At 39.9% G+C, this 143,417-nt stretch overlaps 14 protein-coding genes and 1 pseudogene across 18 annotated transcripts in view; all 15 read left to right on the top strand.

Moving 5' to 3' along the window:
• Positions 1 to 4,008, top strand: part of LOC106800072 (uncharacterized) — a 13,419-nt gene extending 9,411 nt beyond the window's left edge. The window contains exon 3 of the mRNA XM_014790607.2: positions 3,599 to 4,008. Coding sequence (XP_014646093.2) covers positions 3,599 to 4,008 — 410 coding nt within the window. The remainder of the gene's footprint in view (positions 1 to 3,598) is intronic.
• A 16,491-nt stretch (positions 4,009 to 20,499) lies between these two features.
• LOC101387567 (keratin-associated protein 2-1-like) lies at positions 20,500 to 20,922 on the top strand. The gene has a single exon (XM_004434873.3). It carries the CDS (start codon positions 20,536 to 20,538, stop codon positions 20,920 to 20,922), a length of 387 nt encoding a protein of 128 aa, XP_004434930.1. The 5' UTR covers positions 20,500 to 20,535.
• A 5,533-nt stretch (positions 20,923 to 26,455) lies between these two features.
• Positions 26,456 to 26,842, top strand: LOC101387822 (keratin-associated protein 2-1-like). 2 transcript variants are annotated; one of them, XM_087441140.1, is made up of 2 exons: positions 26,456 to 26,468; positions 26,508 to 26,842. In XM_087441140.1, exons 1-2 carry the CDS (start codon positions 26,456 to 26,458, stop codon positions 26,840 to 26,842), a joined length of 348 nt encoding a protein of 115 aa, XP_087297266.1. The 2 variants fall into 2 exon arrangements, with proteins under 2 accessions (XP_087297266.1, XP_004434931.1); XM_004434874.3 differs by having other exon boundaries at positions 26,456 to 26,842.
• Positions 26,843 to 30,752: 3,910 nt separating this feature from the next.
• Positions 30,753 to 31,139, top strand: LOC147915020 (keratin-associated protein 2-1-like). The gene has a single exon (XM_087440219.1). The coding sequence runs from the start codon at positions 30,753 to 30,755 to the stop codon at positions 31,137 to 31,139; it is 387 nt and encodes a 128-aa protein (XP_087296345.1).
• A 5,505-nt stretch (positions 31,140 to 36,644) lies between these two features.
• Positions 36,645 to 37,031, top strand: LOC101388346 (keratin-associated protein 2-1-like). Its single transcript, XM_004434876.3, has one exon. The coding sequence runs from the start codon at positions 36,645 to 36,647 to the stop codon at positions 37,029 to 37,031; it is 387 nt and encodes a 128-aa protein (XP_004434933.1).
• Positions 37,032 to 42,900: 5,869 nt separating this feature from the next.
• Positions 42,901 to 43,299, top strand: LOC147915019 (keratin, high-sulfur matrix protein, B2C pseudogene; annotated as a pseudogene).
• Positions 43,300 to 48,655: 5,356 nt separating this feature from the next.
• Positions 48,656 to 49,141, top strand: LOC101388860 (keratin, high-sulfur matrix protein, B2C-like). Of its 2 annotated transcripts, XM_087441138.1 has the most exons (2): positions 48,656 to 48,785; positions 48,870 to 49,141. In XM_087441138.1, the coding sequence occupies exons 1-2, from the start codon at positions 48,656 to 48,658 to the stop codon at positions 49,139 to 49,141; spliced, it is 402 nt and encodes a 133-aa protein (XP_087297264.1). The 2 variants fall into 2 exon arrangements, with proteins under 2 accessions (XP_087297264.1, XP_014646183.1); XM_014790697.2 differs by having other exon boundaries at positions 48,656 to 49,141.
• A 6,234-nt stretch (positions 49,142 to 55,375) lies between these two features.
• LOC101389133 (keratin-associated protein 1-5-like) lies at positions 55,376 to 58,346 on the top strand. Its single transcript, XM_087441136.1, has 3 exons — positions 55,376 to 55,507; positions 55,664 to 55,748; positions 58,039 to 58,346. Exons 1-3 carry the CDS (start codon positions 55,376 to 55,378, stop codon positions 58,344 to 58,346), a joined length of 525 nt encoding a protein of 174 aa, XP_087297262.1.
• A 9,333-nt stretch (positions 58,347 to 67,679) lies between these two features.
• On the top strand, positions 67,680 to 80,719 carry LOC101389387 (keratin-associated protein 3-1). Of its 2 annotated transcripts, none has more exons than XM_087440217.1 (2): positions 67,680 to 67,759; positions 80,201 to 80,719. In XM_087440217.1, the coding sequence occupies exons 1-2, from the start codon at positions 67,689 to 67,691 to the stop codon at positions 80,466 to 80,468; spliced, it is 339 nt and encodes a 112-aa protein (XP_087296343.1). In that variant the 5' UTR covers positions 67,680 to 67,688; the 3' UTR covers positions 80,469 to 80,719. The 2 variants fall into 2 exon arrangements, with proteins under 2 accessions (XP_087296343.1, XP_087296344.1); XM_087440218.1 differs by lacking the exon at positions 67,680 to 67,759 and adding an exon at positions 79,833 to 79,965.
• A 5,378-nt stretch (positions 80,720 to 86,097) lies between these two features.
• Positions 86,098 to 86,397, top strand: LOC101389629 (keratin-associated protein 3-1-like). The gene has a single exon (XM_087440216.1). It carries the CDS (start codon positions 86,098 to 86,100, stop codon positions 86,395 to 86,397), a length of 300 nt encoding a protein of 99 aa, XP_087296342.1.
• Positions 86,398 to 89,026: 2,629 nt separating this feature from the next.
• On the top strand, positions 89,027 to 89,323 carry LOC101389905 (keratin-associated protein 3-3). Its single transcript, XM_014790701.2, has one exon. The coding sequence runs from the start codon at positions 89,027 to 89,029 to the stop codon at positions 89,321 to 89,323; it is 297 nt and encodes a 98-aa protein (XP_014646187.1).
• A 5,194-nt stretch (positions 89,324 to 94,517) lies between these two features.
• On the top strand, positions 94,518 to 94,814 carry LOC101390163 (keratin-associated protein 3-3-like). Its single transcript, XM_004434511.3, has one exon. The coding sequence runs from the start codon at positions 94,518 to 94,520 to the stop codon at positions 94,812 to 94,814; it is 297 nt and encodes a 98-aa protein (XP_004434568.1).
• A 6,507-nt stretch (positions 94,815 to 101,321) lies between these two features.
• On the top strand, positions 101,322 to 106,623 carry KRT40 (keratin 40). The gene is made up of 7 exons (XM_004434878.3): positions 101,322 to 101,768; positions 102,465 to 102,547; positions 102,818 to 102,974; positions 104,161 to 104,322; positions 104,402 to 104,527; positions 105,717 to 105,937; positions 106,458 to 106,623. Exons 1-7 carry the CDS (start codon positions 101,322 to 101,324, stop codon positions 106,621 to 106,623), a joined length of 1,362 nt encoding a protein of 453 aa, XP_004434935.2.
• A 9,303-nt stretch (positions 106,624 to 115,926) lies between these two features.
• On the top strand, positions 115,927 to 122,674 carry KRT39 (keratin 39). The gene is made up of 7 exons (XM_004434512.3): positions 115,927 to 116,394; positions 117,241 to 117,323; positions 117,985 to 118,141; positions 118,820 to 118,981; positions 119,094 to 119,219; positions 120,809 to 121,029; positions 122,416 to 122,674. The coding sequence occupies exons 1-7, from the start codon at positions 115,927 to 115,929 to the stop codon at positions 122,672 to 122,674; spliced, it is 1,476 nt and encodes a 491-aa protein (XP_004434569.1).
• Positions 122,675 to 143,153: 20,479 nt separating this feature from the next.
• KRT23 (keratin 23) overlaps positions 143,154 to 143,417 on the top strand; it is a 12,615-nt gene continuing 12,351 nt past the window's right edge. For both annotated transcript variants that reach the window (XM_087440215.1, XM_014790703.2), the window contains exon 1: positions 143,154 to 143,417. This exon is cut by the window's right edge and continues 132 nt beyond it. In XM_087440215.1, the coding sequence (XP_087296341.1) occupies positions 143,154 to 143,417 (264 nt within the window).

The raw sequence follows: 143,417 nt of genomic DNA, 5'->3' as shown, positions 1-143,417 counted from the left end.
GAACACCATGAATATAGCAACAGGGAAAAGTTTTGGAAAGATTGATCACAATTCATGATTTTTAAAATATATCAGCTTTCAGTTTTTTTAACCCATAAAAGCAGCCAATAGATAGCTTAGCAAAGTCTATGTACTTTCTACTTAGAGTCACATGCAATGAATCCTTCCTCCACATACACCATGGTTCTGCTTTATTCTGACAGTCAGAGCTTCAGGGGAGGATTTATTCCGCCTTATAGAGGGGCTGGCTTCAGCGCCAGGCAGGTGATGTAAATGAATGGAGCAGGCCTGGTGGAAGTTCAGATGTATTGCTGAGTTTTTGGCCAAGAGACCCCTTTCCGGGGTCACTCTCAGGAGAGTCAGCTGAGACCTCTACCGAGACTGTATCGCAGTTTGATTTCTCCGTGTCCAATCCTGCTTCATTCCCTTCCCTTCCACAGGTGTTAATCCCAAGAGCGCCCCTCAACAAAGCTCCTGCCTGCCAACCTCCATCTCAGTGTCTGCTTCCAGAGAACCCAAACTGTCCCCCAAACCAATATGGAATTCATGATAGCTAATTGGAGAGCTGGAATGATTAACTGAAATGTACTTTTAATCTTTTAGTGCATGATAAGTAGGACTATAAACCTAATAGCAGAATACATATTTAACTGAATCAACAGAGAAAGTTGTGAATTTTATATAAATCAAAATGATTCTTTCCAACGGACTTTTATATCACTTATACACAAACACAGGCTTTTTAAAAATTTAAATAACACAAAAGCATGTGATCAGAAGTGAGTTCCCTTCATTAGTCTTTGCCAGTCCCATGAAGACGCACTGTTACAATGGAGGTACATCCTTATTAAATGCATTTATATCACACCTATGTATTTATTCACAAACCTGGCTTTGCCTGGACATTTCTTGTTCAGACGTTTATTCAAAGAATATTTTATGTCCTTCAGGAGATGTTCAGGCTTTCCTCCATACAGGCCAAGTGTAGTGCTTAGCAGATTTACTGACATATTTTTTTATGTTTATTGTTGAGAACTGTGAGTACGTTTTTTCCTTTACATTTTACAGAGGAATATTGCTGGTGCATAAGAAATCTATTGATTTTATGAGTCTGCCTTGTGTCCGACCTTGCTGTTAGCATTAGGCCTCAGTTGATTCTCTGGGATTTTCCAGGCATATGCTCACGGCCGCTAACTACCTCCGGCCTCAGGCATGTCCCCAGCTTTCTTCCCCAGTTGCCCACAGTGGTAACGCCATCATGCATGCAAACTTTCTGGGTTTTTCTTCCTCTCCTGTCTACTTTCCTCCACTTCCTTCCTTCCGCTTCCCAGGAACACCTCCCAAGTAAACTACTTGTGCTCATGTCTTTGTCTCACAGTCGGCTTTGGTTGGAATTCAAGCTAAGACAATAGATGTTCAGCAGATACTTTTGGCTGATTGACATCAAACCAGTCATAGTGGTTATTTCCAGCAAAAAGAGCAAAACTGGGAAGTCAGGAGGTTAAGGAGAACCAGTGTTACCATTTGGTGTTTATCTCCTTCCTATCTGTTCTGTGTGTGAACGTAGGCAAGTGTACTAAGCACAGTATCTATGGTTATCTGTAAACAACAAGAGTCATTCCATAGATCGAATCTTAACTTCCACAACTTTCCACATACATTATTAATCAGATGACACGTTACTTACCACATAAATAAATGTGACTTTCCTCAACTGTAACTAGGAGCCCTTTGTTTGGAATGTTTCTCCCTCTTTTCTCCATCAGTCAAAAGATACATATTTTTAAAGGACCATGATATGCCCCCATGGCATCAAAAAACCTTCATTCACTCAACAAACATTTATCACTAGTGTGCTCTGTCCCAGCAGAGCACCATGGTAACAAAATGTCATAGCTCATACCTTCAGGGTATCTGCATTGGAATGGGGGAAGGACAGAAACAAATAACTGTGAGTGTGCTAAATTAGAGCACAAGGCATGGAAGAATTATATATGAATGGGGTAGTTTGTCAGGAATGATATAATTATATCATTGAGGGGGAAGCATTTCAGCTGGGTTTTGAGAGATGAATAGGAGTTTGCAGAGATGAAAAAGAAACATTCCAGCAAAATGAAAGAGCTTCAGCAAACTCTTGCAAGTTTTTTTCACCCCTTCCTTGACTAGTCTAAGACTAAGACAAGCTTATTTTCTGTTTAATCTTGCACGAGTTTTTTTATTCTTTTAACTTCTCTATGCTCCTTTTGTCTTTTCCACTAAAATAGCATTAAGAATATACACTACTTTATAGGGTTGCATTAAAGATTAAAAAATAAATATATTCAGCATAATGCCTGGTACATAGTGAACACTTCATAAATGATAGATGTTAGAATTTCCTCACCTTTCACTGAGGGTATATGGAACTTATCCACATAGTATATATTTCGATTTTAGTTCTTTAACGAAAGTAACTGTCATTCTTTCAATTGTTGCCAAACTCCACTTCCTACGCATGTGTCTTATTCAAGTACCTACAGGAAAGACATGAGGGTTTATCTGTTACGCCCCCATTGTAGCCAACAGAATGGCTTGGATATGTGTTATCGAAGCTTAATAATCCTAAATACTGTTTACATATAATGAATGCTTCTGTAATGAAATATCCACTGTGCAAGTTTGACAATCAGAAGATAAACCAAAACTTCCCTCTCTTAATGCCTATCCTGGAAGAAGTACAGCAATAATGTGTTTTTACTACTTAAAAGCAGTGAGTCATTGCTAAGTGCTGCAGCTTGAGACAGTGGAATAAGATCTGGCACAGAGCTTGAAACTTCCTGGGGGTCCAACCATCTCCCTGACCATCCAAGATGCCCACAGAGGCTCACAGTCATCCTCATTATAGATGAGACACTTTCCCCCCAGATGGGTCTTTCTTTCTAATTTCTTTCCAGAATTTCACCAGACCAGCACATGTGCCCCTCATCTTTGACAACAAAAGATATTTTAGCATTATAAGAACCATTCTCCATGATTTTCAGGGAGTAGTGTCAGATAGGAGGAAATGTCATATTAAAAAAAAAAAAAGTCAGGGACCAGCTCGGTGGCATAGTGTTTAAGTTCGCATGCTCTGCTTCAGGCATGGGGCATGGCCTGGGGTTCTCGGGTTCGGATCCCAGGCGCACACCTACACACTGCTTATCAAGTCATGCTGTGGCAAGCGTCTCCCATATAAAGTTGAAGAAGATGGGCATGGATCTTAGCTCAGGGCTAATCTTCCTTACCAAAAAAAAAAAAAAGCGTCAGAGTCATGTGACGAGTGCATTGTAAAAGACACTACAACCACCAGAAACAAAGTGGTCACCCACTAAGGAAGAGATGTGACAAATCTTTCAATTGGCAACATGGGAGTACACCAGGAAAAGGAAATGCTAAGTTATTTTCTCCATTTTGGACTATTTAACTAGAAACACACAATTATGTAATTAAATGATGAAGTTTTCCAGTAAAGTAAACAATAACAAGGAAATAATGACATGGTGATAGCAGCCCTTTAGCAGGGTATAAAGAGGGATGTGAGCCAAGGAGATTCCCAGACTTAAGAACCTCACTCTACTAGAAACCCACCCAGAACCTCCAACCTCCGACACCATGGTCAGCTCCTGTTGTGGCTCCGTCTGTTCTGACCAGGGCTGTGGCCAAGGCCTCTGCCAGGAGACCTGCTGCCCCCCCAGTTGCTACCAGACCACCTGCTGTAGGACCACCTGCTGCTGCCCCAGCTGCAGTGTGTCCAGCTGCCGCAGGCCCCAGTGCTGCCCGTCTGTGTGCTGCCAGCCCACCTGCTGCCGTCCCAGCTGCTGCCAGACCACCTGCTGCCACCCCAGCTGCAGTGTGTCTAGCTGCTGCCGCCCCTCCTGCTGCCTCCACCCAGTCTGTGGCCGGGTCTCCTGCCACATCACTTGCTATCGCCCTACTTGTGTCATCTCCACCTGCCCCCGCCCTGTGTGCTGCCCCTCCTCTTGCTGCTGAGCCCCCTGCCCCGTGACCACCATCTCCGTTTACTCATGTCTTCACAGATGTAGATCCTCCTTTTGTGTTGACCATTAGGACACACAGAGTCTGGTTGATGTCATTCAACGGGTTGGGCCTCGTGATTCCAAGGAGCCCACCACCGTCCCACTGACTGTGAGCACATTCTGGTTCATTTTAAACTTTCTCCTTTGCTATATTTTCCTTTCAATATTGGCACCAAATATGAATTAATTTGCAATCCACCAGCTAAGAAACTGTACCAATCCTCTAAAGTTCTCATTCTTCCTTATCACGTTGGGGCTGTAGATTACCCTTCCATCAAGATGGACACGATCTGCAGCCCCTGCGGGGCGCTGATTTGACACCCTCAGACCTGGGGGTACAGGTACACCTTGTATTTTCTCCTGGAGTGAATACCTTATGTTTTGTTGCTTCTGTGCTTTCTAATAAACTTTCCTGCACAGAAGAATTCATTGGCATCATTCCCTATTGTGTTCATGATCAATAACTTAGTAACTAGGCAATTATATTTTACATGAAGACACAAGAATAACTACGTTGAAATCACTTGGAAAATAAATGTTATATCAAGTATAGGTAATTTAAGATATCAGAAAAAAGTGCATGTGTGTATGTGTATGTGCACATGTATGTATGTATGTGTCTTACTATCCTAAATTAGGACAGATTTAACTCATGTTTTTAGCTCTTCGTTAAAACACATTACGTTATTCACAATAGCCAAGACTTGGAAGCAACCTAAGTGCCCATCAAGGGACGAATGGATAAAGAAGCTGTGGTATATATACACAATGGAATACTACTCAGCCATAAGAAACGATGAAATCCAGCCATTTGTGACAACACGGATGGACATTGAGGGTATAATGCAAAGTGAAATAAGTCAGAGGGAGAAGGTCAAATACCGTATGATTTCCTTCATTAAGTAGTAGATAATAACAACAATAAACAAACACATAGGGACAGAGATTGGATTGGTGGTTACCAGAGGGGAAGGGGGGAGGGAGGAGGGTGAAAGGGATAATTCGGTACATGTGTGTGGTGATGGGTTGTAATTAGTATTTGGGTGGTGAACATGATGTAATCTATGCAGAAATAGAAGTACAATGATGTACACCTGAAATTTTTACAATGTCATAAACCAATGTTACTGCAATAAACAAAAAATTAAAGATAAAAAAAAAAAAAACACATTACATCCTTAACACGTTACACTCCTTAAAACCGTTGGCCCTATTTTGGAGAAAAAGTTAAACCAAAATTCTAAGTGCATGCCAGTGAAAGAAGGAAAATCTCTTGTAAAGAATTTAATATACTCAATTCATTTCACACAAGAAACGTTTCAGAATTTATAATCACAAAGTGAGTTATATTTCCCATTTAGTTCTGCTGAGAAGAAATGCATATTTCATTGTACTTTTTCTAACCACTTTATTAAGGAATGAATGATGTGTAAATAGCTATACATATTTAATGACTAGAACTTGATGAGCTATATTTCCTTGCATTTTTAAGGAATTATGCCTCCTCTGGATGGTGTGGTATGTTTCTGAGAGTAGTCTCTCAGGGTTTTCCTCATAATTCAGACCTCTCCTCACTTAACATTCTAACATATATTGACCCTGGGAGGCTGGAAATTCAGAACTCATTTTCTCTTTTCAAGGATTTTTAATTGGCATTAATTTGTGGTGTTCAGTAGTTCTCAGCTGGGATGCACATCAGAGTTATACTCTCCAGGAGTGGTGCCAGCATTTGAATTTGAAAATATACTACAAGAGATTATGACATGGCCCTTGCTAGGAACCTCTGCTCTTGATCTTTCTTACTTACGATGAGATTAGCCAATTACCAGGCTCTGAAAAATGTCCTAAACTACTGAACTGATCAGGTTTAAGATTATTTGTTCAGACACTACTAGTCTGCTTCTTGTTTCCTCAGACGTCTTTAGAGAAATGTTGCCAAGATGTTAACCATAGAGACATGGCACCTTCCTGTAACGATATAATTCCCTTATTACACAACTCATTTGGAATCTGCCTTACCTAATTTGAATCAAGACCAAATACAGTAAGAGGAAATATCCTCTAAATTTGACAAGGGAGAGTTAGGAGTATTGTCATGATCTCACAAGTTCTGAAATCATGGGGGAAGTTGTAGACTATAATACTGGGGGTTGTACATATCCAAAATTTTTCTGTTCAGATTGGAAGAAGAAAGCTTACGTTTTATTTTATCTTATTTTATCTGTGACATTGGAGCAGTTTAGTATTATGAGTTCATACTTAAAGTCATGCTTTGGAATCAAGTTTTGAGATTCCCTGTTCTATTTTTTTTTTATTTTAAATTTTTGTTTATTGCAGTAACATTGGTTTATAACATTGTAAAAATTTCAGGTGTACATCATTGTACTTCTATTTCTGCATAGATTACATCATGTTCACCACCAAAATACTAATTACAACCCATCACCACACACATGTACCCAATTATCCCTTTCACCCTCCTCCCTCCCCCCTTCCCCTCTGGTAACCACCAATCCAATCTCTGTCCCTATGTGTTTGTTTATTGTTGTTATTATCTATTACTTAATGAAGGAAATCATACGGTATTTGACCTTCTCCCTCTGACTTATTTCACTTTGCATCATGCCCTCAATGTCCATCCATGTTGTCACAAATGGCTGGATTTCATCGTTTCTTATGGCTGAGTAGTATTCCATTGTGTATATATACCACAGCTTTTTAATCCATTCATCCCTTGATGGGCACTTAGGTTGCTTCCAAGTCTTGGCTATCGTGAATAACGCTGCAATGAACACAGGGGTGCATGTACCTTTGCAAATTGGTGTTTTCAAGTTCTTTGGATAAATACCCAACAGTGGAATAGCTGGATCATATGGTAGTTCTATCGTTGATTTTTTGAGGAATCTCCATACTGTTTTCCATAGTGGCTGCACCAGTTTGCACTCCCACCAGCAGTGTATGAGAGTTCCCTTCTCTCCACAACCTCTCCAACACATGTTGTTTCCTGTCTTGTTAATTATAGCCATTCTGACGGGCGTGAGGTGATATCTCATTGTAGTTTTGATTTGCATTTCCCTGATAGTTAGTGATTTTGAACATCTTTTCATGTGTCTGTTGGCCATCTGTATATCTTCTTTGGAGAAATGTCTGTTCAGGTCTTTTGCCCATTTTTTAATTGGGTTGGTAGTTTTTTTGTTGTTGAGATGCATGAGTTCTTTATATATTTTGGAGATTAAGCCCTTATCAGATGTATGGTTTGCAAATATCTTCTCCCAATTGTTAGGTTGTCTTTTCGTTTTGTTGATGGTTTCCTTTGCTGTGCAGAAGCTTTTAGTTTGATGTAGTCCCATTTGTTTATTTTTTCTATTGTTTCTCTTGCCCGGTCAGATGTGGTGTTTGAAAAGATGTTGCTAAGACTGATGTCGAAGAGCGTACTGCCTATGTTTTCTTCTAGAACTTTCACAGTTTCAGGTCTTACATTCAAGTCTTTAATCCATTTCGAGTTAATTTTTGTGTATGGTGTAAGGTAAGAGTCTACTTTCATTTTTGCATATGGCTATCCAGTTTTCCCAACACCATTTGTTGAAGAGACTTTCTTTTCCCCATTGTATGTTCTTGGCTCCTTTGTCAAAGATTAGCTGTCCATAGATGTGTGGGTTTATTTCTGGGTTTTCGATTCTATTCCATTGATCTGTGTGTCTGTTTTTGTGCCAGTACCATGCTGTTTTGGTTACTATAGCTTTGTAGTATATTTTGAAATCAGGGAGTGTGATACCTCCAGCTTTGTTCTTTTTTCTCAGGATTCCTTTAGCTATTCGGGGTCTTTTGTTGTTCCATATAAATTTTAGGATTCTTTGTTCTATTTCTGTGAAAAATGTTGTTGGAACTTTGATAGGGATTGCATTGAATCTATAGATGGCTTTAGGAAGTATGGACATCTTAACTATGTTAATTCTTCCAATCCAAGAGCACGGAATATCTTTCCATTTCTTTGTGTCTTCTTCAATTTCTTTCAGAAATGTTTTATAGTTTTCGGTGTACAGATCTTTCACCTCTTTGGTTAAGTTTATTCCTAGGTATTTTATTCTTTTGTTGCAATTGTAAATGGGATGGTATTCTTAATTTCTCTTTCTGCTACTTCGTTGTTAGTGTACAGAAATGCAACTGATTTTTGTATGTTGATTTTGTATCCTGCAACTTTACCATATTCGTTTATTACTTCTAAAAGTTTTCTGGTGGATTCTTTAGGGTTTTCTATATATAAAATCATGTCATCTGCAAATAGTGACAGTTTCACTTCTTCCTTTCCAATTTGGATCCCTTTTATTTCTTTCTCTTGCCTGATTGCTCTGGCTAGGACTTCCAATACTATGTTAAATAGGAGTGGTGACAGTGGGCATCCTTGTCTGGTTCCTGTTCTTAGAGGGATAGCTTTCAGTTTTTCACCATTGAGGATGATATTAGCTGTGGGTTTCTCATATATGGTCTTTATTATGTTGAGGTACTTTCCTTCTATACCCATTTTATTCAGAGTTTTTATCATAAATGGATGCTGGATCTTGTCAAATGCTTTCTCTGCATCTATTGAGATGATCATGTGATTTTTGTTCTTCATTTTATTAATGTGGTGTATTACGTTGATTGATTTGCGAATGTTAAACCATCCCTGCATACCTGGAATAAATCCCACTTGATCATGGTGTATAATCTTTTAACGTATTGTTGTATGCGATTTGCTAGTATTTTGTTGAGGATTTTCGCATCGATGTTCATCAGTGATATTGGCCTGTAATTTTCTTTTTGTGTTGTCCTTGTCTGGTTTTGGTATCAGGGTAATGTCAGCTTCGTAGAATGAGTTAGGAGCTTCCCCCTCCTCATTTTTTGGAAGAGTTTGAGAAGGATAGGTATTAAGTCTTCTTTGAATGTTTGGTAGAATTCACCAGGGAAGCCGTCTGGTCCTGGACTTTTATTTTTGGGGAGGTTTTTGATTACTGTTTCGATCTCCTTACTGGTGATTGGTCTATTCAAATTCTCTACTTCTTCTTGATCCAGTTTTGGAAGGTTGTATGATTCTAAGAATTTATCCATTTCTTCCAGATTGTCGAATTGGTTGGCATATAGTTTTTCATAGTATTCTCTTATAATTTTTTGTATTTCTGAGGTGTCTGTTGTAACCTCTCCTCTTTCATTTCTGATTTTACTTATTTGTGCCTTCTCTCTTTTTTTCTTGGTGAGTCTAGCTAAAGGTTTGTCTATTTTGTTGATCTTTTCAAAGAACCAGCTCTTGGTTTTATTAATTTTTCTATTGTTTTTTTGGTCTCTATTTCATTTATTTCTGCTCTGATTTTTATTATTTCCCTTCTTCTACTGATTTTGGGCTTTGTTTGTTCTTCTTTTTCCAGTTCCTTTAGGTGCATTGTTAGATTGTTTATTTGAGATTTTTCTTGTTTGTTGAGATAGGCCTGTATTGCTATAAACTTCCCTCTTAGAACAGCTTTTGCTGTATCCCATAAATTCTGGCATGTCGTATTTTCATTTTCGTTTGTCTCCAGGTATTTTTTGATTTCTTCTTTGATTTCTTCATTAACCCAGTCGTTGTTCAGTAGCATTTTGTTTAATCTCCATGTATTTGTGGCTTTTCTGATTTTCTTCCTATAGTTGATTTCTAGTTTCATACCTTTGTGGGCAGAAAAGATGCTTGGTATTATTTCAATCTTCTTAAATTTATGGAGACTTGTTTTGTGGCCTAATATGTGATCAATCCTGGAGAACGTTCCATGTGCATTTGAAAAGAACGTGTATTCTTTGGTTTTTGGATGGAATGCTCTGTATATATCTACTAGGTCCATCTGTTCTAGTGTGTCGTTTAAGGCCAATGTTTCCTTATTGATCTTCTGTTTGGATGATCTATCCGTTGGTGTAAGTGGAGTGTTAAAGTCCCCTACTATTATTGTGTTACTGTCTATTTCTGTTTTTATGTCTGTTAATAATTGCTTTATATATTTAGGTGCACCTACATTGGGTGCGTAGATATTTACAAGTGTTATATCCTCTTGTTGGATTGTTCCATGATCATTATGTAATGCCCTTCTTTGTCTCGTTTTACAGTTTTTGTTTTAAAGTCTATTTTGTCTGATATGAGTACTGCTACCCCAGCTTTCTTTTCATTGCCATTTGTGTGGAGTATCTTTTTCCATCCCTTCACTTTCAGTTTGTGAGTGTCTTTAGGTCTGAAGTGTGTCTCTTGTATGCAGCATATATATGGGTCTTGTTTTTTTATCCAGTCAGCCACCCTATGCCTTTTAATTGGAGCATTTAGTCCATCGACATTTAAAGTAGCTATTGATAAGTATGTACTTACTGCCATTTTTTAACTTTTTTTTTTTCTCAGTGTTTTAGTAGTCCTTCTCTGTTCCTTACTTCTTCTATACAGAATTGATGGTCACTTTAGTTTGACCTCTGTCTGAAAGCTGTACTCTTTAACTACCCTCCTCCCTCCTTTTATGTTTTTGATATCATATCCAACCTCTTTTTTGTGCATTTGTATCCATTACGTTCTAATCGTGGAAATAGATAATTTTTCCTATTTGTGGTCTTCTCTTTTCCCCTTAAATCAGTCCCTTTAACATTTCTTGTAACACTGGTTTCTTGGTGACAAACTCCTTTAATTTTTGCTTGTCTGGGAAATTTTTGATCTCTCCTTCCATTTTGAACGATAACCTTGCTGGGTAGAATATTCTTGGCTGTAAGTTTTTTCCTTTTAGCACTTTAAATATATCATGCCATTCTCTTCTAGCCTGTAAGGTTTCTGCTGAGAAGTCAGCTGATAGCCTTATGGGGTTTCCTTTGTATGTAACTTGACATTCTCTTGCGGCTTTTAGGATTCTCTCTTTATCTTTAATTCTGGACATTTTGATTATGATGTGTCTTGGTGTGGGCCTCTTTGGGTTTATCTTGTTTGGGGCTCTCTGTGCCTCCTGTACCTGGATGTCTGTTTCCTTCCTTAGGTTAGGGAAGTTTTCATCTATTATTTCTTGAAATAGATTCTCTGCCCCCTTGTCTCGCTCTTCTCCTTCCGGGACACCTATAACACGGATGTTAGTGCGCTTGATGTTGTCCCAGAGGTCCCTTAGACTGTCCTCACTCTTTTTAATTCTTTTCTCTTTTACCTGTTCACCTTGGGTAATTTCTTCTAGTCTTTCTTCCAGCTCACAGATCCGTTCTTCTGTATCCTCTACTCTGCTTTTGAGTCCCTCTAATGAGTTTTTCATTTCCAGTATTGTATTCTTCATTTCTGATTGGTTCTTTTTATATCTTCCCTTTCTTTGTTGACATTCTCTCTGAGTCCATCTATTCTTCTCCCCAGATCAGTGAGCATCCTTAACACTCTTAGTTTGAACTCTCTGTCGGGTAGGTTGCTCATTTCTGTTTCACTAAGTTCCTTTTCTGGGGTTTTGTCCTGTTCCCTTACTTGGAATGTATTCTTTTGCCTCTTCATTTTGCCTCTTTCCCTGTGCTTGTGTCTACGTATTAGGTAGGTCAGCTACGTCTCCTGCTCTTGGATAGGTGACCTTATGTAAGTGATGGCTTAGGAGGCTTCCAGTGTGCTTCCCTCAGTTCTCAATGTTCCAGGGGTGACCCCTATGTGGGCTACGTGTATCCTTCTGCTGTGGCCTGTTTGCTCTCCCTGTAGGCGCCCAGGGAGGCTGAGTTATGCTCCTGGCCAGCTGTTGTAATGCTCAGCTGCTTGTAGTTGTTGTGGGCCCTTCAGTCTCTTTATCAGCTGTGGGGAGCCCCAGCACAGTTGGCTGCAAGTTCTAATACCACATTTGTGTTGCAGTATTTCTTTTAAGTGAGTAGGCCCCCAGTGTGGCAGGTTGTTAGGCTCAGGGCCTTACAATTGCTGCAAGTCTCCAGCCTATTATGTCTCTTGTCAGCTCTCTGAGGATTGCAGCTGGGTGGGGCTGGCCTCAGGCACAGGAGCACCCAATTGTTTCAGGTTTTGGAAGGTGGAGCAAACCTCCTATGTGGGTCTTTGAGAAGTACAAGTCTTCTGTGGCTGAGAAGCCCTGCCGCCCACAGGTCCACACACACAGTCAACACAGTCCTGCCCCGTGTGAGCGCCCCGACCTCCCCAAGTGGACCCAGTCTCTCCACGGCGGGAGCCCCACACACTCTGCCACCGCCCCACACTCTCCACCCGCTCCTTGTGCACACCCTGCCCCGCTCAAGTCGGCTCAGTTGCCAGGCTGCAGAGAATCCAGTCACCAATCTATGCAGGCCCACACGTTGCCTGAGGGCTTGTTGTTGGGTGGGGCTAGTCTCTAGGGTGGGCTGCCTGCCCTGGCTGAGCTGGATTAAATCGGTGCTCTAGCGGGTGGAGCAGACCCTGGGCTAGCAGGTCTCAGGGAGAACTCCAATGGCGTCTGTGTCAGCATGCTCACACCAGGCCACAACAATGGCCGCCGCCAATGTCCCAGTCCCTGGAGAGGTCTCACCCCTCACCGAGATGCACTCAGGGCCTATTAGGTGAGTCTCTTGTCACCGAAGCACTGTGCGCCTTTCTTTCTGGTGATTTTAGGATGCTTTCTGGAACGGGTGAGTTTGTGCACGGGCCCTTTAAGAGCCAGTTTTAGTTTCTTTGTGAACTGGGTTTTCTGGGGGTGCTCCCCAATGCTTTAGTAGCAGGCAAAGTCAGATATTATGCTGCTGGTCTCAATTGTGCTGGGTCCACAAAATGCCCACAGCGGGGGAGCTCCCCGGCTCAGGGCCCCGCGCCTCCAGGGAGGGTGCGTACCTGTGAGCTGCTCCCGGCGGCCGTGAAGCTGGCGGCTTGTGAAGGTGGCGTTTTTCCTCTCCGGAAGGGAGTCTCTGCCTCTTCTACCCCAGTTAGGATTGTCCGTTGTTGCAGGAGTTCCTCTTATCCAGTTTTCAGTTCTGTCTCAGGGGTAATTTTTCCACGAGTAGTTGTAAATTGGCTGTGTCCACGGGAGGAGGTGAGTTCAGAGTCTGCCTACGCCGCCATCTTGACTCCCAATCGAGATTCCCTGTTCTAACGCATTCCCATTCCATCAGTCAATAAACCCAATGTAGAAGAAAGGTTATAATGAGAAACTTAAAATTAATAATAAAGTATTTTTTAATTTTAATAAAATTAATTATATAAATACAATAAAAATAAATAAATGAAAAGTTTGATAAAATCAATTATATAAACACAATAAAGAACTAATAAAATAGAAGTCTGGCAAAGCTGATCAAAGAGAGAGAGAAGAGTGAGAAATAATGTCATGTTTGAGAAGGAGAATAATCAGCTACCAAGAGAGTAGAGATTTTCAAAAACAAATTAGAACATTATGTGTAAGTTTATAACCATATGTTTGAAAATTATGATTAAATTGACTTTTAGAAAAATATAAATTAGCAAAATTAATTCCATAAGGTAAACAAAACATAAATGTATCAATAACTATTAAAGAAACTAAACCTATAATCCACAATCTACCTTCCATGTATATTGATATTAAAAATACCACCTATATTGATTTAGGGGTACGTTTACTAAACATTAAATGAAGTTCTCTCCCATTCACACCAAGAAAAAGAATAGAAAAAAAAGGAAAAGCTTCCCAAGTCGTTTTAACGGGCTTGTATAACCATAATATCAAAACCAGACAAGAACAGTGTGATAAAGGAAAATTATCAGCCTATAGTATTGGAGATCATAGATGCAAAAATCCAATAAACATTTGGGGCTGGCCCAGTGGCATAGTGGTTAAGTTTGCATGCTCCAGTTCTGCAGCCCAGGCTTCGCAGTTTCGGATCCCAGACGCGGACCATCGCACCGCTTGTCAAGCCACGCTGTGGTGGCATCCCTTATAAAGTAGAGAAAGATGGGCATGGATGTTAGGCCAGGGCCAATCTTCTTCAGCAAGAAGAGGAGGATTAGCAACAGATGTTAGCTCAGGGCTAATCTTCCTCACACACACACACACAAAAATCCAATAAACATCAGTAAGTGAAATTTAGCAATATGTAAAAGGAATAACACATTATAACCAACTAAAGTTTGTCCTAGAAACTCAGAAATGCTTCAAAATTAGAAAATATTTAAATGAACTTTATGATACATTAAAAGAGAAAAACTACATGATCAGAAAAATAATTCAGTAATATATAATAGCTGTATTAGTCAGGGTTCTCCAGAGAAACAGAACCAATGTGAGATACAGATATAGATGCACACACACACACACACAGATTTATTATAAGGAATTGGCTCACACGATGATGGAAGCCAAGGAGTCCCAAGATTTGCAATCAGCAAGCTGGAGACCCAGGAGAGCCAATGGTGTAGTTCCAGTCCAAAAACCAGCAGGCTCAAGACCCAAGAAGAGCTTGTTTCAGTTCGAGTCTGAAGGCAAGAAAAGACTGATGTCAAAGCAGTCAGGCAGGAGGAGTTCCATCTTACTCAGCCTTTTTGATCTATTCAGAATCTTCAATTGACTAGATGAGCTCTACCCACATTAAAGAGGGCCATCTGCTTTACTCAGTCTAGAGATTCAAACTTTCATTTCATCCAGAAACACTCTCACAGACACATTCAGAATAAAGTTCAACCAAATGTCTGGAGACGCTATGGCTCAGTCAAGTTGACATATAAAATTAACCCTCACAATAGCCATTCACTATTTTAAAAACTCTAAGTAAACTAGGACTAAAAGAGAATCATTTTATTTATAAATGCTGTTTATCAAAACTTCACAGCAAGCGTAATAGTTAATAAACTTTAGATGTATTCCCATTAAAGTCAAGATAAGACAAGGATGACTAATATCACTTGTATGATTCATTGTTGCATTTAAAGTCCTAGCCAATGCAATCTGATAAGAAAAAAGTTATAGAAACAGTTATAGGAAAAAAAAAAACAAAAAGTGTTGATGTTTGTAGACAATACTATTGTTAACATAGGAAATCCAAGAAAATCTACAGACAAACCTGCGCTAAAAAGAGAGTTTAGAAGAGCCACTATATGGAGTATTAACAAACAAAAAACCAATAACATTCTTATAACCTGCAATAGTCAATTAAAAATTCTAATGTAATAGAAAGGAAAATCTCACTCATAATAGGTACAAATATTATAAACTTCTTCAAAGTAAGTCTAACCAAATTGTGCCATATTTATAAAGAAAAGTTCAAAGCGTTCTTAGGAGATCTTACATAAATGAAGAGTTAATGTCATGTTTATTATTGGGAAGATTTAATATTGTTAATATGTGAATTCTTCCTAGTTGAATCAATAAATTCAGTGCCATTCTGATCCAAATTCCAATGAGATTTTTTTAACAGAATGTGATGAACTGTTTCTAAAATGCACGGAAAAGAGAATGTCCAAGATTAGCCAAAGGAATGTTGAGAAAGGTAAGTAGAAGAGATTTTTCCTATCAGACATTGAAATTTATTATGAAAATACAACATTTGAGGCAGAGTGATATTGGTGGGGTAATGCACAAATAGATCAGTGAAATATGATAGGGAGCCCTGAAAGAGACTCCACTTATATGGAACCTTAGAATTTATGAAAGGAGACATTACAAACAGTGAAAAGATTATAGAAAATTGAATAAATGACATTGGGCATGGCATTCAATATTGAAAAAAATCAGTTCCCTCTTACCATGTTCAAAAAAATCCAAATGGCTCAAATAGCTACACATTAAATAAGAACGTTAAAACTATTAAAAGAATATATAAAACCTTTTGACTTCAGTGTAGTAAGGGTATCTTAAGACACAAAAAAGGAAAATCGTAAAGAAAAAGATTGATAAATTTGATTTCAATAAAATTTAAAATGTTTGTAATACCCTGTGATAAATTGGAATGAGATTTTCGTGGCATATAAAACAGATAAATTAATATTATCCATAATATATAAAGAATTCGTAAATTCAGGCCAAAAAATGTCAATGGGCAAAGTATACAAAAGACAATTTACAGAGGAGGAAACCGAAAGGGCCAATACGTTTATGAAAATGTGTTTAACCTCACTAGTAAACAGGATTCTCATTAAAACAATAATGAAACGAATCCACATCTAGTCAGTTGGCAAAAATTTAAGACTGATGAAACCAAATATTGGTGAAGATATGAAGAAAAAAGATATCTCATTTATGGCTGATATCAGTGTAAGTTGGTATATCTGTTGTTATGGGTTGAATTGTGTCTCCTCAAAATTCATATGTTGAAGTCCCGAGTACCTCAGAATGTGACCTTATTTGGAGATATGGTCCTCACAGAGGTGATCAAGTTAAACTGGGGTCATTAAGGTGAGCCCTAATCCAATATGACTGTTGTCCTTATAAAAAGGGGAAATTTGGGGCTAACCCAGTGGCGTAGTGGTTAAGTTCATGTGCTCCACTTCAGTGGCCCAGGGTTCGCAGGCTCAGATCCTGGGAGCAGACTTATGCACTGCTCATCAAGCCATGCTGTGGCAGGTATCTCACATATAAAGTAGAGGAAGATGGGCACAGATGTTAGCTAAGGGCCAATCTTCCTTAGCGAAAAGAGGAGGCTTGGCAACAGATGTTAGCTCAGGGCTAATCTTGCTCACAAAAAAAAAGGGGGTGTGGGTGGAATTTTAGACAGACATGCACACAGGAAGCTGCAGCACCAGTTCACAGACTGAACATTCTGGTCCGGGGTTCCTTCTTCATTCTGGCACTTGAGGATTTTTATTTTCTTTATTTTAAGCTAAAAATTTATTATTTTAAAAATTGTATCCAGAATTCCTAAATATATGACGTCAAAGGGGGATTTCATGTTAACTTAGTATCTGTATTGCTGAAGTCTCTCAATCAATTTTTCCCAAGAGAAAATTTCATCTGTTAGTCATTGGAATAATCTGTACTTATAGTAGGCAATGAAATACAATTTCTAATGAAATATTTGATTAAATCAATGGCCACTTTCCTAAAATCAGTGCTATCCCCAGGAGATTTTTTTTTCTTTTGAATACCAAATCTAACATAAACTAATAGGAGGTTGACAATGTGAATTTCTTGTAGAGGAATCAAGCAGTCCGTGTTTAATCAATAACATTTCTTGGTCGACCAGGAAGAGAAGGAGAAAGAGGGGTAAAAGTCATGCAGGTGAATGGAGACCCAGTGGACATAATCGAATTTGACTTTCTAAAAGTCTTTGTCCAAGCTTCAGAACAACGTGGCTTATCAGTTAAGTGCACGCACTCTGCTGCTGGCGGCCCGGGTTCGGATCCCGGGTGGGCACCGACGCACTGCTTCTCCGGCCACGATGAGGCTGTGTCCCGCATACAGCAACTAGAAGGCTGTGCAACTATGACATACAACTATCTACTGGGGCTTTGGGGGAAAAAAAATAAAATAAATAAAAAATAAATAAAATAATTGATTCACCACTCTGATAGACTAGATCATTCTTCATTAATATTTATTCTCTCCCCCTCCCACCCTTCTGGGAGAAGTATCCTCTCTCTCTCTCCCCACTCCATGACTGGGACTTCACCTTGTGACTTGTTTTGGACAATGGGATATGAGAGGATGCGACCAAGCAAAGACTTGAAATGTGTTCGCATGATTGGGGTTACACCCTTGTGCTTGTGTCATGAGAAATAGGGTTGCCAGCTAAAATATACTCATTAAATTTGAATTTCTGATCAACAACAAATAAATTTTTAATGTTAAGTATTCCCTGTGCATACTCAGACATACTTATACTAAAGATTTATGTATTGTTGCTCTGACATTCAAATTTAACTGAGAATCTGTATTTTTATTTGATAAATCTGGCAACTCTAATTTGGAAGAAGTCCCAAACGAACCCATAGCCAGAACCCAGGACCAGCCTTAATCAGTCAAAATCCAAGTGACCTGCAGAAATGTGACCAAGAAATACATACTTGTTATTGTATGCTGTAAGAGTTTGTGGTTGCTTGTTATGCAGCAATAGCTGACTAATTCAACTGTGGTGACAATGAGAAACTAGCTTAATACGACAGTCAGTGTGAAAAGATAAGCAGATAGTTTTCTATAAAGAAAATAAAAACAGGAGAATGCCCAAGTGTTTGTGCTGGGTTGGTTTTATTTTAATAAACTTTCTGGAGAATATAGGTTAATAAATCCGTGGGTTTACAGAAAAAACTAAGCTCTTATGTGTAGTAAAAAGTGACACTATTCATGTAAAATTGGAGGAAAATCCCATTCGTTTTTTTAAGCACATTTGTTAAAGCACAAGCTTAAGGGTAGGACATGCTGGGGTTGAATCCAAACTCTGTTATTTAAGAGCCATGTGACCTCGGGCAAATTAGTTACCCTCAGATTCAGATTCCTCACCCGTAAAGTGGAGATAATAATCCCTAACCCAGTTGATCATGATGAAGATTAATCAGATAAGATAGGTAAAGTAGCTATTATAGTTCCTGGAACATACCAAATCCTCAATAAATGGTAACTTAAAGTTTTTACATAGTAGGAAGAAGAAATGGCAGCTAATATCTAGCATCAACAAAAAGACACAATACATCCAGAGGGAACTATTATAAACTGCTTTGAGAGGACAATGAGTGTAAGCTTCCAGTAAGAGCCTAGTCAGAAAAGAAAATAAGACTCCTTGTAAAACTATGATACCAGACGTTAATTCAAAGGACTGTTGAGGCCAAAAATGTCCACAGAACATTGGTCATAACCAAACAGGCTATTTGTAAACAAATCAGAAAACATTATCTTTATACCAAATTATAATATACTTTTCCTAGAATAATGCGTGAAAAAATCAACTAACATTATAAAAGGAGCCAAGAGGGAATCTTGGCCTGAGAAATATAGCGAATGAATTTGGTATAAGTCACATCCATGATATCTTCCATGGTATCGTCAAAGCAAAAGTGGAACTAATTCCCCCATGACGACAAGAAAAAGCGCCCCCTTAAAGCTTGAGAGGGTAATTTCAGGACAAATGGCATACAAAAAGCATTTGTGTGGTGGCTTACAAGCTCTCGTCCCTCCTTTTTTCATTTAGGGCAGTAGGGTTGACTGGATAGGATTCTTTTTCTCTTTTTTTTTTTCAAATCTAAAGGAAAGTGTAGATTTACTTCATAAGTAAGAAATGAATTCATGGAACTCATCATAAAAGGTAATGTATAGGGTGAAGTTACAATAAACAACAAGAAAAGGATTTAGACAAGCGTGTATCTCACAGCACCACGATGAGTTACCAAGGGAAACCAGACTACACCTTGAGACTGACATCAGGGAAACGAGCCGGCCCCCCATAAGTCCACCTCGGTTGATCCTCAGTGGGAAGCCTCTGTGCTGGTGCACACCTGATCCAGCATGGAAGTCCTGAGGCCCCCTCGGATTATTTGTCATTGGGGTACAACATTTCCCTAATTCTCTGCTGGTATCACTTGTAATGATACTACATTAAGACTTGAGATCCTCTCTGTCCTGTCTGAAGACTCTGGTCTACTGAGGCTGATACACATAAAACTCACAGAGGCTGCTCACTGAGGATTGAAGACACCTGGACGCCAGACCTCATTCTGTGACCTCATGTGTGACTGTGGTGAACACACACAACCCCTCCTGTAAAATGAGGGGACAGGTCTATATATCCCCTGCAGTCCCTTCCCAGATTCCCCACATGCAGTGACTAATCCCAAATAAATTATGAAGATAAAAATTGCAGTGGATCCTTGATGAGGGCTTTACAGTCAAGGCAGAAGTTGAGTTTGGGTTGGAAGGATGAGGAGGTCATTCCAGGTGAATGAGGAGACATCAACAACCAGGAAACGACAGCATAGGCCCTCTTGGGGGACAGTGACTAAACCAGGGTGGCAGGGATCCAAGTACCTTGTGGTTCCTTCTCATACGAAAAACCACAAACTTGTCTTTCAGTGAGTCTTGGAAGGAGACATCTGGGCAGCGTGGCTGTTGGTCTGCACTGGAGTGCTGCTATTAACCTGTTGCTGTCATGAGCATGGGTGTAAACAAGGCAAGTCACTGTTTGGTGGTAATTACGAGAATCTTTGAAGTCAAGGAACAAAATGCTAACTTCAGGTCCAAAGGGCACAGTGATTAGATACTATTCTAATTTAGAAAACACATTCTTTTCCTTTTATGAGTTACGAATATTTCAAAGGGAAATTCATCAGAATCCAATCCAATGTCTAAATTTGGTTAGAATAAACACTAGGAGAAAACGAATATTTTTGGTGTGAGTGCGTGGATATGTATGAGGCGAAGGATTACCAAAAACACCATTAGTCAAGGCTAAAATCCTCACTTAATTGGTCAGAAGATTAACAAGGAAATGACCGTGTGTCCTGGGGGTCATCAGCACCGGGCCAGGGTATATAAAGGGCGCAGAGCAGGAGGAAGGCATTCACACCTGAGAACACTCAACTCCTCTCATCAGCCCAACCCAACCCAGCCCAGACACCACCATGACCGGCTCCTGCTGTGGCTCCTCCTTCTCCTCCCGGAGCCTTGGGGGAGGCTGCTGCCAGCCCTGCTTCAGCCGCGACCCCTGCTGCGGCCGCCCCGTGTTCTACCGGACCACCGTGTGCCGCCCCGTGACCTGCGTGCCCCGCTACACGCGCACCATCTGCGAGCCCAGCCGCCGCCCCCTCTGCTGTGACCCGTGCTCCCTGCAGGAGGGCTGCTGCCGCCCCATCACCTGCTGCCCCACGTCCTGCACGGCCGTGGTCTGCCGGCCCCGCTGCTGGGCCTCCACCTGCTGCCGGCCCATCTCTGTGCAGTCCCCCTGCTACCGCCCCTCCTGCTGCCAGCCTGCCCCCTGCCACACCATCTGCAGGACCTCTCACTGCTGAAACCCCTCTGTACCCACAGAACAACACTCTGGAGCCTAAGCGCCTATTCTGCATTTTAATCAAGTTGAAAGAAAAATAGATTTTTTCATAAGGTGACAACAGTGATTTTTATGTCTTACCATTTGGATACACTGAGATACACAAGCAGATGTCTATCACCACCTCACCAAATTCCTAGATGTCCCCATGGATGCCAAGTCCACCTTTAAAAGTCCCCAAAGTGGACTTCACACACCCATCCTGAACTCCGGAGGCTGCTCAAACCCTCCCCATGATCTTGTGTAATGTGCTGCTCCCCTGTTTTCAATAAATTAATTTTCCTGCAAACCTCCTGCTCTCTGATTCATTCATTAGCACATGTTTATTAGTGTACACAGATGAGCAGACAATGAATAGGAAGGAGGGTGAAGAGGAAGAAGGTAGAAGAGACGGAGAAGATGAGGAAGGCAGAAGAGAGAAAGAGAGACGGGTAGGAGTCCTGGTACGAGTCTTGGCAGGTGGTACAGGACTGCCAGGCTGGTCCTTAGACTGCTCACATGGTAGGAAATCCGTGCACACCAGGTCCTCTGTGGCACGTTCTTTGCCCACATCTCCAGGTTCATGTCTCAACACACCTCACTAAGTTTTACTTCAAGCAACACTGAACTTCTCACAGTAACTGTAACTCACGTGCCTTGAGCTTCCATATGTCTTTACTTTTGTCCTGTTCTTTCATTTTTCTGGAATGTTCTTTTACCTCCCCCCTCCCTCCACCTTCTTCACATACCTAACTCTGAGTCATTTCCACGATTCAGCTCAGTCTTCTCCAATAGTCTTGTCCGAACCCCTCCACCACACACACACACACACACGCACACGTAGGTTAGGTGCCCTTAATGTATGCCAATAGCATCCTGAGTTTACGTCCCTCCCCATAAGTCATTGTATTGAGATTATTTCTCTGCCTCCAAAGAAGTGACCACGGTTTATTTATCCTAGCTCCCAGTACTGAACTCAATGTTTAGTATATATCTGTTACTTGATTTCTATTTGTTGAGTCAAACTAAATTGGAAAGGAATTGTCCTTACAACAAGAATTGTAAAAGGTAGATGTTAAAGCAAAACTTACGCATCAGTATAACTTTACTTCTGTGACCCTCAGTTTTCCTCATCTGCAAAATGGGAAAATTGATACTTATCAATATAGCTCGCTGGGAAAGTTAAATAACTTTGTGTATATAAAGTGCCCGGCACAGAGTAAGCAACCAGTACCATTTATTTATGTTCCTTCTTGCATATTTGAGCATCACTGTATCAAATAGACTCAAAAGATGTGCTATTTAGCACATATCATGTCATTGAGAGTAGGAAAGGATTCAGGAGAAGCTTTTGTTTTTTTCCAGGTAGTCCACATCCTCTGCAGAAACAGATTTCCTAACAGATATAATAAAGAAGGCAAAAATATTCATCATCAGATTGAGGCTGTCTCAGAATGAAGGGGCTCTTTAAAAGCTGATCTTAACCGCTTGCGCCACCGGGCCGGCCCCAATAACTCATGCATCTCAACAACAAAAAAACTACCAACCCAATTAAAAAATGGGCAAAAGACCTGAACAGACATTTCTCCAAAGAAGATATACAGATGGCCAACAGACACATGAAAAGTTGTTCAAAATCACTAACTATCAGGGAAATGCAAATCAAAACTACAATGAGATATCACCTCACGCCCGTCAGAATGGCTATAATTAACAAGACAGGAAACAACATGTGTTGGAGAGGATGTGGAGAGAAGGGAACTCTCATACACTGCTGGTGGGAGTGCAAACTGGTGCAGCCACTATGGAAAACAGTATGGAGAGTCCTCAAAAAATCAACGATAGAACTACCATATGATCCAGCTATTCCACTGTTGGGTATTTATCCAAAGAACTTGAAAACACCAATTTGCAAAGGTACATGCACCCCTGTGTTCACTGCAGCGTTATTCACAATAGCCAAGACTTGGAAGCAACCTAAGTGCCCATCAAGGGACGAATGGATAAACAAGCTGTGGTATATATACACAATGGAATACTACTCAGCCATAAGAAACGACGAAATCCAGCCATTTGTGACAACATGGATGGACATTGAGGGTATAATGCAAAGTGAAATAAGTCAGAGGGAGAAGGTCAAATACCGTATGATTTCCTTCATTAAGTAGTAGATAATAACAACAATAAACAAACACATAGGGACAGAGATTGGATTGGTGGTTACCAGAGGGGAAGGGGGGAGGGAGGAGGGTGAAAGGGATAATTCGGTACATGTGTGTGGTGATGGGTTGTAATTAGTATTTTGGTGGTGAACATGATGTAGTCCACGCAGAAATAGAAGTACAATGATGTACACCTGAAATTTTTACAATGTTATAAACCAATGTTACTGCAATAAACAAAAAATTAAAAAAAAAAAAAAAAAAAAGCTGATCTTCACGTCCAGGGGAAAGCATCCTAGATTACAGGATTTCTGAATAGGGGTTTAGCACCAGGAGCAAAGAAGAGCGGGGGATAATATATGCATCTGATAGATTTTTCCTTTCACCTGAACCACCCAAAGGAATGAAACAACTCAAAGCTGTAAGAGACTCCAAAAGATTACCTGGTCTAGTCTTCCCTGGCTTTAGGCAGATGAATATTTAAACTACTTAGAAGAGATAATTACTTTTTAAATTCCAGAAATAAATCCCACCAGCTCTCTGGTCATCTAGAGTTTTTCTGTCTTTTTCAATTGAAATATTTTCTCTTTTCAATTGATGGTATCCATCTCCCCTGTCTTTCATGTTTATGTGGATTTTATGATAAACCTGGACTACAAAGTACACCAGGGACAGAAGACTTCCCATTTTACAGATGAGGAAGTGGGGCTGGCAGAGCATCAGTATTTGCTCTATGTTACCCGACTGCTCAGTGAGAGAGGAGGGATTTGAATCCTTCCTTGTCTTCCCCATCCTCCTCCTGCCCTTTCTCCCTCAATCTTCCCCACACCCATCTCTGACTCGTATGATTGGAGGATATTTTAAGGATCATTTTGGAGAACAGGGAACTCGTATTCTGTTTTCAGAATTTTAAATTTTTCTTAACATCCAGTGGCCCCCAAACTAGTTCCTAACAAAATACAACTCATGAAACTATTAGGATGAGGGCATGGCTCAGCATCACAAAAGTCATCAACACTACATTCTTTTTCAATCCAACCACAAAAATCCTATAATTTATCACCACTGTGGTTAACGATTACTTGCTGCGACGCCAGTGATTATGCGCCTGCAGCACGTCCGGAATTCCAATAATATGACTTAAAAAGCCCACATGGTAAAGATTTTAATTTTTAATTTTTTTTGAGGAATCTCCATACTGTTTTCTGTAGTAGTTGTACCAGTTTAAATTCCCACCAGCAGTGCACCAGGGTTCACTTTTCTCTACATCCTATCCACACATCTCTCGTCCAACAAGCTTAGGTTCATTGATGTGCTCCAGCCAGGGAGACCACACAGCACAGGACCACAGGGCATCCCACCGAACGAAGGAAGAGAAAAGGTTTTTATAGGATTTTGAGGAATGGTGGGGTTTAGGTAAAATTACACGAAATGGTTTCTGATAGGCTCAAAGCAAAACAAGGCTTTGTACAAAAGAGTTAACATCAGGACTGGGCTGTGAAAAGGACTTATGGTCTTCTTTCTTTAGAAACTACATAGTTAAGATAAATGGGGAATGTCATATCTGAAAATCTCTTATCTGAGGCTCTACCTCTGGGTTGGATTTTGGGGCTGCTTCTCTGTGTTAAGGTGATTAAGATCCCATCCATGAGATAGTGGAATGTTCCTTTCTTACTAATGTGACTTTAAACAGCAGTTTCTGATGGTCTATGATTTTAGCACACAAGATTTCTTAGTACTATGTCCTTTCCTTAGTTAACAAAAGCAGTAACTTAGACATACTCTTATTCCTAGTATTTGGATCTCTGTATACATTCTAACTGAAATAACAATATGCTAAACCATAAATCAAGCAAGTTCTTTTTATTTCACTAGATGGGATAGAATTTTTGATAACTACTACTCCATGTTCACGATTTTGAAGTGACTCAGAGTTGGAAAAAGACCAGAGGTCAGTCATCAGTGTTTATACGCAACAGAAAACCTGAGTTATTGTTAAAGCTTTGCCACTCTTTTATCTGGATGACCTGGAGAAATCATTTCACAAATGTGGCCTGCCAAAAACTGGGTGATGGGTCACAAATTCAAAAACCTTCAAGGACCAGAGCTATGGTGGACCAAAGAGTGTATAAAAAGCGATCACACCAAATAAAACACACTTCGGAGACAAATTTTGTCTGAGGGCCATCAGCAACCCTTGCACAATGTTATCTTTAATCTACATTCCAACTATAAATGTATTTTCTATACTCCCACTTTTCTGAGCTGTGGCTGAAAACGACAAAGCTATTTTATCAGTCATCAGTTAATTAATTCTGCTTATCCTTTTCAGAAGCTCACCTTCACCCTTCATATGCAATCAAAACCCTCAGCCAATAAATGAAAGCATCTACTACTGAAAGATAATTGATTCTTTTATAAATATTTTCAGTATGTTTTGAAGAACTCAACACAAGTGCTTTTGTCACACCTAGAAAACAAGAAATACTCCAATTTCAATTTTATTTCTAAGACCATGCTCAGGGAAGGGCGTTCAAAAAGGTATGATATGAATTAAATCTTCATTTAGTTTTACCTTACTGTCCCATGAAAAGTTCTCCTTTAATTGTTTTCCCTGCCTTTGTCTTGCCTCCCTAAAATTTGCAATTACTGTGTGATGAGAAACTATAGTATAGCACTGTTTACATAGTGAGTGTCTCATAAGTCACTATGAGTTATAGGCCAACTCAGTTTCTAAACAATATCACTCTGTTGGCTTTGGTGCTTATTTCCTTATAAACAGTATGTTTATGTGAAGCAATATGTTGTTTTACAGAAGCACTGGGCCATTCTTTCCAAAGCAGAAGTGGTATACATCTCCTTTTATGAGCCATTTCGGTTTTTCAGAAATTCTTGCTTCATCTCAAGGTCAATCAGAAACCAGGCCCATGACCTCATGAACATTATAGTCTCACAGTCATGGATGGTGAACAAGAGGAAAGTGTGATGGTGGCAACAGTGGAGTCTTCAAACTTTCAACTTGTTACATGACATGGCTGGGAAGGATTGGCTATTCAATGAGTAATATTTTTGATGATATAAATTATCAAGTATTCATTTCAAGCAAAAAAGCAAACAGGAAGAAAGGAAAGCATCCTTCAGTGATGTTGGAATTGCTACCTCAGCAACTGAATCCACCAATCTAGAGTTCTCATTTCAATGGGCAACCACGACTCCAGGAAATGACCGTGTGTCCTGGGGGTCATCAGCACCCGGGCAGGGTATATAAAGGGCGCAGAGCAGGAGGAAGACATTCACACCTGAGAACACTCAACTCCTCTCACCAGCCCAACCCAGCCCAGCCCAGACACCACCATGACCGGCTCCTGCTGTGGCTCCTCCTTCTCCTCCCGGAGCCTTGGGGGAGGCTGCTGCCAGCCCTGCTTCAGCCGCGACCCCTGCTGCGGCCGCCCGGTGTCCTGCCGGACCACCGTGTGCCGCCCCGTGACCTGCGTGCCCCGCTACACGCGCACCATCTGCGAGCCCAGCCGCCGCCCCCTCTGCTGTGACCCGTGCTCCCTGCAGGAGGGCTGCTGCCGCCCCATCACCTGCTGCCCCACGTCCTGCACGGCCGTGGTCTGCCGGCCCCGCTGCTGGGCCTCCACCTGCTGCCGGCCCATCTCTGTGCAGTCCCCCTGCTACCGCCCCTCCTGCTGCCAGCCGGCCCCCTGCCGCACCATCTGCAGGACCTCCTGCTGCTGAGCAGCAGGAAACATTCGCAGGGGTTCGGAAACATGTGCAAACTCTTCCCACCCTTGATGGATCAGATGAGAGATATTACCTTTAAGCCTACCTGCTCTTCAATAACTAACTCAACAGTAATTGTCTATCCGATACCTACATAGTTACGCAGCTAATCCTGGCCCTCTGACAATCTTTAGAAAAATTCCAGCTTTCATCATTTGAATTCCTGGCTTGAGAAAACAAGTAAACAAAGATCAAAATTCTTCTTGAATGGAGCTCTAGCCCCCTGACTCCTCATCACTTCTCTACTATTTCAAGATGGGATATTTTTCCAGGATAATATTACATTTATGCTGGGTTTTTGCATGGTAAAATAATAAAATTGTATTTCCGGGAAGCAAATGTGTTTCTCTTTATTGTTTATTAATCTTTGAAAGCTTATTTTAGCTTCAGTTATGGTGTACAGAACCAGAAGAACCAAAGGAAGAAGGATTTTTGAAGGGCCATTTTTTTAGCTTTAGGGAAAATTCAGGTGCAAGGTCTGTAATTAGCAATTCAAATAATTTTTATGTGAAGCACCTTCATGTTTCAAGCCACTGGTTTTGTGTTGATGCTATGGAAATGGAGAGACTATAGCAGGTCTTTCTGATCATGAACTTGACTCATGAATCATCCACACACATGTGATAAGGTGGAGGAAGCCTAAGTCAGAGCCCTCTTCGTTCCCTGATTTAGAAAACTATGCAGTGATTAATATCAATTGGTACCTGGGCATCCCTAACCACTGAACACATATGCTGGAAGAACCCCTATCCCATCTTTTCCATGGCTCACTCCAGCAGCACTAAGGCCAATTCTGATTCCGGTGGAGTCACTGCTGCTGAGAAGAGAGGGAGAAATGTAGCTTGGTTGGAATCATTCTAATTTAGAACTCCAAGCAATTTTACCATTAAAACAATGCCAACGGGACCGGCCCCGGGGCTTAGCGGTTAAGTGCGCGCGCTCAGCTACTGGCGGTCAGGGTTCCGATCCTGGGCGCGCACCGATGCACCGCTTCTCCGGCCATGCTGAGGCCGCGTCCCACATACAGCAACTAGAAGGATGTGCAGCTATGACATACAACTATCTACTGGGGCTTTGGGGGAAAAAAAGGAGGAGGATTGGCAATAGATGTTAGCTCAGAGCCGGTCTTCCTCAGCAAAAAGAGGGGGATTGGTATGGATGTTAGCTCAGGGCTGATCTTCCTCACAAAAAACAAACAAACAAACAAACAAACAAACAATGCCAACGTATTTGAAATAGTGATAACATTAATCCACACTGGATGTTTTTGTTGTTGTTAAAAACACTTTTAGGCTGGTCAGGAAACTAACCACTATTGTTTTCTGGAGAAATGTGTATTGAGTTCCCAACACCTGATCTAAAAGCGTTTTTTGGAAGGGCTGCTTATATGCTTGGGCATATCTCCCTGCCCAGCGAGAGGAGTCGGGCAAGATAAGCATTGTCCAGGCCTGGATCTAGATTGACTTTGTTCACTGTTGGATTCCCACTGATCCACACAGTGTTTGGCACATAGTATATACTCAGAAATTATTTGTTGAATGATTGAGTAAGCTCTAAGGGGTTGGAAGAGAGAAACACTTCATCCCACCCCAGCTCTCTCCTCACACTGGACATGTGCATTCTTACAATAAAACAATAAGCCACCTCATGAAGAAAGTATTTTTCTTGAAATATGGTCCAAGTTTCTCAACAAGTAGCCCGTTATATTAAGAACTTTAACATTGTCAGTATGTGCGCAATGGAGTTTTCTCTTTATTAAGGGTTTGATAGTTTACTAATGGATGGGCTCACAAGTCCAATTTCTTTCTACATATTCTTGATCACCATTTTTTAAATTCTCTAACTACATCTGTTTTCCTTCATCCCAGAATTTTTACTGCTAGCCTTCTAGAGGCCTCTTCATCTTACAATATTTCCTCAGATGTAGAGTGCTTTGTTTTCTCTCAAGCTCATCATTATTATTGGATCATGTTTGTTTCCACAGTAACTCAATGCCCTGGTCAGCTACAGTTGCTGGTGCAGGTCTGAGTAAGCTGCAAGGGACTGTGCAAGCAGAATGATCAAGAAGAAGGCTGAAACTGGAGGCTTCAACCACAGACCTGGAACAGACTTTGTTGTAAAGCAAAAGGTCAGAACCAAGAAAATCCAGAGGAAGAAGCTACGAAATGGCTGAGTGTCATGATTTTCCTACAGGCCCTGACAGTTTGAAACAAGTGAAAATCACAACTGGTTCTGTAAGCAGGAATGAGCTCAAGCATAGTCAACGGGGATACATTGGAGCAAGAGACTCTAGGGTATGGGCAAGGTGGGCCTGGAGACTACCGCTGGCGGGGATCGCTGCCTGGAGGTTTTGTCATGCTGGCAGACTGAGCCTTCATCTAGATGGTGGCTTTGTTCACGGTGCCCCATGACCACACAATTGCGTCCAACTTTGATACTGTCTCCTTCAGGTGTGTTTTGGAATTTTGATAAGATTGTGTGGGAGATAACTCCCTCCAATTCCTGACGATTTGGGTAAGACATGGACTTCTTTCAGATGACTGTAAAAAGTAACCATTTCACTATTAAAATAAATAAAATCACTGTTATAAAACTAAATTCACTGATAAAGTTCCTAAAGAGAACAGAGGTTCCTTAATGACAAGGGTTGTGTAACCCATAATTCCATTCTTCAGCTTCTTGGGCTTACAGATATTGTTCCACAGAAGTTTTTAGAGTAAATATTGGCTCCAACATTACTAGATATCTGACCTTAGGCAAGTCACTTATCTGGTTCCTTATGTGTAAAATGAGGAATATAACAATACGTACCTCATAGGATTGTTATGAAGAATAAATTAATACATTTATTTCTTCTAGCACAATGCTTGGAACGTAGAACTCAATGATACTGACTGTCATGAAGATTATAAATAATGAAACTCGCCTTGGTTTGGAAAGATATGACTACAGAAATCAATGAGCATGCATCTAAGACCGAAAAAAAAGCCGAATTCATAGAATAGTGGTTCCCATAGGCTGGGGTATGGGGGAAAAGAGGAGACAATTTTTTAAAAAGTACAGTGGTGGTTGCCAGGGGCTGGAGAGAGCAGGACATGAACAGTTATTGTCTGACAGCTACAGAGTTTCAGTTTTGCAAGACAAAAGAGTTCTGGAGATGGATGGTGCTGATGGTTGCACAACACTGTGAATGCATTTAATGCCACTAAACTGTACACACAAAAATGGTTGAGAGTAAACTTAGCAAAATAAAAAAAAAAGTGGAAAAAACAAAACACTGATGATGGAGGCCTACTAAGATGCATTCCTATAGCTCCAGAAAGTGGACTGGAAAACTATTCTTTTACTGACAAACCACGACTTTTAAAATATTCCTATAGTATTGTTCTGAACTTGTTTTGCCCGGGAGGCTTAGCATTGGAAAAGGACACTCACACCTTGGGGAATTCACTTCCACTCTTAGTAAGTAACCCGAAGAGCATGACAGCCACTCTGTGCTATCAAGACATCAGCTGGCAAAAGCATCACTGAATTATAAAGATAATTGGAGACTCTGAAATTAGGGTCATTAAGTTCTTATTTGAACCATAAATAGCAAAATATAATGAGTTTCTATTAAATAAGGAAAACAAAGAGTTTTTTACAAGTATCTGAGCACCTAAAAAAAAAAACGTCTAGAGAGCTTACTAATCTGCCAGTGTTATTTCAAAAAGAATAAAAAAAAACAAGGACATGACCGTGTGTCCTGGGAGTCATCAGCACCGGGCCAGGGTATATAAAGGGCGCAGAGCAGGAGGAAGACATTCACACCTGAGAACACTCAGCTCCTCTCACCAGCCCAACCCAGCCCAGCCCAGACACCACCATGACCGGCTCCTGCTGTGGCTCCTCCTTCTCCTCCCCGAGCCTTGGGGGAGGCTGCTGCCAGCCCTGCTTCAGCCGCGACCCCTGCTGCGGCCGCCCCGTGTCCTACCGGACCACCGTGTGCCGCCCCGTGACCTGCGTGCCCCGCTACACGCGCACCATCTGCGAGCCCAGCCGCCGCCCCCTCTGCTGTGACCCGTGCTCCCTGCAGGAGGGCTGCTGCCGCCCCATCACCTGCTGCCCCACGTCCTGCACGGCCGTGGTCTGCCGGCCCCGCTGCTGGGCCTCCACCTGCTGCCGGCCCATCTCTGTGCAGTCCCCCTGCTACCGCCCCTCCTGCTGCCAGCCTGCTCCCTGCCGCACCATCTGCAGGACCTCCCGCTGCTGAGCAGTGTGGATCGTCACTAAGGGTCCCCCAGTAGATGGCTGCGTCCACTCTGATGTCACTCAGCACTTCGCAGCAGAACAATATGCATTTTCTTGAGAAGCCCATTCCTCATCTCTTCAAACTAGCTCATGGTAGGCACTGAAGAAGACTTTTCAGACTAACCACTGACGAAGAATACCCTGTCCTCTCAAGACCCCAGTCTAACTCCTATATCATGTTGTCTGTTTTCTAATAAACTTAGTCCTCCCAGCATAGAAATCATGGTCTTTGTGCTATTTCCTTTTAGTAGATTCTGTCTCTCTGTTTTGTCCAGAGACATTCAAAGCAAGATGTGGAGTAACCCACTGAAATTGTTCTCTGAAATAACATAAGTCTGGGTAGTTCCCTTATTATCCTTGTAAATGGCATTTATAGGGCACAGTAGCCGAGTGAGGAGGGTGGGAATGGCTATATCTTCACCGTGTATACAGGGTCACTTGTGCCTACAATCCAGACACACGCCAAACACCTGAGAAACGTCCTCCAATGATGACCACTTAGGAGGCTGCATCTGGGCTGACGCATATTCCTAGTCGGAGGGTTCATTCACTGAATTGACACCTGTTCACACATCACAGAAAGCCCGGCATATTGGAGGTGGAAAGAACCTTCGGTAACATCTGGCCAATCAGCTGTTTTTGAAGTTGAAGAGCAATGAGTAATGAAAGATTAAATAAGTTACTTACTAATTTAATTACAATGTAATTCCAACCACTGATGTTCAGAAAAGACCCAGAAGAATGCAAGCCTCCTGACAGGAAACCTTTAGGTGGAACACTTCCTCTTATGTGGTGGGAGACACGTTCCTCTGCCTGGAGTGATTGTATTCTTTTGGCTTTTGTGCCCAAGTATAACTGCTACTTCAGATAATGCACGCCCTTCTATGTGTTATAGATCAGATTGTTATTTAGAACATTATTCACAATGTTGACACTTGTGGATATTACATCCACACTGGATCCCGAGGGCTGCTTATCTTAGTGCTCAGGAAGTAGGCATTGATGGCATGTTCCAGCAAAGTAATCAATCACTGTCAATCTACACGTGATTATTGAACTTCTACTATGAATAAGGCATTGACTTGACCACCCAGAGGGAATATAAAGGAATAAAAGAGGGCTCCTGCTTCAAAGATGTTATAATCTACTTAGGACATGAGGTATAAACAAGAAAAAAGTCAAATAGTATATAAGCAATATAAATATACAAGAAATGCCAAAAATAGTTAAAAATAGTTGAAGATTATAAACCTATTAGGAAACATTATGCAATTGTTCTGCCATATATTTAACAAAAAAATAAGTAAGCCATAAAATATTAAACTATTTTGTGAGGAAAAATATGTTCTGTGTTTATGCCTAAAAAAATCTGAAATATTATGCAACAAAATCTAAGAGTAACTGGGGGTAATATTCATTTTATTCATTGTATTTTTCTTAATTACATAATTTTTTAAATGAACATATATTTTACTTTTAATGAAATGTACTGTCTAAAATCTACATCTATTTTGGGGAAAATATTCAAACCTTTCTCACGATTATGCTCTGCTTTTAAAAACCTACCTATCAAAGTCTAAATGGATTTAAAGGAGATAAATTAGACAGCAGATGTTTATACTCCTAAAGAAGTCTTTTATTATATATACTGAAGAGTAAACGATTATGTTATATATAGTAGACTTCTCTGATATCTTTAAAGTATGATCAAATTATTAAACATTGAATTCATATCTTAACTTTTTAGGATCATCTCAATAGCATAAAATAAGGTGCACTGTGGAAATGGTCCAAATTAAGAACTTTAAAAAATTGCTAGCTATTTCAGATTATATGTACAATTGTTTTTCTCCATTTGGAGAGGCAATTGAGAATTCAGAATACAAGACAATGCTTTTCAAGTTAAAATTTGTTCATAATGTTATTGTCAAGTAATATTGCTAAATAAAGTCCTAGCATGTGTTATGCAAAATATCTTGCCCATCACCACTAGAAATCTGTCTAAATCAGCTTTAAGGCTTTTTTTAAAGCATGTTTTTCAGAGACCTCACTCTGCGTTGCATGGGCTGTGGGTTCTCAGCAGGGTTTGTGCCACTGACCACGACTCTGACACATATTCTTTTTGTCGGTTCTACAACAATAGCCTGACTTTCCTTTACAGAGATCAGTGTTCTAGAAGAGGGGGCTCTGTACCTTCCTTCCAGGTATTTTTATCTAATTTCGTGCTATTAATGAAACTCCCCATTGAATAGTCTTGTTTAGTATGTATTCTGTGGTGACTGAGGAGAGAACTGATCAATTGCTATAGGAAATACATTCATCTCTGCTCTAAATTCAAAATTTAGAGTTTATAGGGCACCAATGTCACGTGACCTTTTAAAATATTTTGTTTATTTAACAAATACAAGGCACTAAGTGCCAGGCACTGTTTTAGTGCTTGACAAATATTAGCTCATTTAATCTTCATAACAGCCTTGATATGTACTATTATTATCCCCCTTGGCCCCAAGACACACAGCCAGTAAGTGGCAAAATTTTCAATGAATGTTTTAGGACAGTGGCATCAGAAAATAGCATATGACTTGCCACAGTGTCAAACCAAAGAGTTCTATGGCATGAATTACTGAAGCATGACACATATTTTCTCTGCCTGGAAATGAAGTTTGCCTACAGGGTGGGGATGAGTGTCTTAAACTGAATACACACTAGAAGAGCTTCCTGAGGGACTCGTGGACTCTCTATCTTTAGGAATCTTTGAAAAGGGAAGAGAAAAATCTCTTTGGAATGACTCTGGATCAGAAGTGCTTGGAGTAGAGAAATGAGTCTTGTTAACTTGAGATTTTATGTATCTTCCGAAGAAGCTTCTTTTGCACAAAATGTGGTCACCATGAAGACCTCCCGGAGACATAAAAAAACTGATTGTGAGACAATGTGCCTTGAAGAGAGCGAGGCACAAGCAACAAAAGCAGAAATCAACAAGTGGGATGACATCAAAGTAGACAGCTTCTGCACAGCACAGGAAACAATCAATAGAACGAAAAGGCAAGCTACGGAACCAGAGAAAATATTTGCAAACTATATATTGATAAGGGGTTAATATCTAAAATATATAAGGAACTCACACAACTCAATAGCAAAACAAACAAACAATCCAGTTAAAAAATGGGCGGAGGACTTGAAGAGACATTTTTCCAAAGAAGACATACAGATGGCCAACAGGTACATGAAAAGGTGCTCAACCTCAGTAATAATAAGGGAAATGTAAATCAAAACCACAACGTGATATCACCTCACACTGTTAGGATGGCTATCATCAAAAAGGCAAGAGATAAATGCTGGATAGGATGTAGAGAAAAGTGAACCCTGGTGCACTGCTGGTGGGAATTTAAACCAGTACAACTACTACAGAAAACAGTGTGGAGAGTCCTCAAAAAAAATTAAAAATAGAACTACCATATGATCCAGCAATCTCACTTCTGGGTATATAGCCAAAAGAGATGAAATCACTATTTCAAAGAGATATCTGCACTCCCATGTTCAGTGTAGCATTATTCTTAATAGTCAAGGCATGGAAAAAACCTAAATGTCTAATGACATAAGACTGAATAAATAAAATGTGATATATATATGAATATTATGCAGCCATAATAAAGAAGGAAATTCTGCCACTTGTGGCAACACGGATGGATCTTGAGGGTATTGTACTAAGTGAAATAGACAGAAGAAGACATATATTGTATGATCTCACTTATATGTGAAATTAAAAACATCAAACTCATGGCAATAGATAGTTGAACGGTGGTTGGCAGCAGCTGAGGGGTAGGGGAAATGAGATTTTGGTCAAAGGGTACACACTTTCAGTTATAAGATGAACAAATTCCGGGAACCTAATGCACATCACGGTGCATTATGAAATGTTGGTGCATGGTGCATAGGAAACTTTCATATGCATATGAAAGTTGCTATGACAGTAAAGCATTAATGTTCTCATCATAATGTCAATGACAACAAAATGATAACTGTGTTAAGGTGAAGGATCTGTTCACTTACCTTATTGTGGTAAACATTTTATATTATACACTTGTATCAAATCATCACAATGTGCAGCTTAAACTTACACAATGTTATATATCAATTATATCTCAGTAAAGCTGGGGAAAAAGAGAGAAGAATATGCAAATTTTTATCCAGGCTCTGGTTACTGGTTTGAAACAGTCACATGTGTCTGTGGACAAGAGAAAGAATGTGAAATGCAAGAGAGTCAAAGATCTTCAACCATGAGACTCTGCTTGATTGCTCCTCCTCTGTTTCCCCAGTTGTGACTGTACGTGCAGTCAATTTACATTCCTTTTAAAGTTTTGAAATTATGCTTGAAATTCCATTTGGGGAGCTTCAGCTCCCAGGGCCTGAGGCACATTCTTTTGAATGATGGGAATGATCCTAAAGTGATCCAAAACTCTGTCTGGTGAATAATAGGAGGGGTACAGCTGAAAAGTAACGAGTTTCCCCCATGCAACTCCTCACCCGCCTCTGGCGATACTGCCCAAAGAAGGTCACCCATCACATTGCTGGCAGTGCCATCACAGAACAGCCATGTGGCCATCCCAAGGCAACTTCCTTGAATGGTGTCTTTGATATGTTTGCAATGTTGGTTGAAAAAACCTCCATCTTGTCACTTCAAGGTCATAGCACTCATGCCAAGGTATATTAAGAAAACACTTCTTATTACATGATTCTTCACAAGAAAGGCAAGTATAAAATGTCGTGTTCCAGAGATAAAATCAGCGTTCTGTGACCAGAAGGACCAAAGGTGCACACAACCTGAACTGCAAAAAAGAAAAAAATGCATGGCGGTCTTGGATGTTTTATTCCAGTGCTTACTGGTTTACAGAAATAGATTTTTGCCTCTCCCATGCAAGTATGCGAGCTGCAGTTCCATTCAAGGCATATACATTCCACTATATCAAGCGATATGTAAATGTATTTCCATGGAATCCACATGGAAGGATATGGCTAACATTTGTCTGTTTCACATGTAGGCTTTTCAAGGGATCTCTTGGGGGTCAAATCAGTGTTCTACAAACCCCTATATGTTTAATTTCTTTTAAAAATTCCAGTTCCTTTAGGACCATCTTGTCCAGGATTCACCAGGTGCTACATACTCAAAATAAGCATGAAGAGTTGCTATCACCTCAAATGGCCATGAATGCTTAGACACTGATGATGAACAGCATGAACACATCCATACTTAGGGATGCAACAAGAGTTCTTCAATGAGATCACAAGCATGTCATGAGCAATGCAACCATTAATCAAAACAAAATTCTACTTAATTGGCCAAAAGATAAACAAGGTCATCAGCACCAGGCCAGGGTATATAAAGGGCGCAGAGCAGGAGGAAGACATTCACACCTGAGAACACTCAGCTCCTCTCACCAGCCCAACCCAGCCCAGCCCAGACACCACCATGACCGGCTCCTGCTGTGGCTCCTCCTTCTCCTCCCGGAGCCTTGGGGGAGGCTGCTGCCAGCCCTGCTTCAGCCGCGACCCCTGCTGCGGCCGCCCCGTGTCCTACCGGACCACCGTGTGCCGCCCCGTGACCTGCGTGCCCCGCTACACGCGCACCATCTGCGAGCCCAGCCGCCGCCCCCTCTGCTGTGACCCGTGCTCCCTGCAGGAGGGCTGCTGCCGCCCCATCACCTGCTGCCCCACGTCCTGCACGGCCGTGGTCTGCCGGCCCCGCTGCTGGGCCTCCACCTGCTGCCGGCCCATCTCTGTGCAGTCCCCCTGCTACCGCCCCTCCTGCTGCCAGCCTGCCCCCTGCCACACCATCTGCAGGACCTCCCGCTGCTGAGCAACGCTCTGACTGCCGGGGGCAAGCAATCAACCTTCTGAAAAAGTCAAACTCCCTTTTCTCTACCTAACAAACCTCCTGCCCTGAGCCATCAAGACCCCAAGTCAACCAGGGGTTGGATGGAGATCCAGACTCATCCATTAAGGCTTGGACTGTTCTTAAGTCTTTGTAACAGTAGCAACTCTCTTCTTCTCATCTTAGATCTTAAGTCTTGTGGCATGTTTGTTTTCTAATAAACTTCCCTTCTTTGGCCTAGCAAACACAGATTTGGTTTTACTTATTCATTCTAATTTTTTTCATTAAATTTAAACGTAACAGAAATGTACTGACTCCTTACCATCTGCAAGTCACAGACTGTACGGTATACAATAAAAATTACAATTGAGTTAAAAATGTTCCCCTCTGCGAGAAACTTCTAGGGAATGAATGAAATTCACAATAACTCAACTAAAAATCAAAATATGAAGAAAAGTACAACACACTATGGTGTCGACAGAGAAGTCACTGTTGATTGGGGAGAAAAAGAAAGATTAAAAAAGAAGCTAGCATTATATATGGGTTAAGATTTTGGTGTCTGCAGGGAAGATGCCATTCTCAACAATGGAAATAGTATACACAAAGGTATATAGAGAGGGGTTGTTCAGAGGATAGTTTGGCTGGGAGCACTGGATATATGTAGAGTAATAGTGGAAGAAAAATCTGGAAAATTTATGTGCTTTGAATATTAGCCAAAGGAGTATGCCCTTAATGTAATAAGCACTAAGGAGCTGTTGAAAGCCTTGGGGCAGGGGAATGACATGACAGGAGTTGGGCGTTGGGATGATTTCTATGGCAGCTGCTTATAAAAACAGAAGTCCAAAGGCTAGACATATAAGGACTATACAGAAACAAATCAAGAGGCCATTGCCCTGGTCCAAGTGATGCATAATAAGAGCTAAACTAAGATGATGATCATGGAATGAAGAAGATACAAGGAATATGGCAAACATAGAAACCCAGGAGGAATATTAACTAACCTGACTATGGGAAACAAGAAACAATTAGGAATCAAATGTAACTTATTGCAGTTCTAGGGGAAAATTTTCTGGACAGAAGACACAAGAATTTTAACATATTTATGCTTAGGTACTGTGTGTTTAAAATCACTACTCCATAGTGTACTCTGCCTACCACTAATATTTCTATTCTTGAGGTAGTATAAAATATTTTTTTAAAAAACCAGGAGACAAAGAGCTTTACTAACTCTAATTGATCCTGGAAAGCAGCACAGTATAAAATAAAATGAACTGATCTAGGAATGAGGGATAGGAGTTTTATACCCAGTTCTTCAGTCTACATACGGGCTGCATGAGTGGAGCAAGTCACTAACCTCTCCAAAATGCAGCCACTCCTAGACTCAATCGTATTCTAACATCAACTGATGCTAAGATGAAATTAAAAGTTGCCCATAGCACAACATCAATGTTCCAATTTAGAACTTTGAGGTGAGTGGTTCTATATTCGACTCTTTTCCTTGGTTAATTCTTTCTATCAATACTATGCTGATTTGTGCACTAGAGCAAGATATGAGGCAGGCAGATTGGATGTTGCATTCTGTATAACCCTTTAGCACTGCATGCATAATAGGATTTAATAAACATGCTATTTATAATAAGAATGATGTCAGTTTCTACACCTATAAAATTAAATGGTTGGACAAGATGATTTATTAAGGTTTTGATCTCCAGTATTTGATGATTCCATCTAACCATCTTTCAACTTCATACCTACAGTCATGGTTACCATGTGACGTGAACATCTTTATTGACACTGGCATGAATCACATTCTAATGTAATTCTATCACTGTACAAATCGATAGCTCCGCCTCATGAAAGCTAAACAAGTGCTTCTATTCATGATTGGAATGGAGGAATAAACTTACCACAAGTAGCAATAATGTGTTCTTCAGGCCACCACTTTTTTTTCATTTCCCCCCATGTAACCCTAAACTTCCAATGGAAAATCACATTCTTTCTTTTAGGAACTACCAGGAATTGTTTCAATTTTTATTTTGTTGAAATTTATCTTAGTCTCTCTGCACTTACACCTATTGAACAATATTTGATCATCTATTTTGTAACCTGCCTTATAAGCACCGTGATCCAGAAAAAGTAATTCCTAACTCCTACTTTTTCTTTTATTGGTTCCTTTTATAAATTCGATTGTCATGCTCTTTGGTCTAATATCTTTTCGTAACACATAAGGTGTAGTTACATAAAATTACATAAATTGAAAATGAATCTCACCTTTGAGAAATACTGTCCAGATAATCTGTATAGTAGTGATTTTTATCTTTCATAGAGAAGTGTAAATTACACTTAGAATTTTTTGTGATTTTTTTTCTTAATTGCTAGATATACATTTTAACCCTTCTTTTATTTTTATTTATTTATTTATTTTTTGAAGTTTGTCTTATTTTATTTTATTTTTTTTTAATTTTTTGTTTATTGCAGTAACATTGGTTTATAACATTGTATAAATTTCAGGTGTACATCATTATACTTCTATTTCTGCATAGATTACATCATGTTCACCACCCAAATACTAATTACAACCCATCACCACATACATGTACCGAATTATCCATTTCACCCTCCTCCCTCCCCCTTCCCCTCTGGTAACCACCACTCCAATCTCTGTCCCTATGTGTTTGTTTATTGTTGTTATTATCTACTACTTAATGAAGGAAATCATACGGTATTTGACCTTCTCCCTCTGACTTATTTCACTTTGCATTATACCCTCAATGTCCATCCATGTTGTCACAAATGGCTGGATTTCATCGTTTCTTATGGCTGAGTAGTATTCCATTGTGTATATATACCACAGCTTGTTTATCCATTCGTCCCTTGATGGGCACTTAGGTTGCTTCCAAGTCTTGGCTATTGTGAATAACGCTGCAATGAACACAGGGGTGCATGTACCTTTACAAACTGGCGTTTTCAAGTTATTTGGATAAATACCCAGCAGTGGAATAGCTGGATCATATGGTAGTTCTATCCTTGATTTTTTGAGGAATCTCCATACTGTTTTCCATAGTGGCTGCACCAATTTGCACTCCCACCAGCAGTGTATGAGAGTTCCCTTCTCTCCACATCCTCTCCAACACATGTTGTTTCCTGTCTTGTTAATTATAGCCATTCTGACGGGCGTGAGGTGATATCTCATTGTAGTTTTGATTTGCATTTCCCTGATAGTTAGTGATTTTGAACATCTTTTCATGTGTTTGTTGGCCATCTGTATATCTTCTTTGGAGAAATGTCTGTTCAGGTCTTTTGCCCATTTGTTAATTGGGTTGGTAGTTTTTTTTGTTGTTGAGATGCATGAGCTCTTTATATATTTTGGAGATTAAGCCCTTATCAGATGTATGGTTTGCAAATATCTTCTCCCAATTGTTAGGTTGTCTTTTCGTTTTGTTGATGGTTTCCTTTGCTGTGCAGAAGCTTTTTAGTTTGATGTAGTCCCATTTGTTTATTTTTTCTATTGTTTCTCTTGCCCGGTCGGACATGGTGTTTGAAAAGATGTTGCTAAGACTGATGTCGAAGAGCGTACTGCCTATGTTTTCTTCTAGAAGTTTCACAGTTTCAGGTCTTACATTCAAGTCTTTAATCCATTTGGAGTTAATTTTTGTGTATGGTGTAAGGTAAGGGTCTACTTTCATTTTTTTGCATGTGGCTATCCAGTTCTCCTAACACCATTTGTTGAAGAGACTTTCTTTTCCCCATTGTATGTTCTTGGCTCCTTTGTCAAAGATTAGCTGTCCATAGATGTGTGGGTTTATTTCTGGGCTTTCGATTCTATTCCATTGATCTGTGTATCTGTTTTTGTGCCAGTACCATGCTGTTTTGGTTACTATAGCTTTGTAATATATTTTGAAATCAGGGAGTGTGATACCTCCAGCTTTGTTCTTTTTTCTCAGAATTCCTTTAGCTATTCGGGGTTGTTTGTTGTTGCACATAAATTTTAGGATTCTTTGTTCTATTTCTGTGAAAAATGTTGTTGGAACTTTGATAGGGATTGCATTGAATCTATAGATGGCTTTAGGAAGTATGGACATCTTAACTATGTTAATTCTTCCAATCCAAGAGCACGGAATATCTTTCCATTTCTGAGTGTCTTCTTCAATTTCTTTCAGAAATGTTTTATAGTTTTTGGTGTACAGATCTTTCACCTCTTTGGTTAAGTTTATTTCTAGATATTTTATTCTTTTTGTTGCAATTGTAAATGGGATGGTATTCTTAATTTCTCTTTCTGCTACTTCGTTGTTAGTGTACAGAAATGCAGCTGATTTTTGTATGTTGATTTTGTATCCTGCAACTTTACCATATTCTTTTATTACTTCTAAAAGTTTTCTAGTGGATTCTTTAGGGTTTTCTATATATAAAATCATGTCATCTGCAAATAGTGACAGTTTCACTTCTTCCTTTCCAATTTGGATCCCTTTTATTTCTTTCTTTTGCCTGATTGCTCTGGTTAGGACTTCCAGTACTATGTTAAATAGGAGTGGTGAGAGTGGGCATCCTTGTCTGGTTCCTGTTCTTAGAGGGATAGCTTTCAGTTTTTCACCATTGAGGATGATATTAGCTGTGGGTTTCTCATATATGGTCTTTATTATGTTGAGGTACTTTCCTTCTATCCCCATTTTATTCAGAGTTTTTATCCTAAATGGATGCTGTATCTTGTCAAATGCTTTCTCTGCATCTATTGAGATGATCATGTGATTTTTATTCTTCATTTTATTAATGTGGTGTATTATGTTGATTGATTTGCGAATGTTAAACCATCCCTGCATACCTGGAATAAATCCCACTTGATCATGGTGTATAATCTTTTTAACGTCTTGTATGCAATTTGCTAGTATTTTGTTGAGGATTTTTGCATCGATGTTCATCAGTGATATTGGCCTGTAATTTTCTTTTTTTGTGTTGTCCTTGTCTGGTTTTGGTATCAGGGTAATGTCAGCTTCGTAGAATGAGTTAGGGAGCTTCCCCACCTCCTCAATTTTTTGGAAGAGTTTGAGAAGGATAGGTATTAAGTCTTCTTTGAATGTTTGGTAGAATTCACCAGGGAAGCCGTCTGGTCCTGGACTTTTATTTTTGGGGAGATTTGTTATTACTGATTCGATTAACCCTCATTTTAAATCTGTGCTAACAAAATAGCCACAGTAAATTGGGACGAAACAGGTTTTGTTCCATATATCTTCCTGAGCAATAAGTGTTTCTTCAAGTCTGAATGTGTGAAGTTCAGGAGAGATCTTGCAATTGGAAAGATCCAATTGCTGGGAAGATCTATGAATTCCTACGAATATGGAGTTCATCAGAGTTTCTGTCTGGCTGACTGTAGAGACTATAATCTTATTAATCTAAAAAATATAAAGATAGCCTTACATGAATGACAATCTATGGTTAATAATTTTCTTCTGGGGACATGAATTTTGGTGAACATGACCCCAAAATCGCATCATCTGGTGAGTGAGAGTCACTTTGTCAGGTGATGTGATGGTAAGTGCAGAATGGAGGCTGAGACTTGAGGGGAAATTACAGCATTGTTTGGAAACAAAGCATCAACATTTCTACCAAGAATGAACATATTTGGTGAGTATTAGCTGAGCAATAAGGAAAAATCAATTTGGAGATATATTTAAAATAACTCAGTATATGAACAATCAGAGAGTCCTGGAAAAGCTTGTTTAAAGAGTAACAAGATAAAAATGCTGTCTGCAACAAACACAGGAAATGGCCAAGGCCTATAAAAGGCCTGAGTGGAACAAGCAGCCCCAACTCAGAAACTCCTCCAAGCAACCCAACTCTCAACCCAACTCCTGACACCATGGCCTGCTGCTCCACCAGCTTCTGTGGATTTCCCTCCTTCACCATGAGCAGGACCTGCGACTCCAGCTGCTGCCAGCCAAGCTGCTGCCAGCCAAGCTCCTGCCAGACCAGCTGTGGCATCAGTGGTGGCGTTGGTGGTGGCATTGGTGGTGGCCAGGAGGGTGGCTCCGGAGCTGTGAGCTACCGCACCAGGTGGTGCCGCCCTGACTGCCGAGTGGAGGGCACCTCCCTGCCCCCCTGCTGTGTGGTGAGCTGCACCCCCCCATCCTGCTGTGAGCTGCACCAGGCCCAGGCCTCCTGTTGCCGCCCATCCTACTGTGGACAGTCCTGCTGCCGCCCAGCCTGCTGCTGCCAGCCCACCTGCTGCCAGCCCACCTGCTGTGAGCCCACCTGTTGAAAACCTCCTTCTGATGGGAATCCTGAGAAAATGGCATTTCAAAACTAGTCCATGTGGAGTCCAATAAACTTCTGAGCTCCCATACCCATAACCCAGAGTGCAACCTCTTGTTACATGGCTACATAATTTCCTTAAGATGTAAATTAATTTATAATAGAAGACCAAAAATATTTCATAGACCTGAATATCAACAGAAGTCCTACAATCTGAAAAGGATGTATAATACTTTACTATAAGTACCATCTGAAATATTTCAACAGCTCATTGGGTTCTGGATTTAATAAAATTTTTCATTTTTCAGTGATAAGTCATTGTGGGAGCTTTCTTTTCTTTGAAATTTGTTGACACTGGTGTACTAGGATTTTTCAAAATCTCAATAAATGTGACATGGCACTATGGTTTTTCTTTATTATTGTACTTTTTCTTTCTTTTTTTTTTGAGGAAAATCAGCCATGAGCTAACATCCATGCCAATCCTCCTCTTTTTGCTGAGGAAGACTGGCCCTGAGCTAACATCTATTGCCAATCCTCCTCCTTCCCCCCCCGCCCTTTTTCTCCCCAAAGCCCCAGTAGATAGTTGTATGTCATAGTTGCACATCCTTCTAGCTGCTGTATGTGGGACGCGGCCTCAGCATGGCCGGACAAACAGTGCGTCGGTATGCGGCCGTGATCCGAACCCGGGCTGCGAGTAGCAGAGCACGCGCGCTTAACCACTAAGCCACGGGGCTGGCTCCATTATTGTACTTTTAACAATGGTCTTTAAAAGGTGGTTTTCCTTTGTTTTGCCATTTAATAGACTAATATTCTACAGCCAAAATATATGACTAAAAGAATATATCAGTATCTAGGAATTATTTCCCAAGGTCCTCAGATGTGAAAATGATGGGCTAGGTGTTCTAGAAGATCAGTTTTACAATAGGGAATTTTATATTGTTTAGCTTCTTGAGATGTTGCCAAATCCATCCATTTCATTCATATATGATTCTCTGTACAGTTCTTTCCATCATCAAGGGTATAAAAAGGGTAACACAATTAGAAAGACAGTAAACACAAGAATTTACAATAATACCATAAGATGTAAAGGTATCCTGAGTTCTAGTCCCTGTTTTGTAGAGAATTATCCATGAATTTCTGAGTAAGCCACTTCACCTGCCTGAGCACCTATTTCTAACCTGGAAAATGAGAGAATTGAGTTTTATTACTTACGCTGTCCCTTCCACACATAGGATAGGAGGTCACTTCCTAAACAGTGACACATTGACAATTAGTCCCTTCAGATGCCTAAGGGGGAAAAATACTCAATGGCCAAATAATGTTGCATGTGTTATCACCAACTTGAAGTTTTATATAAAAAGCACATTAGAATGTTAAAGGAACTGAGATGTCCTACAATAAAGGAATCTCTGTAACCATCACTCCCCAACTCATTTAACCACGGAATCCTCTATTCATTTATTGCCAGCTAACATCCTGTAACACTAGTGTTCCTCAAAATATACTTTGGGAAATGATGAAAGGGAATGTCAACTGATGTTTCTATAATACCTATAATACCTATACAATTCTCTCATGTATTATGAAGTAGAAAATAAATGTCCATTACCGGATGGATTTAAATGAACATGATGCTGTTATACACTAACCCCATTCTTATTCTAATCTCCAGAGAGAGTTCTAGAATGAAGCAAGGATGAAATAAAAGACGCATAATAGAGCTTCCATTCTAATGGATAAAATCTTTGGTCATAAAATCAAAGTGGTAAGCCAATGGCTGGAGGTAGAGGGGAATGGGGAATGATTACTTTAAGGTTACTAGGTGTTCTTCTGGGGTGATGAGAAAGTTTTGAAACTAGCGTGAGGTGTGGTGGTTGCATAACATCGTGAATACACTAAATGCCACTCAACTGTACACTTTAAAATGGTTAATTGTATGTTATGTGAATTTCACCTTAATTTTAAAAAAAATCAAAGGGGTGGGGTGTCCACTAGCACAACTTTACAAGAATTAGAAAAAAGCATCACCTTTGGATGGATACAGCCCAAGAAATACACAGCTTGTTGAGCCTACAGCTCTTTGTGTGAAGGATAAGGTTCTCCTTCCTTTGAGTGCACAGAGCCCCCCATCAGGGCACAGCTTACACATTTGCACACAACACCTCTAAAACGTGGCCAACACTATTCCCCTCATATACCACTCTCTTGTCTCCCACCAGGTTGGGAAGATTTAGGTTGGATGCATATCTTACTTAGAAGGGCCTCAGCTCAGAAGCACCAAACAGACCCAGGCTGGCATTCCGGAAAGAAGAGAAAGATCTTGTTACTTGGTTTAGGATGTTGGGAGTGTTCGTTCACTTGGTGCATCAACCATGTCTTATTTCTCAGGAATCTAAGTAAGGCAGATGCAACTGATTTTGAGAACTGGTAAAATGGAGTTTAAGGAATTGGAAGAACCCCCAAAACTTATAACTGGAAAAATGAAACCCTGACATCTTAGAGAAAAATAACTCAATACATTAGTATCTATAAACAGAAGGCAAAAATTCAAGAATAACAGACAAACACGTCCTCTCTTCTTGTGGTGCTGGAATGGTCTGGGCCCCTAACTTAAATGAAGTAATGAAAACCAAAAAGAATTGGCACCATAAAAAAAAAAAAAAAGCTTTAAATGTAAAGGTACTGGCATTTTTTTTCCTAAAGAAGATCATGGATAGGGGTATCTAGCATTTAAACAGGATAGAAAATCTACAGGGGGAAAGTTCACAAATGATTATAACTTCTTACTCTGTTTGTATGAGAACCAATCAAGAAGAAGTGGATTTAAGTGGTAGTAGGAAAGAACTTTATTTTCTTGATTTATTTAGAGGAGGTAAAGGAACGTTCAGATTAGTCTTCATTCTGTAGCACAGGACTGGAATTCTCCAGTTTTAAGCATCATACCTTATGTGATGATTAATTTTATGTGTCAACTTGACTGGGCTGAGGGATGCTCAGATAGCTGGTAAAACATTATTTCTGGGTGTGTCTGTGAGGGTGCTTCCAGAAGAGACTAGCATTTGAAGCTGTGGGTTGTTTAAAGAAGATGAATCACCCTCGTCAATGCAAGTGGGCGTCAATCAATCCACTGAGGGCCTGAGGAAAACAAAAAAGGTGGAGGAAGGGCGAATGTGCTCCCTTGCTCGAGCTGGCACATCCGTCTTCTCCTGCCCTTAGAATTCAGTGCTCCTGGTGGGACTTCTCAGCCTCCATAACTGCGTGATCCGATCTATCATAATAAATCTATCTATCATCTATCTATCCATCCTATTGGTTCTGCTTCTCTGGAGAACCCCGACTAAAATAGTTTATTCTCAATAATTCTCTAAGGGCAACTAAAGACCAGAAATATGAGAAATGAGTTAAATTTTGCCCTGAAGGAGATGTTGAAACAATGCCACGGTAGAAAAGCACAGAAATGGAAATCTGATATGCGACGCTACTATCTCCGGTGCCCTTATCAATGTGTACTTCAACTGCTCAAACATATGAACTTTTCGCAAGGGAGATAAATCTTTTTTGTACCAAAGGTTCTGCTGAATTTATATATGAATTTAGATACCTCCTGAGATTGTAGTAATGACAAATCCACGTATTTCGAACATCCAAGGTGGAAAAATTAGCTAATCAAAGATTTGCTTAAGGAGAAGAAGCAAAAAATTCACAAAGAGCCATACCTTTTAATTCACATTTGATGTGGGATTTGAAAATGTCTTGATTCTGACTTGGGAAGAGTTATGATCTAAACTCAAAGCTATTATTTCTGGAGAAGCAGAACTAACACTTGGTTCTGGTTCAAACCCCATGAGCAGCATTTTAACTTCCATTTGCCTGTAATAGAGTCCATGCTCCATGGAGACCAGGTCGCCTCTCACTGCACCTAAACAAAAGCTTCACCATCACCCTCATCAATTGGCTCATTCGAATTACATAAATTTTCCAGCTAATCGGATGAGTTTGTAACATCTATAGTAAACTGCATACTGCAGATCTAACATACTACAGTATGCCATATACTCCAGTATTAATATATCAAGAATATGATTTTTATGCAGTTAAGAACATTTATTCTCATCACAGGATAAAAAATTTTGTAACTATGTGTGGTGATGAATGTTAACTAAACTTACTGTGGTGATCATTTCACAGTATATACATATATCATATCATTATGTTGTACACCTAAAACTAATACAATGTTATATGTCAATTATATCTCAATTAAAAAAATTAAATCTATAGAATATCCTAAAATCAAAGATTAGAAGAAGTCACAAGTCTTGTGGGTTAACTTTTTTGGCACTTGAGATTTTCTTGAAGTATGCTTATTATACAGTTTAAAAAATAAAATCTCTAGAGAAATCTCTAATAACCAGTGCTATTACTCACCCTCAGCTCTGCTTTTCTTCCCTTTACTCTCAAAAATGTATGAAAGAAGTAGGCAAATTTTCCCATCTGGCTTTCACCTTTCAATTTTCCCTAGAACAACTGCTTATGTGGAAAGGAGGGAATTGACTACAGCGGTTAAGAGTTTAGTGTGGAGTCAGATGGCATGGGTTCAAATTTCAGATGCAGCACTTCTCAGTGTGAACTCGGACAAATGACTTAAATCTGTTTGTGGCTCAGTTTCCTCACATGAATGATGGGACTAGCAATGATATCTACCCCACAGGATTGCCGTGAAAACTAAATGAATTGGTACAAGCAAAGTACTCAGAACCATTTGGGTACATAATAAACACTCCAAAAATGTTATCAGTGACAATTCATCCACATTTCCCAGCCCCAAAGAAAGCATCCCTTTCTGGCCAGCTGAATCACTTTGCTTCACGGGCAAAGTGAGGATGGGAAAGGTAGAGAAGGGGCAGCAGTCAACATTGGAGGCCACGTGGCTGAGAATTAAACTGTCATGTGAGACCCAAGACCTCAATTATCAGGGTCAACATTGAGTAATATTGACACTCCCTAAAGGTGAGGCAGCAGTCAATTATTCTTTGGACAATGAGCAAATTTTAACAAATACGGGGAGTTAGGGGTTATGCACCCGATGAACGCTCATGACTACTTGACCCTGGTAAAGAATCTTAATTAAAGACCAAATTAAATCAACTTTCAAAGCCTTTCAGAAGGTTGAACAAATAACTTAATTTGTTAAGGGCAATTATCTTTCAGAGACAAGTTATTTTAAACACAAACAAGGAAGAGATTTGGGGAATTATGTAAATAATAGCTGCCCAAGGCTTATAAAAGGCCCAGTGTGGGGATCACTGTCAAAACTCAAAACTTCTCAAAGCAACCCAACTCTCAACCCAACTCCTGACACCATGGCCTGCTGCTCCACCAGCTTCTGCGGACTCCCCAGCTTTACCCTCAGTGGGACCTGCGACTCCAGCTGCTGCCGGCCAAGCTCCTGCCAGACCAGCTGCTGCCAGCCAACCTCCTGCCAGACCAGCTGCTGCCAGCCAAGCTCCTGCCAGACCAGCTGCTGCCAGCCAAGCTTCTGCCAGACCAGCTGTGGCATCGGTGGTGGCGTCGGTGGTGGCGTTGGTGGTGGCATTGGTGGTGGCCAGGAGGGTGGCTCCGGAGCTGTGAGCTACCGCACCAGGTGGTGCCGCCCTGACTGCCGAGTGGAGGGCACCTCCCTGCCCCCCTGCTGTGTGGTGAGCTGCACCCCCCCATCCTGCTGTGAGCTGCACCAGGCCCAGGCCTCCTGTTGCCGCCCATCCTACTGTGGACAGTCCTGCTGCCGCCCAGCCTGCTGCTGCCAGCCCACCTGCTGTGAGCCTAGCTGCTGTGAGCCCACTTGCTAAAAGCCAGGTTACTGATTTTCAACTTCCAACTCGATTCATGAACTAAGTATCTCTTCATCCACTACTGGACCATTAACAAGTTCTTGAACTTTTATTTGGCTTTTGTTGTGGGAGTTACCAAATATTTGGGCCCCACAGACCTATCTGATTCCATTCAATACTGGAAAGACACTGATCTCCCCACTGAGGCTGCCAAAACACAAATTTGACTCAAAAAATGGGAAAACCAATTTGCCTTGGGGCTGACCTTCGGCAAATATTTGATCCTACTCTCCTTGGCTCAGTGCTGTCAAGGTCATGGAAAAACCGCCTGTCCTTCTCAGATACATTCACCTGCTATACTCCACTATCCTGCAAATTGCACTTCCTGTGAAAGGGAAATAATATACTAAGGTCTAATAAATTATATCTATTTGATGCAGCAAACATATCTCTTTTTCTTCATTGAGTGTGCTCATGATGTATGTTTCATAGAAAATCATACAAAAGATTTTATTCTGGTTTTGATATCCCACGTTGCTCTTCTCATACCATATTAGGAAATTTGATCAGATCCAGTGGAAGTTAATCCCCATAAAATGATACAGCAAAGGCGGCTACGTAGGGCCGCAGAAATGGCACAGGCTCTATTACCGTAACCTGACCTCACACAGTGCTTTCACAACCAGAAAGTTAAAGTCAGGACCTCTGAATCTAGAGCCAGAATAGGACCTATTTTTTCATATCTGTTAAAGGAATGCTCTTATAGGCAACCTTCAAACAATAGTAATGTATGCTAATAAACCACACTCTTCTATTTACCTATAGTCTTGCAGAGTAAAGCAAGAGAACTATAAGTTAGAGAAGCCTCTCTGAGGAAATATGCTTTCAATTAGCTGGAGATTTTTACTTCCAAAACTTTATTTCCAAGTTTCTAAACTGAAAGTGAGAATAATAAAGATTTTGCTCTAATTTTAGAGTCAACATATCTACTTTGGTTTAAAATTTTCACTTAACTGAAATATACATTTATTTATTATACATATACATGCATTTATATATAATACACATATAAAGTGAATTTATACACATTTAAACACAAGTATCAGGGAATGCTTAATAAATTTGGGTGGTTTTTTTGGACAAGGATCAGGATTAATTCATTAGAATTAGAACTGGAGGGGACTGAAAGTATTCCTTTTTATTATGAATATTACTTTGGTTAAAATGGCAATGCCTTATTCATTCAAGGATTCACAAAAATCAAGAAATTAGAAAGGGTGAATAAAGGATAACATGTAAGCAAAGAATCAGTTTCCCTGACATATCATCCAGAGATCTGATTCAATCCAGAAAACACCTTTGAACAACAGAACAGAAATGGAGACACATTTTGTCCTCTTTCCCCTTTGATTTTAACTACTGACCACTTAGGTAGCTATCACTACCTAACAGCTCCTGCTGAGAAAAAAATATATAATAAAACAAAAAATATAAAATAAAAGTGACTTTTGTAAAAGCAAATTTGGCTGTTTATCATTACCGTACACTGCTAATCATTCATTCCCTCTTTTATTCAACAAGCATTTACTGAGCATCTACATGCAAGATGGTCCAAAAGGTACTATGTAGGATACCAAAGTGAATCAGACATGAGCAGATCACGCCCTTAAAGAATGAATGGTCTGGTAGAGCAATTACACAATTTTAGCCCTGAGGTGTCTGAGGTGTTTTAGCCCTGTCATTTTACAGATGAATAAACCAATGTTCAGAGGGATTAAGTGACTTGTCTGAGATTCACAGTCACTTAATGGTAGAACCAAGTTGAGAAGCCTATTTAGTATAAATAACTTAATTTAATTCTTAGTTAAGAGCTCAGTCCCCTACATCATGTGACCATCTCTAATCACCTAAATATGATCCATTTAAAGTCTCCTTCAGCTTAAAATTCTATGATTTTTTTAAATTAAAAATGAAAAACTAAAAATGATTGAGGATTTATCAATAGGGGGATGATTGAATAGAGTGTGGTATGGTCAAATTCTGGAATATTGCATGGCTATTTAAAAGAATGAGTAATATGTATAGGCTAGGCCAACAAAGTGGATAACCTAGATGAAATGGATAAATTCCTAGAAACACACAACATATAAAAACTGAATCATGAAGAAATAGAAAATCTAAACAGATCTATAACTAATAAGGAGATTGTATCAGTAATAAAAAAAACCTCCCAACAGAGAATGTGCCAGTATTAGAAGGCCTGACTGGTCAATTCTACCAAACATCTAAAGAAAAATTAACACCAATCCCAATCCTCCTCAAGGTCTTCCAAAAAACTGAAGATTAGGAAACACTTCAAACTCATTCTATGAGGTCATCATTATCTTGGTACCAAAGCCAAGCAAAGACGCTACAAGAAAAGAAAATTATAAACCAATATCCCTAATAAATATTGATGCAAAATTCCTCAAAAGAATACTATTAAACAGAATTCAAAAGCACATTAAAAGGATTATACACCATGACCAAGTGGGATTTTATCCTAGCATGCAAGGATGGCTCAACATATGAAAATCAATCAATGTATTACATCACATAGCAGAATGAAGGGAGGGAAAACACATGGTTATTTCAATAGATAAATAAAAAGCATTTGATGAAATTCAGCTCTCTTTTATGATTAAAAAAAATAAAACACTCAACAAAAAAGGAATAAAAGGAAATTACCTCAGCATAATAAAAGCCATATTTGAAACGCCCACACTATCATCATACTCAGTGGTGAAAGACTGAAAGCTTTTCCTCTAAGATCAGGAACAAGACAAGGATACCCACTTTCATCTGTTCTATTTATGATAGTACTGGAAGTCCTAGCCAGAGCAATTAGACAAGAAAAAGAAATAAAAGGCAACCAAATCAGAAAGAAAGAAGTAAAATTGTCTCTGTTTGCAGATGACATGATATTATATATAGAAAACCCTAAACACTCCATCAAAAAAACTGTTAGAACAATTCAACAAATTCAGTACACTTGTAGGATATAAAATCAATGTAAAAAACCAGTTGCATTTCTATATACTAACAACCACCTACCAGAAAGAGAAATTAAGAAAACAATCCCATTTCTGATAGTATCAAAAAGAATAAAATACTTAAGAATAAATTTAACCAAGAAGGTGAAAGATCTGTACACTGAAAATCATAAGACGTTGATGAAAGAAACCGAAGAAGACACAAATAAATGGAAAGGTAGTCCATGCTCACGGATTAGAAGAATTAATATTGTTAAAATGTCAATACCACCCAAAGTAATCTACAGATTCAATGCAATCCCTATCTAAATTCCAATGGCATTTTTCACAGAAATAGAAAAAAAATCCTAAAATTTGTATGGGATGACAAAAGACTCTAAATAGCCAAAGCAAGAAGAACAAAGCTGGAAGCATCATGCTTGTTGATCTCAAGCTTTATTACAAAGCTATAGTTACCAAAACAGTATGTTACTGACATAAAGGCAGAAATATAGACAAACAGAATAGAATAGAGAGCCCAGAAATAAACTCTCACACATACAGTCAAATGATTTTCAACAAGGGTGCCAGGACCATTCAATGAGAAATGACAGTCTTTTCAACAAATGGTGTTCGGAAAACTGGATATCCACATGCAAAAGAATGAAGTTGGACCCTTACCTTACACCATATACAAAAATTAACTCAAAATTGATCAAAGATCTAAATATAAGAGCTAAAACTATAAAACTCTTAGAAGAAAACATAAAGGAAAAGCTCCATGACACTGGATTTGGCAATGATTTTTTGGATATGACACAAAAGCATAGGCAACAAAAGTGAAAAATAGATAAATTAAACTACAGCAAAATTAAAAACTTTCATGCATCAAAGGACACAATTAACAAAAAGAAAAGGCAATCTACAGAATGGGAGAAAACATTTACAAATCATACATCCAGTAAGAGGTTAATATCCAGAATATATAAAGAACTCCTAAACTGAACAACAATAACAACAACAAAACAATTAAAAATTGGGCAGAGGACTTAAGTGGACCTTTCTCCAAAGAAGATATACAAGTGGCCAACAAGCACGTGAAAAGATGCTCAATATCACTAATCATTACAAAAATTTAAATCAAAACCACAATGTCAGACCACCTCACACACATTAGAATGGCTACTCTCAAAAACACAAAAAGCATTGGCAAGGACACGGAGAAATTAGAACCTTTGTGCACTGTTAGTGGGAATGTAAAATGGTACAGCTGCTATGGGAAACAGTATGGCAGTTACTCAAAAAAGTAAAAATAGAATTACTGTATGATCCAGTAATTCTACTTCTAGGCATATACACAAAAGAATTGAAAGCACATTCTTGAAGAGATATTTGTACACCTGTGTTCATGGTAGCTGTTGGAGGAGGTAATCGAGAGGGTGTGACCACCAGTTGACCCAAGAGATGCATCTGGGCAATTGGAGGGTTCTCACTCCTTCCCCTGTCCTTGGAATATACACTCTGCCTACCATTCCCACAATGTGAGCCATTTCAAGGTTGCAGCCTTGAGAACAGAATGTGTTGTTAAAACCATCTGGACACTATATATGACTAAACCTAGCGAAGGCCTCTATATAAACTTTTAAGATTTGGTGGAGGGGTGCAGAGATCTACTCGTCTTGCAGCTGTCCAAGACAAGCTTCGTAAGTAAGTTCGCTTGCTTATTAAACTTGCCACCTACCAATCTGGAATGGTCTGCCTCTTTCTTCAGTCTCTCCTTGCCCTCTGTGTGTGGGGGCCAGTTTGCAAACTGACAGCAGCATTAATCATAATAGTCAAAAGGTGGAAGCAATCCAAGTGTCCATCAATGGATGAATGGATAAACAAATTGTAGTGTATTCACACACTACATGTGTATGTTATTATTATTCAGCCTTAAAAAGGCTGAATATTATTCAGCCTTAAAAAGGAAGGAAATTCTGACAGATTCTACAACATGTGTTAATCTTGAGGATATTATGCTAAGTGAAATAAGCGAGTGACAAAAAGATGTATACCATATGATTCCACTTATATGAGGTACGTAGAGTGGTCTAATTCATCAAGACGCAGAGTAGAATGGTGGTTGCCAAGGGCTTGGGGAGGAGAGAATGGGAAAGTTGTTGTTTAATGGACATATAGTTTCAGTTTTGCAAGATTAAAAGAGTTCTGGAGATCAATTGCACAAGTGGATGTACTTAAAGTGGATGTAGTGAACTGTACTCTTAAAAATGGTTAAGATGGTAAATTATATGTATTTTACTAGAATTTAATTTTTAAAAAAACATATATCTATAGGAAACCCAACTTTACTGAAGTAGAAGACATATATGTATATACGCTGGTTAGTGTTTGTGAAAACAAGAAGAAAAGTGTCGAAGAATATGCACTAGACTGGTAATATTGATTATCTCTGGATTACCAGTTTTGGAAGGGATATGTGTGTTTTGGGGAAGTAAGGAAAAATATTTACTTTTCTTTATATGCCTGTGTACTGTTTGACTTGCTAAAATGAGTATTCATTGCTAGCACATATTTAGTAGGAAATAATATTAGCAAAAGACATTGAGGGTTTCAGTGGAGAATATGCGCCTTGATGATTGAAGGTGAAAATGCTCATTAGAGCTCTAAGGATACTATACCTTGCAAAAATTCATCATAGAAAGACATACTCTTTTGAATGGTGATGTTGAGGTTATAGCTCATGTTTTGATGACATTAATGTTAGTCATTCCGAGTCTCGACAAATTGCCTATGAAATCATGATCCTTAATTGAGTGACCACCTAGGAAGAAAATGTCCAGTTTAGATAAACTAAAGGTTATCAAAGAACAGGTATGACAAAGCAAGCCTGGGCAACGGTTGGCCCAAGTCTACTCTGTCATGTGACTTGCATAAAGAGGTGCTACCGTGATTGGCTTCCATAATGAGCCTTCACTTGCTCCAGAGGGCAAAGAAGAAACATAATGAGACTTAATTGAGCAATGACAAAGCAGACTATTGAAATGCTATTTATAACTTTCTAAACAACTCAGGTATTAGCCAATCAGAGACTGACTTTGCAAATAGTATCAAGCAAAGACGCTAAATGTTAGGGAAGTACGCAGCTCTAGGGAATGTATAAAAGGCCAGATGTAGAAAGGGCAGCCCAAACTCAGAAACTTCTCAAAGCAACCCAACTCTCAACCCAACTCCTGACACCATGGCCTGCTGCTCCACCAGCTTCTGTGGCTTTCCCTCCTTCACCATGAGCAGGACCTGCGACTCCAGCTGCTGCCAGCCAAGCTGCTGCCAGCCAAGCTCCTGCCAGACCAGCTGTGGCATCAGTGGTGGCGTTGGTGGTGGCATTGGTGGTGGCCAGGAGGGTGGTTACGGAGCTGTGAGCTACCGCACCAGGTGGTGCCGCCCTGACTGCCGAGTGGAGGGCACCTCCCTGCCCCCCTGCTGTGTGGTGAGCTGCACCCCCCCATCCTGCTGTGAGCTGCACCAGGCCCAGGTCTCCTGTTGCCGCCCATCCTACTGTGGACAGTCCTGCTGCCGCCCAGCCTGCTGCTGCCAGCCCACCTGCTGCCAGCCCACCTGTTAAAAGCAAGGTTGCTGATTACTTAAGAATGAAAGGGGAAGCACAGCAAAACTGCACTGATCTCTAAAGAAATGTTCAATTTTACTTGGATGCTAAGATCACGATGTTTCTAAGCTGCTCAGAAATAACAAAAGTATTCGTCAGGACCCTCTTGGACATGCTGAATTAGCCCATTGAAAACATATATCAGTCAGAGGGTCTGCAATATCCTGCCTTGCTTGAGCAGGGTACAAGGGTGGGATAGTTCTTCGTTTCAGTCACATCTCTGTTCTCCTCCCTATCTCTTGATCTCCATGTATTTTCAGCCCTGCTTTCTCCTTGAATATCCCCTGTTAATTTCAAATAAAATGTTTAAATGTTCAAAGCAAACTGAGTTATTTTCTTCCTTCTACCCTTAAGCTTGTCCACCTTTAGCTAGAATTCAAGAAGAGTGGATTTGTATTTTGATAATAATCCTAAGGCATAAACATAAAGTCTAAAACAGAAAGATTAAATACAAATTACAGTATGCTTGAATCCATCAATTAATAAAATGTCCCATGCATTAAATGATCTTTATAGTTATTCAAATACTTACATGCTCTAACCTGTTACGATTAGGTCTAGACCAACGAAGCCACTTTTAGCTAAAAATTTCAGGTTGATCAAGGCTATGGGATTTCTACCCAATGTACTTCTACTATTAATCTCCTTCCATTTAATATACTAGATGTTCTCCCTCATGCTTGGCCACTATCTAAAAAAACTGTATAACCTACTGAATAGATTTTAAAATATCTACCAGATAGTCTCTCTCAGATATTATCTACTTTCCAAGAGCATTTAGATTTAATTTCTATGCCTTAGTCTGTTATATTCTTCCCACTGATCCCCAAAATGCTCTCTAAGCTTCAACTCCCAACACTCACCTCTATTTACTGTAAGTATGTGTAAGGTGTGTCTCTGGTCTACTATGGATGCCCAGTGAGGCCTACCATCACAATTTGTCAGACACATGCATTAGAAATCTGAAACAACTATCTATTTTGCACTTTGCAACCCAATTTGAAGGATGTTCTCTTAAGAAGTTAACACAAATCTAGAACAAAAAATACCTTTTACCATTTAATTTTTCAATTCTTCATTAAGCATTTGAGCACAATGTACAATATGCAACAGGACAAAATACGGGACACTTAAAGAAAAATATTTCCCGAGTTATTTACAAGCTCCCAGCACTTACCCATATCATTTCATTGGTAGCAATGATAGATCACACACAAGATTTCGCATTTCAGAGGCAAATAAAATAGATGGCAGTGCAGTCTTCAAAGTGTCATAACTCCCAGATGCTTTTTCCTGAGCCTTGGTTCAACTATTAAGCGTAGAAGAAAAATTTCAGCGTTTCCTCGCCTCTTTTGACAATAACAAGGACTCCTTCAAGAGAGGCACTACAGCTTGAAAATTCTATTTAATAATCATTTATAAGTGGTACAGCCATCCATGAATCATGTCTTTTACTCCACCCATTCAAAATCAGATTCAATAAACATTTATTAGGGTTCTCCCAGGAGCTAAGCACTCTGCTAGATGCCTGAATATATACTGTGTCAGTTGGTTCAAAAGAAAAGATTTCTGGCCTGGAACACGAATAATATTTACACATTTCAAATTGGTTGAAATCAAAGGAACTATAGTGGTAATTTGATTTGCTGTTGGAGTAGATGAGTTGAAAGCTTTTAATTATGTCTGACCAAAGGCGCTCTTTCCATTCAGTGGAAATGTCCTGATGTCTAAATTCAAGAGAACGCAGTCTGAATATCCAGAAGAAAAAATAATGGTTAAAAATAGGAGCACAATTACTCTCAGCCTTAGAGATCTTGACAGAGTGTCACATGGAACAACCTCCTCACAAAACGAGGGTGCTGACGTGGACTAAAATGGGAGGACTCTTTGAACCTGGGAAACCACAGATGTATTCCAAAGAGCAAAGGACCCATATGAGGAATCCCAATGCAATTATAAAACGACGTAATCTCCACACTGCTGCTCATAATGTGTCATAAGTATTTCAATGTAAGCCAATCAGAGGACCACTGAGGAACAAATTTAAATAAAAACAAGGAAAATCTGTTAAGAATTTTATAAATAGCAGCTGGCCCACCTATATAAAGGGCTGGACATAGAATCATCACCAAAACTCCAACCCAACACAAGTCTCAACCCAGCTCCCGACACCATGGCCTGCTGCTCCACCAGCTCCTGTGGATTTCCTAGCTGCTTCACCAGTGGGACCTGTGACTCCAGCTGCTGCCAGCCAAGCTCCTGCCAGACCAGCTATGGCATTGGTGGTGGCATTGGTGGTGGCCAGGAGGGTGGTTACGGAGCGGTGAGCTACTGCACCAGGTGGTGCCGCCCTGACTGCCGAGTGGAGGGCACCTCCCTGTCCCCCTGCTGTGTGGTGAGCTGCACCCCCCCATCCTGCTGTGAGCTGCACCAGGCCCAGGCCTCCTGTTGCCGCCCATCCTACTGTGGACAGTCCTGCTGCCACCCAGCCTGCTGCTGCCAGCCCACCTGCTGTGAGCCCACCTGCTACAAGCTAGGCTGCTGATTTTCAATTGCCCAAGCCACGGTATCTCTGAACAGTTTATCTCCTCAACCACCCCTGGACCACCAACTTCTTAGATTTCCATTTGGGTTTTTGTTTTGGGGCTACCAAGTATATATGAGTTCTGCCTGATTCCATTCTACAGTGAACACCTTGACTCTCCACTGAGAACACAGACATGCCGGAACCCACCTGCTGATCATAAACTTGCTTTGGATATACTACTTCTGATTTTCCTGCATGATTGAAAATTACTGACATATTTTGGTATTTACCCTTGAGAACTGTCCACAAGTCTAATTTTTCCCTGCTTTATGGTCTATTTTTAGCTTCTGTTTACCTAAAAATTTTTCCAACGGCAAAGGCACCAGAGTATAGCAAAGTGACATTCCTCAAATGTCACTAGAGAAAATTGAAGCTCTTCATCCAACATTCAGCTTCTAAGAAGTAGGCTCGACTTTTCTATATTTCAACATCTGATTCCATCCCCTTCTTTTTAATAAGATAATGATCTTGCCTGTTGGCTATTTCAATTATATCTGTGATACAGTGTCTTCTGTCATTTCTTAATAAATGTTATATACTGGGCAAAAAAATCATGGTCTGTGTTTCCACTTGTACATAAAATGGGTTAATGGCTTATAATTCAAGAATGCTTACTTGAAAGAAATACATGCGTTTCTTTTTAAAAGAGACTGAAGTCATATGTAGTGTATTCATTCATTCATTTATTCAATAAAAATTCACAGACACCACGTCTAAAGCAGGAACTATGGAGATCAGAAAGATGAAGAATTAATTCTTATCTTTGACGACCTTACGATCCAGAAAGAAAAAAGTGTATGTGTGAAAATAGCTGCATACAATGTGATGAGATAAACTGTATTCTCTTAGCAGTTGGTAGAAGAAACTATGCTCTATCTTAGGCATGATGCTTTCATGGCCACTATGCCTTGATAGCCCAAATTATAATAAGTGCATTCACATGGGACATACATGTTGGTAACCCCAAGAGCCTAAGAGAAAGATGTGAAACAATTACACAATTACACAAAGAGAAGAATATGTTGTACTTCAGAAATGGAGTGAGGAGAAAAAAGAAGAGAGGAGAGATCTAGTCAGGAGGTCATGAATATTACTCTATGATCCTTCCCCTTTAAGTTACCAAACTCACACAATCCTTGGGGTAGGTCAACTTTCCTTTGAAAACCAGTGAAAGAGCTGAGTTTCACGTCTGGGTTGGTTCAAGGGAAGATGGAGACAGCCCAGGAGCAAGGCAGAGCAGGGGGAACCACAAGAAAGTAACGCCTCAGGAACTCTCAGAAATTGTGGAGAAGCTCCGGATGGCCACTGCTGTGGAAAGTAATATCTTGGTTATGTGGACTGCAAAGAAGAAGACAGATGGGCCAGTAACAGAATTTCACAGAGGAAGTAATCACTTAGGGGCCAGAAGGGGCTATGCTGGGGCCAGCATCAGGGAGGACTTCGCAAGGGAGGTTATCTTTGAAGTGGGCCTTGAAGGTCATTGTAAATGGAAAGAGAAGAGTGAGTGAAAAACAACCCAACCTGCAAGCCTACTAGAATGGCTAAAATCCAAAGCAATGACAACACAAAACGCTGGTGAATGTTGGTGGAGCAACAGGAACTCTCACTCATTTCTGGTGGAAAAGCAAAACGGTACAGCCACTTTGGAAGACAGTTGAGCCATTTCTTATAAAGCTACACACAGTCTTACCATACAACCCAGTAATTTACCCAAATAAGCTGAAAGCTTATGTCCACACAAAAACCTGCATGTGAATGTTTATAGCAGCTTTCTTTGTAATTGCCAAAAATTGGTAGCAACCAAGATGTCCTTCAATAGGCGAATGGATAAACAAACTGTATTACATCTGTACAATGGAATACTATTCTGTGAAAAAGAAATGATTTATCAAGCCACAGAAAGACATAGAAGAATCTTAAATGCATATTGCTCAAAGAAAGAAGCCAATCTGAAAAGGCTGCACACTATCTGATTCCAACCATATGACATTCTGAAAAAGGCAAAAGTACGGAGACAGTACAAAGTTGCCAAAGTGTCCACCCTACTATGACCTGCAGAAGCCTGTAGTCCAACATTAAGACACAAGTTGATGAGTTAAAAAAAAAAAAAACAAAGTTACAGAAATAGAGAGACACAGGACAGGCTGATGAAATCTAAACAGAAGCCAGCTATATGCTTCTGAGAAAGCATTCCTTTGTTGATAAAAATGACACACATTGCTGGTGCTCCCACTTCCTCTTCACTCTGACTCTTCTTCTTACTTTCAACACACTAGGATTCCCGGAGCTACAAAATCCCAAGAGAGTGGAAGAGACACTGATCCTGACATAGTGGAGCCTCTGAACCAATGTTAGAAGCGGCCTTCCTGTGAGAAGAATAAGTCCTTTGATCAAGCCAATATTTATTGACTTTTCCAAAACTGGAAACCTAGACATTCTTAACTGCTACACTATGCAATAGACTCCAATAAGGTCTCAAAATAGCAACTTCCTATACATCTCACCTAAGAGGATTTGAGATGCATAAACAGTTCAGTGATGGCAAAAGGACATCAGTTACAAATTCTAAAGCAAAAGTCCTTTTTTAATTGAGGTTCATTGACCATATTATGAGTAGATGGATAACAAAATGGATAGGAGAAAATATGGGGGGGGGCATTAAGATAATAAAGGATGAAGAAAAGAATGAAAAGGAAGAGAAAAGAACAAAATAGAGAAGAAAAGACAGAAAGAAGACACAATGAAAATGACAGGGGACAACAAGCAGAAAAGACAAGGAGGAAGAATGATGGGGAAGACACACATGAAGGAGAAAGACAGGAACCAAAGTGACCTGGTTTAGTGCCATATGTTATGCCACATGCTCAATATGCCTCATGTGAACTTTATTTCATTTAACAGTTAACATCAATCCCGTGAAATAGATATTGTTATCCTGGCTTGTAGATAAGGAAAGTAAGTCTAAATGAAGCTAAACAGCTTGCTTAAGCCACATATTCTCATAAAAAATAAAATAAAATCTGAACCCAATTCTGTCTAACTCCAAAACTCATAGAGAATGAATTAAGGAACTAGATATAAAGAAAAGTGTGGTGAGGTTCAGGAGATTTAACAATGGCTATTTTATTTTATTTATTTATTTTTTTTATTTTTTGTTTATTGCAGTAACATTGGTTTATAACATTGTAAAAATTTCAGGTGTACATCATTATACTTCTATTTCTGCATAGATTACATCATGTTCACCACCCAAATACTAATTACAACCCATCACCACACACATGTACTGAATTATCCCTTTCACCCTCCTCCCTCCCCGCTTCCCCTCTGGTAACCACCAATCCAATCTCTGTCCCTATGTGTTTGTTTATTGTTGTTATTATCTACTACTTAATGAAGGAAATCATATGGTATTTGACCTTCTCCCTCTGACTTATTTCACTTTGCATTATACCCTCAATGTCCATCCATGTTGTCACAAATGGCTGGATTTCATCATTTCTTATGGCTGAGTAGTATTCCATTGTGTATATATACCACATCTTCTTTATCCATTCGTCCCTTGATGGGCACTTAGGTTGCTTTCAAGTCTTGGCTATTGTGAATAACGCTGCAATGAACACAGGGGTGCATGTACCTTTACAAATTGGTGTTTTCAAGTCCTTTGGATAAATACCCAGCAGTGGAATAGCTGGATCATATGGTAGTTCTATCCTTGATTTTTTGAGGAATCTCCATACTGTTTTCCCTAGTGGCTGCACCACTTTGCACTCCCACCAGCAGTGTATGAGAGTTCCCTTCTCTCCACATCCTCTCCAACACATGTTGTTTCCTGTCTTGTTAATTATAGCCATTCTGACGAGCGTGAGGTGATATCTCATTGTAGTTTTGATTTGCATTTCCCTCATAGTTAGTGATTTTGAACATCTTTTCATGTGTCTGTTGGCCATCTGTATATCTTCTTTGGAGAAATGTCTGTTCAGGTCTTTTGCCCATTTTTTAATTGGGTTGGTAGTTCTTTTGTTGTTGAGATGCATGAGTTCTTTATATATTTTGGAGATTAAGCCCTTATCAGATGTATGGTTTGCAAATATCTTCTCCCAATTGTTAGGTTGTCTTTTCGTTTTGTTGATGGTTTCCTTTGCTGTGCAGAAGCTTTTTAGTATGATGTAGTCCCATTTGTTTATTTTTTCTATTGTTTCTCTTGCCCAGTCAGACATGGTGTTTGAAAAGATGTTGCTAAGACTGATGTCGAAGAGCGTACTGCCTATGTTTTCTTCTAGAAGTTTCACAGTTTCAGGTCTTACATTCAAGTCTTTAATCCATTTGGAGTTAATTTTTGTGTATGGTGTAAGGTAAGGGTGTACTTTCATTTTTTTGCATATGGCTATCCAGTTTTCCCAACACCATTTGTTGAAGAGACTTTCTTTTCTCCATTGTATGTGCTTGGCTCCTTTGTCAAAGATTAGCTGTCCATAGATGTGTGGGTTTATTTCTGGGCTTTCAATTCTATTCTATTGATCTGTGTGTCTGTTTTTGTGCCAGTACCATGCTGTTTTGGTTACTATAGCTTTGGAGTATATTTTGAAATCAGGGAGTGTGATACCTCCAGCTTTGTTCTTTTTTCTCAGGATTCCTTTAGCTATTCGGGGTCTTTTGTTGTTCCATATAAATTTTAGGATTCTTTGTTCTATTTCTGTGAAAAGTGTTGTTGGAACTTTGATAAGGATTGCATTGAATCTATAGATGGCTTTAGGAAGTATGGACATCTTAACTATGTTAATTCTTCCAATCCAAGAGCACGGAATATCTTTCCATTTCTGAGTGTCTTCTTCAATTTCTTTCAGAAATGTTTTATAGTTTTCAGTGTACGGATCTTTCACCTCTTTGGTTAAGTTTATTCCTAGATATTTTATTCTTTTTGTTGCAATTGTAAATGGGATGGTATTCTTAATTTCTCTTTCTGCTACTTCGTTGTTAGTGTACAGAAATGCAACTGATTTTCGTATGTTGATTTCGTATCCTGCAACTTTACCATATTCGTTTATTACTTCTAAAAGTTTTCTGGTGGATTCTTTAGGGTTTTCTACATATAAAATCATGTCATCTGCAAATAGTGACAGTTTCACTTCTTCCTTTCCAATTTGGATCCCTTTTATTTCTTTCTCTTGCCTGATTGCTCTGGCTAGGACTTCCAATACTATGTTAAATAGGAGTGGTGACAGTGGGCATCCTTGTCTGGTTCCCGTTCTTAGAGGGATAGCTTTCAGTTTTTCACCATTGAGGATGATATTAGCTGTGGGTTTGTCATATACGGTCTTTATTATGTTGAGGTACTTTCCTTCTATCCCCATTTTATTCAGAGTTTTTATCCTAAATGGATGCTGTATCTTGTCAAATGCTTTCTCTGCATCTATTGAGATGATCATGTGATTTTTATTCTTCATTTTATTAATGTGGTGTATTATGTTGATTGATTTGCGAATGTTAAACCATCCCTGCATACCTGGAATAAATACCACTTGATCATGGTGTATGATCTTTTTAACGTATTGTTGTATGCGATTTGCTAGTATTTTGTTGAGGATTTTTGCATCGATGTTCATCAGTGATATTGGCCTGTAATTTTCTTTTTTTGTGTTGTCCTTGTCTGGTTTTGGTATCAGGGTAATGTCAGCTTCGTAGAATGAGTTAGGGAGCTTCCCCCCCTCCTCAATTTTTTGGAAGAGTTTGAGAAGGATAGGTATTAAGTCTTCTTTGAATGTTTGGTAGAATTCACCAGGGAAGCCGTCTGGTCCTGGACTTTTATTTTTGGGGAGGTTTGTGATTACTGTTTCGATCTCCTTACTGGTGATTGGTCTATTCAAATTCTCTACTTCTTCTTGATCCAGTTTTGGAAGGTTTTATGATTCTAAGAATTTATCCATTTCTTCCAGATTGTCGAATTTGTTGGCATATAGCTTTTCATAGTATTCTCTTGTAATCTTTTGTATTTCTGACGTGTCTGTTGTAACCTCTCCTCTTTCATTTCTGATTTTACTTATTTGTGCCTTCTCTCTTTTTTTCTTGGTGAGTCTAGCTAAAGGTTTGTCAATTTTGTTGATCTTTTCAAAGAACAAGCTCTTGGTTTTATTAATTTTTTCTATTGTTTTTTTGGTCTCTATTTCATTTATTTCTGCTCTGATTTTTATTATTTCCCTTCTTCTACTGATTTGGGGCTTTGTTTGTTCTTCTTTTTCCAGTTCCTTTAGGTGCATTGTTAGATTGTTTATTTGAGATTTTTCTTGTTTGTTGAAATAGGCCTGTATTGCTATAAACTTCCCTCTTAGAACAGCTTTTGCTGTATCCCATAAATTCTGGCATGTCGTATTTTCATTTTCATTTGTCTCCAGGTATTTTTTGATTTCTTCTTTGATTTCTTCATTAACCCAGTCGTTGTTCAGTAGCATTTTGTTTAATCTCCACGTATTTGTGGCTTTTCTGATTTTCTTCCTATAGTTGATTTCTAGTTTCATACCGTTGTGGTCAGAAAAGATGCTTGGTATTATTTCAATCTTCTTAAATTTATGGAGACTTGTTTTGTGGCCTAATATGTGATCAATCCTGGAGGATGTTCCATGTGCATTTGAAAAGAACGTGTATTCTTCGGTTTTTGGATGGAATGCTCTGTATATATCTACTAGGTCCATCTGTTCTAGTGTGTCATTTAAGGCCAATGTTTCCTTATTGATCTTCTGTTTGGATGATCTATCCATTGGTGTAAGTGGAGTGTTAAAGTCCCCTACTATTATTGTGTTACTGTCTATTTCTGTTTTTATGTCTGTTAATAATTGCTTTATATATTTAGGTGCACCTACATTGGGTGCGTAGATATTTACAAGTGTTATATCCTCTTGTTGGATTGTTCCCTTGATTGTTATGTAATGCCCTTCTTTGTCTCTTTTTACAGTTTTTGTTTTAAAGTCTATTTTGTCTGATATGAGTACTGCTACCCCAGCTTTCTTTTCATTGCCATTTGCGTGGAGTATCTTTTTCCATCCCTTCACTTTCAGTTTGTGAGTGTCTTTAGGTCTGAAGTGTGTCTCTTGTATGCAGCATATATATGGGTCTTGGTTTTTTATCCAGTCAGCCACCCTATGCCTTTTAATTGGAGCATTTAGTCCATTGACGTTTAAAGTAGCTGTTGATAAGTATGTACTTACTGCCATTTTTTAACTTTTTTTTTTCCTCAGTGTTTTAGTAGTCCTTCTCTGTTCCTTTCTTCTTCTATACAGAATTGATGGTCACTTTAGTTTGACCTCTGTCTGAAAGCTCTACTCTTTAACTCCCCTCCTCCCTCCTTTTATGTTTTTGATATCATATCTAACCTCTTTTTTGTGCATTTGTATCCATTACGTTCTTATCATGGAAATAGATAATTTTTCCTATTTGTGGTCTTCTCTTTTCCCCTTAAGTCAGTCCCTTTAACATTTCTTGTAGCACTGGTTTTTTGGTGACAAACTCCTTTAATTTTTGCTTGTCTGGGAAATTTTTGATCTCTCCTTCCATTTTGAATGATAACCTTGCTGGGTATTGTATTCTTGGCTGTAAGTTTTTTCCTTTTAGCACTTTAAATATATTGTGCCACTCTCTTCTAGCCTGTAAGGTTTCTGCTGAGAAGTCAGCTGATAGTCTTGTGGGGTTTCCTTTGTATGTAACTTGACTTTCTCTTGCGGCTTTTAGGATTCTCTCTTTATCTTTAATTCTGGACATTTTGATTATGATGTGTCTTGGTGTGGGCCTCTTTGGGTTTATCTTTTTTGGGGCTCTCTGTGCTTCCTGTACCTGGATGTCTGTTTCCTTCCTTAGGTTAGGGAAGTTTTCATCTATTATTTCTTGAAATAGATTCTCTGCCCCCTTGTCTCGCTCTACTCCTTCCGGGACACCTATAACACGGATGTTAGTGCACTTGATGTTGTCCCAGAGGTCCCTTAGACTGTCCTCACTCTTTTTAATTCTTTTCTCTTTTACCTGTTCATCTTGGGTAATTTCTTCTAGTCTTTCATCCAGCTCACAGATCCGTTCTTCTGTATCCTCTACTCTGCTTTTGAGTCCCTCTAATGAATTTTTCCTTTCCGGTATTGTATTCTTCATTTCTGATTGGTTCTTTTTTATATCTTCCATTTCTTTGTTGACATTCTCACTGAGTTCATCTATTCTTCTCCCCAGATCAGTGAGCATCCTTAACACTCTTAGTTTGAACTCTCTGTCGGGTAGGTTGCTCATTTCTGTTTCACTTAGTTCCTTTTCTGGGGTTTTGTCCTGTTCCCTTACTTGGAATGTATTCTTTTGCCTCCTCATTTTGCCTCTTTCCCTGTGCTTGTGTCTACGTATTAGGTTGGTCAGCTACGTCTCCTGCTCTTGGATAGGTGATCTTATGTAAGTGATGCCTTAGGAGGCTTCCAGTGTGCTTCCCTCAGTTCTCAATGTTCCAGGGGTGACCCTTATGTGGGCTACATGTGTCCTTCTGTTGTGGCCTCTTTGCTCTCCCTGTAGGCACCCAGGGAGGCCGAGTTATGCTCCTGGCCAGCTGTTGTAATGCTCAGCTGCTTGTAGTTGTTGTGGGCCCTTCAGTCTCTTTATCAGGTGTGGGGAGCCCCAGCACAGTTGACTGCAAGTTCTAATACCACATTTGTGTTGCGATATTTCTTTTAAGTGAGTAGGCCCCCAGCGTGGCAGGTTGTTAGGCTCAGGGCCTTACAATTGCTGTAAGCCTCTAGCCTATTAGGTCTCTTGTCAGCTCTCTGAGGATTGCAGCTGGGTGGGGCTGGCCTCAGGCACAGGAGCACCCAATCCTTTCAGGCTTTGGAAGGTGGCGCAAACCCCCTATGTGGGTCTTTGAGAAGCACAAGTCTTCTGCAGCTGACAAGCCCTGTTGCCCACAGGTCCACACCCACAGTCAACACAGTCCTGCCCCGTGTGCAAGCCCCGACCTCCCGAAGCGGACCCAGTCTCTCCACGGCGGGAGCCCCACACACTCCGCCACCACCCCACACTCTCCACCCGCTCCTTGTGCACACCCTGCCCCGCTAAAGTCTGCTCAGTTGCCAGGCTGCAGAGAATCCAGTCACCAATCTATGCAGGCCCACAAGTTGCCTGAGGGCTTGTTGTTGGGTGGGGCCAGTCTCTAGGGTGGGCTGCCTACCCTGGCTGAGCTGGATTAAATCGGTGCTCTAGCGGGTGGGGCAGACCCTGGGCTAGCAGGCCTCAGGGAGAACTCCAATGGCGTCTGTGTCAGCACGCCCACACCAGGCCACAACAATGGCCGCCGCCAATGTCCCAGTCCCTGGAGAGGTCTCACCCCTCACCGAGATGTGCTCAGGGCCTATTAGGTGAGTCTCTTTTCACCACAGCACTGTGCAACTTTCTTTCTGGTGATTTTAGGATGCTTTCTGAAACGGGTGAGTTTGCGCACGGGCCCTTTAAGAGCCAGTTTTAGTTTCTTTGTGAACCGGGTTTTCTGGGGTGCTCCCCAATGTTTTAGTAGCAGGCACAGTCAGATATTATGCCGCTGGTCTCGACTGTGCTAGGTCCACAAAATGCCCACAGCGGGGGTGCTCCCGGCTCAAGGCCCCGCGCCTCCAGGGAGGGTGCGTACCTGTGAGCTGCTCCCGGGCGGCTGTGAAGCTGGCTGCTTGTAAAGGTGGCGTTTTTCCTCTCCAGAAGGGAGTCTCTGCCTCTTCCACCTCTGTTAGGCTTGTCCGTTGTTGCAGGAGTTCCTCTCATCCGGTTTTCAGTTCTGTCTCAGGGGTAATTTTTCCACGAGTAGTTGTAAATTGGCTGTGTCCATGAGAGGAGGTGAGTTCAGAGTCTGCCTATGCTGCCATCTTGACTCGAGATCCTAACGATGGCTATTTTAGAAGCTGTGGGCTTCAGAATAAGTTCCTCTTTGTGCCAGTTGTTAAGTCATTGTCTCTCAGCCCACCTGGATAATCCAGGATACTCTCCATATTTTAAAGTCAACTGATTAGTAACCATAATTACATCTGCAAAGTCCCTCTTGTTATGTAATGTAACATATATATGATTTCAGGGTCATAGAGCCAAAATTCTGCCAACCACAGGGATTATTAGACACTGAGTTGACACCAATTCCTAGAGACTCAAAGTGTCACTCCAGTCCACCAATGAAAGTGGTGGCTTATGGTAGCCAGGTGATAGCTGGAGTCTTAACTCACATTTTAATCATAGTGGACTCAGTAGGTGCAGAGACCAATTCCGCAATTTGTGAATGTATAATTGGAATAATCACGCTTGACAATTGGCAGAATCCCCACCTTAGCACTCTGGCTTAAGGAATAAAGCTCATATGATAGGAAGGGCCAAGTAGAAGCCCCTGGAAATTCCCCTCACTACAAGGATAATAAACCAAAAATGATACAATATCCATAGGGAATTTTGAGGATGAATGCCATTATCAGAGATCTGAATAAAGCCAGGGTGGTGATACCTACCATCTCCCCACTTATTCACTTGTTTGTCCTGTGGAAAAAGTAGACAAATCTTAGAGAATAACAGAAAGATTATTTATTATTATTTTAAACTAATTTAAAGAGTGACCCCAGTTGGAGCTGATGTTCCAGATGGAGTGCCTTTAAATGGAGCAAAGCAACATAGCCCCTGGTACCTAATATGCAGCTTGTGACATGAAAAATGCCTTTTTCTCCATATCAGTTTGCAAGGACAATCAAAAGTAGTTTGCTTTCACCTGGTATGACTAACAGTAATTTTCCAAGTATTGCCTCAGGGCTATGTCAACTCTCCTGCTTTCTGTCATAATGTCTTCAGGAGCGATCTTAATCATCTTGACATTCCACACAACATCCTGTCAGTCCACTACATTGATGACACCATGATGAGCAGGAAGTAGCAAGTACTCTAGATGGCTTAGTAAAACATATGTGAACTCCAGGGTAGGAGAAAACCCCAGAAAAATTAAGGAGTTCACCGCCTCAGTGAAGTTTCTTGGAGTCAAGTTTTCTAGAACATGCTGAGATCTCCTTTTCAAGGTAAAAGAAAAATTATGGCACCTTGAAATAACTTCAGCTGGAAAAGCACACCTCTTGAAGTCAACATATACTATATTTCAGTGTGCCACGTTAACCATTTACTGATAATCTGAAAAAGACAGGACCACTGTGCATTCAGGCCTTTCAGGAATGAAGGTTTAAATAACTCCCACCAGGTAAAAGAAGCCTAACCAGCTGAGGTCCTGGCTGAGGGTAAAGAAAACAAGAAAACAAGAAACAGGTAGTGGAAGAAGAGAGTTACACATATCAGCTATAGTCTTGTAACCAATTACAGAAGCAAGGGTTATAGAAACTACATGTATTTTCTTCCTTGCTTATATTTCTTCGCTTTTTCCTTCCCTTGTTTGATGTTATATGCTGTACTCATGCCAAGTAATTTCATTAATTTCATTTAATGCTTATATCAGTCCTGTGAAAGAGATATTATCTTGGTTTTGTACATGAGTAAATTAAGTCTAAAAGAGGTTAAATGAATTGAAATCAGGATCTCCAAGGGACATCTGCACTCCCATGTTCATTGCAGCATTATTCACAATATCCAAAACATGGAAGCAACCTAAACGTCCATCAACAGATGGTAGATAAAGAAAATGTGGTATTTACATACACTGGAATATTATTCAGCCTTAAAAAAAAAAGGAATTCATGCCATTTGCAATAACATGGACAAACCTGGAGGACATTATACAAAGTTAAACAAACCAGACACAGAAGAATAAATATTACATGATCCCACTTACATGAGGAATATAAAATAGTCAAACTTAGAGAAGCAGAGAGTAGAATGGTGGTTACCTGGGGCTGGAGGATGAGGAAATGGGGAGATGATGGTCAAAGGGTACCAAGTTTCAGTTATGCAAGATGAAAAAGTCTTAGAGATCTGCTGCACACCATAGTACCTATAGTTAATAATACCATATTAGATACTTAAAAATTTGCTAAAAGAATAGATATTAAGTGTTCTTATCACACACACAAAAATAGGACAGGAGGAAACTTTTGGAGGTGATGGATATGTTTATGGCATTGATTGTAGTAATGGTTTCATGAATGTATACTTATCTCCAAACTCATTAGGTTATATACATTAAATGTGTACAGCTTTTTGTATGTCAATCATATCTTAATAAAGTGGTTTTTATTAAATAAATAAATGAGGTTAAATATCTTGCTTATAGTCACACAGCTCATCAGCAAAAACTGAAATATGAACCCAACACTGACTCCAAAACTCATGAAGAGATAGTGAAACTAAGGAACCGGAAGTTAAGAATGGTGTGGGGAGTTTCAGCTGATTTAAAGACGGCTGTTTGGAAGCTGTGGGCTTCAGAATAAATGCCTCTTTGCACCAATTGTTAAATTACTGTCTCTCAGCTTCACACCCTCCCATCCGTGTCAGTGCTCAGCTCTGCGATGCCGCGCTGGTGCTCTGCAAAGCACATAATGGTTTTGCCGGCTCCTCCACGTTGGGCTTTGCCACTAGGGGGTGACAGAGGAAAGCTGCAAAGCTGGAGGAGGAAGAAGCAACTTGTTCCTTCCTTTCTGCTTCCTTCTGCTTCATTGGGACTTCCTGTATGCTAGCGGTTCTCACGATTATCACCCCAGTAACACTTCTTCACTCCAGCATCCTCAGATGCCTTCCGTAGCAGCACCGAAATTCAGTTTTGTCAACATTTGTAGCACCAGCTTCATTCCCCCACCCCCTCCCCCCCATCAGAGGCTCCAGCACCAGCCGGCCAGCTCTCCTGAAACGTCTGAGTTTCAGCTCTACAGGGCAACCCTCTCTCTAAATTTCTAAGTATTGATTCCTTCCCTCTTCCCTTTAAAGAAACTGTCATTCTTTTTCTGTATTCTGCTTTCTGCAGTTCCTGCATTTGTGCTGTCTCGGGGCCTCCTTTTTACCCTTTTAGTTACCTAGTTAACAACTTAGTTAAAAATTCTTTGTATAAAATTCACTCGATTCAAATTATGGGTGTGGTTCTTGTCCCCTAGTGTACCCTATTATACTCTTAATGCCTTTAAAGACTCAGATTATTTAGTGAACCATTTGTTCAGACTTTTCACTTAGTCCCTTTGGTTAATCATAGTAGCTGATTATGGAAAAAATAAGTCTCTGTGCTTTGGAGGTGGCAGCCAGAGAATTACATCATTTTAGGCCTGATAGAATATTGTTGAGGAACTAGAAAGATTACTCAGCACCATCCAGCTCTGTAGTTAAGAAAGTTCCACCATTCCTAGTAAAAGCTTGCCATATAAAGTGGGCTGTGCCAGGGAGACCTGACAGCAGACAGACCTTTGTTAATTACTGATACTCTAAAAAACATACCTTTGACTTAAGAAACCTGCTTTCCATCATGATTATTCTATTAAGTGCAAATAGGCAAAATTAGTTTTAAAAGCCCAAGGATACAGAGGGGTTTTGAGAAACTTCAAGGCAGAAAATGTTGAATCATGACACCAACTGAAGCATGAAAGCCTTGGGTAAGGCTGGGATTAGAGAGTTAAGTAAAATTGTTTTTGTTAGGCTGAGAGAGATTAATCCAAAGCACCAAGTATTGGTTCATATTGGGACTATGCATTTCTAAGCACATTGTTTTTTTATCTTCTTTGTTCCTATATTACAAATAGGAGACAGAGAAATAGTGTTGGTATACTACATGACCCTAAAATCGAAATTTCTTGCTTTTAATAGGCTAATATTTAAAACAAAATTTCAAGACTTTTGGTTTCTCAATTTTTAATGTAGTAGTTATTTTAGGTGGATGAGACAAACCAAATCTTTACACAAAAGAATCAGAGGAATTTTGACTGAATGTGGCCAGAGTAAAGTAATATAATGTTACCTGTAAGACAGTAAAAAAGATGAGAGCTATAGACCTGGAAAAAAGATCCTCAGTAGGTTGATAACATTGTGTGATGACGAAGTGAGGGAACTCAGGATTTTCAGAGCAACTGAGGCTAGGAAACATAAGGAAGTATGAGAAGAGTCAAAAATGACAGAGGTATAGAGTAACATCTGAAGAGCTCAAAGTAGGAGGAATTCGTGGTTTTCCACTGGGAAGGTGGAGAGGGAGACAAGATAATCGAATCCCAAGGACAGAATTGAGGAAACTCTGAGGTTAGTGTTTTGAAACTTCACCCCAACACTTATTGTTTTATTGAACAGAAGAGAAAAAAATGAGAGAGAACCACGCAAAGCTTGAGACTAGAAATTAGAGTGAACCAGGAGCTGAGGCTGGAAGTAATACTGAACACTTTTTTATGTGTTAACATGTACTAAGCCAAACAAATAACTTGTTATGTTGTGTTTGAGTATAGTTTGCACACTTTGATCACCCTAAAGATGTTTTTAACTGTAGGGTGGGACAGAGAGTAGGAAGAGAAGAGGACTCAGAAGACGTGAGTTGAAAATCCCAAATCTACCCCCAACTGACTGAGACGTTAGACAAATCTTGTAGCTTCTCAGAAGCTCAGTTTTTATCTAGTCTATCAAATGAGGGTTCTAATATCTCACAGTGTCCCTGTGAGTATCAAATAAGTTTATCATTAGTAATATGCATGGCATGTAGTAGGTTCTTAATAAATTTTTTTTCCTCTTCCTCTTCTCCATTTAATTCTATGTCTTTAGGAGCAGAAAATCTTGTTGAGTTTGGGAGGATAACAATACTCAATACACACGTGTGGGGAAAAAAGCTGAGAAAACTTGGAAGAGGACCGCCCAGCATGGTGTTTTACTCTGTTTAGGTTGTTGGTCCTTCTTTATCCAACTCATCTGTGCTCTTAAAAATCAAAACACAAATTTCTGGGAATTTTGTCCTCATGTCATGCTTCTTCTTTTCTTTCTTCACATACTTCTTCCTAACTGACCAAGAACCCGAATTTCCACTGAGGAACACTGACCCTGTGATTACAGGCTGTCCCAATACATCTTATACTCCAGCTAAAATTTCTAACTGGATTTAAATGTGAATTTCATCATTTCATATAAATCACAGATATTAATGAGAAATACAAAATGGGGAGAATTCGATACTCATGCTGATAGAGATTTGCTCCAGTCCCCTCTAAGTACTATATCTTCCCGGGGATTTGCCATGACTGCCTCCACAAAAATGCAACATGACAGAAGGCACTTGAGAAGCAGACACTGATTCCTAACAGCCTCACAGGGTCCCAGCAAACCAAGGCTAAGGGCCACTCGTCCTTCCTTTGTGGAGGTGGGACGCTTACTGGTTACAAAAGTTATAGCGAAGACTATGAACAGGCAGAAGACTTTCCAGACATGAGAGACTGGAAAGCTATACTCCCAGACTTACTCCATTGTTGGATAGAAAGAACCCCTACAAATGATGGAAAAAGAGCTCTAGCTTCCCTCAGCTTATTTAATAATAATTACCACACCAATTATAACCATTTGAGGACTTACTATGTTCCAGACACTGTGTTAAATTTTTTAATGCATTATTTAATTTATTCCTGAAATATTCTATCAATGTGATAGAACATTAGCCATATTTTACAAAGGAGGGGATTAATGAAGTAACTTTCCTGCTTTAGAAAAACATATGCCAGTGGCTCTCAATGGTCTATCTAATTATGTTCAAGCTCCTCATCCTGGGAGTCAAGACTCTCTATGTCTAGCTTTTATCTCACGTGGTTGTTTTCTAGACACAGTGCCCTACTCACTGCTTCCTAATGACAATTTGTTCTTTTCCACTTCTGTGCATTAATTGCTGCTGTTCACTACTGGTGGAATGACTTTTCTGCTCCTCTGACTTTATTCAAGTCCTGTGTGTCCAATGAACCCCAGTAGAATCTGAAATGCTTGAGAGTGCACCTGGGTCCTGCTCACCCTTGAATGCCCCAAACCTCCTGGCACAGTGCAAGGCAAATAAGTACTTAACAAAGATTGGTTGAAATAAACTAAATTATATATTTCCTCTTGAAAATATAATAATCAGTAATGGAGCAATTGTGGATTAGTATACAGTGATTTAAGAATACAGACTTTGGAGCTAGGCAGCCTTGGTTCAGATCCCAACTCCATTATTTATCACCTACTGACCTTAGGCAACTTATTTAACTTCTCTATGCCTCAGTTTCCCTTATCTGTAAAACAGAGGGTAACTTTAATATCAACCTCCTAGGGTTGTCGTAAGAATTAAATTGCATAATAAATGTAAAGCAATTGGATCTGTTACATAGTAAATGCTGTATAACGGTTTGTTGATATTATATAACCAGTTGTATATTTAGTAAACTAAGCTAACAGCTCAAAATATATTTTAAAGTCATATTGCCAGCCAATATTTAAATACATAACATTTAATTCTCTTAATTAAAAAAAATTTCAAGTACTACATGAGCGCTTTGGAAAACCAGCGGTAATTTAATTCTATCTATCAATAAGATTTGTCTAACCAATGGACAAAAACATCTCTGATTCAAAATAAAATTGTAGAATATAACTATCATTAGCAAATAATTCCAAGGACAAGAACCCCAAAGTTTACTATAGAATAATTATAAGTTTAAAAATTTCAATATTAGATTTCGCATGGTAAACACCTGAAAATTTTATTTTCCCAGTGCCTGGCATATAATAGACATTCAAATTTTATTGAACATCATTTTTCCAACCAGGCTAATTTTAGTTAACACATATATTTATACCTTATTTAACTGGGTGTAATTCTCTGTTACTATCTGCATATTCTATAGCCTACAATAATACATGAGAATTAAACTGAAAGCCTAAGAGCCCCAAGAAAAATAGGCAACCCTTCCAACCAGCGGAAGCTGGGATAAGCTTGCATGTGCCATGTCACTGAGTGCTGTGATATCCGCTCTGGCATGTTGCAATGGGAACATACATGTCCACATGAGACAGGGCAGAAGAGTCACCCTCTTTAGGACATGTATACCTACACAACTATTGCCAATATCAGCTGTCCTCAAGTGACAAAACAACATTACTTCCATTTGAAAGAAATCCAACGTAAGAGTAATTTTCAGTGCAAGCTAATAAGCTGGCAGGAGTTATATCAGTCTTGACTATAACCACTCACTGGAAAAAATCTTCTGATGTAACTGGAAGGGCCCCCAAAGTCTGCCATTTTACTCAAACAAGCATCTTTTGCCTGCGTGCTCAGGAAAGGGCAAGTGGGCGTTCTGCAATGAAGGGGTTGATGTCAATGGCAGTCTTAATACCAGCCGATCTTTCTTCCAATCTAAAGGAATTCACTGGAAATTTAAAAGACCATGCAATTCAGGAAATAAAGACCAAATGTTTTTACTTACAGGAATTTTAATTAGAATGACAAACAGAAAAGGTGCCTATATCCTGCTTTTGTGAATGAACGAAGCACTCCATCAGGCTTAAAGAAAATTGAGTTGCTGTGAAGGGTGAAACCTCCCAACACTGACATCCCTGCTGAGTCAGCAGGTGTCATCATGAGAGAATTTTCTCTACAGCAATCCAGAAATGCACCAAGTTGATGGGAGACGGACGTTGGTAAGGCACACAGAGGCTCACAAAAAACTGTGACTAACACACATAAAAGTGATCTTTTATCTCAGTCCAGGAACTTGGTAGTAAGCACATTTTTCATCTGTGTGTTGAAGCCTCCCAAATTCTCATCCCTAGTCTTGCTCATGGGCTCAAGGGCTTCAGGCTGCTCACTCTCTACAAGCTTCACACTGAATCCATCATTGACCTTCTTCCCTACCACCCCAGGCAGCAGCTTTTGGGCTCAGATTTCTGAGTAAGTTTGAGACCTAAACATGATCCTTGGCTTCTCTCTCCACACATCCTCTTGATCAGCTCAACTTACCATCTCTACTATCAAAAATGTCTCCCAGACTCCACCATCTCTTACTGGTTCATCAACCACTGGCATCACTGTTCATCCTCTCACCTGGACCACTTGTGTGTCCTGACTGTTTCCGCTTTGACCTTGCTGCAATTGGTTTCCATTGACCATAGCTCGCATCTCAACACTCCCTGCTCTAACTCATCCAGTGGACTCTCAATGGCCTTAGAATAAAATCTAAACTCTGTAGAACAACCTACAAAGTCCTGCATGGCCTGGCACCTGCCTATCTCCTTGACCTCATCTCTTATCTCACTCCTTCTCTTTCACTACACTTCAGCCCCCTGGCAAAGACTGCCCCCAGCCACCCCAACCAAAGCAGGCACGCTCCCTGCAATACCTCCCCATCACCCTCTGGCACATTACTCTCTTTTATTTTCTTCTGGCACTTGTCACTGTCTGAAATTCGTATTTGTTTACATTTTTATTGTCTGTCTCCCCAACTAGAATGAACACCTCAACAAAAAGGATCTCATCTGACCTGTTTATTCCCATATGCTTAGCACCTAGCATGGTGCTAGGCATTTTGCTACATGAATTAATAAATGAAAAAAGTGAATGAACATAATTTACAATTATGCAGAATTTAATTCCACAAAAATACTGATTTTTATCAATAAGTGTGAGGTATTGCTGTTACATGGGCCATCGTTCACTAACTGTATGACTTAAAATCATTATTTAATATCCTTACTCTCAGTTTCATCATCTGGGAAATGGGTATAGTAATAGTCCTGATCTTATAAGGTCGTAATAAATAAGGAAGAAGATGTGCATAAAATACTTAGCACTATGCCTGGCACATGGTATACATTCAATAAATGCTAGCTGTTAGTGTAGGGTATGTTTAGGATGTTCTAGTTATCTTAAAAACAAGAATATTAGTTTTATTGTGGAAACTGATGAGCCACCCAGATAGTGGTCTCCAGGAAACTGAATGAGGTGATAAGAAATCCTAGGTATGTCCCCTCTTCTCTATTCCCACCTAACTATGATATCCTCTAGGATAGAAATCACATCCTCCTCATCACTCCCGTAGATCACCAAAGTAGCTTGTCAACCATTGTCCCTGCCTTCAAATTGTCTCCTTTCTACAGAATACTATTTTGGTTGAGAAACTGGGCCCTAAAATCAACTCTTCTTATTGTCTCAAGACCTTCAATAAGCTGGTTCCATCCTTCCCACCAATCTTACACGCAACTAATCTTGAGGGTCATCTTCGCTCTAGTTAGAACAATACCTCCATAGACTATGGCACAGAGGTTAGGAGCAGGGAATCTGGAGCCAGCCTGCTTGGCTTCAAATGCCAGCTCCATCACTTACTCACTTACAGGTTACTTAGCCTCTCTATGCCTCAGGTTCCTCATCTGTAAAGTGGAAAGAATGGTAACACTGCATACATCATAAGCTTGTGGTGAGAATTGTATAACACATATAAAGCACTCAGCACAATACCTAACACTTAGTGAGCGATGCTGCTGCTGCTGCTGATGGCAATGATGATGAGCGTCCACTCAAAAACTACAGTCATCTTTCTAAAATACAAATCCAATCATGTCACATATGTGTTCAAAAACCTTCAATTAATGCCCACTGCCAATAGGATGAAGTTCAAAATCCTAAGTGTAGAATACTAAGCACATTACAAATTCTTCCCACTGTGGCACAAACCCACTTTTCCAATTCCTTCTCTCATTTTTCTCCTCCAATGCCTCCCTACAGGAGATCCAGAGTCTTTGCTTTAACCAGTCAACCCCAGGACCACACCATGGCATTTTGTTTCTCTGTTTCACTTGCTGAACTTCCCTTACTATTCCCTTTTACCTGCTAAGCTCCTGTTCATCCTTCAAGACCCACATGAATGTTCCTTTTCATGAAGCACTCCTCAAATCTTCCAATCAGTGACTCCTACCCCTAAACTCCCACATCTTACCTAGAAAACCCAAATGCACAACCCTGTGTTGTCATTTGCCAGTTCACTTCTCTGTGTCTCTTCTTCTCTATGAGCTCCTCAAGGGCAGGAACCTATTTGCTTTTTTTTTGCATAATGCCTGACTTATAGCAGATGCTCAACCAATGAGTGTTTGACTGAACTAACAGATATCTATTGAAGCAAGGTGCACAAAAAGCTAAATTCTAGCAGGGGGATCCAAACTCGCAAAATCATTCTAGTAAGAAGATGGCTAAAATGAAAGCAATTTAATGTTAAACATCTTTTAGATCAATCATCTTGTTGATTTGCATCTCTTTTGGCTTCTGACTCCTACATGTTGTGCAATTTTCTACTTATTTTTAGAGCCTGAGACATTTTATCTGAAGACAAGTGAAGAAAATAAATTGCCTTTTTTAAGACTTTCAAAGTTAGATTTTCTAAAGGTTTACCAATTTAGTATTTTTCCTACTCTAAAGTAATTCTAAAACATCATACTAGGTTTTATGCCTTTATTTATTTAAATAATTTTATTATTAGGGCTTTAGTGGCTTAGATGTAATTTCGAAATCTCCTCAAGTGTGCCCCATAGAATACTGATCTATGAAGCTAATCTATGAAAACTACCAATCAAAAATGATTTCATGGTTAAGTAAGTTTGGAAACAAATACATGTTATATCTCTTTATTGAAAAGTCACACAGCACTTTAGTATATTAAAGGCTCTGAGAGGTCCACTAATGAAGAATTCAGTATCAACTTATTTACCAGAAAACCCTTTAATGTTCCTTGGGACAGGTGTTCATGGAACTCATTTTGGGAAATACTGCACCGTTTAGTCTCTAAATGGCCCAATACGACTAGTCTTTGGATCATAAATAATCTTAATTCATAAAATGGCTGGATGGAGTTTTAAAGGGCACCTATAACTGTCACCTCCCCATCTACATGCCCCCACCAAGTTATCATTCAAAGCACTTATGAAGGGAATGGAGAACAAGTGATTTGTTACAGCTTTGCTCTTTATGCAGAACCAGAATCTCTTTCTCTATAGATTCCATCCATTCATCTTAATTCAGCTTTTTGGAGCCAAGATGGATACATCTAAAAATTTTATCACTTTTTCAGCCAGAAGGCCTAAATTATCATGTAGAATCTTTGGTTGCTGGTAGAATAGCAATCAAAAAGCCTACTTATCCTTCATCTGAAAAGTAGGCAAAAAACATGGGGACGGGGGCCGGCCCGTGGCTTAGTGGGTAAGTGCTCGTGCTCCGCTACTGGCAGCCCCGGTTCGGATCCCAGGCGCACACTGACGCACCGCTTCTCCGGCCATGCTGAGGCCGCGTCCCACATACAGCAACTAAAAGGATGTACGACTGTGACATACAACTATCTACTGGGGCTTTGGGGGAGAAAAAGGAGGAGGATTGGCCATAGATGTTAGCTCAGGGCTGGTCTTCCTCAGCAAAAAGAGGAAGATTGGTATGGATGTTAGCTCAGGGCTGATCTTCCTCACAAAAAAAAAAAAAAAAACGCGGGGATGATTTGCAGGTACCCAGCACGCCAGGCCATCATTAATGATGTGTCATGATTAGAAGATAATGACTCAGTGCCTTTGAAGACTGAAATGAAGCTCTCCATGCAGTGACACACAGCCAATGTGAAGAGTCCTAATTTGACAAAACAAACTAAACCCCTTTTATGAGGTGAGGAGTGTGTCTTAAGTAATAAACACTTAAGTAATTAGATGCTTTTTATAGAGATAGTTATAAACTGAAACATGGGGGGAAAATCTTGGTAATAGGCTGACGTCCAGGGAGGTGGGTATATAAGAGCCAAGGCAGAGGAGAGAAGCATTGAGACACAAAGAGACTTCTCTTCTCAACCCAACCGAAACCCGACTCCTGACACCATGGTTTGCTGTGCTCCCCTCTGCTGCAGCGTCCCCACCGGCCCTGCCACTACCATCTGCTCCTCTGACAAATTCTGCCGGTGTGGAGTCTGCCTGCCCAGCACCTGCCCTCACGAGATCAGCCTCCTTCAACCCACCTGCTGCGACCTTAGCCGCCCACCTTGCTGTGAGCCTGACACCTACGTGCCAACTTGCTGGCTGCTCAACTCCAGATACCCAACTCCTGGACTGAGTGGGATCAACCTGACGACCTACGTTCAGCCTGGCTGTGACAATTTCTGTCAGCCCTCCTGTTAAGGGGCCACGTCCTTGCACAGGTTCAGCGACGTGCTGCTCAACATCCTACGGGGCATCCGGCCTTCAACACTGGCTCCTACCTACATCAGGCTAAATCCATCCCAATTCCCAGGGCCGTGTTTTCATGAATTTGCCCAACTTCTTCTTTCTTTCCTCCTTTGGGGAGGGTTGGAGACCTTCTTTCTGTCTTTTAGGCTATTTCACTGCTCTTTGAGAAATAACCATTTTGACTATTCATTAATAAACTTCATTCTGGCTTAGCAAATATGGCCTTCTGGTTATTTATTTCCGTGTTTCCTCTTAGGGAAAGTGGAGTACCTACCTAATCCTGAACAGCAGATCATCATACTACCCAAGATTTACCCTAGCATAATGAGAGCTCTTATGGAGGAATCATTGAAAAATTAGATACTGGCTCTTTGTGATAGGTGGAAAAGTAAAAAATTCAGTAGGTCATTTTGTAGGATCTTTTTATTCAATAGGAATTTTTTTAAGGCAACCACTATGCCAAGCACTATGCTAGAATCTAGAGATTAATATAATGTTTTCAAAATATTTTATTTATTTTAATTTCCATTACACCTGAAATTGATTTTTCTTTTTTCCTTAATTGACTAAACAAATTGATCACTTTGCTGGTATGTAGAAATAATTTTGACTCCCTTATCCATAGTCATCAATGAAATTTCAAGCTCAAAATGCAATGCAATTTTGGGAAGTATATATATCCATTTCTTGATATATGCTGTCTTCTAGTAAAATCAGTTTTGAATGAATATTAGCATTTATTGAGTATTCCTTGCTCCCTCGAATGAGGCTTGGTTTACATTAGTCATGACTATGCTTAGAAGTTTACTAGTCCAAGTGACAGATAATATCACATCATTGAAATAAACTAAAAATGTCAGGCTATAGTACAGTATTCTCTATACACCAGAAATAGGCACACAATTCTGGGAGCAAAAATACACAGTTCCTTTTATGACAAAATTATGATGACAATTAATTCATCTCCTTAGTTGTTCTGGAAAAATCCAAGTGCAGTAATGTTTTTGCAGAAAGTACCCAGAGTGAGGTCCAGACGTGTATTTGCTTGGATTTGCTTTGAGACTTTGGGCCATTCCCTTCCCTCCCAGCCTTTGTTTCCTCATTATTACAGTGGAAATAATACTCTCTTCCCTGTTTATGTCTCAGGATTATTTTGAGGATTAAATGACCCAGTGTGTCCATAGCAGTGCTCCAGATATGTGAGAGACTCTCACCATCACATGGTAGTTCCCAGCTTTCTCACCAAAAGGCATCCTTTTATTTCTTGAAAAATATGTTCTTCCCAAATAGCTTTTTAAAAATCATAATTTATTCATGCCTTCATTTTTGCTCACAAATACATTTATAAATACCAGTGAGAATTTTAGGATTAATATAAGATCTCCATTGTTACCATGCCAAGTTACCTCTTTTTTAGTCAAAAGCAAAGAAGTTTGATGTTTTCATACATGCTTATAAGGGATAAATATTTAGACTTTGCTTTTAATACTACAAATAACTCTAAATGTCTTATTACTACCTCTGTGGGCCTTTAGGCATTCAAGGACCTTCGGCTAGTTAAAAAGCCCCAGATGGAAACCAGGAGATGTGTGTTCTAGTCCTGGCTCTGCCTGGGGCTGCCTCTGCAATCCTGAGCAAGTCACTTGAGTTCTTTGGGTCTCAGGTCTTAGATCAGTAAAATGGGTTGGTTGACCAGATCCTCCCGAAAGTCACTTTCAGTTTTGACGCTGTATGGTTCTAGATTACCTAGAAGCATTTTAAGTAACAAATACTCCAGGCCACTAACCAACCCCACCCCACCGTATTACTTCTACTGCTTTCATACCTAATAGCTAACGTTTGGTGAATCTATTGGGCACTCTAATAGGTGCTTTCTGTGCATTATCTCATTTATTTCTAACAAAAACACTAAGAGGTAGCTACCATTATTCTTCCCAATTTACAGGTGAGGAAACTGAGGCTGAGAAAGTTACTTGCAAAAGTTACACAAATAGTAAGTGACAGAGGAGGGATTAAACCTAAAACTGCCTGAATCTGAAGTCCCTTCTCTTTCCACTACACCACAGCACGTGCCTCCCCTGCAGACAGCGATGCGATTACACTTGGTCCTCTTTCTCCAGGAGAAAGTATGTGCCACGTGACAATACATTCTCTACTGTCCCTCTGAATTGTATATTCAGTTGCATACAGTAACCCAGTTCTCTCTGTGGTGATTATAATTTAAGACAAAATGAGTCTAGGAAAAACTGTTTATGTTTCTGAGTGAAAACAAGTCATCTTTTTTTTTTAAGTCAGACTTGAAATACTGATTAGCACAGGAATAATGTTGGCTGGGTCTTCAACCTTGCATTGAAATGCAGAATGTTTGGCAACTCAAACACATTTTCAATTTTCTAATGAGTTTCAAGAACCTAGTTCAAAGTGAAAACAAACTACCCTTAAAGTTAATAATTGTTTATCCTTGATAATAGAATAGAAAACCCAGTTGTTTCATTTTTCTTTCAAATTGTTCCTGGTATCTTTTCTTTCCACTATCTTTCTTTCTTCACTGACTCTTGCCTCATCTAGAGCCTGACCCTGGTCACCACACCCCTGGTCACAACCACAGTCTCCTAGTCAACCTTGAATCAAGTATTCCGTGCCCCTCCCTCCACTCAAACTTTACCTCCGTCAGATCAGGCATCTGTCTCTCTATCAATATTGATTAAATTTAATTGCTCAAAACTCTAGGATGATTCAAGATTTTTGTTTTTACTGAATCAAGACTAAAGTCTTCAGTGTGCCTCTCAAGACTCTCAATAACCTGGTGTAGTCGTTTTCACCAAATCTTACTTGCTACTAATCTTGGGGCAACATGCAGCCTACATTCTAGTCAGAGCAATGCCCCCAGTACCATGGTCAAGAGAGTGGTCTCTGCAACTAGACTGCTGTGCCCTATCACTTACTAGTTGTGTGTCCTTGGTCATGTCATTGAACTTCTCTATGCCTCAGGTTCCTCGACTGTTAAATAAGATTAAAAATAGTATGTACCCTACAAAATACCTGACCAGTACACCACAAATCTGCCCAGGTCATGAAAAACAAGGAAAAACTAAGAAACTATTACAGACCAGAGGACACTAAGGGAACATGACGACTAGGTGTAATGTGGTACCTCAGACTGGGTCCTGGTACAGAAAAAGGACATTAGTGGAAAAACTAGTGATAATCTGAATAAAGTCTGAAGATTGATTAATAGCGATGTACCAATGTTGGCTTCTTCATTTTGACAAATATCCAATGGTATTGTAAGACATTGTTAAGGGAAATTGAGTGAGGGGTGTACAGGAATGCTGTACCATCTTCACAACCTTTCTGTAAATCTAAAATAATTCAAAAGTAAAAACCTAATTTAAAAAAGAAGTATGTACCTCTTAAAACAGTAGTGAAGATTAAATTAATTAAAACATGTCCTGCCTTTAGAACAAGTTGTGCTGACTGTCAACCTCTAAGTCCACCGTTTTATACTCTATAATGCTGGGTTCAGGTGCTGTTTCTCCTTTGGCTGGTTTTCTACTAGATTCCATCAACAGAGGGCGCTGGAAGGAGAATGTAAGGCCTGAGGAAGAAAGAAGGGTCTTGTCGCCCCCATAACAGTCCTTTATCTGGCAGTAGCAATAGGTTCTAGTCTTCAGTGTCTTTCTGTTACCACACAAAAATGAGGTTCTCCTACCTGATGCACATAAACAAGCCAATTAATTACGGAATCAGCTTTTGGGGAAAGAGATCAGCTTTATTCTGTGAAATCGATCTGCAGGGAGACAGGGGGCATGTGCCCTCAGATCTGTCTCCCCAGTTTAGGATTTGGGGTGAAATTTAAGATGTTAGGGAAAACAGGCTGGCACATGGAAATGCTGGCGGGACAGGTTTTGATTGGTGGGCTTCAAGCATTTACAGTAATGTTCTAAACATTTTTGATGAGGTTCTAAACATTTATGATGAGGTGAGGAAGCAATTTTAACCCTGGATCTTCCTGAATGATGGACCCCTTGCTTCTGATAAGAGTCCAACTTTTAAGTTCTGGTCATGTCCCAGTCCTTTGGTTCCATGGGGAGGATAATCTTTGGTTCTGAGTCAAGATTTCTTCTTCTGTGTATGCTCTGGCTATGTGACTTTGCAAATTTTCTGAAAGACAATTTCTTAATTACTCTGTTGATAAGATGGGGTCAGTTGAACTGGTCCCGGAGGGCCCACAGTTACATTTCCACACTCCAAAATACAGCATCATTGCACCTCCTTAGAAACACCAGCATCAGCAAGGGAGTGACTCCCTCCTCCTTCCCATGAAGGTCCAAAGCCTGGGCCCCCTGGGGCCTCCCCTGTGAGCTTCTGAGGCAAGAACACCAGCTGGGCAGCACCTGGGGTCTGAGCCTAGCTCTGCAGGGCCACTCTTCCAAGTTCTAGGTTCAGTTAACCCCAACCTCTTCTCTTCCTTCCCAGCCCTAGAGCTGGTAGCTTCTCTACCAACACCTATTTAACCAATTTCCTACCCTAAAATTCTCTCTGTTGAAATACCTTGCATGAGGATTTGTTTGTTTGCTTGTTTTCCTGACTAAACTTGATACAGAAGCATTCCATAAGTGCTGGTTATCATTATTTTCTAACCTTATTTCCTTAAATATTTATTCCGTGTGTTCCAGCCTCTAGACTCCACCCCATGATCCAGGCCTATGCTAGGGACTGGGGAAACCAAGAAAAATGAGGCATAGTCCCTGTTTTGAAGGAGATTACATTCTAGTAAAGAGAACAAACACGTGTACAAAAAATGCAGCAAAGTAGGTGCTGCATTTGTGTGGATATGAGGTACAATAGAGGCACGAGGAGGGCGTGGCCAGTTCTACCAGGGGCAGGGCTGAGAGTAGGGGCAGAACAGTGTCACAGAAGAAATCATTGTTTTCCTTGCCCCAAACGCACTTGCCTCTTTTCTAAGTCAACTTAATCCAAAGCCCCCATGAAGGTTTCTTTGATGGTTTCAGCCCTCTTCCATTGTGTTTCCTCCTGTAGGAAGTCTCATAATACCCAGAAGAGGAACTGCCATTTATTAGATAACTCTATTATGCCACACACAATGTAAGTAATTCTCATTTAATCTTTACTTAACTCTTGCAGTAAGACTATGGTAGGTGATTATTATTTTTCCCAAATTTGGGAAATCACTCTTGATTCTTTACACTCAGCAGTGATCACTTGTAAGAACAAATTCTGGTTGGTAAAGAAGAGGAAAGTCAAGGTAGATACTGATGTATGTACCTGTGACCGAGTAAGTGGAGAACCTACACTGACACTATTTTGAAACTGCAACAGGAAGCAAGTTTGAATGTAGTAACACAACCAACAAAACTGAAGGAGAGTTCATCCTGTGGACGATAAATAAGAAGTAAGTGAGTTATTTGTACGGGATTATACAAACAACAACAAGGAAACATTCTGGTGGATGGAAGCCATGTTCCCTGAGACAGGTGGATATAAAAGACCCACAGAGGACAACTTGGTAGAAGGAAATCTTCCTTTTCCAACAAAAATCTACCTGATCACTGTCCCCATGTCTTGCTGTGAGTCTTGTCTCCAAGGATGCTGCAGCGTCCCCACTGGCCCTGCCGCCACCATCTGCTCCTCTGACCTATGCTGTCAATGTGGAGTCTGCCTGCCCAGAACCTGTCCTCACGAGATCAGCCTCCTCCAGCCCACTTGCTGCGACACCTGCCCCCCAGCCTGCTGCGTGCCTGACTCCTACGTGCCATCATGTTGGCTGCTCAACAGCTACCACCCTACTCCAAACCTGAGCGGAATCTCTGTCACAACCTGCGTCCAGCCCTGTGAGTGTGAAGCACCTTGCTGCTAGCCAAAGCTGTTTCAAAGAGCTTGCCCAGATTGCTCTAAGGGACTGCAATAGTCATTAAGGGCTGCTCCGCAAATGGCCTGTAATTAGACACCCTGGAAGACAATGTTCTGACCCTGTGCCTCCAGTTTTGCAGAAGTGTTCCTTCTATGTTTTGAACGATGATTTCAAATGAGAAGTGGAAAAAATGCTACCATGGACCTCCTTATTTTAAAACTAAATAAACACCACTGCTCCCCAAACCACGTACTGTCTCAATGTTTCATGCTTTAATTACCCAATGACTCTAGACACGTGCCTGAATCGTAAACCTGTAAATGTGTCCAGCAGAATTACACTTTCTGATGACATCAACATAAATCTCATAGCCAAAAGGAGGCCTCACAACTGGAAGAAAATTGCCTGGATAATAAAATAGATTAAGCTCTAAGCTTAGAATCATTTTAAGTTACAAGGTCAGCTCCTACTTTTAATTTTAATTTTTTCCATGCCTCTTTAAGTAACTCACATACATCCTTAAAGAGGCTCAGAAACTGGCAATCGGCGATCAGCATGCTCCTGGAATGGACCCCAAAGACTGAGCTGAGCCATATTTTTTCATTGTCTCATTTGGGTGAAGCTTTGAATGTAAAACTGTTTTGACAACTGTAAAGCATTTCACAAATGAAATGAATCACTCTGCTTATGTAAAGTGTTATTATCATTAGAAGGGACTATTCTGAAAATAAATACATACATTTTTTCATTGTAATCTGTAATTTAATCCAATTCAATAAACATTTATTTATCAAATACCTACTATGCTCCAAGTATTGTCGTAAGTGCTTGACAGAGACAAAGATTAAGACATGATTGCCACATCCAAGGAGTTTGCATTGGAGTGGGGAAGAAAACTACAAATGATAAACTATAATATATAGCAGAATGACATAAGGTCTAAATGAAAAGATATGCAGCACGCTCTGTGAGAGCAGAGAAAAGAATGAAAACATCCAGAAGAACCACCTAAAGTTTCTTTATGAAGGATATATTTAGGCTGATGCTTGAGGGACGAGCAGGGTTTGAGAAGTAGAGAACCGGGGACAACAAAAGAAACAATATGATCATGGTCACTGAGGTGTAAGGTACCTAGGAGATGCCAACCTTCATTTTTATTTGATGTGTGTTAGGATAAATATCAATATTTAAGCAAAAATCAAATCAACTGCACTAACAAGTTCTTCCTCTTGTAAAATGCTTGAGGCTTACTCATCAGTGACATTTGATATTTTCCACTGATTTGTTTTAGCAGTGCTTTCTTCTCCTTTAAAAAGCCAAATTGGTTTTCAGTAATGTCTCCTCAGAAACAGCCCACCAAGGAATCTGTACTTTGTGTTTATTCAACCATTTGCCATCCAACAAATTATGTAATTTAGATTCTACTATCTGAGTAGTTTTGTGCTGATCACGACAAAGTGTGTGAAGTTGTTGGAATCATAGAACATTACACATTGGAGATTATTCGGCCCAACTTGCTCATCTGCCAACCTCCAATAAGGCAACAAGGTCAATTGAGGTGAAGAATATTGTATACGGCATTCCTCAAAGGAGTTTATAACCTAATTGAAGACCCAAGATAGGAAAACAAACAAACACACAAAGTAGAAAGTAAGTCAGTGAAAAAAAATGATTTCTATGAATGCCATAATTCTGGATGACATTGGATCCCCTTCCAGAACCCACTGTTATTTTGTGAATATTATGATTTCTCCTTTTAGTTCCTGTTTCATCTTACTTTAAACTTAAGTATATATTCTTGTGAAAATAAATGAAGACTGAGGTGATTTTCTTTTAAAGGTACATTTAACAAAAGATAGCAACCGGATGGAGCTTTCCTTCCAGTGAATTTACACTTTGACTCACTACAAGATTGGCATCACTTTGAAAAACAAAGTTTCTCGACAAACAAACCCATAGAGTAATACAACCTTTGGAAACACACTACAGATTTATTAAAAATAATGAAAAGGGGTTTCATCTTATTTCATTCTGGCTGTCACCTTGCTTGCTCAATAGAATCTGAATTATATCATCAATAAATAAGGAAAATATGCCTGAGATGCATATAGTCATATGCAACATTCTTCTATAAGTAGTCATGTCGTTGTTGACTTTATTGAGTAGACAATGGTCCAATTAATCATTCAAGTTGCGTGTTCTGAAATTAGTAATTAAAAATCGCGTTATGCGTATTATTTTAAATTAAGGGGAAAGAAAACAAGGATAAGAATTTAGCCTCTGAAACTATAGCTGAATCATCACTTGGACTGGTTATCCATAATTCACATAAGGTTCATTCCAGGACCCTGTAAAGATAAAAGGTGATCTTATGACAAAAATGACAAGTCAATGAGTCAAAAACATGATTATTTCAATAAAAGCAGGAACTCTTAATGAACAAGTAAATACCAAACTTATTAGAGAATCTTAGTGAAAAAGGGTGGCATAAACAAAAATGAGAGGAAGCCTTCTGGTTGGACCAACACCCAGCGGGGAGAGTATATAAGAGCCCCAAAGCGAGAGGAGACATTTGCATCTCAGAAACATCATCTTTCTTTCCAAGAAAGCAAAAGCAAACCAGATTCCCAGCGCCATGGCTTGCTGTGCTCCCTGCCGCTGCAGCGTCCCCACCGGCCCCGCCACCACCATCTGCTCTTCTGATAAACTCTGCCGGTGTGGAGTCTGCCTGCCCAGCACCTGCCCACACACTGTTTGGTTACTGGAGCCAACCTGCTGTGACAACTGCCCCCCACCCTGCCACGTTCCTCAGCCCTGCGTGCCCACCTGCTTCCTGCTCAACTCCTCCCAGCCCACCCCAGGCCTGGAGACCCTCAACCTCACAACCTTCACCCAGCCCACCTGTGAGCCCTGCATCCCGAGATGCTGCTGACCGATGGCTGCTTTGCTCAGTGCCTGACACTGAAGACCCCAGAAGCTATCTATTCAGTATTCACTTGCCTCAGTAGTTCATCAGATGTTGAGGCCCAGATGGCCCAGATACGGACAACCTACCTTTCATTTTAATGGAAAGAAAATCAAGAAATTTTGGTTGAATAACCGTTTGGTTCATGTGGGCAGATGAATGTCATCTATTATCAAAATACCATTGAAATCTTTAAGACCTTAGACTATATTTTCTTGGTCATGTTGCTTCTTGGATCCCATTTCTTGTATTGGGTATTTTCATAGAGGAAAAAATTTCTTGATGAGTTTTCCAATAAACTTATTTCTCTGGCAAGACGTGTTCTTTGTTTATGTTAGCATTTTTGGTATATTTCTTTCATTTTAAAACGGTAAATATAAGATGATTATTTTATTTTTTAAAAAAGAATCTATTAGAGGAATGACTGGAACTGGTTACCAACATGGCTTGCTAACTTTAAATTGGTTATCTTTTACGCTCACCTTCTCCTCTCTCTTCTTCCTCACACACATACAATTTTGGGGTGAGCCAACATTTGTTTACCTACACTTTGTTAGGTAAATCACATGTGTTAACTCATGTAATCCTTAAAACAGCACTAATCAATGAGAAAAATGAAGCTTTAAGAGTTATTCATCATTCTCAAAGTCATAAAGTTAGTTACTAAGAAATCCAGAATTCAGCTCCTTGTATGTCTGACTTTAAAGCTCAATTCTTTCCACCACATCACAGAGCCTCCAACACTAAAAGAGCCAGAAGCTTAATGAACACGGTTATGACATTAACTTAAAATATGCAAGAGAAATAAAAAATGTAAGACTCTTTAACAAAATCATCACATCCAATTGTAAAAGAAAAGGATATATTAGCTCATAGATAAAAAGTGGCACGTATTCAATTCTAAGATCAGGATCATTTAGTGAGTCTACCAATTTCGGCTTCATTTTCCCTTAGAGAGAACTTACAGTGGTCAACTGCAGTAGCAGGGCACTGGGGATATGTCTCTACTGGCCCCCATGCTCAGCACGGAAGTTCTGCTCCAGTAATCAATAGCATGCCAATATTTTTAGGTGATAGGCTGAGAACTAGAGCTAGAACTCTGATTAAACATGATTTAATCTACTACTTCATTTTACCAACATCCTTAATTTTATCTTGGGCAGATTATCCTTTTCCCAATGTTAGAGAGATGATGTATATATATTATATGTGTAATATGTACATTTATGCAATACGTATATACATATATACAATACATATACATGTATAATATAAATATAAAGACACAATGCCTTTAAATAACCTGTTTTTAAATGTCCTCAGTGTGTCTGTCAGTATCTCCACAGAAGGACTTCTCAGGGCAGCTCATAGGCTTAGTAGTAGCTCAACTTTGAATGAATAGGACTTAGAAGCCAGAAGCCATGGGGTAGATGGGACACAACCTAGAACACTGTCAACAACGGATTTAGTCCATTTACTCATTAGCTTGGCCAATATTTTTTGAGTGCTTCCTCCATGCCAGGATCCATATCCATGCTAGGAATATAAACATTAAAAAAAAATATTATTACCTAAAGCGCCTTCAAGTTTCTCTCAAATCTGGTTAAGGAGACAGACAAGTTATTATAATAACAATATATGTGCCCTATATATATTGTATGAATATAATTATAATGCTGTGTGATTTCTGCTGAGACTGAGATGTGAGCAGCATGCCAGGCAAGCACATAGAAAGAGTAACTAAAACCCAGATTTGCTGATTCAGTGTCAGGGCAAGGGATGGTTATGGAAAGCCTCCGAGCTACCCAGGCTAAGCATTAAAAGATGACGAGTCAGTACCCCCACTGACTATAGAAAAATATAATTAAAACTGGCAAGTTCTTGGATGTGTTTGCGTGTATGTAAATTTTCAGCACTTTGAAAATTGACCATCTAATCAAGAATCACCATGTTTTCCATGTATTCGCTTAAAGGAAAAACGTACCCTTTGTTGCTAAAAATAAAATACGTTTTGAGTCTGTGACATACTTTAAACTTCCATTTTAAATCACATAAAAGGTAGCTCAGTCCCAGTAGGTTCTAAATTTTGTTTTTAACAAGTCAGTTACCAGGCTATCTAAGGCGAATCATCTCACCTCACTATCCTAATTTATAAACAAAAGAGAGTTATTCCCCGGTCTCTTAGACCATTGCAGAGAAAACAAATTTTAATAAAGTACTGCAGATGAGTTTCAATAAAAGAGATGAGTTTATTATCATAAACTTGTTATTTTACAATTGTTTCTAATCTGTACCCTTAAATTAAGTCTTATTTATAATTATGGAAACAATTCCTTTAACTTTATATGGTTGGGTCAAAGTAATATTGCATTCTAAATAAGGGAATGTATCTTCCATAAAATTCTAATTTTGAGAGTCTGCAAGACCCTTTGTAATGTTTTTCTTAAAATGTCAAAATAATTTACTTCTGCTTATTGTTTTTTTGCTCTTATAACTCAGTCTTTTTCCTTCTTATCATGCTGTATAATAACAGTAATTTATAATAATGTATTATGTAATGATAAACCTTCTACCAGCCTCAAAGTTCCATGAGAGCAAGGATGACGCCTATTTTGTTCACTGCTGTATATCCAACATTTATCCCAGTGCCTGGTACGTGGTAACCGCTCGATAAATATTTACTAAATTATTTTTAAAGTACTGAAAATATTAATCAGCCCTAAGTAAAAGTAAAAGTGAAAATTTGGCAAGTATTCACTCAAAGATAAATCTGAATGAAGCCTAGGGACACCAGTAGAGATCATGAATCCTTTCTTCCAAGCAGAGCCATAGAGAACTTTTTTAAAATTTCAAATTTATTAATTTCTGTGCCAGCCATTTTCTAAAATTGCATGTGAGAACATTTAGATAAATATTTGCTCTATCCTATTAGGTGGCTCTTTTACTTACCTTCAGCTAATTTCCTTCTTCTTTGGAGTATATTTCTTTCCCCTTTCCCTTACTTTGAGTTTGACCTGCAACTTACTTGGATAAGGATGATGATAATTTATCGTTGTGTAGCACTCTATGGTTGTCTATGGACTTTAACCCATTTTATCTGACAGGAGCCGCACAATAATCTTCTGAGTAGAAGAATGTAGATATTATTACCCTTCTTTTGCAGAGGAAAAAGATAAGCCTCCAAAGAGTGAATTACTTGCCATAACAAGGAAGGTAACTAACGAGCAGTACTGGGACCAGTAAAGAGCTCTTCTGACTCCTAATGTGGTCCTCTCGATTCTACACCCCCTCCATAAAACCACACAGACATGCCCACCATCATGCACTGATATACAGGCATACTTAAAAGAGGAGGGGGGAAGAAAATGAGAAGAACCGTGGCTTGAAGAATGAGTGAGTCAAAGTTGAGTAGAAATGGCTTGAGGCATCAAGATGATCCTGGACAGGAGCCCACCTGTGCTCCCTCTTGAATACTGGACTATGCCCAAAGCCTAAATGGTGGACTAGAATTAGAATCAAGGTCTTTCCTATCACAGCTACATTTGATTTGGGGAGAAAATGCACTACATTGAAAGAAAAAAAGTGAATGAAATCAAATGTGGACAGATTAATCTAGCTTCGGCCCATAACCTCGCTTTCCATTGGTAGCAATTTCATTTGAATTTTAGTATTGTGGTCTTAAATTATTCTTTTACTTAGTAGGTAGACATAAGCTAAAAATTCAGCTTTCCCACACTTAGCCCTGAAGGAAACAAAGCAAGTCAGTTCTCAATAGAAAGATAAATGTCCAATGCACATAGGAAAGAATGATTTAACTTACCTAGTTATAAAAAATACAAATACAACAATAATGAAATTTCATTTTTCACCCACTAAATTGGCAAACATTTTTAAAATAAAATAACCATGAAAAGTATAGGGAAACAGGCATTCTCAAACATAGTTGGTGGGAATACATAATTAGAAAGAAATAGGTAAACAGAACTATTCCAGAGGGCAGTATAGCAATGAAGATCAAAGGATTAAAATATTGTTAATTAAAACTTGCTTCAATAATTCTTCCCAATAATTATTTCTGTTTCTGAAATAATCAGAAGTGTGCATAAAGAAAACCCAGCTGTTCTCTTTTGCCACAATTATGATAGAGAAAGCTTGAAAAAAACTTAAATGATTAACAGTATGAAATTTTTAAGTAACTTAGAAGTATAATTATATGATGAATGCTAGGAAACATTAAAAATAGCATTATCAAATGTACTTAAGAATACAAGATATTGAAAGTATATACATTTCAAACAAAAAGGCAAGTTATAAAACAGTAAGTACAATATGATTCCAGTAATGTAATAAAATGATAAATGTATAGAAAAATGATTAGAGGGATGTATGTAAATACCAATAGAGAATTTCTCCTGATGATGTTTATGGATAAGTTGTTTTCTTTATACTTTTCTATATTGTCCAAATTTTTCAATGAATATGTAATATTTTATAGTCAAAAATGGAATAGGTTTTTTTTTAAAACTCTGCCTGTATTTCTCAATAGCATATTTCTCCATATTAATGTAAGTTTGATCTTCAAAAGTGTAATGCTAAACTAATATACTATATATCAATTATATCTCAATAAAAAAGAAATTAAATTTTTTAAAAGTCCCAAAGCAAAAAAGAGTTACTAAAATTAAGTTCAACTCTTTAAAACAAAAATACTTCATCAGACCAATTGATGATAGATAAAGAGAAAGAGAATAAAAACTGACCAGCACTAGAGAAAAGATCTACATACTACAGCTGTGTTGTCATGCAATATTCCCCAGCAGGATTGGTGTTGGAATTACAATAGCAGACGCTTTTGTTGATAACTCATAAAGCTTGTGTTCCAGTGACAAATAGCAAGAGTAATCAGTACAGATTTAGCAAGGAACTCAAATAAATGTTAATTAGGAGAATAGAGACTCTTTATTAGCATCTAAATGTCAAACCAATCAAAGGATAATGGATACACTAACATAAACAAGAACCAGGAAAGAAGCCTTCTGGTTGGACCCACACCCAGTGGGGAGGATATATAAGAGCCCCAGAGCAAGGAGAGACATTCGCACCTCAGAAGGCTCATCTGTCTTTACAACCAAACCAGTAAAAAACACAGATTCCAAGCGCCATGGCTTGCTGCACTCCCTGCCGCTGCAGCGTCCCCACCGGCCCCGCCACCACCATCTGCTCCTCTGATAAACTCTGCCGGTGTGGAGTCTGCCTGCCCAGCACCTGCCCACACACTGTTTGGTTACTGGAGCCAACCTGCTGTGACAACTGCCCCCCACCCTGCCACGTTCCTCAGCCCTGCGTGCCCACCTGCTTCCTGCTCAACTCCTCCCAGCCCACCCCAGGCCTGGAGACCCTCAACCTCACAACCTTCACCCAGCCCACCTGTGAGCCCTGCATCCCAAGATACTGCTGACCCACGGCTGCTTTGCTCAGTGTCTGACACTAAAAGAGTCAACCCAGAAGCTTTGGTGTTCATCTGTCTCAACATCTGCAACTAATTGATTCTGCTTTTGAAGTTGGGGCAAGGATGGTGCTATCATTGACAGCCCCCCCAAAAGAAACGAAGAGACTTTCAATGGCCATGTAGCAGATATCAGTAACCAAGGGCAATTTGAGCAGGTAGATGCCTATCAGCTTTCCAAAGTTGTTCAATTCCTTCATATTAAAGTGTATCTTTCTTTGGGTGCTTTGGGAATACTGTTTCCAGTCTTGGGTGGTATCTTTCTGGAAATTAAGGAGTTTCTTCATGATCTTCCTAATAAATTTTACGTCTCTGGCATAGTACAAATGTCTACAATTACTTTTATTTCTGTTAATTCATTAAATGTATTTATTAGCTCCAAAAGTCATCATTTTAAGAAAAAACTGAGGACATCTGCAAAACTGAAAATGGTGGCAGTACAGATAAACGTTTCTTGCTTTTGTTTTTCTTGCTGTTTTAAGAAAACTAAATGTCCTTGCATATAAGATGATCCAGTATGTCGGCATACTTGAAAGTGGACTTTCCCTGACTTGTCCTCCCAAAAAATGGTCTAAGGTAGGTTGGGAAATACTGAACACAATCCGAAGACCAAATAAGGCATAACATATCCACTAATCCAGGTGACCTGCCCTATTTATGCAAAAAATTAATAAGATAATAATGTCATTATTTATTCAATAAACATTTATTAAATACCTATTATCTGCCCTGTATTTTATTGTCTCTTCTCAAAATGAGCTGTCTGACAGGTGAAGCAGATGCATACACAATACCCCTTCATTCCTTCATACAATTAACAATTATTTATTGAACGCGAGGCATTGCCTTACAATAAAAAATATAAGTGCTCTACCAGAAACATTAGTAAAGTGCTGTGGTACCATAAAATTAAGGACAATTAAGAAACTAAGATTGCTGCCACACTGACAAAGAGAGGGAAGACGTAGTCAAAGACAAATTGACTGGAGCTGGTGGTCACAGGGCTATAAAAGAGAAGGTGTCAAAAAAAGGCTAGGTAGTGGGGTTATGTCACCAACTGAGCATGAGAGTAGAGAAGGAAGAGAGAATTAAAAAAGGAAATACTGTGTTCTGCTCTAGACACGTCAGCTTTGAGGCACAAGTGGCATACCTAAATGGAGTTTAGGCAGCTGGAATTTGCACAACAGTGTTCTAGAAAGGAAGAAGATGTATGAGGGAGAGTGCAGAAGTCTGTGTAAAAGTTCCTATCAAGTATTTGCTGGGCACTGCATTGTACACACGCAGGATGAAATCCCATGAGGCTAGCAGCAAGTGGCTGCTAGGGGATGAAGAGCTGAATGGAGATACCGGAAGTCATTCAATATTAACGGACACTGAAGTCAGAGCCCATCCAGAGTGGACAAAACTCTCCGAGTATCTCAGGCATTCAACTGATGTTCCAGAAGAACACACCAAAGGAGTAAGGACCCCAACCTTGAGTAAAGAACACACCGAATTATACCTGCCCTAGAAAAGTCTAAAACCAGGCCTGAGAGGGTCAAGAGGATCTTCTAGTGATTTAACTTCCTGTCAGAACAAAACTCAGCCCTCAAAACTCTGCAACATAATCAAGACTTCCTAAAATATATCATCCAGAATGAACAGCATGTAATTAAAAATTGCCAGACACGTGAAGAAGCAGGAAAATGTCATCCATAATCAAGACAAAAAGCAGCCAATAAAAATAGGTCCAAAGACACGTAGATGTTAGAATTAGCACACAAGGATTTAAAAATAGTTATTATAAATATTTTCGTGGATTTAAAGAGAAAGATGAATAAGATGTGCAAGGGAAAGGATGGACAAGATGAAGAATCTCACCAGAAAGGGAAATTTTAAATTTCTAATAAATTAATAACAAATTTACTTTAAATTTAAATTAAGAGATTTTAATTTTAAAAATTAAATCTTTAAAATTAAAAATTTTAATTATTTAATCTTAAATTAAATAAGAGAGAAGCAAATGAAAATTCTAGAACTAAAGAGTACAATCTGAAATAAAGAATTTAATAGATGGCCTTAATAGCAGATTGGAAACTGCCAATTATTGAAATCGATGAATTAAGATAGCTCAAAATAATTAAGATAGATCAAAATTATCAAAAGTAAAACATTGAAAGAAAAAGATGGAAAAAAAAAATAAAAAAACAGAACCCGAGCAGCCCGTGGGACAGTATCAAGTGGCCCAACACATGTGAAATTGGAGTTCCAGAATGATAAGATAGAAAGTGGGGCAGAAAAATTGAGGGAAAAATGGCTGAAATTTTTCCAAATTTAGTGATTTATTTTATTAGCCTACAATTCAACAATCTCAACAAACCCGAAGCAGGATAAACACAACCTAAACACACACACACACACATCACACAGATAGAGTCAAACTGCTAAATAACAAAGATCAATAGACTATCTTAAAAGAAATAGGAAGGAAAAATACACATTAAATAGAGGGTACCACAGAGAAAAAGGTTGCCAGACTTCTATTCAGATAAAATGGAGGTCAGAGGACAATCAAACCTCATTTTTAAAGTCCTGAAGGAAAAAAAAAATATTAATTCAGAATTCTATAGTTTGCAAAAACAACATTCAAAATTGAAGGAAAAATGAAAACATTTTTAGATAAATAAAGCTGATAAAAAGCATTGTCTGAAAGCCTACACTGTGAGAAACACTAAAGGAAGTCCTTTTGGTTTAAAAGAGTAAATTATACGAGATGAAATCTCAGACCCACAGGGAGCATTAAAGAACACCAGGAGGGGGCCGGCCCCATGGCTTAGCGGTTAAGTGCGCGCACTCCGCTACTGGCGGCCGGGGTTCAGATCCTGGGCGTGCACCGACACACCGCTTGTCCGGCCATGCTGAGGTGGTGTCCCACATACAGCAACTAAGAAGGATGTGCAACTATGACATACAACTATCTGCTGGGGCTTTGGGGAGAAAAAGGGAAAAAAAAGAGGAGGATTGGCATGGATGTTAGCTCAGGGCTGATCTTCCTCACAAAAAAAAAAAAAAAAAAAAAAACACACCAGCAATGTTAAGTGCAGAGGGACAGTAGAGAATATTTTGTCAAGCAAATATATTGTCAGGCAACTACTTTCTCTTGGACAAACAGCCCATGACAAATACACAAAAGACTGGAATAGCTGCTTCACAAAAGAAGATACCCAAATGGCCAATAAATGCATGAAAAGTTGCTCAACTTCATTAGTCATTAGAGAAATGTAAATTAAACTATGAGATGACACTTTACACTGACTAAAATGTCTATAATTAAAATGTCTGACAACATCAAATGTTAGTGAAGGTATAGAACTAAATCTCTCATACATTGTTGGTAAGAGTGTAAAAGAGTATAATCATTTTGGAAAAAAGTCTGGTAGTTTCTTATAAAAAGAAACATATACCAATTCCATGACTCAACCATTCTACTCTAGATATTTACCCAAGAGAAATGAAAATATATATCCACAAAAATATTTGTACAAGAATGTCTATAGAAGTTTTATTCATAGTAGCCTCAAACAAAAAATAACCCAAATGTTCATCCAAAGAAGAATGGACAAACAAATTGTAGTATATTCATACAATGTGATGAAAATAATCAAAATAATAAGAAATTGTCACATGTTGAGATGTGTAGGGAAGCCATTCTGGCTTAAACCTGATTCAGCCTAAACTTGTTTTTCCTAGAGCAGCCTGACTTATGACCTGTCAAACATGCATTGTACATCTGCTTTAAACATTAAACATTACCCCAAAGCAAAGGATGCACTGTCTGAGGATAGGGACAGATACCTCCCTTCCTCTGACGTCAATACCAGTGCTCTTTTGAAGGTAAATTTTTCTTGCCAGAAATCAGGGTCAGGTTGACCTGCCGCACACATGCGAAACTGCAGCAAAATACTTCCTTGTGACTTTGAGGAAAAAAACGTATCCCTGTCAGGCTTGATGTATGTTCTTTGTTCTGAAATGGGATATTATCACGCTGCAAACCGCGCTTCTCTGGAACACTTTCTCCCTTTGTCAAGACTGCCTTCCTGGCTCAAGTAAAATTCACCTTATCTCTCCTATGTATAGAATGGTTACTGGTTATTTGTGTTGACAAATGAAATACTCCTCAGCAATTAAAAAAAAAGAACAAACTGCTGAAGCAAGCGACAACATGGGTGAATTAAAAATCATGATGCTGAGTGAAAGAAACCAGATACAAAAGTATGCACGCTGTGTAATTTTACTCATGAAATTCACAAATAGAGAATAGCCGTCTATAGTAATAGGAACCAGCGCAGTGTTTACCTTTGGGAGGTGGGGATTGAGTGAAAATGAGCACAAGGGAACATTCTGGTGTCATGGAAATGTTAGATATCTTGACCGGGGTGATGGTTACATAGGTATATGCATTTGTCAAAACTGCATTTCACTATATGTAAATTTTATCTCAATAAAAAAAATGGAGGAACAAAAAGAATATGTATTTGACAACTATGGAGGCATTGGGGACCAAGACTCATAAATTGGAGATCTTACACTGGCATTATATTTTATTATCTATTAAGTGAGAGATACTCATATTGTTTATTTCTTGACAACACTATACTGTAGAAGTGACAGGTATTATTCTTCCCACTTTACAGTGAGGACTAACTAAGGCCCCAAGGGGCTACATGACTAGATGAAGACCATACAGCTGGTAAGTAACAGCATTGGGACTAGAATATAAATACTATGTCCACTAAGACAGTGTTCTTCGTCCTCCGCCAATTCTCCTTGTCTTTCAGTGTTAAATTTCTTTCATAAGGAATCATGTGTTAAGACAGAAACCTCTGTTAAGCCAAGTGGTTATATTTTTAGCAAACATTTATTAAGGGTCTATTATATTATGTCCCAAGTGCTCAGGATAAGAAGACAAATAAGATACACCTGTCTTAAAAGAGACACTGTCAAAAAAAAAAAAAGGCACAAACATAAAAATTTTAAAGCAACGTGACATAAGTGGAGGTGTGTGCAAAATGCTCTGGAAAGAGCCGCCACCTCAACGTGAGGCAGTTGAATGCCACGGCAGCCGAGTCTTGACACGTGGGTTCACCCAGGAAAGGATGGTAGAAGAGCATTAGGCCAAGGCAACAGCACCAACAGAGCCTGAAGGATGAGACAGTATCAGGAAATCACCTAGAAAGGTAAATTGGACCAGATTAAGGAAGGTCATATTTGTCAATCTAGGAAGTTTGGACTTTATAAGTGGAGAGTGACAAAAAGTAGCTTTGTATTTTACAGAAATGATTCTGGCAGCAGTAAGTGGATGTTCTGAGGTAAGGGCATATGACAGAATCAAACAACCACAACTGAAGGCAAGCAAAGTGAAACAGATTATGCTTCATAATGGAGATGAAATTCAAGGGGAAATCTAAAATAGCTACATCTCAAATCCCTAGCCGTTCGGTACTGCACCAGGGATTTCCTCCAACGGAATTGCTGATCTGGAACCCTCATCATAGAGTTTTATTCCCCAGTTCCAGTATTTTAAATTTTCATGAAATTGAGGCCTTCAAAAATAAATAAGAGAAAGCAGGTTCCATATCTCAGAAGAAAAGCCTTCTGTAGCATCCTTGCCCCTACTCTGAAGTGTAATCAATGAAAGTTCAGTTTCCCATGAGGCACAGGAAATGTGGAGAAGGCAAGTGTCAGGAAATCAAAGATCATAACTCCAGGTCTTGATAACCAATTTATATTCTGGCCTTGGGGGGGCACAAATTATGCCCATCAGTTGTGTAAAGTGACTTTTCAATTTGCACACAGGCAGATCTGGTTCAAACACACACACACGCACACACACACACACACCTTAAACCCAGTTCCCACCTCACTCCTCCACCACATGAGCACAGCAAGACCACAAAAAGCATTGCAAAGATTGCTAATTACACGAAACATTTTTATGGTGATGGCACAAACAAATGGCATTTAATGAGTTGTAATATTAACTTTAAAAGGAGACAATAAATAATTTTCAATGAACAGGATCAAAATCTATGGGAATATTATTTTCCATATTGATAATCAGTTGTATCTATAATTACTCATTGGCCACATTTTCTTTCTTTCCTTATTCTGACAAAAGGACAATGCTTCCTATGAAGATTTTCTGAAGCAAGCATTTTATCCCACTGGCACATGGAAATAGTGACCTTATTTAGTAACCTGAAGTTATGCTTCTTTTATGAGGCATAAAACTCTGTCAGCAAATAAACAACACTAATGAATGTTCACATGAAAACTGGCACCAACAGCGATAAAGAAAACATCCGGTGCATTCTGTAAATACCCATTTGGGGGCTATATAAAAGTCTCAGCAGGGAAGGAGATTTTGGAGTCAGGCAACTGGAGTTTTGGAACTAGTCTTTGCTCTTCACTTCTAACAGGATGACTTCTGACAGCTCCCCCACGGGCAGCTCTTCTGAATCCTGTGCCAGGGCTTCTGATTGTGCGTTTGCTTCTACCTGTCCCGTGGAAACCACTTGTCTCCCCAGCGCCTGTGCTGCATCCAGATGCCAGACCCCTAGCTTCCTATCCAGGTCTCGCTTGCCAGCCGGCTGCTTCGTGCCACGCCACTTTGCTGGGAGTTGTAATGTTCCGTGCTTGGTAGGGAACTGTGCTTGGTGTGAGGATGGGGTGTTCAACAGCAATGAGAAGGAAATGATGCAGTTCCTGAATGACAGACTGGCCAACTACCTGGAGAAGGTGCGTGGCCTCGAGGAAATGAATGCAGAGCTGGAAGGCAGGATCCGAGAGCAATGTGAAGAGGATATCCCATTGGTGTGCCCCGATTACCAGTGTTACTTTGACACCATTGAAGATCTCCAACAAAAGGTCTAGTGCCTTACTGCCCTAATGCTCCACCTTCCCAATCTCTGATTTGCTTTATCTTTTTACTGTTCTATGGAGGAAGCCAGGGAAAGGGGACTTCCAAGAGGCGATGTGATGTAGAGGGTCCAGAGTACTTAACTAGAAGTCAGGAAACACCAGCACTAGCCCCAGTGCTGCCTCTAATTACTGATTGACCACAATAAACTCACTTACCTCTAAACTTTACCCTATCATCTATAGAATGATGAAAAACTATTAAATCTAAAATTACTTCTGTATGTAAGGCTGTACATCTACATTATTTTTAGCATAAGATATTGAAATGTCATTTTTTAATCATATAATTTCACCTGGTTATCATTTTCTTTTCTTATTGATGAATTGTTATTATCATGGCTGGGGACATAGTCATCATACAAACTACTTACAGAGAAAATTTTGAGTTCAACTGCCAAGGAACATTGCAAAATGTCTTGGGTCATTAAAAAACTAAACCTTTTTATTTCTCTATTTTGTTTATAAATTGGCACTGTTTTTTTCCTTATGAAGTGACATGGTTAACAAGAAAAGCAGGCTGAAAGCTATTTTATACTTTCTTATAAAGACTTTTAAGAGATAAATAATGGCATAGATGTTACATGAATAGATACTCATGCTTCTTTCAAAAAAACATTTATTACATAATAACTTACTTTCCAGATCTCGTGCACGAAGGCAGAGAATTCTAGACTTGCTGTACAGCTTGACAACTGCAAACTGGCCGCCGATGACTTTAGGTCAAGGTAAGTTTAATTTGAATTTGAAAATAATTTATGGTTGCCTCTATCTTTCTCACACGCACACACACAGACACAAACACAGCACAAATATTCTCCATATAATATATTTTTATGCTAAGAATTCTCACAAGGCTCGAATTTACCATTATTTGGGATATAAAGGAAATCACAGCACGTGGCTTCCCGGAGTCCACGTGTCACTCATCAGCACGCCCAGCACTCGGCACAGTGTCAGCAAGGTAAGCACTGGCTGTATCTCTTTTGCTGTGAAAGGTATGAGTCTGAACTGGCTCTTCGCCAGCTGGTGGAGACGGACATCAGTGGCCTGCGTGGGATCCTGGGTGAGCTGAACTTATGCAAAGGTGATCTGGAGGCCCATGTGGAGTCTCTGAAGGACGATCTCCTTTGCCTTAAGAAAAACCACGAAGAGGTGAGGAAAGTGGAAAATCGCTGAAGGGCTCTCAGAGTGACAAAGTTAAACTGATAGATTTCATGACATATATATAAAATTGCACTTGGGTAGATGTGGCTTAAACTGAAACAAACTTACTCGAGGCACTACTACTATGCAGCCTGATCATTCCCATGTGTCTCTGAATGTAGATGTGAAATGACCCCTGGCCAGTGCCAGATGAAGGGGCCAAACTCATCACCTGCCATTACTTTTGTGGAGTTAGCTTTCTCTGGAGGCTTTATGCCACTCCTAACTCTAATCCATAGAGTGTGAAAATCAGGCTGATAAACACAGAGTATGAAGGTCATTTCAAAAAGGGGATAAATACCCTTAAGGTCCATCCATGTTCCCACAAATGGCAAGATTTCATCTTTTTTGTGGCTGAGTAGTACTCCACCGTAGATATATACCACATCTTCTTTATCCTTTCATCCATTAATGGGCACTTAGGTTGCTTCCAAGTCTTCCGTATGTGGAAGATAAACAAACAAACAAATACATAGATATGGAGAACAGATTGGAGGTTACCAGAGGAGAAGGGGGCCAGGGGAGGGCAAAAGGGGTAAAGGGGCACGTGTATGGTGACAGATGGCAACTAGACTTTTGGTGATGAACATGATGCAGTCTATACAGAAGCTGAAATATAATGATGTACACATGAAATTTATATAATGTTATAAACCAATGTGACCTCAATTTGAAAAGGGGGGGGATAAAGACTCAGGCAATATTTGGACAAATATTTTTAAATATTCTGCATATATAATCTATATAAAATCATAAAATATGAAGTGTATGATTATCTCATATTGATGAAGCTAAAAAATGAGAAGCTAAATGATATAACCAAGAACATTTTCTCTTTGAACATTTGTTGATGATAAGAGCTAACATTTATTGAGACCTCATTATGTGCCAAGGACTTTTGTAAGTGCTTTATACGTATATTAACTCTCATATATCTCATAACCCTCTGGAAAAGGTAAAATTATTATACCCACTTCACAGATGAAGAAACTGGTGGTGAAAAAAGATTCAACCTAAGGAATCTAAATCTAAACTCCCTGCTCCAAAAAACAGAAGTGGGAGGCTATTGAGATGTCAAAGTGAATTCCTGCCCCCCCCCATTCTGTGACATTCTTTACTCCATTTCCACTTTCAGGAAGTCAGCTTGCTTCGTGGACAGCTTGGTGACCGCCTCAGTGTGGAGCTAGACACTGCCCCCACCATCGACCTCAACAGGGTCCTGGATGAGATGCGCCATCAGTACGAGATGGTGCTGGCCGACAACCGCAGAGAGGCAGAAGAATGGTTCGCTGTCCAGGTCAGCACCTGGGGCAATAAAGAGGCAGGCTTCCAGATTTCTGCCTTATTCGGGTTCTCTAATCGTGCCCGTGTTTCAGACGGAGGAGCTGAATCAGCAGCAACTGTCCAGTGCGGAGCAGCTGCAGGGCTGCCAGACGGAGATCTTGGAACGGAAACGCACAGCCAACGCTCTGGAAATTGAGCTCCAAGCACAGCAAAGCCTGGTATGTAAGGGAAAGACAGCTCTGTGTTGTCCCTGAAGAATCAGGCCCTGAGATACTATTCCCTCTTCCATAACCCAAAAGAGACACCCACAGTTCAGGTGGCAGAAGGTCTGAATTTCCAATTTGCAAAGGATTGCCTCTCCTTGCGTTTCCCAATCACCACTGTTTACCCGGCTGGAAGCAGAAATGACAGGTCAACAGCCTGTACTGTCCCAATGGGGTACCACGACCCTCCCTCCTAAGCTTGAGCATGATCCTGCAGCACCCCTCAGAGACAGAGAGAGAGAAGGAAAGGAGCAGAACAAAAGAGGGACTTCCGAGCCAAAGGCACTCACGCATTCCAGTGGGTTTTAACTCTCTATTGATTCAGGTCAATTTTCCAAGCTTACCATCATATCTAAAATGAAGAATCGTTTTCAGACTTTGCATTCTACAACTATCCTAAAGTTTCGCAGGATCCACTCCTCAACCTGACCCTTCACTGCACCCTACTCCACTCAAGCAACAAGAATACCCTGCATTCAGATGACTTTAACCACTTCCAGTCAAACACTGCTGTGTGCCACATCAGGTCCTATATAGCACACCCAGGAGAACAATGGCTGAGCACTCATCTTGTGAGAGAAACAACCCTCATTTAAGCCTCACAGTAACCTTATGGGGTAATTCCCTTTACTAACCCCATTATACAGATAAGGAAAACTGAGACTCAGATTAAGTAACTGGGGGTCATGCAATCGTTAAGAGGCGAAAGTGGAAGCTAAATCCAGTGGTTCAATTCCAGAGCCTCTTCTCTTAACCACACTATACAGCCCCTCCCGTTTAAGAGCCCACACTCAATGTTTCCTCTCAAATGCTGTTGATCCTCCATAAGCTACACAAGTGTGTTTCAGGCTGTGGTGGTCACAGTGGTGGTAGGAATAACTAACACTTATATAGCCCTTAAAATTTTTCCAGGAGCTGTTCTAAGTGCTTTACACATATTAACTCATTTAATACTCACAAGCATCCTATGAGATAGGTACTTTGCATTCCCCATTTTTTATAGAATAAAACTGAGGTGCAGAGAAGCTAAGTAATTTTCCCAAAGTCACACAGCTGGAAAAGGATAGAACAAGGCCTTGAAACAAGTGATCTAGCCCCAGAGACTGTGCTACACAGTCCTTTTTACACTCATTTCTTTCTGCAGACGGAATCTCTGGAATGCACTGTGGCAGAAACCGAGGCCCAGTACAGCTCCCAGCTGGCCCAGATACAGTGCCTGATCGATAACGTGGAGAACGAGCTGGCCGAGATCCGCTGCGAGGTAGAGCGGCAGAACCAGAAGTACGAGGTGCTGCTGGACATGAAGGCCAGGCTGGAGGGCGAGATCAACATGTACTGGGGCCTCCTGGAGAGCGAGGACAGCAGGCAAGTTCCACACAATTACTCTCAAAATCCCCCCCAGTCTCAAAGAGGCCCATGTAGGAAAAGCCCCTTTCTCTAAGATCTGGCCAAGGTCAAACCTCCCTAGTATATTAAAGTATCTTCTTAAAAGAGTGATGAGAAGCGGCTGAGGCTAACCAGATGACAATAGAAATGTTCAAAAATATTCTGAAGTTCTAAAGCAGAATAAGCATCATATATAACATTTCACGCTGGGGTCTCCCTCTGCTCCCGTCTTCCATTCAAGAGAAACTAGGAACATGCATAAGATGGCATTTGCAAAGCGAGAACATACATAAGATTTTATTCAATTGCCTCTGCTGCGGTGAACACAAAGCGACGACGCAGGATCCAGGGAGGAAATAGGCTTAAGTCAAAGGTTATTCTGCAAAGAGTGTTCTCCAGAACAAAATTTGCAGGGCAAATTTTGGCATCATTTTTTTCTGAGTTGACATTTTATCCAGCTTTCTCTTGTTAAGCTTAGTTCAAAATGGCTTTTACACAGGCTTTCCTGTAACCCGTGTTCTACCACAAGCACGTCAAGCAATACTTGTGAGCCGTGCTCGGCGTATGTAATGTGTCGGTACATTTCTGCTTATCATTTCCTCTCCTGCCTGCTTATTGGGAATATTCTAGGCATCTATAAAGGTTTCTTGCTAACCTTCAAATAAAATGTGTTTCATTCCTTTAGCGTGGTAAATATAGCTTGTGGCTTATCACTGTTGATATAAAAACCATTTGATGCTAAGGTAATTGTCTAAACCCATGTCGATAGTTTGATTTTGCATAAACTCAAGCTGAAAATATTTTTTAACTCCTGAAATACAAATAGATTAACTAATCCATGCAAAACATCATATATTATGGAAGATAGTTGTATGTATCTTTCCGAGAGGAAATTTAGGAATAAAATATAATAAATTTTATTTTATTTTATTTTTAATTATAAAAGTACTAGATTCCTTTTTTAAAAATTTGCCACGTGAAAGGGAGAAAAAAATCAGTCATAATTCTATGCCCCTAAACATCTGTTGTCAGTATTTTGGGAGCTTCCCGTTTTCCTTCCTATAATAGGCTTTTCCATATAGTAGAAATCATAGTTACATATGCCTATAGTTGTCTAACCTATTTTTTTCACTGTCATCTAAGCATTTTCAATTCTAATAAACATGTAAGATTGTCTTGTGACCATTATTTCAGTGGCTGCATAAGATCCCATAAGGGACATTGGTCTGTTATTGGACATTTAGGGTATAAGAAGAATTATTCTCACACATTTAAAAAGCAAAGTAGAGAACTCCCACTTCCAGAAAGATGAAGTAGATGTACTTTTCCCCATTCCTCTTCCTAAGTAAGACTAAAAACCCTGCAAATTACATATAAAACAAATATAGGCAGACTCTGAAAGGTGCAAGAAGACGTCAAACTGACTAGAGTCCTCGATGTCCAAGGAGCAATAGAGTGGCGAGGCCCTGGGTTTTCTTTGCACCTCATCTATCCCATAGCGGGCGCTGGAGAAGCCAAGGACCCAGAAACACCAGCAGGTGCAGATAGAAAAAAAAAAAAAAAGCTCCAAGAAGAGGAGTGACGGATGTAAAGGGAGGTAAGCTTTCTCTACTTCACTGGAAGCGATACCATGTCAACACCAGTAGACTATGATAAGCTATGTCTGTATAATGCAAGGCCTAGAGCGACTACTTAAAAACTGTGCAAAGAAATACACTTAAAAATGCTAGTGATAAATCAAAGTGGAATTCTAAAATATATTCAAGGAAACCACAGGAAGGTGGGAAAAGAAAATAATAATTATTATTATTTTATATTTTACATAATAAATTATATAACATAATTATATTGTTATTAAATAAAAATAAAAAAATAAGATGCAGACTTAAGCTCCATGATATCAATAATTACAGCAAATGGAAGTGGTCTAAATACACCAGCTAAAGGACAGAGATTGGCAGAGCAGATAAAAAAGCATGACCCAGCTATGTGCTTTCTACAAGAAGCTCACTTCAAATATAATCACATAGGTAGGCTGAAGGTAAAGGAATTGAAAAAAAAAATACATGATTGTTCATAGCAGCTTTATCTGTAATAGCCAAAAACTGAAAACAACCAAAATGTTCTCAAGATGTCAAGGCCATTATGCTGAGTGAAAAAAGGCAATCTCAAAGGGTCATATATTGTACAATTCTATTTATATGACATTCTTGAAATGACAAAATTATAGAAATGGAGAACAAATTAGGTGAAGCGTGAAGGAGATCTTTGAGGGGACTGAATGGTTGCATATCTCCATCGCAGTGGTGGGTACATGAATCCACACTTGAAAAATATAGACAGAACTAAACACACACAATGTATCAATGTCCACTTCCTGATTGTACAATTGTACTATAGTTGAGTAAGATATAATCACTGGAGAAAACTAGGATACATGGGACCTCTCTGTACTATCTTTGCAACTTCCTATGAATTTATAATTCTTTCAAAATTTAAAAGTTTTAAAAATCACGCACAGTGGAAAGCTGGAGAAAAGTTCTCCTCTTCACTTTTCTATTTCTATTTTTTGAGCACTCAGTAATAAAGCACATAATAATAATAGTTAATACAGAGTTGGTTTAAAGAAAAGTCAAGTTTCAAACCTGAAATTTTATGCCGGATGTGTTTACATAGCACTCTCCTGATCTAACAATAAAGAGTAGTAAAAATACTCAGAATAAAATATTTTTCAGGGGCCGGCCCCGTGGCTTAGTGGTTAAGTGCGCGCGCTCTGCTGCTGGCCGCCTGGGCTCAGATCCCGGGCGCACACCGACGCACCGCTTCTCCGGCCATGCTGAGGCCGCATCCCACATACAGCAACTAGAAGGATGTGCAACTATGACATACAACTATCTACTGGGGCTTTGGGGGAAAAATAAATAAATAAAATCATTAGAGGCACGGAGAGGAACCACAAATACAAATGAACACACCAGAGTCCAGCCTCCAACGGCTCACTTGGACCCATCCCCAAAGCACCTGCTGCTGCCCAACACACCTTCAACCCCTGACAGCTATCTTCTGTTCAGCAGTGTTGTCAGCCAGAATGCAAAACCTTTGTTTGTGTTTGTGTTTAAGCCCTGGCTATCTCAGGTGGAAATCTTAGGCCCAACACAGCTGTTAGTCTTAAAAAAAAAAAAAAAAGTATTTTTCAGGTAGATAAACCCATGAAATATTGTTCAAACTCCATTACTCTGATAATGAAATTGGAAAGAAATTTAATAGTGTTGCATCATAAAAGCGAGCCCTGGTGGTCTAGTGGTTAAGATTCGGTGCTCTCATTGCCACCGCCCGGGTTCGTGTCTGAGTCTGGAAACCACACTGCCCATCTGTCAGTTGTCATACTGTGGTGGCTGCGTGTTGCTGTGACGCTGAAAGCTATGCCACTGGTATTTCAAATATCAGCAGGGCTGCCCACAGGTTTCAGTGGAGCTTCCAGACTAAGACAGACTAGGAGGAAGGACCTGGCCACGCACTTCTGAAAAAATTGGCCATGAAAACCCTATGAATAGCTGTGGAGCATTGTCTGATATAGTGCCAGGTGAGAGGATGGTGCAAAATGACCAGGCAGGGTTCTGCTCTGCTGTCCACAGGGTCGCTAATAGTTGGAATTGACTCGACGACACTAACAAAAAAAGCGTCATAAAATCACAAACCTCAGCCACCTGGAAGCTTCCACCATATAAATCTCACAGACTGTCTGTCATGCACCTGTTCTCTGCCTTTCCTATGGTTTCTTTTCTGCCTTGGTTAAGATTGTGGCAAAAAAAAAAATGTTTTTGTTTAACAGTTTCCTCAGCATCTGTAATAATTTCCAACGAACTATATCCAATTTCCTCTCAGAAAGATACACATGACTACCTTCCAAGATATATAACATTTTGCGTGGATTAATTAATCTATTTGTATGCTAGGAGTTAAAAATATTTTCAGCTTGGGTTTATGAAAAATCAAAGTGGAACTTAAGTAGGAAAATATCTGTAATGTAAGATAACGACGTTGGGGGCTCTCGTGTTCCTTTTAGCCTTTCACAGCTGTTTTTACAAGTTTTTGCATAGAATTGCACTAAACATTATGTTAAAGACACAGGTTAATTCTAGATCTGACCATTTCTTGGGTTAGCCACTCAGTTCTAAATGGTGTTAGGGTGGGAGGGCTCAAGCTTTTCTGACCATACTGCACCTGGACTGGCAAAATGGCCTTTCCTCTCTACCTTCCAATAACGAAAAAAACTTCTAAAATGCTAAGGGCATTAGATATATGTCTACTTTGCAGTAGTTTAATATATTTTTATTTGCATAACAATGAATATACGTTTTTAAATCTGGTTATTGGAAAAGTATACACCAAAATTATCATTGATAACAAATCTGGATCACTGTATACTCTATAGTTAACCAAACAACCCACAACAAATTAATTGATAATGATGATGATAAACTAGGAGTGAATTATACATAAAGAGCAAAGATTTCAACCATTGAAAATTTTGATATCTCAAAACAGTACTGAGAAGTCTCCCTCGAAATTGCAGGAATGCCATCTTCTTCCACATGAGCATACGCAGTAGGCACTCCCCTGGGTTGTCAAACATTGAAATGGCCCTTGTACTTTTGGATAAAACAATAAGACCTCCTTCCATAAAATCTAGTACAGCCCTAATTTTTAGTTAAGAATATAATATCTCCATAGCTTTAATAATGCACTAAACAAGATGTCAGTAATTTTAGCACTTGGTGTTACATAAAAAATATAATCTAAAATATAATGCATCATTCATCTGTAAGAACCAGCAAAAAGTCTTGCATTCCAGGTTCTGTGTACAACTCACCCTCATGAGGACCCTCATGCAAAACAATGGCCTCAAATTTTACCTGCTCTAAATGCAAGTAGCATTCATGACTCAAGGCTCAAGTTTCTCATAGTGTATATTTAGTATTTACAATTCATGGATTCCTTGCTGGCTCTGCAGAGGTAGATATTCTCTTCCTCTCCCTTAGCTACTTATTTCAGGCTGGACCTAAAGCCCATCCTTCCTCTGTCCTGCACAGCCCCTTTTCCAGAAGACTCCATCCAGGACAAAGCCATAAAGGGAATGGCTTTCTATCACTCACAGACTTGCTCTTTCAGGAGAGAGTGTGGATTTAAGTTTTTACAGCTGAGATTCTCCAAAATGTCACATCAAAAGGAAGAGAACAGGAGAGAAGCACTTGTGGCTGCAGCATCTGGAACACGCTGCCTCCTCAGGCCCTGAGGGAAAGAGACTGTCCAAGCATCTTGAACTAGAAACTAAAGGCCTGGTTACACCTTGCCTAACTGCGAGGGGACAAGAAAGTGCAACCTTCCCATGTGCCCAAAAGGAGAGGAGAATCAAATATAGGTGAGCCCTGGAGTCTCACCCCAGAGCAGTCTTGAAACACCTAGATGAGGAAAGGAAGAGGGAACCCAAAAATAAATATGCCGTGAAGAAACAAGGCAAGGAGAGCTTGGAGAATGGCAAGGGATGCAATTTGGCTAGAATGTATGGAGTGGGTACAGAGTCATGGGACATGAGGTAAAGTCAGCTGGGTCAAGATAGCGGAGAGTCTTCACTGCCAAGTAATCAAGAATGCTTCTGGAGGAAGCATTGAGCATTTCTGCATAGAAAAATGGTGACATGTTAAGGCAGATAAAGAAGCTCTTCAAGATGGACTATGAAGGTTAGCCAGATTGCTAAAAGTTAACGAATGAGCTGGTGGTAGGAAAAGGAAGGTGACGGATACCCACTGCTCTATCAAAAAGTTAAGTGATGAAAGAAAGGAAGAAGCTGCCTTCATGGAAGAAGTGCTTAATAGTTATGGGTAAGACATATTTTGAGGTCAGGTAACAAAAACGCTTAAGGGAAAGGAAAATTGATCAAATAATAAAGACGTGAAAGATGCAAGAAAAGAGGGATATCATTGACGAAATGTGGTCTCGAAGGAATCAAAGAGGAATCAGCTCCATAGCCAAATAAAGCACTCAGCCATGGGAGGAAGGAACAACTCTGTCTGAGAGACACAAGAGGAGAAGAAAAATGATAAGATGGAGAGACAGGTATTGGAAGCAGAAACATTAAATAGTTTTCAAAACTTTTCTCTGATTCTAAAAGTGAAGATTCAATTTATGGAATGGCTATAAAAACATAAAGAAGAAAATAACATTCATCAGTAATTATAAAATGCAAAGAATTCCATTTAACATTTAGATATTTTTCCTTCTAGTCTTTTTTTTTTTTTTTTGGTATGTTTTAAAAACTATGAACTTTTTCAAACACTGTTATTTTATGGAGTCAAATTTATCCATTTTTTATGGTTTCTTGATTTTGAGTCACTGTTATAAAGGTCTTCCTCTGAATTATGAGAAAATTCTCCTATGTTTTCTTTTAGCACATCTATGATTTCAATTTTTCACAAGTGAATCTTTGATCCATTTGGAATCAAGTATGTGAATAAAGTAGTGAATGTTCATATAGTTACATAGCTGCATCAAATTTTAACTTTTCATGTTAACTGTAATTTAATGGGATATAATTTTCATACATTAAAATGCATTAATTAAAAGTATATAGCTCTATGAAGTTTGAAAAACATACACAGTCATGTAATCACCCAGATCAAGATATAGAATAGAATATCAAGATGTGAAATATCAATCTTGAGAGTTCCTTCATGCTCCTTCCCAGTCAACTCACCTCCCCCCCAAGGAGGCAACCACTCTTCTGATATCCAACACTGTAGATGAGTTTTGCCTGTTCTCAAAGTTAACATAAATGTAATCATACTGTTTGTGCTTTTTTATGTCTGACTTCTTCAGGTCAACATAATGTTTTTGAGGTTCTCCCATGTTTTTGTGAGTATCAGTAGTTCATTCTTTTTTGCTGTTGAGTACTATTCCATTATAGGAATATACCACAGTTTGTTGCTCAATCATTATCCTGCTTATGAGCAGTTGGGTTGTTTCCATTTTGGCGCTATTAAGAAGAAAACTGCTATAAGCATTCTTACACAAGTCTTTTTTGTGTATACGCACTCATTTCTCTTGGGCATACACCTGGTCATGAAATTGCTGGGTCAAAGGGGAGGTCCTTTGTCAGATATGTATATTGTGAATATTTGCACCCAGTATGTGCCTTGCCTTTTCACTTCTTAGTGTTATATTTTGATTAGCAAAAGATTTTAATTATGATGAAGTCTAATCTACTTTTTTTATAATTAACGTTCTCCATGTGCTAGAAATCTTCACTTAGCATGGTTATAAAGATATTGTTTCATGTTTTCTTCTAAAAATTCTATACATGTAACCTTTGCATTTAAGTGTTTAATCCATCTTGAATTAATTTCTATATATAGTGTGGGGTAGAGCTCAAGAGGTATTCATTTTTGCTCTACAATTATCCAATTGAATCAGCAACATTTATTGAAAAGGCTATCGTTTTCTCACTGACTTATTGTAGGACCTTTTTCAAAAATCAATTGACCATATATATGTGAGTCTGTTTCTAGACTCTATATTGTTTTTCATTGATCTATTTGCCAACCCTTATGCCAATATCACACTGTATTGATTATAGTAGCGTTATAGTAACTTGTATGAGTTTACACTCTCACCAGCAATAAATGAGATGCTGTACACAATACAATGCATTTGTCATCAATCTTTGATTTTTTTCAATCTGATAGGTGGCAAAAATAAAATGATATCACAGTGTAATTTAAATTTACACCTCCTTTCTTATGAGTGACATGGAACACTTTTTCTAAGTCACTTTTAAGTGCCTTTTGTATTTTCTTTCTGGTCACTGTCTGTGGTGTAATTGCAAATATTCTTTCCCAGTATATCATCTGTCTTCTGATTTTATAGGTTGTGTTTTTTACTCAAGCACAAGTTATTTGATGTAGTCAAATTTATCAATGCTTTATGGTTTCTTAATTTTGAGTCATTATTAGAAAGGCCTTCTGAATGCAAATTTATAAAAGAATTCTCCTATGTTTTCTTTTAGCACATTTATGATTTCACTTTTTCACATTTGAATCTTTGATCAACATGTAATTTGTCCTACTGTAAGGCATGAGGTATGATTCCAACATTCCCTGGCCTGCCCCCCCGACAAGCTACATGTGATAGTCTATCTTTTCTGCATTGATTTTAAATGTCACGTTTATCATATACTAAATCCCAATCCATTCGAGAGTATTTCTTGACTTATTCTATTCTATTAGTCTGTCTGACTGTTCATGCATTAATACCACACTATTTTAATTACTGAGGCTTTAAAATATATTTTAATATCTGGAAGGACTAGTCTCTCCATGGCTTTTCTTTCTTAGAATTTTCCTGGCTATTCAAGTTTGTTTGATTTTTCTCATAAAACTTCAGGATTATCTTGTCTAGTTGAAAAAAAGTCAATATTGGGAGGATCTTAATAAACGTATTGGGATCTAAGTTAATGTAGAGATAACTGACATTTTTATAATGATGAATAGAGTATTTCAGTTTAAGAACATGACATATCTTTCCATTTAGTCTAGTTTTCTGTCTTTCAGTATATTTTAACACTTTATTTATGTAAATCGTGTACCTTTCAAACTAGATTTATTCCTGCATATTTTATATTTGTTCGTGCTATTGTAGATTGTTTTTTCCTTACATGGTGTAATATGCAGAGTAATGGGCCCCCAAAGATGTTCATGTCCTGATCCCAGAACTTTGACTACATGATAAAGAGGAAGTAAGGTTGCTAATCAGCTGGCCTTAAAATAGCAAGATTATCCTAGACAATATGAGTGGGCCCAATATAATCACAAAAATCCTTAAATGTAGAAGAGGGAAGAAGAGTCAGTGTCTGAGTGATACAATGTGAGCAAGACTCCACTGGCCATTGCTGGCTTTGAAGATGGAAGGGGCTATGAGCCAAGGAATGTAGGCAGCCTCTAGAAGCCGGAAAAGGCAAGGAAATTATTTTCCCCTAGAGCCTCCATAAAGGATCAGGAACAAATAACTTTCTAAGAAAATGCTGAGTCTGTATTCCTGAGAAAGAACGCAGATACCTTTCAATAGATCATATTTAAACAGCAAACATAAACCAACACCATGACAAATTTTTAGCTAATGTATACCACAAGCAAACACTGAGCACTAAAAATGTTATAAAAGGTGGGCTTTGCAAAACCAAAAGGTCACCAGCCTCTTTTCCAAGAAATTTGTTAGCAATCAAACCCTACCTGGAAAGCTAAAACAGGAATCTAGCAATTTCCTTTAAATAAAGCCTTATTTAAGACTAACATTTTAATCCATACTCACAATGAAAATGGGATAACATTTGGACTGAACAAACAACAATGAAAATGGGAAAATCACTTGGGCAGAATAAAATAAAATACTGATTTCTAAGTACACCAATAATTATTAGATATTAATAGTTTCCCTTTTCTAGAGAAGAAAGGGAAAGAAGGATGGACTCATTCGTGGTCAGGCTCAATGCCAGGTGGAGAGGTCAACAAGGACTTAATGAAATTAATATACTCACATCTGCTTAATAATGGATGCTGTTAGAACTGCGACGACAGCTCCTTTTGAAGACATCACGTGAAGCTCTGGATCCAATGACAGGTAGCAGTTGTGATGGGTAACATCTTAGTAACAGCCTAAACGCACATTTTTATGAGACAATTAACTCTTCTTAGGCGAGTAAAAAGCAGACTAATGAGATGTTCCTATGGGATTTGATATAAACATTAGAAAGGAAAACATCCTGCCTGCTGCAACACCCCCTAGAGGAAAGGCTATATAAGCCCTTCAAGGAGGAAAAAGCCAAGAGGCTTGGAATTCAGACTCAGTCGCGGTTGCTTGAGCTTTTGATCCAGGGGACCACAGACTTTGTAATAAATCAAAGCTGGACACACCCTATGGATACCAAAGGCTATATAACAACTATTTCTTCTTCAACACCATGCCAAAGCTGCTCTAGGATTACAAATTTTAGGACCATCTCTTCTAACACCAACTGCCAGCATGGTGGTCTTAAAGCCAACAGCTGCCAACCAACAGGTCATGTTCTGAAGACTCGCCAGACCCCAGGCTGCCAACACACTCCTTGCTTGTGTCTCACGCCCATCTGCTTAATAAGCAATTTCAACGCCTGTCCCTCTGCGGATGATTGTGGCTGGGGTGGTGAAGGCATCAACAGTAACGAGAAAGAGACCATGCAAGTCTTGAATGACCGCCTTGCTAACTACCTGGAAAAGGTGCGAATGCTGGAACAAGAGAACGCTGAACTGGAGTGTAAAATCCAGGAAGAGAGTAACAAAGAGCTCCCTGTCATCTCTCCTGACTACCTGTCCTACTATGCTACCATTGAGGAGCTCCAGCAGAAGGTAAGATTCTTAGGAACCTGTATAATCAAGTTGTGAATTGATGCTCTCCAAGCAATAGTCATTTGCTAAACTTTAATATCGTTAGTTCCTTTTGTGCTGAAACATATTTTGTAGGATAAGAAAATCTCTTGTATGAAATGGTCCTCTTGAGGCAATATTCAGAGTTTTATACTTTTTCACTTTCCGAGAGACACTCTGCCATTATAACCAGATCACTCAGGGCCAAAAAGTGTTAACAATTCATTGCTGCCATTTCTTTAATAAAAATAAGAACACAGGGATCTGAGAGAATGAATTTTGTTTTAGCAAGTTCCTAAACAGTTTAGTTTTTGTCCATTCTGCAACCATCACCACTCTTTTCCCCTTTTATGCTTATTTTATCATCTCCAAATTGTTTAGTTTCTTCCCACACTAAACCTAAGACTCCTATTCAGAGTGATATGCTGCTGCTACACATGCTGGATTTATGCCAGATAATTACCGAGCACCAACAACAGTGCACCAGACGCTATTCCAAGCTCTGAGAAAATATTGTGAACTGATAAGTCCCTGCCCTCGTGGTGTTTACATTCTAGTGGATCATGGTATGTTATGCAGATTTGGGGTGGATTTTATATTTTAATAGTAAAACATATAGAAAAGTTTTTATTGAAGGATTTTTTGCTGATCTTTTAGGAAAATAACAAAGCTCTGACTTTCCAAAGTTTCCCAAGCTTCCTCAGCATAGCTATGAAAAGCCAAACTAGCCTTTCTCTGTTAACTGAGACACACACAAAAGCCGCTTGGTTTTTGAAGAAGGAGATCTTGGTGTTTGTCTCATTTGTGTGTACAATTTCTTAATTCTAGATCTTGTGTACCAAGGCTGAGAATTCCAGACTGGTCTCACAAATTGACAACACCAAACTGGCTGCCGATGACTTGAGAGCCAAGTAAGCTCACCCAACACTGTCATTCATGACAGAATTCACACCGTGTGTGACATTCAACACTCCCAATAAGAGTATCCCCAAATCTACTAACTCTCCTGCCCCACACCATGTTGTCACTAGCCCATAGAAGACCTTCAAATTCAGTAAATGATTAAGATTAATAACTGCTCACATGTATACAGTACCTGTAGTTTCCAACATATGAACGCATCTGATTATCTGCACAATAGTTCAGTAAAATAGGTAGGGCTAATATATTGTTACCCCGTTTAAGGTAAGAAAGCTGTGGTTTAATGGGGTTCAGTTACTTATCTAAAGGCATACAAGTTGTGCAAGATACAGCCAAAACTTGGACGCAGCTTTCTAAATCCTAATCCGGTGCTCTTTGCACTTACACCGCATTGCCTCTAGGGGGAGGAGAAGAAGGATAAATTCCCTCAGCTCCAAGAATGGCAGTGTGGCATCACTCCGGCAAACTAGTTTAGGAATGATAAATAAGCGGTGAGTTTATCACATGGTTTCACCTCTAAAGAGAATAAAACCCACATGGAAATACAGTAAATAAGAGGCCCAGAAGAAAATGCCCGGAAGGAAGTTCTACTTGGCTTGATTCACATCATCTCCCTTTTAACATCTTTCTTTTCATGTCTCATTGTTAAAGGTATGAAGCTGAGGTGTCCCTACGCAAGCAGGTGGAGGCAGATGCCAATGGTGTACAGCACATCCTAAATGCACTGACCCTGGGCAAAGCTGACCTGGAGGCACAAGTCCACTCTCTGAAGGAGGAGCTCATTTGCCTCAAAAACAACCATGAAGAGGTAAGAGAAAGACCAAGGGAGTCATTACAGGCTAAGCCTCTAAAAATAGTATCAATTCCTTTGAGTTGAGTTTGACAAAGGGTGTCTTCACTAGACACTACTCTGTTTTTTAGCCCTGATAATACCTACTGCTACTACCACTAGTTCAATGTGTTTCAAACCCCTTGCCTGTAACACAATATCTGAAGCCTCTATTGTCCTCTCCAGCTTTTCTGGGAGAAGGAAGCAACCCAACTTTCCTGTCCTCACAGGTTTTCCATCTTTTTGGAGGTATCCCTACACAGACTTCTGCCATTATTGATGTAAGTCAATATTGGCCTAAGCCCATACTAGCGTCATAGAGACTATGATCTCTCATAAATTCCACCTCTATGGAATTCTTCATTCTCTATGCAATGTTTCACCCATTACCCATCCCTGGAAGTGATCTAAATTCTTTAAAACCTTGATCTTTCTAGTCAATTCCTTTTAATGTTGCAAATATTTGTACACATAGTCATATCTGAAATAGCCTCAAGTCATTTTATAGCATCTCAGTAGCATCTATAAATCATGTATTGCTTTATTGTGGGCTATATTTCAGATGCAATTAAGCTAAATTATTTCTATTAGACTCAAATGAGAACACAAGGGAGTCATCTGTTCACCAAGAGAGTCACATTCTTTTTCTTTCCATAGGAAATCAATTCCTTACAGAGCCAGCTTGGAGACAGACTCAACATTGAAGTGACCACTGCCCCTTCTGTTGACCTAAACCGGGTTCTACAAGAAATGAGATGTCAGTATGAGTCCATCATGGAGACAAACAGCAGAGATGTGGAACAATGGTTCAACACACAGGTAGGGAGGGTAGAAAAGTCAAAAACAAAAAGTTGACATTGCATTTCCAGGAACCCTTTAATCAAAGTCATGTTTTCCCTCAAAATATCCATGGTCCTTGACTGTGTTTCAGACGGAGGAGTTGAACCAACAGGTGGTGACCGGCTCTCAGCAGCAGCAATGCTGCCAGAAGGAGATCATTGAACTGAGACGTACCATGAACATTCTGGAGGTTGAACTTCAGGCCCAGCACCGAATGGTACACGGCAAGCTGGCCAAGCCTAGCACAGCAGTGATGGCAACAGCCCCTGACACCTGTGTGTTGCAATGTTTCCCAAATTGTGTCCCTCAGAACAACAGTTCTTCTGTTTTTGCTGAAGACTCTATGGCCAAAAAAGGACTTTATGGTCAAATAAGTCTGGGAATGCTGGATTAAACAAAGGTTAAACAGGATACCTTCCTGCAGGCCTTTAATAAGCTGATGTGCACCATGAATCTCCAAGAAGGGGACATATGGTATCCAGCATTCCAAAACTTATTTGACTGTCGACCCCTTTTCTTAAGAGAATTTCATGGCAATAATGATCCATGGAGTACACTTTGGGAAACACTAAGCAATTTATTATATGCAAAACATTTTCAAGCTATCAAATTTATAAAATAATCATATAAGGGAAGTGGAATAATTATTAAGCCAATTTTATGGCTGAGGCTCAGAGAGCTAAGGTCATTTTCCCAAGCCAAATCCAAGAGAAGTTTCATCTCGTCTATTTTATAGATAGAGATGTGAGATCCCAAGACATTAAGTAGCTTGTCAAAAGTCACCAAAGAAATAAGAGTCTGAGCCAGAATGCAGGTTCCAAAGCTGGAACCACTTCTGCCTCACTCTACTGCCTCTCTGAAGTAGGAAATTATTTAAATGCTCTGATATGAAGGGTATTAGGAAGACCTTGCCCCAGAGCTGGTTTTGTCACCAGCTAGTCAAGTGACCCTGAGCAACTCATTTAACCTCTTTAACCTCAGTTTTCTCATGTATAAAAATTGGGATAATCATGCAAATAATAGATTATTAAAACCTAAAATTCCATTATTCTTAGACTTACAGAATGATAGAGCAGGAAAGAACTTTAATCATCAAAGTTTCAACTCTCATATTTTACATATAAAGGAATTGATCCAGGAAGGGAATTGTTTATGGTTAAATGCTGCTCACTTCCTTTTTAAGGTTCAAACACTCCTAGAATGAGGTGCCCTAGTAATGCATTTTTAATGCCTGGGTGTGAAATAAGTTGGAATGTTTTCTTCTCTCATAGGTAGTAGGAAAGTGTGGTAGGATATTATCAGATGATCAAGAAAAAGTAGATGGGGCCGGCCCAGTGGCGTAGCGGTTAAGTGCGCACACTCCACCACGGTGGCCCAGGGTTCGGATCCCGGGCACGCACTGTCGCACCGCTTGTCAAGCCATGCTGTGGCGGCGTCCCACATAAAGTGGAAGAAGATGGGCACGGATGTGAGCCCAAGGCCAGTCTTCCTCAGCAAAAAGAGGAGGATAGGCGACAGATGTTAGCTCAGGGCTAATCTTCCTCACAAAAAAAAAAAGAAAGAAAGAAAGAAGTAGAGAAGTAAACACTTAAAGGGAGGCAAAAAAAGAGGGGGATAAAGGAAAGCAAGCTTTAGCATAGTTGATAATTTTGTTTTTGGATTTATTTGGTTAGGAGGTAATAAAAGGGCTTGGAAATTCGTTACTACCTGTCATAAAGAAACCATTGTTTAAAATGATACAGATCACAAGTGACCTGGGCTTAAAGGAGTCATCATTATAAATCCTGCTTTCCTCCTCCATGATAGAGAGATTCCCAGGAATGCATCTTGGCAGAGACGGAGGCCCGCTATGCGGCCTTGCTGGCCCAGATCCAGCGTCTGATCGATAACCTGGAGGCTCAGCTAGCAGAGATCCGATGTGCCCTGGAAAGACAGAACCAAGAATACGAGATTCTGCTGGACGTCAAGTCCCGGCTGGAGTGTGAGATTACCACATACCGCAGCCTTCTGGAGAGCTTGGACGGCAAGTACGTAAAGTAAAAACAGCTTCTGTGAGAAAGATATTCACACATACACATGTATGTACTATCACTGGCAACAGGGCACAAGTGCTTTGATCTTCTTGCCAGTGATGGGCAGCTTTGGATGGAAGGATCCATACACTCTCTCCAGCTGTGCGTTTGGACACCTACAACTGTCATTAGTCTAGCTGAGCTGAGTTGTTTTGAAGAGGCAGTGCACCAGGTTAGTTCCTTATAGAATTTTTAGCTTCATAAAGCTTTAAAAATTACGAGGGAAGAAAATGGTTTCCCCAAAGACGAACATTCCTGGCAAGTTACAGATTTTCCCCCACTGAGATGAATATCTGACATTCATGAGACCAAACAGGACAACCCTGCTCCTTTTGGAGGAACATTCTGCTTGGGCTGAAACCCCTAACCTTGTCCAGCCACTTGTCGTTGATGCCAACAGCATGATGTACGTATGTGTGTTTCAGAAGTTTTTCTTATAGAAGTTGTAATGTTTTTAAATGATAAGAAACTAACCAACCCATAACGAACTGACCTAGAACGCAGAGCTCTTTGAAATCAACCCAGTCCAAGCTAACACTCCAAATGCAGACTTGGTTACAATTGCTAAGCAGACCTTCCTCCCCAAAATAATCAGTGAACTCTGCTCACAGCGTTCTCTTACCTGGCATGTCCACATAATGCCAACACAATGTTAACCAGGGCTATCACCTTGAGGAGCTACTGTGTACCACCGCGCCTTGAATCATCAAAGAAAGATGAGGCTTTCTAAAAAGAGTTCTTACTGTTAACTGCTTCTAACTCCAATTCTCTAAAGATTATTCATTTATAGACACCCAGAAGGCATTTTGGAGCTTCCCAGTGAAGCATTGAGGACTCTTCAATAGATGGGGATCAGGTCACCAGTAGTACTGTGACTGACTCCCTCATAAGGAAAACATCTGGTTAACTTCCTTCCCTCAGATAATAAACCCTTTGACTCATCCCTTATCACTGTTGATCCTATCAACTTAATTCCATTATATCCATTCTGCAGATGAAAAACTAAATCTCAGGAGAGTTAGCTGACTTACCTGAGGTCACCAGCTGGCAAATGACAGAGCTGGGCTCTGCCCCAGTCTTCGACTCCTGGCGTGGTCGTCCAGAACACTGTGGCATTGACTGAAATGGCGTCTTACATAATCTAATACTTCTAACCCTAGGATGCTGCTTTCCTATGGATCGAGTCTGATCCTTTTTCTTCCACTAACGAGATAGTATAAAATGAATCAATAAGCATTAGGAAGTACTTGTTTTGAGTGTTGAAAAATTAACCACTGCCATTTTTCTCCAGGGCCATCGTTGCCTGCCCTCAATCACAGGTAAAATTCTGGTTTTTTCTAGGTTTGCCTGTAACCCGTGTGCCATCAAATGTGAGCCTTCCACTTGCACATTCAGTAAGGCCAGAGCCAAAGAATGCACATCTCCTATTTACATGTCCTCAGCCCCCCGTGAGATATGCGAGCCCTGCAGTGCCTGTGGAGCCCTGTCCCGGATACTGGTTAAAATCTGCACCATCACCAAGGAGATTAAGGATGGCAAAGTCATTTCTTCTCACGAGCATGTGCAGCCTTGCTTCATCACCAGACCTGCCAAAGTCTAACATCTCAAGTGATGAAAATGACCCTCATTCATGAAAGAGAGGCCAGTACTTGCTCCTGCCAAAAAGGTTTAAGAACCCTTCAGGTACTCAGTTTCTTACTACTATAGCAGGTCCCCATTGCTAAATAGAATATCTTTCATTCTGCTCCTTCCCTAGGTCACTGCTGCCAACATGATAATAAATGACATTTATCTGGGAGCACATTTCCCATTTATCTGAGGGACGAAAACTGATTTGTAAGTGCCCATGAAGCTGACCTACATTACTTGACTCCACAGGTGATGGTCAGGTTTCTCTTTTGTTTACTCAGGCCTTGTTTACTTACGTTCCTCATTAGAGCCAGTCAGACAAGTTCTAGGATTGTTTTTGGCCAAGGCACACGAAGGTGAAAAGCTACAACCTTCTCTTCTAAACTCCTTTTTGGGATATAGAAAGAATCCTATAGGGCCGGCCCCATGGCTTAGCGGTTAAGTGCACGCGCTCTGCTGCGGGCGGCCCGGGGTTCGGATCCCGGGCGCGCACCAACGCACCGCTTCTCCGGCCATGCTGAGGCCGTGTCCCACATACAGCAACTAGAAGGATGTGCAGCTATGACATACAACTATCTACTGGGGCTTTGGGGGGAAAAAATAAATAAATAAAATCTTTAAAAAAAAAAAAAGAAAGAAAGAAAGAATCCTATAAGGGAACAGCATGAATAGGGAAAATTTAGTTTCCTTGAATAGACAGTCACAAGTCTGATCCTGCTGAACCCTGCTGTCTCAATTACTGTTTATCCATACTCACATACTTTACCTTCCCCAAGATATTTTTAAAGATGTCCCTGTTCTCCAAAACTTCGTGGACCATTAGGTTCTCCAGATATTTTCATCGAGAATCAGGATAGCTGTGAGGAGTGAATCTAGAGCATTCTGAAGAAACAGCACAGATCTTTTCATTAAATGTTTGCTATTTCTCTTTCTACTCTTTAGGGAATGGGAGTTGGTTCCAATTCTTTGACAAGGGACATGTAGCTGGAACTCTGAAGACATAACCCTGCTCCTCTATCTCTCTGAGATGGCTGGCGAGAAAAAATAACTTAGATTCCTGCTACAATCTATCCATCAAAGAGAAATAGACTTAATATCCACAAACTTTGCAGAAACGTAATCATGAATAATTGCTATTTGTAAGCACAAGGTAGTCCCAGTGTGAGAATGCATCATTTATGTACCAGCCATTATCATAGCTTTTTACACAGGGTCGCAGAGGGTCTAAGTCATTCCCTACCAAAATTAGTTGACATAGAAGTTTTAGTAAATAATTCCAAATGTGGAGTCAAAAGGCCTGAAGTCCTGAACTTGCCGCTTCTTAACTGTGACCCTGGGCAAAACATTTAGCCTTCGTCAAATTTAATTTCCTTGTTTGTTAAATGAGGATCATGCCTATTTCACAGGGTTGTTGTGAAGATCAAATGAAATTCTTTATTTAATGCTGCTTGGTATGCTGAGAAGCACTGCACAAATGTTATTTTTATATAAGCTTTGCTTTTAGCTACAGCCCTAGACCTAATTATCATTACTATCTGGTGTTAAAATTCATTCTCCGTGAATTTAGTTATCCAGTCATGAGTTTGAAGTTTTAATAGTGTTTGGCTTTGGGGATAAAAAAGAATAGAACAAGATCTCCTGAGATCAAGCCCACAATTCTACTCAATAAAGCATTTTTGAAGTCTTAGGGTATGTATCAGATATCAAGTTAGTGGCTGGTGCCCACATCAAAGATAAAAGCTTTGTTTAACTCACAGCTCAGGAATCCACTTCCTCCAGTCAAGTAGCAGCTTACACTAAGCGTGTGGAATGCAGAACTCCCAGAATGATCTTTTCTATCAATAATTTCCCACTCATCTGAACGCCCAGATTACCCCTGGTCAGTATTTAATTGCATCCTACCTCAGAGTGAAGGGTGGAGATATGGGAAGAGCGTGGGGCTTGGACTCAGAAACCCTGGGGGAGAGTCTCAACCCAGCCTGTGTATGTGACCTTGAGTAAAAGGCCATAACAAGATAGGTCCCACCTGCCACATGGGATGATAATGGTGAAAGAGTCTTGTAAACTGTAAACTGCTACACAAAAGGGAGTTTTTATTCCCTAAATTGACAACCAGGCATACGTCATTTCCTTCCATACCTTCCTCCTTTGTGTCCGGTTCAGTGATGGTCCCCGGTGGACCCCATACATACCATCAACACTAACTGGGAAACCAACTGGTGAGAGGCCAGAGCTGCTCGGTCTGCTCTGAGCTGGATTCCAACAGGATTCAGGGTTTAGGAACCTCGCTGGACTCAGGCTAACCCCAGGCTGATGCAGATGCCATTCTCAATTTATCCCAGAAATAGGATCTCTTCCTCCTACTCAGAACAAAGTGCCCCACATGCCTTCCACAATAAAAATACATTATTATATACTGCGTGGTAAAGAGGAGGTTTGATCACTCAAAGGCTTTTAGATTTTTTTTAGTGTTTTCTCTATATAAGGGAACGTAAAACCATCTGCTGGACCTTGTATATGAGTAGTCAAACCTTTTAAAGGCGATACGGAGTCTGGATTGTTACCAGGAAGCTAAATCAGTATCTTGTACAGCCACAGGAGGGAGTTGAAGGGGTTTTTTTACATAGTTTAGAAAGGCCAGCAGCTGGAATAGGAAAGGTGCTGATGGAGAGGGCAAGGGGGATTCAATACAAGTCTAAGTTTAGCACAGCTCGAAAGACAACCATGAATCAGGAAACAGCATGGTCTCTGGAGTCTGAGTTCAAATCCCACCTCTGCTTCTTCACTGTGAGACCTCAAGCTGGTTATTGAAGCTTTCTGAGCCTCGCTTTCCTCATCTGTGAAATGGGGATAATAGTAGTACCTACCATCAGATGACTGTGAGACTGAAATAAACTAAAGCATTAAACCACTTAGAGGAGTATCGGGAAAACAGTAAGTATTCAATAAATGTTAGTTGCTATTATTATCAATATTGCCATCATTAACACAAATGCAGCACCAGTGTGAGCCTCTTTGGGAGACAGTGCTGTAGAGTACTAGTAATGCCATTAATAATAATAATAATAATAATGAAATCTGCAGTGTGCTGAGCACTCACTGTGTATCAGGCCCTGTGCTGAGCCTGTTTCACATGCACAGCCTCTAATCCTCAGCACAGCTCAGCAAGGCAGCTCGTGTTACACTTCTCTCCGCAGGATGAAAATAAATCTCAGAGAGAGTAAGTGCCTCTCCCAGAGCTAGAAAGTGGCAGAGCCAGGATTCAGACCCAGATCTCTCTGACCCTCGAACTCACGCTCTTAAACGCTAGGCTGAATTATAGATACTTGAAACCAAGAAGTCTGTGAGTCCCAGTCCTGTAAGGCAGTTATAATACCAGGTTCCTTTCTCCCAAAGTCTGTAAAGTCCTAGTAAGACACCATCGTGCAGAGCATTGACTCCACGCAGCAGGAGGGCTTTTGATTTGCTAGAGCCTGTCTCGGAAAGGGAAGGGGTATCAGAATCCATTTGGTGGACCGTAATTATATTTGTAAACAAGAGAGGCATGGGGATACATTTTCTCTAGATTTTGTCTTTTTTCATGCTGACTCCATCTTAATAGGATAGCTGGTTTAAACCCTTCGGAATGCAACAGTAACCACGCTTCTCTCTTCCCCGTTGTCCCTGGACAATTAACTGCCCCCTGACCCCTATACATGGCCCACGACCTCTCCATCTTCATCCTCCAGCATCAATTCCGTCAATTTCTGCTTAGAAGAAGCCTCCCTAAAATTTTTCCTCCAGAGCTCAGTTAGTGGTAACCCCTTACATCACTTGCCTCCAGGATTTCTCTAGTTGACGCAGAAACCAAATCCCCTCAGGAGCTTGTAAAATTCAGATTCTTGGGCCTTACCCCAGCCCTTCTACAGTAGCTTCTCCAGGTGTGGGACCTGAGAATCCAAATTTTAATAAAAATTCTCAGCTGAAGTGTGTGTGCTGAATTAAAAGCCACTGCTTTCTAACTGATAGGTGCCTTTTGGTTTGGTGACTTGGTTTTGGTGCCTTTTTTGATGACTTGATGCCTTTTGGGGCTTTCTTTTAGGTTCTGACACTAGCTTGATAGATGACCACCCTTGCAGAGAAATTTGACCACACTGGCAGACAATTCCTCCTCTACACATCTAGCCACCTGTTTGTAAAGTGGAGTTAATCAAAAAGTTAATAAGTAACTCATTCAATAACTAACTCATTTAATCCTTACAACACTACCACGAAGTAGCTACGATTAATATTCCCATTTAATAGACAAGGAAACTAATGGACAGAGAAGTTAAATGACTTGCCCAATGCCACACAATAATAAGACTGGATTTTAAGTAATTTGTTTTCCTTAGGAAGGTCAAAATAGCACCTGATACATTATATAATCAGTCTCCAAGAATGGAAACGATCCACAGTAGCAACAGATTATTTTCAACTCTTCAAAGCACCTTTCTCGAGCTTGCTTGTCGCAGCTTCTAGCGAGAAACCACCCAAGGAGACTTTATGCCATTAGCATTGATAGTTCTCTTTGTCCAGAAATTCATAGACTGAGTTTTATTTTCTTAATTTTATTTTATTGTGTTAAGAATACTCAACGTGAGATCTACCCTCTTAACAGATTTTTAAGTGAACGATACAGTATTGTTATCTATAGGCACGATGTTGTCTAGCAGATCTCTAGAACTTACTCATCTTGCGTAACTGAAATTTTATACCCTTTGATTAGCAACTCTCCCTTTCTCCTTCCCTCAAGCCCTTAGCAACCGCCACTCTATTCTTTGCTCTTTTGAGTTTGACTATTTTAAATACCTCATATCTCATATAAGTAGAATCATGCATTATTTGTTTTTCTGTGACTGGCTTATTTCCACTTAGCATAGTGTCCTCAAAGTTCATCCATGTTGTCACATATTGCAGGATTTCCTGCTTTTTTTAAGGCTGAATAGTATTTCATTTTGTGTGTGTGTCACGTTCTTTTTTATCTACTCATCCATCAATGGACATTTAGGTTGTTTCCACCTCTTGGCTATTGTGAATAGTGCTGCAATAGAGATAGGAGTGCTAATATCTCTTTGTAAATTAGAAAGATATTTTGATGGCATCTAAGAGCATTTATCACATCAGAGATATAGAACCTGGGGCCCAGGGAGAAAGGTGACTGGTCCATGACCACATGGCCAGGGAGAGGATCCAGCACTCTTTCTTCTACTTCTCCTTCTCCACTGCATCTGTGGTAGAGAGCAGTGGAGTTGGGTTTGATGGAAACAACTCTGGACCAGAAGGCAGTGACCTCTGGTTCTAGTCCTTAGGAGGCTCATTTGACTTCTCTGTGTTGGACTCTGCGTACTCCCCAGGGATCTTTTTGATCTAACATTTTCAGTGTCTCTTACATTCCCTGATGTTACTCACCTTATTGTGTCTAGTCTTCTGCATCTGTAAATAGCAAATGACACCAGAAATAACGTCCTCCAACTCTCTCTCTCTCTGGTGTCTTTTAAATAAGGCAATTAGATGTTATCGATAAGATCTTTAAGTTCTTTAGAAGCTAATGACTGTATGTTATTATTATTAATTCCCATAATTTCCACTTATCAAACAATGGAGGAAAATATCTTACTCATTCCCAGAGTAGGTTCATCCTAATTCTGTCCATTTCTATTTAAAATGAGTTTTGATAATAAAAAGCATTTTAAAAGCAAATACCCTCTCCAAATGAGAACGAGGGAGAAAAAGATTAAAATTCAGAAGAAAAGGAAAGCATCCTAGAAGAGAGGAGTGGAGCACCATCCATGCTGGGAAGAATTTCTAGGCTGAGGCAATCAGCAGCCATGACACAGTGCCATGGGTTAGTATCAGTGCAAGCAAGCCTGGAATGCACTGTTTCAACACCGTGATCAAATGTCTTTCACAGGAAATGAATCCTTTGGCTATGTGGCTGGCTGGAAATATCTGGTCAGTGTATTCATGCATGATTCATAAGCTTCATGGGAACAACACCCAGCTCAAATGGGGACAACCCTATTTGACAACATTGAAAAGGCTTATGTAATTGAATTATCATTTCAGATTGAGCATTATATTTGGAGGGCTTTCTTAGGTGATTCTTTTAGGCCACAGGCCACCACTTATATACACGTAAGAAAATATGTAATATGACAATGTTTCTAAATATCCCAATTAAGGCGTCATCAGTAGAAAGTTTCTGAACACGTTTTCTTGGTCCTCCCATTCTCCTCTCCTCTCCCCTCCCCCTGATGCCCCCTCCTCTTTTTCTTTCTCTCTTTTCTCCTTCTCTGTCTGGAACAACTTAACAATCAAAGCGAACATACTGGTGGTACCTGGAGAAAACATCTGAGACAAAAGCTTATCTTACTATTTCCTAAAAAGAGAGCAAGTTTGGGGCTCCCTTCTCTGTGCCATTCTCTAAAGAATAACAACAAACAAAAAACAAGAAAGCCTTTCTTCAAAGCTGGGGGCAAAAATCTCTGATATTATAGTCCCTTATAGTGGCCCAATGGGCCCAGCAAGTGCTTGAGAGTTACCCTGCAGAGGACCATATGTACCCACTTGATGTCTGTGGCCACTGGAGAAGCAACTTAACTCGACTGAAGACCAGAAGACCTGGAGAGAGACCACACTTTGAGCTGAATTTCTCCAAATCCACGTAATTGGTTGTAGAGAACTGCCTATCCCCAACTTGTATGTAAGAGCAGAGAGGTCTTCTCTCTGCACCTCAGTGGGGAATAAGTGTTTGTCAGCTCATTGCTCATTGACCCATCAGCAATAAATAACTGTGCCCTCCTCCTTCACTGCCACTGTCCGAGAGACCACCCCCTTCCCACCCCTCAGTATAGCCCTGGTGGTGCAGAGAAGTCTCACAGTACAAGGCACATAAAAATTATAACCCATTTAAGAGGACTCTGTTACTTGAGGGAGAAAAGAAGACTAGGTTGAAACTTCAGAACAAGTGCCCCCTAAGTCATTAGAAAAAGCCAGAAGAGAATCTTGGCCATCTCTAGTCAAGAAGCAAAATCATGTGCTGATTAACAACAGATACTTGAAGCTAGACCAGCTGGGTCGGATTCCCAGCCCTGTCACCCACTGTGAGATCTTGGGCAAGTTACCTAACCTCTCTATCTCCACTTCCTCATCTTTAAAATGGGGCTATTAATAGCATCTACTTCATAGGGTTAAGATGATGACAATTAATGCACGCAAGGTTCTTAGAGCATGCCTAGTACCCAGTAACATTGTGAGTATGATTTCATTGTGCTACTTTGAGAAGCTTACATTCAATTGGCAAACAATCTCACTCAAGCTAATGAACTATTTCACTCGAGCTGACAGTGGCACAGTCATGCTAAGCCATCCTGATAACTAATAAAAGCACTAGATTAAGGATGCAACCTTTCTTTTTTTGTTTTAATTTTTATTTTTTAATAAAAATTATATATATTTAAGGTGTTTTGATATATATATATATAGTGAAATGATTACCACATATCCTTCCAACTCTTCTATATTCCAGAATGCTATGAAACTCAGTTGGAAAGGACCTCCCCATAAGATATCAACCTTCCTTCACACTCTTTGGCAGCCAATAGGAAGAAGATGGCCCAGGAAGAGGAGGAACACAGTTTGAAACCAGCCCTGTGAATAGGATCGCTTTCATGGAGAATGGACATGACAGGGCCATTCAGATAGGAGTGGTGGCCCTTCTCCTAGTGTAATTTCTGTTGCCCTTGTCTCTCATGGCCCCAGTGTTCCCTGGAGTCAGGTTATGGGTTCAGTAGAGAAAGTAGCAGGAAGGCTCCTGGAAAATGCTTCGAGTTAATGTAGCACAGCCAACAATTAGTCAAAGTGATTAGATATGTGCAGAAGTCACAGTGCCTCCTACAGCCAACAAGTAAAAAGAGTAAAGTTTCCTCTATCCAATTAAAAATTGATTGAATATTGTCAGCCACTGTGCTGAGTGCTCTACATGAGTTACCTCCCTCAATCCTCACAACGACCCTATAACACTATTATTGTTCCCACTTTACTAATAAGTGAACCAAGGCTTACAGAAGTGAACTAACTTGTTCAGTGTCACACAGTAAATGGTAAAGTTAAAATGTGAACAAATTCATGTCTTCCGTATTCCAAATGCCCTGGTCTTAATCACTCAAGTTTGACAGTATAATATCTATAGCCCAATCAAAAGCATGAATAGTTAAAGAAATATGTTTGTCATGGAGTTCTAAAGAAGATGACCCCTAAAAGCCACTCGACAGTGTTTACACCCAGCCCAATCCAGGAAGGAGTGACGCTGAGCACAATCACATCAGCACATGGAGTTGGGGCAGTTCAGGCCACATCCTAAAGACCCCACACCTCTCTCCCACTTCCATCTTTGCCAAACAAACTCCATATCACAATTTGGCTTCTCTGATACTCAGATACAACAAAGACGGCGCTCTGATTTGCAGATGGGAACTTTATGGTTGCAGAATGGATCATCTCTCTAGGTTAAATTAATAAGTTTGCATTCTGGCTCGCTCACCTGGCACTTGATAGTTCGGTTACTGTGAGTCAGCTCCTGACAATCCCTTTGGTTCTGGTGCACTAACAAAAATGGTGCTCTGCACCGCCCAGCCTGAGAACAGACACGACCACTGTGACTGCATAGAGGAGTTTCACCCTGTGAAGCTCTGCCTCGGAGACCAGACAGCCAAACTAGACGATGTCTCCATCTCATCTCACTGGAACGGCTGCAGTTAGGTTGCAGGGTTCATGTGAAGTTTATTGTGTGAAGATCGGCATGGGATAGCTCAGCTCCACTAGACAAAACCAAGAGGTCTCAATTAGCATTAGGAAAGCCTAGGTCTCATTTCCAATTCTTTTCATATTCATGGTGAGCACAGAGTCAAAACAATGGCTGCCAGATATCCATGTTTCCAACAGATGATTGTGGCTTCATTAGCGATCATGGGTTGCTTAAGCTTCAGGGGACTTCCTGGTTTTGATCCACCCTAAGATTAACAGGAAAAAAGGTGATAGAATATTGAAAGTCCACCCCCAGGATCCCTTTTAATAAAGGCTACAAATTGTTGAAAGGGGTAGTAATCAGAAGTGAAATCAAATGTATAAGGTTTAGATATTAAAAGTGGAAGATGCTATGTCTGCAAATTCATAGCAGGCACTGGGAGAAACAGACAAAATAAGGAGGAGGAAAATAGGCATGCTCCTATTTTGATACCACAGGGTAGGCCACAGGGTGAGATAAGCCAAGAGTTCACTTGGAGCTCACCCAAAGAGAGCAGAATGTTTCAAGTGACTAGATTGCAGGAATCATGTCCAGTGTCCCAGTTATAGCACTGTCTCTTCATATGAATGATATGAAGCGTATGTAGTAAACAGCAATTAGTGATGGAGAAACCCATGGTTCAGGTAGCCATCTCTGAGAGGAAGGTCCACAGGGGAGTTCAAGAGCTGAGGACAGAGGGTGAGATCAGGAGGGGGCTGGGCTTGGGTTGTAAATAAAAGGAAAATATTCACACCTGCCCTAATTATGGTAACCCTGGATCTGCAGGAAAGGCCTTGATTTTATGAATTTTATACTTTTCAATAAAAATTATTTGTGAAATGTTAAGTAAATGTGACAAATTCTATAATTTTGTGAAGCATATTATATAAATTAATTTGCAAATAAGAAAAGAATCTGCCTATAATTTGGCTAATGTAAAGTTTATGAAATAGAGTCACTACAACCATCTTTGCTGTTATGCTAATAATTAAAAATCCATATTAAATATGTGTATTGAAAATATATATTTTATAAATGACACAAAAAATATTCTATTCACCTTAATCTTCAGCAAAGTCAGTCTCTAGAGTTCCTATTTCTACGTCACACACACTCTCACTATATTAATTTTCTATTACCTCTGTAACAAATTAGCACAAACAGTGGCTCAAAACAACACAAATTTATTATCTTACAGTTTTCTATTTCAGAAGTCTGACAAGGGTCTCACTGGGCTAAAATCAAGGTGTTGGCAGGACTGTTCCTTCCTGGAGGTCCTAGGGGAGAATCCGTTTCCGTGCCTTTTCCAGCTTCTAGTGGCCGCCTACATTCCTTGGCTTGTGTTCCGCTTCTATGTTCAAAGTCAGCAATCTCGTCCCTCCAATCTCTGCCTTCATCACATCTCCTTCTCCAACACTGACTGACCCTTCTGCCTCCCTCTCCCCCTTTTAAAGACACTCGTGATTACATCAGACCCACCTGAATAATTCAAGATAATCTCCCTATTTTAAGGCCATCTTATTAGCAACCTTAATTCTATCTGCAGCCTTAGTTCCCCTTTGCCATATAACATACATATTCTCAGGTTCTGGGTATTAAGAGATGCACAGCTTTAGGGGGATATTATTCTGCCTATCACACTTGCCTGCAATTAAACCAAAAGAAAATGAGAGAGAAAGAGGAAGAGATTTCATGCATGCATTATCTCATATAACACCAAAACTGGAGATCGATGCATACAGTAATGAAGTCATGAGTATTAAAATCCATCAACCAGTCAAGTTTCCATGTTGTACTTCAAGCCTCAGGGAACACAACTGACATAAAGATAGTACATATTGAGGCTCATACCTTAACTAATAGTTTAAAGATGTAAACCTATACCATAACCATCTGGGGGTCATCTTTTTATAGCGACAATAATAACAACGAACATTTACTGAGTACTTCCAATGTGCCAGACAAAGTGTTCAGTGTTCTCTATATGCATTTTCTGCACAACTACTCATTTTACAGATGAGGAGCGTGAGGCATGGGAGGTTCATAACTTACTAGGGTCACGTGGACGGTTTGTGTCAGAGCCAGAGTTCAAACCCAGGACTATGTGACTATAGACCCTGCACTTTTAACCATCATGCAAAACTGCCTTTTCCTTTTTTAACCAATAAACATTTTGCAAGAATTTATCCCCTAATTGACTTATCATGACATCAATGTTAAAGAAAAAGGGCAATTAGCTAGAATGATTCTGTCCTTCCAGCCAGTTTTGGCCACTCTCCCCTGATCTCTCTTCTAATTCTGGGAGAGAAAGGAGAGAACAAAGGGGGAGAGAAAAAGAGTCATAGTCCATGGGGGAAATGAGGAAGAGGGAGAGAGGGAAGAGAGAGAACAGGAGTGAGATCTAACAAAAGGTGTTTGGGAATGGCTTTCACCTGCTGAAAAGAAATAAGACAAATTCAAGCCTTCCTAGGGAAGAACTATAAGATTGGTTGGCCGTGCTCCACCCTACCTTAAACCCCAGTTATTATAATACAACGTAACATTCGGAATATTCTAGTAACTTCCTAAGAGTGAAAATAGTGTTCATCCTAAAATATAAATAAATGTAACACAGTAAGAATAAGAATAAAATATACCAAATAAAGAAATTGGGAATTATATTTGGGATATAATTTACATAAAAAACTGAGAATTTAAAAGGCACAAAAGATATTGAAATAAATTCTATAAATTTAGGGCATTCTATAAAAAATATGTAACTTCCCAACAAACTGTATCCAAAGCCAGAACATAGAGAGATATGGGCTTATTTTACCTGACCAAAATAGAGTATTCTAACACACACACAAACACACACAAAAAAAACTATTTTAATAATAGCAACACTGAGCACTTTTTATGTGCAATGCATGGATTATCTAGTATAATTCCCACAATAACTCCATCAATCAGAGGTGAGTATTAATCTCAGTTCAAAGGTGTGGAAATCGAGGCCTGAGGGGTTGGACAGCAGACAGCAGAATCAGAATTTGAACCTAGAGCTCATAACCAGAACATTCATCAGCATAAACTTAGACTGACCTTCATAAGGACTGTGTTTATAAAATGTGAACTCTTGCAGTTAATGTTTATCTTTGAATTCATCTGGAGACAGAAGTATGCCTTTTAGGTTAGGATTTTTTATCTAGCCCCTGTGACCTCTTCACAATTTCACTGGTCTCCTCTCTCTCCAGAGCTGTGGGATCACAGCTGCAGGGTAGGCAAGGGTTGTTTACAATCGTGGTCACTCTCTGCCCTCATCTGCACACTGCAGTGTACAGATTACAAAGTTTAAGTGTGTACGTTATGTATCAATCACATAGCTCATGTTATGTGCGTTGCATACAGGTTACATAGTTCATGCAGGTACACTGCATAAGGATTACACAGCTCATGTATGTGCATTACACACAGATCACATAGCTCATATATGTATATTGCATGCCAATTACAAGGCTCACGTGTGTACATGACACGCTGATTTCATAGCTCATGTATGTATATTATATACAGATTACAAAGTTCATGTATGTACATTAACTCATTCACTCCCCACAATAGCCCTATTAATTACAGAGAAGATTATTAATTAGTCCCATTTTAATGATATGAAAATTGAGACCAGAGAGGTTAAGATCACTGAGGGGGTTAATAGCAGAGCAGGGACTTTAACACCCAGCCTAAAGCCCTTTCCACTAATCCTCACTGTCGCAAACACATAGAAAATTTACAGCATCATCAGTGTGACTTTTTGAAAAGGGAGGGCAGAATTCTTTGAAACTGGAAGCATAGAAAAAGCAATCATTCCTAACCAAAAGAAAAGAGAGAATGGGGAGAGAAAAAATCTAATTTTCCCAAACTAAAAGTCAAACCATGAATAGTAATTAATAAGCAAGAAAATAGGTAAGGAGAACCTCACCTACAAATACGGAAGGAGCAACCAAGAAATAAATCTGTGAAAATATTGTAAAGACACATGAAGTCACTGTAAACACATGGATGAAATATGAAGCCAGTGGTTACATAGGGGCTGGGCCCCATGGCACCTCTGCCATTGACTCACTGGACAACCTTAGGCAAATCTTTCTCCATTCACTGCTTTAATTCTTTCATCTATAAAAGAGAGTCCATCATGGTAGTTACTTGTCCATTAAACAAATTCAGAGCCTTGAACAAAAGAATACTTTAGCAAAATATACGATTACTTCCTGTCTAAAAGCGTACTGATTAGGATATGTATCAAACACGTACAGTCTAAGATAACATAATAACCACTATATTTATTATATAATCCTGTTGAATGGACGAATGCAGTATACACACGCTATGGATGCCATAAAAATCAATAAGAAACTGAATTTATTACGATATCTTCTTTTTCATGGCAGAAAACTAATTAAAGCTGTGCTACTCCTCTAACATCTCTGCATATTTCACTAAATCATTCTTCTACAAAAAATAACAAATAAACCACCATCGTCTCTCTTCCGGACAGGTGCAATAGTCTCCCAACTGATCCCCACACGTTTACTCTCTCGTTCATTCTCCACAAGGCTGCCAGGGTTATCTTTTTAAAATACAAACATGATCACAGCACAGCATTCCCCTGCTTAAAATCTTTCTGTGGTTTTCTGTGGCTCTTATGTTGAAGATCAAAATACTTAGCAGAGTTGAGAAAGCCGGGAATGCCCCAGAACCTATATGCATCACTAGTTTCATCTCATCCTACTTTCCCTCTTGCTCTCTACGCCCCAGTCACTTAGATTAGGTGTTCAGCAAATATTTCTTCAAGGAATGGATGAATGAATAGGTGAACAATACATTAAGGTTTTTTTTTAGTAGGAAGCAACATTTTGGTGAACCAAATAAAGAAATGGTTGAATTTCAGGCACCATCAACTGTCAAGTGGGGAGGAATCATAGTGTGCAAGGACCTTCCCACAGGCCTCCATACACTGAGCCTCACACAACGTGAACCACACTGGGCTAAAGGTGAAACCCACCAGGACAAGATTTCAGCAAATTGCACGAGATAATATCTCAGCAAACCAACACCAGTTACTCAAAAGTTCTCCTTAAATGGCAAAAGACAGTAACACCCAGTGAGCACTGAAGCTAATTTGCGGGTTAATTCAAGGATTATCAATGACAACAGCCTTTGCCTAAGGGATTTATTTGATTACCTATCATGTTCTTCGGATTAAGATGATAATAAGGAGGAAAAAGAAAAGTGAAATCATCTCAGTCTGTGTGAGCACTCCTCACCCACTAGTGGGGATGTTTTTCTTCTATAGTCTTAAATGAACAAAATCACCCCAACAGGCCTGGTGGTATGCCAGAGGTAGCGCAAAAGGACTTAAGCATTTCTCTAAAGCCAAGCTTAAGCCAGATTGTCCTGGCACTCCTTTCAAAGAAGGGATCTGGGTGGAACACCTCTTACCTTATCAGCAAGGTTTCGTGTCAGCTGCCAAAAGGAGGAGATGCACCTCCTCTTTTGAAGATGATAGTGATAAATGAGATTCAACTCCACTATCATGGGATGAGCTGGCCCATTCTTCCCAAACTTCACGCTAAGGTACCGAGTGACAAATATGTCACTCAAATGATGATGACTTCATTGCCACCAGGTGAAAAGGCCCTGACCACCGAGAAAATGAGGCTCTCTCTATTGGTGATAATGCTAAATTGTCGTGTCTCCCTGAGAAACTGGCAACTCTGAATTCAAGACATAAGTGAGTAAAGATCAGTAACTGCTCCTAAGCACCCCAGAACAGACCCTAACATAACAAGTTGTGCCATTTGGCAGAGTACTGAATTTGCTAAAAACAAAACAACCCCCCATACCCATAGACTGAAGGATCCTTGAAGGCAGGAGCCGTGTCTTATTAGTCTCTCTAGTCACAGAATCAGAGCACCTCTAAAGTAAACTCTCAATAAAATAAATAATTAAGTGAATTAAATTAGAGGATTTTAACCCTAATTATTTGTGGCTATGGATTTTAACTGACAACGGAATCAGAGACAAAATGTACAGTTTGGGGGTAGGAGAAAAAAATAATAGAAACATTTTAAACACAGCAGGCCACTTGTAAATGAACAGGTGCGTGAATCAACATCCCACGACTGCAAAACTTTTAGTGAACGTAAAGCATCATCTCTATGGCTTTAAAAAAATAATAGAGAGATTAGGGAGCTCCACAACAATGTAATGGAATCCTAATGCCAGTCCTAGCTCTGCTATCAACCAGCCATGGGCCCTTGCCAGAAAGAATTCCCTTCTTTTGTTTCTTGTCTGTAAAATGATGGGTATGAGACAGATGGTAAATATGGTTCTTTGAAAGTCCAACATTATGTTCCCATAAAACACGAAAATCCTAAACACTTTATTGGTAACGATAGGCCAGTAGAGAGAAGGAACCTTTAAAGTTTTACATCATTGGGTCCTAACTTTTTCTATTTACATACTTTGAAAAGTTAATGAAAGCTGTAACCTCTCTCTCAGAAGAGTGAACATATCAACATGCAAAGAAAATTTTGCATAGTTTTAGAGATTTTACTAACTTCCTGAAGTCTAGCCACTGAATTCCAAGTTTAAAACCCCAGCTTACATGGAAGCCCTGTCTTGTTTTTCAGTTGGGAAATTTTCCCAATGGATACAGAAGCTCCAAGACTTTAGCATCAATGGTCAAGGCCAATATAAGACATTCTGTTACAGCACTAACAACAGGAAGTACAAAACACTCTCTATGAAGTGTTCTTGCCCAGAATGTCAAACTTGAATCTAAAAAAGCCTTTAGATCTAACTACTACCTTACAAGAAATACAGGGGTCAGAGGACCATGTTAAAAATACCACAGAGATGCAATCAGCAAAATCCGGAATTTGGGAAGCTCTACAAGATTTGTCTTTGCTTCCCAGCCATTCTTTCTAACTCTGCTACCTGGGACCTCTTGCTCCTTCCCAACCATAAGAATCCCTTAAATATCCGTTCCGTTGGAGAGCTTATCTTTTTTAACTACACCTGCCCACAATCATCTTTCCTTTTTTTCTCATTTCTATCTCACTTAGTCTATTCCACACAATCCCCTACTGCTTTATATTCTTCCCAAGCACAAGGATAATAAACATTGATGGAGGGCCTGCCATAGCCCTCTGTAAACTGGAAGTGTTGAGGAATTAAAGATGTCGGCCATAGCCTGGGCCTTTAAGCTTCCTTACAATTAAGTGCTGGGATAACTAGGCAGTGGCTTGACATGTAATATGTGCAGCCAACATGGCTTCACTTTTTATATGTTTCAAATTGCTCAGAGACATGCTAATACAGATTAGGATCTTAATAAATACTTGCTGACTTAGATTTCTGTCAATACAGATCTTATTTAATTGAAATGTGCTTTTTGTTTCTTTAATCTGATATCTTCTCTTCTTCAAATTTCCTAACTCTTCTCTGAAGGCCCCAAATGCCATTCGTTTGTGGTCACTTACAAGGCTCTGTCTACCTCTGCATCCTTATCTAATTCTCACCTGCTTTAAAAAAATCAGACGAAGAAGGGTTTCTGACACAGTTGTCTCATTACCTACCATTTGAGAAAACTTCCTTCTGTGATCTTAAAACTCTTTTTGCCTCTGTCTGTTTTTTATTATTTTTCCTTGTATTTCAGTCCATATATACAGATACTATTTGGAAGCAACTTTACATTGGCTTACCTTCCCCTCCTAGTCTGAAATACTATATTGGATACTTCTAATTTAAACCGTCTATCTGTTGGCCCCTTTTTCCTGAAAAAATAAAAATATGAGAAAATTTTATTTTTATTTGGCCACAGTTTGATAAACTTAGGCACTTACAAAATGTCTGACGTGATGGCATTGCAGAAGTTGTGTTTTATTTCTGTAAATGTCTAATCATTCTATGTATCCCTCCAAATCACAGGATAATGACATAGCAATTTTACCTGAAGATCTACCACTCATCTGTTCTGAAATGTCATACATAGTAAAAATCTATTTGGGGATTGTTTTGGCTATTCTTCTCTCATTATAAAGAAGAAGGCGCCTATAGAATACTTCAGTGATGGAATTATTGTCTTTTTTGAAAGGCACGAACACACTGTGCTCCCAGTTAACGACAGCTAACTGTTGACAGGGCTCCCTTCTGATCCCTGATACACCCACATGCTACCCCGTTGATTTATTCACCACCCAACCTCTCCCGCAAAATACCCGTTCCCTTTTGATGACGACATCTCAGTTTATTAGAAAGATGAACTAATGTGAAAATTACAAATCTTTTAGGTGGAAAGTCATGCAAAGAAGAATAATTTATATTCTGAACTATTCGAACTTAACAGAAATAAAAAAAGGCATGAAACCATATCACAGGTGAAATGCTCATTGACCAAAAGGATGAGTAAACGTTGGACATCTGTTGAGAATGCAATTGATCCTTTATCCCTTGAGTTCTTTAAAAATAGTTTAAAACTAAGCTCAGCAATTGCAGTTGATCTACCTAAAGACAGAAAGCTGAAAGAAATGACTCGTTGTTGGCCTTCCCAGTTCTGTGATTCCTCAAACATAGGCATTTACAGGTCATTTTACTGCCTTTAAAAATTGTAAAATTCAAAGAATATGATGAAAGTGTAAAAATCCTGTAGAAAACACGTAACTAAAGTGAATTCATTTTAGTTTGTCAACTAAATTTTTAATTAACTTAATTCTTCTAAAATAGAATAAACTGTATGAGCTCATTTTTCTAAAATTATTTTAGCCATCCATCCATATGTCTACCAATATATACAGAAAGACAGTATCTAAAATAATGTTCACCATATTTTACCAATGGTTGTCTGTATGGTGGAATTAGGCAGTTTTTTAAAATCTTTTTTCTTATACTTTTATGTATTACTTGAATGTGATTACTTGAATTTTTTATGATAAGTATATATCATTTTTACCAAATAAATAAATAAATAAACACCATTTCTTTTAAATTCTAGTGGAACTCCACACATTGGAAGTTATGAGGAAAATCATTGTACAACAGTTCTAGAAGAGACTACTTCTCCCCAGTCCTCTCCAATCTCACCACCAATTTTTCCCTGCCCTGGTCCTGCTATCATACAAGAAATATTTTGCTGGAGGTTAACTCCTATAAATCCAAACTCCCACATACTGATGTAAAATGATGCATGGGCTAAATTTACAGGGCTAATAAGTCACTGCCACTCAGACACGCCTGAAATGTGCAGGGAAATAATTGATTCCATTGCAGATTATTGCGAGAGAGTTTAGGGAAATGGAGCGCAGCCTGGCTCTCACATGTCCTAGAGATGGATGATCTCATTTGTGAGGTTGGGTCCATGTGAACACGAACCAGAGCTAACCCTAAACTTGAGTCGAAACAAAAGATCAGGAACTGTCCACGTCCATCAGAACACTGCTTGCCACCACGAGTCTGAACAAGTCTCTCTGTTTCCCTCATTTACTCTATTTTTATCTTGACTCCCTTTTGTCTTTCTCTCATGTTCAGAGATGTAAGTGACCGTAGAACACTTTAAAAGGGAACTCCCTCTAAACAGCTTCAAGGCTTCCTTTAGTCTTGACTAAATTTTTCCGTCTTGCACACAGTGAGATGAAAAGTCCAGAGGACTTCTGCAAGATTTTGTTGCCAGGACGGACAAGCAGAGCCAGTGTACTTTAGGTGACTTTATTTGTAATTAGGAATGATTTTGCCTTTGGGGCTGGCTAGTTCACCCCTGGAAGAGGCTTTTTTCTACTCTGGTTTTATAGCTCACACTCCTAAAAGGGGCAGGAGGTAACGGTGTCAGAGGACCTGAGTTAAAATCCTGACTCTAAAAAGTTCATCACTGAGTTAACACACATTTATGAAATGACTATAAGAAGCCAGACTTTGGTGCCTCAAAGATAGAAGACACAATCCCTGCTTTCAAGAAGCCAGCAGTCCCAGAGGAGTGTGACAAAGACAGTACAATGTGGTGAGTGAAGGAATACGGATGGACTCAGGTCCAGGAGGGGGCTGGGCCCTGCTGGGGGCTCCCAGCTTCCACAGTGGGGCAGGGATACCATGCTGTCTGCCCTCTGGAGGATCTTGGGCTCCAGAAGAGGACTTTCCTCATAGAAAGGCCTCTCCAAGCGGTGGAAACAGCACAGACCAAGGCCGTGACACCTACAAAATTCGCATGTTGAATTACACTGCGTATGCAGATCAGCTCTGAACCATTCACCTCCTTGAGCTGCTGGTTCTTCATCTGTAAAATGCGGACAATAACCCTTGCCTGGCTACATCAAGAGTTGTTATGCGGATTAGATAAAGAACATCTAAGGGCTATGTAAACTGGGAAGTCCCATTATCACCATTATGAAAGAGCAGTGTTGCACAGGACTCCAGCAAGATTCAGCTCAATGATAACAGTGGTCTGTGGCAGAAAGAATCCTGCCCTGGCTTTGCCACTAACCCACCACCTGTCCTCTGCCATACCCCACCACCCACGGACCTCAGTTTTCTTCATCTGTAAAGTTAATGACTTGAACCGAGGAACGCTCGAGTCCCTTCCGATGCTCTTTTATTTCTAAGTCCCCTTTAAATCTCATTGCCAGTAACCAGCACGCGGCTCCCCGCCCCCAGACTATTTCTTTATTCATTCCTAACCTTTACCTTGGCAGACGAAGCATAAGATTCATCAAGCACGTTAGACAACCCGTGGCACATTTCCTGTTTTCCTCCGTCTGCTCTGCAGGTCACAGACACACAGAACCCAACCTATCCAGGGCTCAGCAGGGACAGGGCTGCCGGCCACTCAACAAAGGCTGCATTCCTCCCAGGGCTACGGGAAGGCCCAAGCACAGGCCGGGGTTGTTTGGTTTTGAGGTGTGCTGGGGATGAAAGTCACCCTGGAAATGGAAGGCTCGGTCATTCATTCATTAATTATAATTGAAAGTTTGTTCTTAAGAACGTTTCCTTTGAAATTACTTTCTATCAGACAGCGACGGCCACAAAGGCCTCAGATACTCAGAACATTCCCAATTCCTCAGCACGAGCATTTTTATTCCAGGATCAGAGATTCTGTTCTGATCTGGCTCTTCCCTTGTGACTGTCTCCCACCCTCACTTTAGAGCTGGGGTTTGTTTATTTGGGGTGTGTGTATGTGTGTCTGTGTGTTTCATGTCTCCTTTTTAAAAGGAAGTGTATACTGCACCAAATAACCTTTTTGTAGACTTTAATCTGTCCCTTTTCAGATAAATGAACAATGGAAAAACTCCGCGGAAAGATTAGAAAGACACCTGAGACTAACACCCACCTAACGCTGTGGGCCACACCTCGGGGTTACAAATGGAAGGGAGAAGCAAACTGATACATTGATGTGGCTCTAAACAACAACAACGTTTGTGAAGGCCCAGGGGCGCTCGGGATTGACCAAGAGGAAACACATGTTGCACAACGATACAATCTTGTTGGTACAGTTGTCAGAGAAGGGAACTCCCACAGCGAAGGGCATAAAACCATCCGGGGCAGTCTGGGGCAGCTCAGTTCTGCGGCGCCAAGGAGCAGAGCAGAGCCCAGCCCTGCCCCAAACACAGATGGGACCATGAACTCCAGCCACAGCTTCAGCCAGAACCCCTCAGCCTCCCTCCATGGCACCAGAGGCAGCTGGGGCTGGCCGGGGAGCTTCCCTCGGGCTCCCAGTGTCCACAGAGGAGCGGGCGGTGTCCGCATCTCCCTCTCCTTCACCTCGCCAAGCTGCCCACCCCCTGGAGGGTCTTGGGGGTCTGGAAGAAGCAGTTCCCTCCTAGGTGGAAATGGGAAGGAGACGATGCAGAACCTCAATAACCGCCTGGCCTCCTACCTGGAC

This window comes from Ceratotherium simum, chromosome 16, assembly GCF_057802395.1.
Source record: "Ceratotherium simum simum isolate JZ-2026a chromosome 16, ASM5780239v1, whole genome shotgun sequence".
In the NCBI taxonomy this organism is placed as follows: domain Eukaryota; kingdom Metazoa; phylum Chordata; class Mammalia; order Perissodactyla; family Rhinocerotidae; genus Ceratotherium; species Ceratotherium simum.
Note: the sequence above shows the minus strand (reverse complement) of the source record. Positions and strands in the feature narration are given on the sequence as shown.

Bases quoted from the DNA above. Each gene is read 5' to 3' on its own strand.
- LOC101387567 (XM_004434873.3), top strand. From the start codon at position 20,536: ATGACCGGCTCCTGCTGTGGCTCCTCCTTCTCCTCCCGGAGCCTTGGG.
- LOC101387822 (XM_004434874.3), top strand. From the start codon at position 26,456: ATGACCGGCTCCTGCTGTGGCTCCTCCTTCTCCTCCCGGAGCCTTGGG.
- LOC147915020 (XM_087440219.1), top strand. From the start codon at position 30,753: ATGACCGGCTCCTGCTGTGGCTCCTCCTTCTCCTCCCCGAGCCTTGGG.
- LOC101388346 (XM_004434876.3), top strand. From the start codon at position 36,645: ATGACCGGCTCCTGCTGTGGCTCCTCCTTCTCCTCCCGGAGCCTTGGG.
- LOC101388860 (XM_014790697.2), top strand. From the start codon at position 48,656: ATGGCCTGCTGCTCCACCAGCTTCTGCGGACTCCCCAGCTTTACCCTC.
- LOC101389133 (XM_087441136.1), top strand. From the start codon at position 55,376: ATGGCCTGCTGCTCCACCAGCTTCTGTGGCTTTCCCTCCTTCACCATG. The intron at 55,508-55,663 runs GTTGGTGGTGGC...GAGCTGCACCAG, and splicing joins GCTGTGGCATCAGTGGTGGC to GCCCAGGTCTCCTGTTGCCG. The intron at 55,749-58,038 runs CCACCTGTTAAA...GGACCTGTGACT, and splicing joins CCAGCCCACCTGCTGCCAGC to CCAGCTGCTGCCAGCCAAGC.
- LOC101389387 (XM_087440217.1), top strand. From the start codon at position 67,689: ATGGCCGCCGCCAATGTCCCAGTCCCTGGAGAGGTCTCACCCCTCACC. The intron at 67,760-80,200 runs GTGAGTCTCTTT...CCTCTGCTGCAG, and splicing joins ATGTGCTCAGGGCCTATTAG to CGTCCCCACCGGCCCTGCCA.
- LOC101389629 (XM_087440216.1), top strand. From the start codon at position 86,098: ATGTCTTGCTGTGAGTCTTGTCTCCAAGGATGCTGCAGCGTCCCCACT.
- LOC101389905 (XM_014790701.2), top strand. From the start codon at position 89,027: ATGGCTTGCTGTGCTCCCTGCCGCTGCAGCGTCCCCACCGGCCCCGCC.
- LOC101390163 (XM_004434511.3), top strand. From the start codon at position 94,518: ATGGCTTGCTGCACTCCCTGCCGCTGCAGCGTCCCCACCGGCCCCGCC.
- KRT40 (XM_004434878.3), top strand. From the start codon at position 101,322: ATGACTTCTGACAGCTCCCCCACGGGCAGCTCTTCTGAATCCTGTGCC. The intron at 101,769-102,464 runs GTCTAGTGCCTT...CTTACTTTCCAG, and splicing joins TTGAAGATCTCCAACAAAAG to ATCTCGTGCACGAAGGCAGA. The intron at 102,548-102,817 runs GTAAGTTTAATT...TTGCTGTGAAAG, and splicing joins GCCGATGACTTTAGGTCAAG to GTATGAGTCTGAACTGGCTC.
- KRT39 (XM_004434512.3), top strand. From the start codon at position 115,927: ATGGATACCAAAGGCTATATAACAACTATTTCTTCTTCAACACCATGC. The intron at 117,324-117,984 runs GTAAGCTCACCC...TCATTGTTAAAG, and splicing joins GCCGATGACTTGAGAGCCAA to GTATGAAGCTGAGGTGTCCC. The intron at 118,982-119,093 runs GTAGGGAGGGTA...ACTGTGTTTCAG, and splicing joins AACAATGGTTCAACACACAG to ACGGAGGAGTTGAACCAACA.